Consider the following 144,179-nt stretch of genomic DNA (forward strand, 5'->3'; position numbering starts at 1 on the left):
AGAGTCCCTTGGTTCCCCCCCTCCCGCCCCCTCCTCCTCCTGAGATGATAGACGGGGGTCCGGTCTACAAGGTTAAACGGCTGCTGGCTGTACGCAACAGGGGCCGGGGCAGACAGTACCTGGTGGATTGGGAGGGGTACGGTCCAGAGGAGAGACAGTGGATCCCATCACGGTTCATTGTGGACCGTACCCTTATTGCTGACTTCAACCGCGACCATCCTGAACAGCCTGGACCATCTGGTAGCCGGTCCTAAGAGGGGGGGTTCTGTCACACCGTGGTGAGGGCGTCTTGTCTTGGGGTTGTTTTGTCCTGTCATTTCCTGTTTTATTTTGAAAAGTAACGCTCCTCTCGTTTCAGGTCACTTGCCCTTCCTCATGTGTCACAAGTCTGATTGTCTTCCCTGATTCCTGATTGTGTCCACCTGTTCCCTATTTCCCTCCATGTGTTTAAGTAGTCTGTGTTCCCCTTGTCTTGTGCCAGAGTGTTGTCGTCGTCAACCTGTTCTCGTGCTTTGCTTCACGTTTTCAACAAAAGTAATTTCAAGTAAGCCTGTGAATCCTCTCGGAGAGATAGTTTTGGTTGTTTAGTCTTTTCTTTGTTATTTCCTCAGTTCTGAGGTTTTCCTCCATTCGGAGTGTTTTGTGTTTATTTTGGTGATTTGTTTCTACGATTTGAATTTCCTCCTTTTGGAGAGTTTTTTGTTTTTCACTGATTAGAATTACGTCCAGGAATTTTGTGGCCATTTGTTTGTCCCTCTGTGAGGGATCTCTGTGCATTCCAATTAAAGCCCCTTTGTCTTCTCTGCATACTGAGTCCTGAGTTCTGCTTTGAGTCCCGGCCTGACACACTTTCAATGTTGCAATTATTAATGTGTGCACATGACCTACCACATATTGATTCATACGTCAAGCTGAACTTCAGTTGTAATATTCTGACTTTGCGATTCAACCTGTAGAGCAGGAGTCTTCAATGTTTTTCACAGGCCAAGGAGGACCCCCAAACTGATTCACCATTAAGTTATTCAAATCATACAGATTGGGTATTTAAAGAAATTTAAATTTGCAGGGGAAAATTAAAAACAAAATACATATATAAAATATGTCTAATCAAACAGTATAACGAAAAAACTCTATTCAATCATACCTCCGCGGACCCCGTGTTGAAGACCGATGCTGTAAAGAGTAACTTGGTAATGGGATGAAGCCTAATTAATGAGGTTATTATAATCAGAATTAAGTTTCAAAACTGAGTCAGTTGACAAATAATGTGAAATGAAATTCAGACTTTCATCAGTGCATCTTCATATTCGGGTGCATATTCCAGTTCTGAAATATGACAGCAGCACTAAGACTTTTCCTTCGAGTAGAGTGGAGCTAAAACTGTTAGTACTAAAACTCTATTGACCGACTCTTTGATAGATTAGTTAGCACATTTGTTTTGATTCTGCAGCGCCGTGCTGTCTGCTGGACATTTTGCAATCCACATCATCTTAAAGCTGATACTACTAGGCTATATCTGGACAGAAATGTCTCCTCAGGGCTTTATCAGCTCTGAACAAGGCACTGCACCGGGCCCAAGTAATTTGAAAAGCATGTAAGAGCAAACTCTCGTTATACTTTACATATTGTAAAACTTATTGTGTTATTTATTTATTTTTTATCCACTGGTCATGGCTCCATTAGGATAAACACGATTCCATCAACAACAAAACTGACCATTCCAATGTTGGAGAAGTGATCTGGGCTTCAAAAACTGTGGTTCATCTTCTACGACCATGACTGTGAAGGATTGACTTATCAGGTGCAGGAAAAGAACAGCTACAGTTAAATGAGTACACTGTGTCCAAATTTCATGTGTCTATTGATGCTTCCTCCTATTGATGCCACCCAAGGACTGAGTGTTTCAACAGAGACTTGAACAACCGCAGCCTTGGTTACACACCCATTTCTATGAACTGAAGCCCAATGAGTATTCTGGAAATAAAGCATGTTCTGTCACCTGATATCTTAAGTTGGTGTCTGATTATTTTTACACATTAAAAACGACTATGCCAAATTTGAGCAGCATTATAATAATCATCAGATGTAGAAACGGAATGTCATAGAGCATATTACATGTCACATACAGCATATTACTCCAGCTAAACCTTTTAGGCTATAAGGCACTAGAAGATGACTGTGATTATCATCCTTTAAGTCTCTCATAACACACGTTACCCTAACTGAACTGACACTGCATTCGCTGAGCAATTTCAGTTTGTGTAATGTGCTCCTTTAAGATAGTGAGTGTAGAAATCTGATTAGGAAACCACTGAATCTGAACGTAAGGTTTCCTCACTCAAAACTGTTGGTTTCAAAAAAGTAAAACTGATGGATATATAAACTTCATATATAAACTTGTGTTTTTAAAGATCATCATAGTAGAGAAATGGCTCTGGTTAAAGATACTACCGATCTCTTCATGGCTTCAGGCGATGGACTTGTCTAGACCATAGTGTTGCATTTGACTACTGATCACAGTATTCTCCTACTTTCAGTTGGCTTGTGTAATGCGTACCTTTAAGATAGTGAGTGTAGAAATCTGATGAGGAAACCACTGAATCTGAACATAAGGTTGCATCACTTGTAACCGCTGGTTTCAGAAAAGTAAAACTGATGGATATATAAACTTCAGGTGTGTTTTTAGAGTTCATCATAGTACAGAAACAGCTCTGGTTAAAATTACCGATCTCCTCGTGGCTTCAGACGATGGACTTGTCTTTATACTTGTCCTGCTTGACTTTAGTGCTGCATTTGACACTACCGATCACAGTATTCTACTACTCGAGACTCTAAGGTGTGATCAAGATTACAGGAACTACATTAGACTGGTTTGAATCCTACCTGTCAGACAGATTCTGGTTTGTCCCTGTAAATAATGATTTTTCCATATATGCCAAAGTAAGCTATGGAGTTCCTCAGTGTTCTGTGCTACCAATATTAATCACATTATACATGCTTCTCTTTGGCAAAATTATTAGAAAGCACAGTATAAACTTCTATTGCTACGCAGATGATACCCAGCTATATTTTTCCATGAAACCAGATGGAACTAATCAGCTGGTTAAACTCAAAGCACACTTTGAAGACATTAGGGCTTGGATGACCTGTAATTTTCTACTTTTAAACTCAGACAAAACCGAAGTCGTTGTATTTGGCCCTAAACATTTCAGAGATTCATTATCTAATCACCTAGTTTTGTTGGATGGAATTACCTTGGCCTCCAGTACTACTGTGAAAAACCTTGGTGTTGTATTTGACCAGGATATGTGCTTTAATTCTCACATAAAGCAGGTGACCAGGACTGCTTTCTTTGACCTTGGTAATATCGTCAAAATTGGGAACATCCTTTCTCAGAGTGATGCGGAAAAACTACGTTCATGCATTTGAGTCTTCTAGGCTGGATTATTGTAACTCGTTACTGTCTGGCTGTCCAAATAGTTCTTTAAAAAAGCCTCCAACTGATTCAAAGCACTGCAGCAAGAGCACTGACAGGAATTAGCAAGAGAGATCATATTACTCCAGTATTAGCTTCTCTTCATTGGCTCCCTTTAAAATCTAGAATTGAATTTAAAATCCTCCTCCTCACATGAAATATGAAAGACCTAGTACTATATTGTCCCAACAGATCACTACGATCTCAAAATTCAGGTCTACTTGTGGTTCCTAGAGTTTCTAAAAGTAGAATAGAAGGTAGAGCCTTCAGCCATCCGGCTCCTCTCCTGTTGAACTAGCTCCCAGTTTGGGTTCGGGAGGGTCTCTACGTTTAAGGTCAGGCTTAAGACTTTCCTTTTTGACAAAGCTTATATTTAGGGCTTCAAAACTTCAAACTTTATTTATATAGCACTTTTCATACTAAACAGCATCCCAAAGTGCTTTACATAAATAAAAACATAAAACATTACAACAAGAAACAAAATCAAGAATCCGCCACCTCATATGTGCACATACAGACACATTAAAAAAACCACACTCAAATACACGTGCACACATACATACACACGCACACACACTGCACATACACAGGCACACACACGTCCACACTCACACTAATCTACACACTAAGAACTGTCAGCAAGACGTGGCAGGACACCGAGACTTGAGGGGAAGGAAGACGCTACCTCATGGGGGCGCATCCACACCGAGGGGTACCAGCCCTTAAACCATAGGGACGTTGCAGTAAGGATCACCTTGACCCGGCCAGAGAGGCCCCCACACCAAGGTGCAGAATGCCTTACCACCCAGGCTCAAGGGACCCAAGGGACCCAAGGGACGGCGCCCCAGGAGCAGACAGGAACAACCCCAAGTGTGGCAGGCCCCCATGAGGAAACACTGGAGGACTGAAAGACTAAAACAATAAGATGTGGTAAGACATTGAAATAAATAGATAATAAATAAATAAAGTTAATAAATAAAGTAATAAAATAGTAAATAAAAAGTTAAAATACTCTCTACCAATAAAAACTGGTTACAAAAGTAAGTAAATGAACCATGTAAGAAAAGCCACATAAAACACTAATAAGACAAAATAGAGTTAATAGGAATTAATATCATGTGAAAGCCTGATTGAAAAGATGAGTCTTGAGCCTCTTTTTAAAAGTATCAACAGTCTCTGCGGTAAAAGAGATGTCTCTTTTATAAGTTGATCCAAGATCCAAAATTGGTTAGGGCTAGGAATACAAACAAACAAAAGCAATAAGAAACATGAGAATGAATAAAATGTAGTGAATAACTTGATTAATGTATTTATACGAGTTGTTAATAGTCTGTCATTGCAGGATAGCCCCCAGGAGGGGTCAAAGGATAATAGTAATGTCTGTCCATGAGGAGCATGCAGAAACAAGTAGGAGGGAGACTAAGGAGTTGAGGTAAGTATTCATGTATTTTTTTAAACTAATCCTTGGTCTCCTCCTAGGTATTCCATCAGCATGTAAGAGCTCACTCAAGGTGGAAAGCGCTGGTTAGTGCAGAAGGTTCAGAAGTTAAGTTCAGAAGTCAGAAAATTAAAGTATAAACTAAATAAATAAATATGTTGATTGATCAACTTCTTTTCCAGGTACAGGAGACCAACCTGGAGGTTCAAGAGGTTGCCAGACCATGGGTACAGTAAGTACAGCATTAGCACACTACACAATCACATTTAACCTGTTATAGTTTCGTACCTTTTCTGGCATTGGTGTTCCAAACTGGATTGCTCTCAATCCCCAGGTATTTAAAATTAGACTGGAGAAATGGTTGTATAGTGTTTTCTTGTTGTTGCCAATTCAAACATTGTAAAGATGTTCCTTAATCCTAGTTCTAAGTTTTCTACTGACGTAATTGTTTCTGGTCAAATAACACCGCTACTTGTTTTTTAATTTCTCTTAGGAATCTAGTGGAATATCCTCTATTGGTTAAGGGCCCAAAAGAGACCCTAGTTGCTTCCTCTACATGATCCAGGTAGGTACAGATATAGTGGAAACGGATAAGATGTGTATGTTGAGAGTGGTGACTGGACTTAAACCACAATAAATAATAGTCTATCTAAGTCCATGTCTAACATCCAGGGTTAGGGTTAGGGTTAGCACCTGTAGATTCAGTTGCCTGGGCCTTGTCAACGCAGTAAAAAAAAAAAAAATCTCAATGTTTTTCAGACTAAGGACCCCCAAAGTGATGGGGAGATAAAGTAGGGACCCCCTACCTACTATGTGTTCTATATTTAACTCAGCCCAGTGCCGTTTATAAATTACCTGAAGAATTATTATCATTTTGCATTCAGTATTGAGTTAGTCAAAAAATACACAGGTTTACATTTTTTTTTTTTTATTTCAAACATGTGCAACTGTAGGGTGGTGGTGACGTCTTCTGACTTCATTAATTTTTTTACTAAAATATGTTGGATTCGTGTTGATGTGTCTTTAAAGAAATTTTAATTTGTGGGAGAAAATTAACAAAAATATATAAAAACTTTCAGCCCTGCGATAAGCTGGCGACCTGTCCAGGGTGTACCCCGCCTCTCGCCCGATGCCAGCTGGGATAGGCTCCAGCAACACCTGCAACCATAGTGCAGGATTAACATAAAATGAGATAAGATGAGATGAGATGTAAAAACTTTCTAATCAAAGATTTTGCCACTCCCCTGCAGTATCTCTGTGGACCCCCTGTTGGAGACCTATGATTTATATATATTGCTTAGCATTCACTCCATCCACACATACTGTACATATAATCAAGCGATGACACCAGAGATCGGGAGAAAGAAATATATTTCAGAAAAAATGCAATAAGCCGTGCAGTTCAAAAACATATCATGTATTGCTTGTCACTGATGTGATAGTGTGAAAGTAACCTACTGGAATGGCTTAGACTATACATCTCTGTGGGTATTTTTCATGTGTGATAACAGTGACTCCTATAAATGCCTTTTTTATGCAGAACTTTTCCTTAGAAATATGTCAAGACTCATGAACTGACATGCCAGACTGCAGATTGTTGTTTCTGGGTCTCGCCTACTGACATATCATCATATGTTTTGTTGATGACTGTGAAAGTGTCCTAATTCAAAGCAATGCACGTGTAGAGACAATAAGAAAAGTCAACAAAGCACAGTCAAATGCAGAAATGACCAGGTTGGCCATCGAGGTTCAAAGCCAGCAATATCTACTGATTAAAGCTCCTTCAACAAATGTGTAATGTTTTATTTTCATCATAAATTTAATACATGTGGTAAATGAAACTGAATTTGGCCTGAGGATGAGGAATTCCCACCTTCTAGTATTCAAATGGCCACGCTATTTTCTACCAGGGCTGGATCCATGTATGTGTAAGGCACATCCAAACTCTTGTTCCTGACTTTGATGGCTGCACTCAGCACTTCAAGCTCTCCCTGGAACTCCTTTATCATCTTTAGGGGAATCTCCTCACAGAAATGGTCCTCAGGGTAATTGCCAAGGGAGACCTGATGAAACCAACCAAACATTTAGTTGAATTCTGCAGCTGCAAACCTTGATATATTTCACGCAACATGAAGACCTGGACACTTACGAAGTCACTGGACTGCTTGCTGAGCAGCCACATGGTGGCCATGCCCTGAGCGGTTGTGTTGACATCAGGGAACGTGGCCAGCATCGTGGCCTCGCTTGATGTTCCCTTTTTGGTTGGTGGAGGTTGTTGCAGGGAGATGGGAGTGTTGGGCATCCAGCCACCGTAGTCATACTGTAGTTAATGAAAAGGCAATGAATAAAGGAGTATGAAGTTTTGAAGTACATATAGTGGCACCTTCACTATTACTATTATTTAATATGCTATTATGTCTCCATCAGGCAGCCATTTTGTTTGGTCCAGACTGAAATGTTTCAACAACTGGTGGTAAATAAGTAACTTGCCCTTTTCCTCTTGCAGCAGCATGGAAGTTAAACGTTTGCGGTTATGAAAGGAATGTCTCCACAACTCTGGATTGCCTTACTCTGGATGAACTGTAACCATCCTCATATCAACACCTAATATGTCGAAATCTGTTCTTGGTTTATATAAAAATGGCAGAAAAACAACTAATAAAAATCCCACCAGAATAAGTTGTACTCAGTGGCTGCCGCTCATGGGCGAAGGTGACTAAGAGTATAACCAGTTGTTATTGTCACTCAGTTAGCATTTTATCAGAATGTGCTATTTTTTATGGTTATTCATTTGGATAGAGTCCATGTGTTCACCTGTCCAGAGTTGACAGCTGAGTGCTGCACTGATCCAGTGAAAATCACCATGGTAACGAACTTGACCAACTCCACCACACTGGTCAAGCACTTGGGAATTCCTGTTGATTGCAAAGAATAAGCCAGATTAGTGAAAGGCATTTTAGACTAAATGAAAGTTTGCAGAGGGTCAACTCTGAGCAGAGTGAATAAACCTAATTGTTGCCTACATCTATATTTACATGTGTTTGTAGGGTACACACCCACATGTTTAACCACATATGTAGATACTTGATGAATGTCGATGAACATACATACATACGTTCTTACTGGCTACATGAACACATCAAGAGTTTTGTCTTATATCTTCACTCTATCATCACCACTAAGAGACAGTGCACATGCTGCATCAAACCTACACCTTCTGTTTCATGAAATCCTGTCAATGAACATCATAAACAATATGTCCTTTAAAAATATACTTACTTACACACTACCAAGCCCATATTGTTTCCCCCTGGAGCCAAGACTTGACAGTTGGTCTTAACCTACCCTGGCATAACATTCACCATGTAGACTTAAAAGTGTGATACCCCAGTAATTGGCACACACCTGTCTGTCTACATTTGTAAAAAGGGGGACCACCAGAGACAAGAAGGGCACTAGCCCCGGGGTCAATGCATTGTTCTACAGGTGTGTCAACCCAGACAGCACAACATTATTAAGAGCCTACAGCAAATCCCAAAAGTACCTCTGGGACCCTCACCCAGTTCCTCATTATCATACAGTTAAGATTTTCTTTAAAGCCCACCATACCATTGCCTTCTTGGGAAAGGAATCCGTGTTCAAAAATGTCCTTAACCCACTTCTGCAGTTCAGAGTCTTGCTCGACCTCTTTGTCAGTCTTGTAGTAGTATCCGAGCACTCCCTGCACAAACCTTGAGAGATGGGATGAGATGGGACACGTTCTGTAAAACACTTGCTGTAGACACTGTATATTCCAGGATTACTTAGGTTACATGCAACTCATTTTCTTCCAACATGTTTATTTTAGAAATATATATTTCTTGATACGTTATTACAGTGGGAGGATGCACTCAGACCAGAGACATTGGGGTTTACATTGGTCAGCACCTTAACCACATGGATGTGGGAGCACCCCATCACATCAGTACATTAAAAAGAGATATGTTGCATAACTGAGTACCTGAAACAACGGATATAATAAGACCTGTGAGTACAGCATGGGAAAGTAATTAAAGCATCCAAGAATTCGCATTATAATCACATTAGTAAAACCAACAAAGAATGGAAAGTGTAGGCTGTTGTACCTGTGGATGATATCCCAAAGCTTCAGTCCATCATCTCTATAGTAGAAGTTTGGCACAGCTTCCAGTCCACGCTCAACAATGTCATCTGGCATACAGAGGGAGCTGTAGGTAATTGAGGACAGTGATCTCTTCAAGATGGTGATCATGGCCTCACCCCCAGAAGATGCAAACTGTTGAACAGTCAAACCACAGTCAGAGACACAGACTCAACTTTACATTGAACAATAAAACATTGTTTGGGTAACTATCTTCTCATACCTGAGTGAAAACTCCAGTTTTGGATATTAGAAGCTGTCGGGCTAAGTGGTTGATCTGCAGAGTGTAGCGAGTGTGAGGTACAAGAAGCTGAGGGAAAGACGAAAATCTTTTAGTACACAGTGACTTGTGATTTTATATATACAACATGAACATTAACTCATTGGCTAGAGTTACCTTGTGCAGAGGATGCACCATGGGAATGTTGCGCAGCAGCGACACTGCAAAAACCTCAGCCAGCAGGTGAGTTCGCAGCAGGTGGGTGTTGAGTTGGTGCTCACTGAAATCTGAACTTCTCACAAAAATCTTTGCCAACAACCAGTCGTACTCAGAGTCAGTAGGAAGAAAGATGGGGTTGTCAGGTCCTGGAGTCTGCTTCAGCTACAGGAGAAGGAATGAGGATGTGGTTCATTTCATACATTTAGACCAGGCATGTCAAACATACGGCCCGCGGGCCGGACCCGGCCCGTTGGGTCATTTAATCCGGCCCGGCATAAATTTCTGAGTATGTCAAAAAAAAGAAGCGAGTCTCTAGCTAATTTCTATTAAAAGTTGTGATTTTTTAAAATAAATACAAACCAAATGCTCCCTCCGGCCGCTAGAGGGCAGTAAATGTGTAAAAGCGCTCACGTCAAGCATGCGGCACTGACACGAGTTAGTCACAGGACATAAACATTCGCAACGTGATGTGTCCAAGTAAAAATAAACCGGCAATCTTACTTCACCATTCACCACTACTAAACAAGTTATCGGTCAACACACCCGTCCCAAAATGGCACTGTCAAAAAAAAGAAGAGTGGACACGGAGTGCAGAGTTTTCCAGGAGAAATGGACCGAGAAGTATTTATTCACAGAAGTGAATGCAAAACCAGTGTGCTTGGTATGTAATCAGCAAGTTGCAGTGTTCAAAGAGTTTAATATTCGGCGCCACTCATCATAAAGACAAGTATGTCATATTAAAGACAATTAATATTGTGCAGTATATTCTCAGCCTCAGTAGGCCCAGCCTAGTAGTTTGATCTGATGTAGTCTAATCCTATTGCCCATGCACTGCTATAACTTTTTTATTTATTTATTTATTTTATTTTATTTTGTATTTCTTTTTTCATTTATTTCAAAGCAGTATGACAATTAAGGCGAAAATATTTTTTTTTTATAGCTCCCACTTGAGTTTGTTTAGTGTGGTGAGTTGGTTCAGGTGTAAAACTGCATTCACTCAACTGTTAAAATAAACCAGTTGTTAACACATTCACGGCCAAACATGAAAAATCATTTTTTTCCCATTGGTTTTGAATAAATGTTTTGTGCTTAGAAAAGATCCCTTGTTATCCATGATTATAATATGTAGGGTAGGCTACAAATGTAGGCTGAATGATAAAGCATAGTACTGAAAAACAAAGCTAAATATTTGGAGTTGACATTCTTTTGCTGATCCGGCCCACCTGAGAACAGAAAGTCTGGATCCGGCCCCAGAGCCAAACTGAGTTTGACATGCCTGATTTAGACCATTACCGATGCAGGTCAGTAATGAGAAGGATTTTTTCTGTTGTTATTAAATGTTTGCCTATTGACCTATTGTAAGATTTCTTCCTCTCTGCATGGGTATCTGAGGTCAGAGGACAAAATCAAGTTAAATCAGCTCAGAGTTTTAAACTCATCAATCCTTGTGTGGTACAAACATGACAAATGTAGATTGCAGCTGCTTAGTCTGGAGGCCCGACTAACTTCTCATCTCCCCATTTTTCTGTAGGTTGATCTGGATCTTCTGAGCAACTTGAACTTCTTAATAACAAAAACAGTGAAGTAACTTTAAATCTCACCTGAATAGCAATTGGCATCAGCTTATCATCAGGTCTTTTGTGGAGCAGGACAAGGGGAGCCTCTAAATACTGCTTCTTCCCATTGATGGTGTTTGCTTTCAGTCCATCCAGTTGCTTGTAGTCACACAGGAATATGTTTCCTCTCTGTTTGGAGTTCCGGCAAAACATGACAAAATAAATTGATTATAATAGATAATAGATTCAAGGAAATATTCCACAACCAAATGTATGAGGCAATCACCTTCATTTCATCTTTCAGGCTACCCTGACCGTGGAGGAAGACCATATCATCCGTGACAGGGAAGTTTTTAGGTAGGACCGAACAGCGTCGGATCAAGATGGGGTTGGCGCCATTGAGCATCTGGTAGCCGAAGAAAGCGTCCTCTTTCCAGTGTTCTTGGACATAGTCTAATAAAAGAACAAAACAGAACTTCACTGTATTTAAAACACTGAAGCACATAAACCTGTTCTGCTACTGCCGTTACCCTGATTTCTCACTGCATGGGAAACAGGAAAATAAGTAGGTTACAGATACAGTGGTTTGGGTCCATTACTCATCTAAAACTGGAAAAGCTCCATGTTTTGATATGGAAGAACGCCACAGGGTTGCATGCTCAGTCCAAGTCTCTTAGCCTCGAATTCCTGGATACCCACATCACATCTGACCTGACCTGGTCTGTGAACACTGCACATCAGGCACAGGCTAGACTTTCCAGCCGATTACTCACAAACTTCTACAGGACCACAGTAGGATCCGTCCTCTGTCTTGGTGTGACATTTTGGTATGGGATGTTGGTTAATAACTGCATCAGGGATTGTGGGAGATTTCGAAAGAGGGCCAGCGGGATCGCTGTGAATCCCATCCTGCCGACCACGGACTGTTTGTATCTCTCCCTTCATAGAAAAGGAACAGAAATATCACAACCACCACCAGCAGAGAGAGACAAATTCTTCTCTAGAGCTTCTTACCACCTTGCCATGCTGATGCCTGATACTTGCATGTATAGCTCTATTGCTTATTCTACAGTTTTTTATATGTTTTTTATATAACCAGGAGCTGCCAACCAAAAATTCGTCGCATACACACATAATGCCAATAAAAGATTCCTGAATCTTGAATTCACGTGTTGGGAATTAAAACAGTGTTATTGTCAGGGTGCTTCCAAACCTAAACTTCATTCCTATTCACAGACTGATGTGGTACAATATGTTACAATGTCAAATTTAACCTGGATGCGGTTTTTGTTCACAGGGCAACTGACACAAAGCAGTCAGGACAATGTCGTGACACTTAACACTACACACCTGCTAACTGTTTTGTGATAGGTCATTATTTTGTAAGACACTTTGATTGCAGGAAATCTGGAAATAATTGGATTACATTATGAAGGGAGCATGCCATTGCATACCATGTCATATATTATCTAATAGCTAATACTGATCAGGCACTGGGGCATTTGAGGGTTTGTTTGTTTGTATGGATACATTTTGGCTTTCATATGATGTTTATTATTTCCTTTGCACTGTTTGTGTGGCTCTGGCTAACTGACGGTATTAAATGCTGCATGGTCGTAAAACTGTAGTAAAAATCAGTTTGCTTCTTTGCACAGTGCGAGAGAGTCTTTTTTCAGTAGAAATAATAGTTTACCATTGTTTTGTTGTGGTGTTTTTGTTGTTGTGTGATTTGTGCTCTAAGAGCTGGAGATTTTGATTTATCAACATCAATGGACGGCAGATGATACATTAAACAGTAATTAGTATTGTAATACTTCATTCATTTCCTGTGGTGTACAAAGATCCCTGTACGTACAGGTGCAGGTAAAGTGGACCCCTGACTTAAGCTGTATAACTTGCCCCTTATATATCAGCTACTTCATAAACATACCAGGACAGTGCAGTACCTGATATGTCGGTCTGTTTGCAGCAGAAGACTCGATTGATAGCATCAATGTCAGTCCACGGCTTTTGATAATAAGTCAGTCCCTTCAGTTGCAGCTCTGTCAGTCTGTGAGATAAACAGTCATAGTATTATGATGCTTTAAATCATTTTAATTGACATCAGAGATAACAGATATCACAGAGAGAGTCTGAGGAATTTACCCTGTGGCTGCTGTGTAGAGAAACTCTGTGGTCTTGGTGAAGGAGAAGCGGACTTCACAAGGCAGCGAAAGAGGGCCTTCTGCCTTTATGCAGTGGGGTATTCCCTCTACATAAACATCCCAGCTGGGGAAAAAAAATAAAAATAAAACAGAGAAAACACTTGAATGTTTGCGACTTCCTCTATATTTAAATTCTGGCTGCCCTATGTCATAAACAGCTAAGGAAGTTAGTTGTTTTATAATCATAGTTCATTAATATACTGTATACACCGATCAGGAAACAAAAAATATTTATGACTCATCAGAGAATGGACATGGGCCTTCTGAGGGTGTGGTGTCCGGAAACAGGACGTTGTTAGTGGGGGACTTTGGGTTGAGGGGAGGGGCCTCTGTGGATCATCGCACAGATATTTCATCAATTTATGATCTAGTGAATCTGGAGGCCAAGTCAACACCTTGTGTTGTTTTTCACGTTTCTTGAGATCCTAAACCACTTTTGCTGGTATGAAATGTTTTCCCTCAGGGAAGTTTTCATTACACACACTGATGAAAGCCGCAAAGTCTCAGAAGTCACAGAGCTGAAGCCCCTACTCTCAAACAGGAATATTTGAATCGGAATCTGTCAGGTCATCAGGACTACGTATGAGACAGGAAAGACAATTTAAGTATTCAATTTGCATAGGAACAACATGGACCAAGAATCATAACAGCCTGTGTCAGTCTGCATCCTGCTGGGGATACCTGCCTGCTGCCTTCAAGGGATGTCATTTCTATGGGGTGGTGGATGTCTAGTCTGGTCTAGGTGGGTGGTACATGTCTAAGTAACATCCACAGGTCCAAACCTGTGCCAGGTCCAAAACTTTCCCAGGAGAACATTGTATTGTCACAAGATGATCAATGTTAATCTCCTGCTGACCGTGGTTTTAATGTTGTGGCTGATCGGTTTATTCTCCCAAGGTGGGAAAGTTTTGCTTAAATGAGCACGTTCTGATCTCTCACCGGTAGTCTTGCTCCCTCTCCTTAAGCTCCTGCTGTCGACTGTACTGGCCAAGATGATGCTTGTCTTCAAGGACTGTCAGAGCTGAAAAGAAAATGAAACAAGGTTTTAAATACTTGACAATTGCAGTATGTTGGGAATTTTGTCCTGATTCCCGCTAGTGTAGTCTGCAGAATCTGTCCACGGTCAGTCATTCACAATGAGTCAGACAAGAAAACCTCCACAAACCTGTTGCCTCTCTGAAACGGTGCACCTCGCTGTCAGTGATCCAACGGTAGATGGGGAAGTGGTAGGTGTGTCCCTCAGGGGATTTCACCTCCACTTTACGAGGAAACCAAGAGTCTCCTGGGAAGAGTGGGAGGGGTTGTTTGTCTAGCTCTATCAACACCAACTTTCCCAGGGAGGTGGGACAGGACACGGTAAAACAGGACACCTAGAAAAATGACCAATTGTTTTGAAATACATTTCAAGAACCGATGTGCATTATCAGCTTGTGGATTAGATAAATACATACATACATGAAACACAATATCTGTGATTTTTTTTTTGCCTTTGCTAAGCATGCATCTGACATGACAAGTGTTTAATGCCTATTGTCTCACGAAGGCAAAGCAGAGGAAGCATTCAATAGGTCAGAACATCAGGAGATGGAGTCGGTGGACTTACAGCTCCTTTGACGAAGGCTGAAGCCCCTTTCAAGTTTATCAGCCATTTGCGTTCGCTCTCCCCCTCTATGCCCACCAGCTTAATGAAGACATGGTTAAAAGTGGTGGCAGCGGTAAGGTCGGCTGTGGAGACGGTCACTTTGTAATTCACCATTTTCAGTCTTTAAAGTGGAAAGGAGTCCTGGTGAGGAGAAGAAGCATCTGTTATGGCTGAGGTCATCTATAAATGTTTAAAATACAGAGGCAAGTGGAGTTCACTGACTCACTGGAATCCTCTCAAATGTGTCCCTCTTACCTCTGTTAATGAAACCAAGAAGTTCCTTTGAAGGACTGCTCTGGTTGTGAAACTCATCACAGCTGATATCTCTTTTTATACTGTAAGCATTCTGGGAGTGTCCAGCCAGGTTTAATGAAGGACTGTTGTGCGTCTGTAAAATTACGACACCTCAAAAACCACAGGATGATGAAGAAATGACTGGCAGGTTACATTAAGGTCAACAAAATATTGCCGCAGGTACAGTCACACCGTAAAACAACAAACTTCACTTTCACTACTAACTATTTAGCAACATACAGCATGTATTCCACTCCCACTCACTCAAATGGTTTTACCTCCCGGTACGGTGCTTAGATGTGGTCTCTGGAAATTGCATGATGCCAATTGAGCAGGTCAAGAGAGGTAAGGTTTGTGTATTGCTCATTCACATTAAGTGGTATAGTGTGCAATTAAAAGTTCTCTTTTTTAAGACCACCCACAGGAACAACAGTCATATATACGCAAGCAATGACTTCCTTCCTCATGCTTGTTGTGTGTTGTCTTAATAGTTTTGCTCTCATACGGCAGCTCTTCATGGCTGTGTTATTACAAATATACACTTTGTATACTCTACATATCATTTTTAGTTTAACACTTTCCTATATATAGTGAAGAGAGACGGGAAATGGGGAGGCGGAGAAGGGGGGAATGACATGGCTCTACTCGTGCTCCTAACTTGTGCTACTAAGGAGTAGCACAATATATATATATATATATATATATATATATATATATATATATATGACAGTGACCTGCCTACCACAACCTGGAAACATCCAGACAGCATGTCCTAGGATCATCTTGCAGGATCTGGAGACAATGCTAAGTCTTAATCAATCAATCAAAGTTCTCAGTCATCTAGGTCATCAAAAAACAAAGTTAGAACAATAGCAGCTGGGTTTTTCTTGATGCCGTTTCAACACCCACTCGAATATCTGTTGGTCATGCCCACCTGAAACCCACATGACTAGGACCCTGTTAACAAGCAGCTATTCAGCTGAAATTGGTGGAATTTGACCGGATCCAGTTTTGTTTTAGATTCTTTGTCCAAAGAATGGTACCATGACAAAATTAGATTTAGAGGCCAATGATGAAATCAGGGTATTTAAGGGGAAAGGACCCTATGAAGACCCTCATGCCGTAGCCTGACAAACCTCTGGACCATTGAAAATGGGACTATGCATCCCAGGCGGCAAGAGCTGATTGAGAATTGATCTGCTTGGCAGCAGCATGTTTCCGCTTTCGTTTTCCGACTGCTTCTCCATCTCCACAATTCTCGAATCGATTGTTTTGGACCAATAAAGATGGAACACATCAAGGAAAGGTTAACTGAGAAGGTTCAGAGATACAAACAATTAAATGACTCACCTTCCCTTTTGGTGAAAGTTTCATTCACCATTGTGGAAACTGAAGCAGAAGGTAGAAACAAAAAAATTCTATTTCTTGTAAACTACTAGTATACTTACTAGTATAAATGGATTGCATCAGCTTGTAGGCTAACTACACTGGTTACGGCATCCCGGAGAGGCATAAACTCTACTTTATATATAGTAGTCAAAGTTAAGTTTAATTAAGTGAGCTCAAAGGAGGGAATGTAATGGAAATTCCTGACACAAAACGGCATAACAGTTGTACATGATGCACAGTTTTTGGTAAATGGTATATAGTCTTGCTTTTATATAGCAATATACTGTTTAATTTCTATTGGTAGCCTATATTCAAGCGCTTCACAGTCACAGACGCATCTACCTGTTTAGAAAAAATAGAAAAGAGAAAAATGTCGTCACTTTAATCTCTTCATGAACAAGTTCATTCATGTGACGAGAACTTGTAGTTGTTGAATTATAATAATACTCTGAAGTAGTTTGCATACATGTGAAATGACACGATTTCACAATAACAGTTTCCCACAATCATCAAAAAACACACAAACACTTGATGTAGTAATACATCTGACAGTAAGGTTGCATCATCACACACAACAGTTGGTTTCAGTAAAATATAATTGATGGATGAGCAAACTTCAGGTGTGTTTTGCAACATCTGAGCAAGAGTTTCCATTTAAAACTGTGACTACAAACTACAATAAAAGCTTCAAAAGAAAAAATGAAAACATTTTTTTTTATTTATTTATTTTTTGCTATTGATTTTGCGACAGGCATTTTGCATCTGATTTGTTTAGTTATTTTTTTTAATATTGTGATACAATTATATGATGTTTTCGTCTTACAAAGATCTGTTGCCTAAATGAGTCCTTGGAGGTAGCAATTAAAAAAGAATTAATTTACTGTAATTCCCTTCAACTTAATCAACAAGAATTTACAATGAACAGGAAAATCATTCCCCAATTGTGGAGTAGATTCTTTCTAGTATATAGTCCATTATTGGTAAAATAAGAATCCCTGCAATGAGTTTTGATATTATGAAGCTGAATCTAGGCAGCAGCTAAACAACAGGCGAGGAATTCCCACATTCTGGTGTTCATATGGACACGCTATTCTCTGTACCAAGGCAGGATCAGTGGTACGTTCAGATTCTATTTTCTTGTTGTAACACTCTAAGCTCATCTTGTAACTTCTTCGTCATCTTGTGGGGAGACTCCTCACCAAAATGTTCGTCCTGGTAACGGCCAAGACGGAAACTAAGAGACCAATCAACCATATAGGTATTACGTATTTGACAAAAATAGACTCTGGACATCATAGGGTACTGAACTGCAATGATCGCAGTGTTCCTCCAACTAGCACCATCATCAGGTCAATGGTTTATGAACACAAGGCTACATAAAAATGGAACATGGCGGCCAGTTAGCAGTAAACTCCAATTATTATTGCTGAAAACATTAGTAGAAGTTGTTAATGTGATTATATTACTTTAACATATCAAAATGAAAGTATGTACACGGGAGGTATTCTTGCATTTTCTTCAGTGACAACTACCAAACAGCTTCAAGACATGCCACAAAAAACTAAAACATTCCAATTTATCATCTCAATAAATTACAAGGGTTCAATCGTCCAGAGGGCTGCACTGAGCCATTGGAGATCACCATGGTAACAAACTTTGCCGACCCATACACAGTACTTGGTCTCTGTGGAATTTCCTATTGATTAGGAAGAATAAATTGCATTAGTACAAAGCGTGTAATGCTAATTATGATGTGCACGTAAAATAAAATTATTATCACTGAGATTTTCTTTTAAAACAACCCACGGTTTGTTTGAAAAGGAATCCATGTTCAGTTCAGCAGTTCACGGTCTTCATGGACCTGCTATAATTAGCGTTGTAGAAGCAGCTGAGCACTCTCTGCACAAACCTTTGAGACAAGGTACACCTAAGACAGTTAATTGGACATTGGGTTTCATAGGGTCAATGTTGGGCTCTCTTCTTCTTTTCTTTTCTTCTTTATGCCGTCAGTACTGACGCCTCCTGCTCGTGGTGTAGTCAGATGGCCAGCCATTACATCTTGTCCTCATTAGCATCCTTTATATCTCGCATAACACACCTCACCCTCATCTGAGAGACATGTTGTCCATATGCATAACATCGACCCTGACCTAACATGAGGTTTTGTCTTTTAAGTATAGCATGGCCAAGTACATAAGACAGTGCATGTGACGTCACAGCAAGTGGACGTCTCCATGGTTGCGGCCATTACTTAGAAACAACTGGAGTCCAGGCACCGAAACCTGGTTCACATGTAGTGTCAGGTAATATTAATTTACACTGTATTTTTTGATGAAGTCATACCTTAAGTTTCTTCTTAAGTTACGTTCTGGAGGGCCGTCGGATAAGTTTGTCCATGTTGTTGTTTTGGCGTAGTTACAGCCGACAGTACCAAACTATTTCAGTTCCAACAATAAATAGCAACAATAATAAGCAACAACAACAATAAAGGCAATATTTGTGATCACTCCTTCCTGACAACAACGCACACCCTCTGTAGAGAAGAAATTAGAGGACATGAGCTCAGTGCCAGAGTACAGACAATCAAATCACAGGTAAGAGATAGGGCGTAATGCTGAGAAAGAAAAAAACAAAAACAAAACAGAGTTCCAAGGAATGACAAGATGGAAAACTTGTGAAAACTTGTCCAGATGAAAATCTGCTGACAAAATGTTTTTATTGCTTTATGATTTCCTAACTATTGAAATATCACATGTATGGTCCGTACAAAAATAACCACACAACCACACCGATTGGAAAAAGGAAAAAATCACAGTTCACATGGCAGAAAACATATTATGACAATCAGACTTAATAAGAGTGAAATTATACACAGCCATGAGGAAGCTTAGATTATTTGGCAGGCTGATATAGCACGTTGGCACTGCTGCACCTTTCTGTGGCCAACAATATCCCCAAGAAGAACATTCACAGGCAGTGATTGGTGCATATTTGTAAAGGCCTTTCAAATCTGATTGTTTTTTTTTTTCCCCTGCGCCTAATCACTTTGAGTAACATACCTTAAAAGTTCATTATGTGAACTTCTTGCTTTGACCATGTTTGTGGCTCTGGGATACAACTTTGCAGAGCTGCAAATATCACAATACTACAACGGTTTGAGTCAGCAAGTGTTTTTACTGTTTATCCTAAATGAGCATTCAAAGGACCCACCTGACTTAGTGCTCCTCTGAAAGTAGCCTACCTGCTTAATGGAGCTCAATTCATAATCTTCATAATCCATCATTTTCACTTTTGAAAACCCTTGATGTTGAAAGAATTATATTTAATTCAGCCTGTATTAGGTTGACTGTTAATAGATGTAGATGAATAGATATGTTTAAAACCTAAAATACAATGTTTGGTTCTGCCCATGCTCATATAGTCCTGCTTTTCCCTTTCTTTTGTCAAATCATCTGTATTTTCCCCTGAGACGTTACCTCTTTGAATTCACCCCTGTCATGTTCCTGGGGTTCTCGTCTTGCTTTTGGTTTTTGAATTACACCTGTTTATGGATCTGTGTTTTTGCATTTGGAACGCTTTTTCTTTCTGCTTTCAGAAGTTGTCTTGAAATCTTCTCAGAGTTGCTCAGCCAACCTCTCTGGAATGTGTGTCCTGCACCAGGGTCCTACCTCGCCATCCACCACCCACTATCCATGCTGCCAACCTGTAGGATTTCTCTTCAGTCAATGGATCTTCCATGCAGCGAAACCTTAGGTGAAGAAACTGACCAAAATTCTCTGAAACATGAGCATGAAAGACGCTCCTTTTATCTCCTCGTTAGTATAGTGGACAGTATCTCCGCCAGTCACGCAGAAGACCGGGGTTCGATTCCCTGACGGGGAGAACAAAATTTTGGGCGGCTATGGCTCAGTAGGTAGAGCGGGCTGTCCATGAACCGAAGAGTTAGCGGTTTGATCCCCCGATTGTGCAACTGGCACTGATGTGTGCTTGTGTGAGCAAATGGGTAGATGTGTCTCTGACTGTAAAAGCGCTTTGAGTACCTTTGAGTAGGTAGAAAAGCACTATATAAGAGCAAGACCATTTACCATCTCCACAGAAAGATATCACATTGACAATTTGTTTATGAGCTTAAAAGGGTTTTGTGAGCTTCACCAAATTCTACTCGGTGCATCCCTGCATCCAAACGCTCGCTGCAATTTGAAGGAATGATCTGAAGGAAACAACCACTAAAACAGTGTTTTCAGATTTAATTTTACAAAGCTGTAACATGGTAGTAACCAAAATGTATGGCATGGCAAATAAACAGATCAGTGTGCAGCGTTAACTTACAAAAAGTCAAAGTCAGTCATGGAATCAACAAATACACATTGCTGTTATTTTTTCATTGTTTCTCACACAAACACATTGGTCACAGGCAGCTTAATCTTTCAGTGCAAAGCTACAACAGCACATAACAGAGGTTCTAGTAAAACAGATTCCATCATTCTTGTTGCATCATTATCATCCACTCAAAATATGATTTTCAGTCTTTTCATCTTTTCATCTGTACCTGGCATCAAAGTGAACATGAAGCGCGCGGTCAGATCTGTGGGGAGGGGACCGTCAGGAGTCCGGTGGGCTTCAGCTTGTTGATCCCTCCGTCGAGGACGCAAACCCGAAGAAAGTTCACCTTGATCAAATGTGCAGCAAACTGTTGGAAAAATGGAAACGACACAGAAAAGCTGCTATTCACCGTCCTTCAGAAATTAAATCTTTATTTGGAACTGCATCTACAACCTTTTACTTAGAACTAAATAAAAAATATCTTATGAAAAAGGGTTTGTCAGACTGCGACAGTGGCATAACGTTCTGTCTTTAACTCTGGGTTGGCCGATTCCTTTGGTCCAAGTGAGTCTGTGTCACTACAGTAGCAACCTGGTAAAAGAAACACCTTTTTGAAACTCCTTACTCTATCATTTAATTAACTCTTAGACGGTCAGTATTTCACTGATGAGCTGAAGGTTTGAAGCTCACTGCTTGCAGAAATATTTATACTCATTTTTTTTTTCAGGGACGTTATGACTTATTCAGCAAAAGCAATATTTCGACTTTAATGTCAAACGTTTTCATTACCGAGAATATTCTCTCTTACAGCAGGCTGTTTGCTGTGACATTAGTGGCAAGTGTGCGTGCATGCCAAATAATGCACGTATTTATTTGCATATAGACTGCAGAGCTGAGATCCGATGACAAGTGGTCACTTGATCGCATATGGAGATGCTTTCTATTGCCCAGTGTGAATGGATGTACTTAGGCATGTAAAATGTGTTTGTAAAGAAGTAGACGAATTGCATTGTAACAGTTACATGAGAGATGAAAGATGACTCACAAACAATCTTCTCTGGCTTGTCTCAGAAGTGTTTATGCTTTGTTTTTGAAGAGAAAAATGGTTTCAGTTGCGGTCTGTGCTTTGAGCAATGACTGTTGTTTTAAAAACACAGCTGTGTAGATTTCATTGTATTCTTCATTGTCATCCAAAAGGCGCTGAAAAAAGGCAACTGGACTTATAGGATTTCTTGAGGACATTTCACCACTCATCCAAGTAGTTTCTTCAGTTCTGAGCAACTAGTGGGAAATTGAAGTTTAAATAGGAAAACTCTGTGTGTACACTCATCAGAAACTTGCTTGACCAGAAACTGGTGCCACTAATTTCTGTAAATTAGCCTTGTGGATTACCATGACCTGGATGACTGAAAAACTTCACAGACATTCTTCGTTGCCATGGTGGAAAATATATCCCCTCTTAAGCTGTGGTTCTCTTGTAGATTGAATCAGATTTAAATTTTTTTTTTTTCAAAAAAGTCGCCGCCTGGATTAAACTAAGCGAATAGGTACGAGCCTCCTATTGGATAATTACTGCATAGGCGATTATCTAGGCAACAAGTTATTTAACCCCAACTGATGCAATGAATAGCTTCTCATTTCTTAAACAACCATGCGGAAAGACACATCCTGTGGTTGTGGAAAAGTTAGTCTGTTTAAGAAGGGTCAAATCACTGGCATGCATCAAGCAGAGAAAACATCTAAAGAGACTGAAGCAGAAACTATTAAATTGGGTTAAGAACGGTCTAACGCATTATTAAAAACTGGAAGGACAGTGGGGGACCATGTGGAGGAAATGTGGAAAAAATCCTGATTGGTTGTGTTCTGCCATTACTTAAATGTAAGGGAACTCAAGCGATTGGGACTGAACTGCTATGTAGCCTTAAGAGAACCACTAATCAGTGAGGCTAACCAGGAAAAAAGGCTTCAATTTCCTAAAGCATAAAGACTGGACTCTGGAGCAATGGAAGATGGTCATGTGGTCTGATGAGTCCAGATTTACCCTGTTCCAAAGTGATGGGGGCATCAGGGTAAGAAGGGAGTCAGATGAAGTGATGCTCCCATCATGCGGAAGTGTCTACTGTACCAGTCTGTGTGGGGCAGTGCTATGATCTGGGGTTGCTGCAGTTGCTCCGATCCAGGTTCAGTAACATTATGCTCCAAGAATGAGGTCAGCTGATTATCTGAATATACTGAATGACCAGGTTATTCCGTCAATGGAGTTTTTCTTCCTTGATTGCACAGACACATTACAAGATGACAATTTCAGGATTCATTGGGCTCAAATTGTCAAAGAGTGATTCAGGGGGCACGAGACATCATTTTCACACATGTATTGGCCACCACAGAGTCCAGACTTTAACCCCATTGAGAATCTTTGGCATGTGCTGGAGAAGGCTCAGCACAGAGGTCAGACTCTCTCATCATCAATACAAGACCTCTTGCGACACTGCAGACGCTTATCGAAACAATGCCACACCAAATGTGTGCTGTAGTTAAAGCGAAAGGCGGTCCAACAAAGCCTCTGATTCTTCTTAACTGGGGTTTGTTCTGAAACTGAGCCAAACATAATAAATAATAATAAAACTACTTGTTTTGCAGTGAAGGCAAATCAATCAGTTACAGTCAGAGCAATAAGAACTTACAGAAATGCAGTGGAAATTATGCAATGCTCTGGCCTTTTGTTTCTCTAGAATTTCTTTTCATTTCTGAGCAATGAGAAGATAAATTCAGGGGAAACTGTGCAATGTTCTGACCTTTTAACTCCAGAATTTCGCTTCCTTTTTTTGACTTGCAGTTTCTTGCAGCGCTGCAAGAAACAATGTTGCTTTTGCAGAACATCGTAAAAACTCAATCATGATTTCAGTTTCCTGTAATATTATGTCCCTATTTAATTCATGTATTTAGTGTGCTCTGGTGTGCTATCTACAGATGTTCGTGGTTGTGACTGCTTTCTCACCATCACAGCACTCTTCATGGCATGGCTGATGACCACAATGACACGTCCTCTGTAGTTCTGGAGCGCTCCTGTTGCGGGACACTGCAGCAGCTCGCCATCAGGACCGAATGCTGTGTTGAAGGGAACGTTGATGCTGCCAGAAATATGGCCTCTGCTGAAGCTGGAGGCAGTGGGGTTAAGGAGCAAAGCTTTGAACAGGTATGGTAACCGTCTGAGGCAGGAAAAAAAAAAAAAAAGATTTAGGTGAACCCTTTTTTCATATGCACAAAGAATGTATCAATGACCCAGATACAGTTTGGGAGAGGTTTCTTTCTGTTTGTTTATCAATTATATCTCTGGAATTTTGTGCCAGGAAAGAAATATCCATTTTTTTTTTCAGGTCTTCTGAAATACCAATGTATAGCCTTCAAATAAGTCCCTAACATGCATCTCATGGGAGTTTCAATATATCTGAATAACAGTGGGTATAACAGAGAACATGTTGAAAAAGTATATGAACCATTGTTTTCAGTATCTGGGTATCTGGTGAGACTCTCTTGTGCAGCAATAACAGGAACTAAATGTTTTCAGTCACTGCTGATCTGCCATCTACAGCAGCTTGGACGGATTTACAGTAACGTACAGAACTGTTTCAGTTCTAAAATATTGTTTGGGTCCTTCAGGTTGTTTCACAACATTTCCTTTGTATTAATGTCAGGACTTTGGCTTTCCAAAACATAAATTCTGTTCTTTTTTTAATCAGTCATTTGTAGAACAACATGTGTTCTTGGGTTTGCTGTTTTGCTACATGACCTAGTTTATTTTAAGATTCAGCTCACAGACAGATGCCCTGACATTTTCTTTTGACTAATATGCCGTTATAATTCAGAACTCATTGCTCCATAAGCCGACATGGCCCAGATAAGCACAAACACATCATGGTTCAATGCTCTCCTGGTGGTGGATTCATGAACATAAACATCAGTCAATGTAAGAGAGGCATTTAGTCCATTAGAAGGTGCCCTGGGATCCTTTGGGACAACCATTGTTTTTAATTGTGTTTTGGATTCACAACAACAAACTACCGTTAACTCTTTTTTCTGCTACAGGTATATTATTTTGTTTCATTTGTTTGATTGATGTTTTGAGTCATTCTAATGTAGAAATGTAGAAAATTTTAGGTAACTTTTAAAGACCACTGTAAAGTTAGTGATATCCTAATAACAGTGCTTATTATAACACTTCTCAGAAAGCAAGACGAACCTTAAGACAGCAGAATGGAAAATACCCGGTTTCTTCACAAAAACACTGAAATGAGTGGAAAATGAAACACTGACAATATAAAAGGGCATGTCAGCGGGAGAAAAGGAAAGGAAACAAGACCGTGTGAGGGATTTGACACAGAGCGAGTGCACATTCTCCCAATGGTTTACAGTAGAATAATAACTCCTAAGAAAAGCACAATGTCCTGTTTCTGGAGCTATTGACATACTGAGACAAATGTTCACCAAACCATAAGAGCAGCCACAAAACCACAGAGAACCCGTCTGTTACATAGAGTAATGGGTTATGCTACAATTAGAGGCACATGCCAACAACTAGGTACCTAGACAGCTTAATCTAGACTGCCCTGATTTACTCCACAGATGTCTTAATTTAATCCACATTTTGTGACCACAGACACCCACCACAGAGCACTGTCTAAGAGCTAAATAAAAGTGAACAAGGGTTCCCAAATCCTGTGCAAGTGGTCAAATCCCTTTTTTTCCATATGAATTGGTCTGAGGAGCCTCTGTCGATCAGGAGGCTTCAGAGAAGGGGTTTAGCTAAAGGAACACCTTTTTAAAATCCCGACTTAACACTAATCCTTGATGAATGACTCTTTAACGCCATCACCATTCCACTGATGGGTTGAAGCCGAAATTTTTACATTCAGGTTGTTGTTTTTTTCCTCCATTTTTACTGTATTTTGCAAAAGCAACATTGTTTTTTCACAACGCTGTAGTTTTATGCAGAGCTATGAAAAAGATGGATTAAAGGGCTATTGACAGTGACAAGCATTTTTTTCATTTTTAATCTATGGCACTTACAAGGAATTTATTTGTATGGGAGAGTGTCTGTATGCACATCGAGCCATGAAAACTACTGCTCTGCTGTATGCATTTCCAAAACCAAAAAAAGGTTTTCATGAAAAAAGCAGTAGCAGCAGTAGCTGCAAAAGAAATTTCATGAAAGCAATGAATTCATGTTAGTTTCTCAGAGTGGTTGGACCATTAGACTAAATACTGTAAATGTTGCGTAAGTAGATCATGCCTCCTGAATTTGTCCTTACTTGCCCTTACTGGAAAACAGCAGCTAGTATCTTCGTCAGTTGCAGTGAGATGTCATTAAAGTAGGGCTGTCCAAAATAATCTTAGAAGGAAGTGCATGCTCAAAAAAATATTTCTATGTTAACAATAGGGATGTAACGATGCATGGTTACAGATGAGAAAGCTAAAAATCGATACAGATGTGCGACGATTCCAATCAGCTGAAACGAAAAATGAACTGCAATGCCCTTTTTAAAAAGCAGACGGCGGAATCTAGCATACTCACTACGCGTTCGATGACGTACGTCACTGTCGGGTATTTAGACTGGACGAGATATGCTGATCTTATAAAAAAATATATATATAAATCCCCAACCAGGAACATGCAAGCCTTGGTTTGTTTATTTGAAGAAATTTAGTTTATTTGTATTATTCATTTAGTTATTTTAATGTGTTAGTTCAAATAAATTCGTATATCTAAATACATATGTTTTGTAAAATGCATTCATTGCATAGTTTGTGTTCTGAAGTTACATCCTACCTCTGGAATGTATTTTTTGTCTGAGAACTAATTAAAGGATTTTTTTTTCCCAGTCATAATTTGTCTGCAAGCTCATTGTGTTAAACAAATTGTATCGTTACATCCCTAGTTACCATTTATGCAGCGTGGTCCGCCTTTAATGAGGCGGAGAGAGAAGCTCTGCATCAGCTGTGTGCATGGCCACCAAGCGGTGTGAACATTCCCCAGTGGTTCACATGTGCAGCAAATGCAAATAAATCTGGTCTTGTTGAGAGAACATTTTCAAGACCATTTTCTCAGCAGACTCCCGCTCAAGGAGATTTATTCGCCCACAAAGTTACTGCTGAATCGCTTCTCAATTCCAAAAGCTACGGGTTGGGCCGAGGGTCACAATCACAGGACGTGCATGTGTTAATGACGCGTTGAATGCAATGAGCGTTACCACGTTATAATTGTGTTTTATTTATGACTGCTGTGTCTGGCAGAGAGATAACTTCTAGGTGGTGGATCAGGTGTTAATGGTGTGTTTCTTGACATTTTAAGCGGGGATGTCTTCCACAGACGCCCGCTCCAGAACACCGTAAAGAGAAGGCCCTTCGTATAATTTCTTGTGTGGCTCAGTCGCCAGTTCTTTGCCTCATTTGGCCAGAGACAGGAATGAACACCTTTGAGAGCGACGCTGTGAAGCCTGAGCTGATGCATCAGAGCTTTTACAGGTAGCGCACACTTGAGGGTTTGGATCTGCCCTTACAGGTACGACTTATCTGCACCTGCACTGGTGTGCGGGGGTACGGTACAGTGAAGCAAGAAAAATAAACCACTCAGGTATGGTGCCGAATATTAGTGCCAGAAAAGGTGTATGCACAGTGAATACTGAGTGACAGCCTGTCTCTGAATATGTTAACACTCTTCCTACTAACCTGAACAAGAGCTACAACGAGTTATTGTGGCCGTTAAAAAGGTCTTTGTTAAAAAATAAAGGTGTTTTTTAGCTGAATAGCAAATTTATTTTCCTCGTGTATTGGCGAAGGACAAATGAGGTCACGCGCCGGAGGCTCCCGGGTCTAGACGACAACACAGGAGATCAGACAGCGACACAACAACTTTATGGTATTATAATACTTTAGTGCTGCGTTTATAGCTTGAGTTGAGAGGTAATTATGGGTGGTTGAGGTCGTTGCTTCACAGTGAACTTAAAATCAAACAAGAAAGCACAGGAAACAAAGAGGGGCTGGGGAGGGGCAGGTTAACCTTAACCTGTCACTACAGTGCAGAGGGATTTTACTTTGCACGTCTTCTGTTTCTATTCCCGTTCGTTGAACCCCTTCAGCTGAAGAACTAAAACAGCAATCAGGCTTTCGCTCTGACCTGTGCTGCTCACCGTTCTCAAGGTACACTTCATGGTTTGTGAAGGTTTAGACGTGTTACTTCGTTGAGTTTTAGAAGCAAAAACTTATTATAAAGTAGATCAGTATTATAAAGGGATAGTTCAGTTTCTTTGATGGGGAGTGGTATGAGGTGTATATTACATACAGCATACGGGGGTCACACCAGCGAAGAAGAAGAGCAATGAATGACCGTGGATGGGTTCAGTAGCCACCTAAAACAAGTCTAGTGTACACTTGAACATAAACAAGACTAGTTACGTCACAGCTCTTACCTGTTTTCATACGATAGCACCTGAAGATTTAACTAGGCAGATACTAAGTTAGTTCAGATCTGAACCGACATGTTCAAACACCAAAGTCATAAAGTGGTATTTGGCTGTCTCCTAATCTCATAGATGAATCACTTTCCTCTTGCGATAGCGAGAAAAGTTAAAACAACCTTGAAGTGTGTTTACCATTTCTGTGGCTGGTTGAGTAAAAGTTTTGCAAGTGATTAGGTAACTTCCATTACAACATCTCAGTCCTCTGAGACGATTTATCTTAAGAAACTGAATAGAATAATGAGAATAAAGGATACTCTTCTACACTGCGTATATCCACTGCAACAATTTTGGGCTTGCCAGCTTTGTTCCTTTTGGAGGGTCCGGCCAGTGACAGTTCACAGAGGTCGATTAAGTCCTCAGCCGAGATCCTGGGGGACACTTCTGCTTTCAGGTCACACAGTGCCAGAGGCTCCCGGGACTACAAGACAATGGGAGAAAACGCGTTCAGAGAAATGCCGAATAGAATTCAAACTTTGATAAGTAAGCGTCGTAAAATGACTCAGGCACAGCAGAAGAAATGATTAAGTCCCCTCCATATTAATAACATTAATAGCTCACCTGGACCAGGATTACACCATGCATTACCATAAAAACTTTACTAAAAGCTCAGAAAGCACTATAGACCGTAACTAGCAGACACGGCCAGAACATGATCCTTTGTCAGTTTCCACCTGAAATGCCAGTCAGGGCCCGGCTTCAAGGGAATGAGCCAAGTGTCACAACTCTATTATCCTCACATGCCCTGAAATAATTTGTAGCACGAAGTGTCAGAAAAATAAGATATAAACACTTTTCGCCAGGTTCATTCAAAACAAACAATTCAATTCAACACAAAACAACATTCAAATATATTGTGATAACAAGAGTTATTTAGTTGTCTGGCACTTCTGTTCATTGATATGCAAATTAAACGGAGGAGAAAGGCTAACGGAATTATCTATGAATTTCGGCACGCTGTGTGAAAGCCTTTGACAGAACAGAGGGATTAGAAGGGCCAACTGCATGACCGGCGGGTTAAAAGCCAAAGCTCTGCCATCCATGAAATAAAAGGTTTGAAAGCAGTTAACTCTGAGCGGCCTTCAAGCCCAGCCGACAGTGAAGATCTCACACCTGCAAATCAGAGACATCTGACAATAACAAAACCTTTTTTGGACGACTATTTCACTGCATGAACTTATATTTAATCCTCAGTGTGTGGCCATATAACACATCCCACTCCCACATGATGAATACTTGACTCTACAGGTCAAAAAAAGGTAAAGGTACTTTATTGAAGTAATGAGCATAAAGGTAACTTTTAAGTTGCTCACGGGACACTTGATCATTAGTTATACTCCTTTAAAAATGTTTGACAAAAATGTTATATTCCTTACACTACCAACGTTCAAGACCTATATAACAGTCAGTATATTGTGACCACCGTCAGATGAAGTAAATAACCCTGACCGTCGAGCCTTATCATGGAACCTGTCAGTGGGTGAACAGAAAGTGAGAAAGAAATAGGCAGAATGTGAAAATTTTGTGTTAGAAGCAGGAAAAATGCAACAGTGGAAGGGTTTGAGGAACAAAGGTCACATTGTGATCACACTGCTAGAAGACTGGGTTAGAGCATCTCCAAAAATGTTGTTCCTGGACTAGTAGGAGTAACGTTTAAGGTAAAGTTTTGAATGAATGTCTCTTGTTTCTAATCTTTCTAATATCTTTCCCTGGAGGGCACGGACTAATTGGACTGTGCTCCTTCACATAGAAGCACAATCAGACATTTCTGTCCCTGTCTGATCCCCTGTGGGATGTGACAGGAGACATTATACATGTTTATGCCTGATGTCGATTTATAAGAAAGCCCAGAGCAGACTCCACCTGCTAAGATCGCTTAGGTCCTTTGGAGTGCAGGGCGCACTACTCGGGACTTTCTTTGACTATGGGGTCGCATCAGCCATGTAGTATGGAGTGGTCTGCTGGAGCAGCAGAGAAGAAGAGACTAAACAGAATGGGGAATAAGACCGACTCTGTTCTGGACTGCCCCCTTGAACCTGTGGAGGTGGTGGGTGATCAGAGTGTGGAGTCAAAGCTGTCATCTCTAATGGGTAACCTGTCCCACCCCCTCCATGCCGGGAACACGTAACAGCGCTGGGCAGCGCATTCAGCAGTCGACCGCTTCACCCACGCTGTGTGAAGTGGCTTTACCGCAGGTCCTTCTTTCCTGCTCCCACCAGACCACAAACGTATAATTAGTATTTCAGTATTTATTTAATGTGCTACCTTTCCTTGTCTTGTGAACCGGCTTTAACCGTGCGCTGCTGTAAATGGCAAATTTCCCCACTATGGAATAAGTTAAAGGATTATCTTATCTTATCTCAAGCATACAGAAGGAATGAGACAAGTAGAGTCATTGAGCCTGCCTTTACGGGAGGCTTTTAACATCATCAGCATATCATAGAGGACCACAGGTCATAGGGTGTGTTATCAGTGCATTGTTTCTGGTAATAATTGAATTTTCTTTGGAACAACGTCACAAAATGCACTGGATCCTGGTTATTCATTAAATCTATACATCCTTGGGATGCACCTGTTTCTTCTGATCAGTGTTAGGGTTAGGCTGCATATACACCTACTGTATACTCATACAATATAATGTGCAGTTTTGCATTCACTGGTGCAGATGAAGCATCGCATGGTGACTTAAATGTCATGACGAGCAGTGAGTGCCAGCCAGTAACACATTGACATTTCTTAGCCTGACTGCAATGATGCTGAACCAAACCCACAGAAAGGCAGAAAACACAAATCCTCTGTGGAGAGCATGTATATGTACCAAGGGTACAAGGTTGGCAAAAAAAAACACAAAACAAAACAATGGTGCCAAGGTCAATGCCTCATTTTAAGTGCCTTCACACCGCATAATTAGAAATGAGCTGATATGTTGCCACATCAGACACCACGCAGTCCGTGGCGTTTGATATCAGCCGGTCCACCCAGGTCCTGTCACGACTGCAATCAGACAATGGGAAGAAGAGTATAAACGAGGTCATGATCTGAGGAAAGCGCCGACAACAAATCAGACACAGCGGGGGGGCACGCACACGCTTTCCTCATGGAAGGTGCATTTTCAAACAGTCTTTCCACCTTCGCACATAATTCCTGTTTAAATTCTGGCCATGCAGCAGGTACCAGTAGTACACGCACATAAACGATTTTATTTGGAGGGAAGGGCAGAGAAAGCCTCCAATAAAAATTCATCTGTATTTTTGCTGACAAATCCAGCTGTGCAGACGTCCAGGCGTGGACTTTACCGAGTGAGTAAGAGAAGCAGAAATATAAAGGTGTTTTAGAGTTCTTCAGAAAATAATCCACCTGGAATGTGCAGCATAACCTATAAGTAATAAAGCTTTTATAAGTCTAAGAGCTAATAAACGACTTCATGAAAGGCCTGAAATAAATCTTACTTTTATAAAGAATGTTGGGTTCTTCATTTTTACTTCACTTTTATTCAGAACATGTCATTATCCCAGATTTGCTGGAGGTCACATAAACAGCAACCCTCATTAAAATGATCACACCAAAATTAAGGTTCATTCTGAATGTGGCAGTGTCTGATTAAGACGTGAGCTACGCAGATATTACTTTGGTTTTAGGAGTGCCTTGTCTTTGGATGTGTACACGGCACATTCAGAATATGTGTCTCAATGTGTGTTTTTTCTGCAGTTTATAATGCACGGCTTCTTTGCCTATTTACGACCAGCTCTTTGTGTACACAAACGAATTAGCAGCAGCGGTTTATAAGGCCGGGGCACAGAGGCCTGCACAAAAAGAAAAGGCAGGTAGCTGCTGCGCTTGTACATTGTACAACTCTTAGTGTGTATATTGGTGTGAGTGTGCATGTATGCGCGCACTTGTATGTGTGAGTGTGTTTATATGTGTCTGTATGTGTACATATGTGGTGGCGGTTTCTTGATTTTGTTTCTTGTTGTCATGTTTTATGTTTTTATTTGTGTGAAGCACCTTGGGCTGCCTTTTTGGTAGGAACAGTGCTATATAAATAAAGTTTGATTGATTGAAACATAGGAGCAGGAATAATAATTTCAAATTTCACTGGTATATTACAGATTAAGTCAAGCTGTGGAGGTCTTGTAACAGACTGTATAACAGAAATAGATTTCACTATTAGTTGAAATATTGTCAACCAAACTCTTTATTTAACAGGCTTCAGACTTCTACAGTTTGTTGCAGGGATTGTGTATTAGATTGCATCATGCACTGTGTTAGATAGCAAATAGGAAATGCTTAATTCATGGGAACACTCGGTGCACCGGCGCTGAAAAACTGGAACCAGGGATCATTCCTGTTTACTCATGGACATCTGTTGGCTCAGCCACTGAAATATAAGCTCTGCCAGCTGTTACACATGACAGTGAGGAAACATCTGCTCATCCATAGGGGCTGGGAGTAGCCCTCCCCACGCATTTGATTTATTGTAATATCTTAACGCCACCAGTGTTCGCGATAGCCTGGTGGCCCGGGCTCTTAATGTAAATTGCAGGCAGATGTGCAAACACACAAAGTGTTGTTTCGCACAGTCGCAGTGGCTGTGTACAGGTATCATCGCCCAAATGCTGCTCTCCTCTGGCTGCCACTCACAGTGGTCACAAATGAATTTGAGAGAGATCAATTAACTGAAGACAGACGAAGCTGTCTCGACGGGGTCGTAATTAATGGCACAGCTGTAAAATATTTGTTTTGCCGTGTCTGCATTCTCTTGTTCGTGACTGACGGGAAGGAGAGCCGCTCTCCAAACTGACTGGAGAGCAGCTGTCCAGTGAGACGGATGTCTGTTCATTACGCGGGCTGAGAATCTGCTGACAGGGGAAGACGGAGAGAGAGAGGGGAAATAGGACGGCATGTAACCCAAACAAACGAAATATGTGTTAGTACAGACGCATCACAACGTTTTAGGAGCTGTGGATGCACAGCGAGGCGAACTACATGAAAGAAGTTCGACGTGACCACAGTAGCGACTTAAAGGTGGGGAAATAAATGCAATTTATTCACGTGCGTGTATGCTAATGCTTTAAATCATTTCCTTTTTAAGTTTAAGTGCCGTGTTTCATTTAATTTTAGCTTTCAAGGACAATTTTGTGACGTATTGAATTAACAGTCAGGTGCCCATAGGTGAATAACCACTGGAACAGGTTTTCTTTGCTGTTCCCTGGTTTTGTCTGATTTAAATGCGTCTGCCGTCAGTCCAGTTACGAGAGTGACATTTCAGCACAGTGCACTCCTGCCTGAATGTTTTCAGAGGAAGAGGTGGGGTGCACATCGATGCGACACTGGATCAATGCCACGGCCCATACAAATGAGCCTCGGCTGAATGAGAAAGATTACAGCAATCACTTGGGCACACAGCAGATAGGGCTGACAAGGGTGTTTGTGAGCTTTTCTGGACATGGTGCATTCAGGTGTGAAGGGCAGACGGGACCCTGCCATAAAAAAAAAAAAAAAAACAAAAGACAAAAAATAGACAAAAGGCTTGTGTGAAAGACATGAGCACATCAGTAGAGTCTCGCACTTGATTCCATGGAAGCTGAATGTAGTTGGCTTTGGACAAAAGCGTCTTCAAAATTCATGCGACACATTCTGTGGTGTTCAGTGCAAATTAGTTTGTGCCAAACTCGGCTAACGGCTCACAAATTTGTTCTTGAATTTGCGTTCTTGGATTGCCCTGTCTCTCAACTAGTGATGGCCAACCGAGGCTTTGTTGATGCAATAAAATGGTCCATTACTTGGCGCTTCAACGACACGGTGCTCGATTGGGACATCTAGTGGACAAATGTATGTAACGCAATCGAGTCGTGTCATTCATTGGTTCATGTTCGTATGGGATTTGATTTGCCACGCACATTGCGATTACACTTCATAGTTGTATGGTTTGAAGGTGACACGCTAAAATGTGTCAAGTTGTTTTCGTTAATGTATTTATTTCTAAATGATATAAAAAAATAGAAAATAGCTCAAAAGATGTTGAGGGCGTTCAGGATGCTAGATGGTAAATGTTTTGCAATTGAGTATGAGTATTAACTCTCACTAGTGGGCACGTTACAGTGTTTACATCAGCTGTTTTTATTTGCTCCCAATAATCATGGTTCAGTAGAGTTTTAGAAGCTTCAGGACCGAATTCAACGCCGTCTCCATCAACTCAGTCTCAATACATTACATTTTGTTGCTCATCCCTGTGTCTTGCACCCCCACCCCATATCAGTGATGCTCCTTAATGGCAGCAGCCAACCCCAGCAGGATGCAGCCTGACACACAGAAAAATGTTTAGGAACAACTCACAACATGAAGAACACCTGGCCCCCAAATTTAATAGATCCCAAATTGATCAAGAATCTGTGGGATGCACTGGAACAAGTCTGATCCACAGAGGCCCCTCCCCTCAACCCACAGGACCCACAACACTGTTTTCAGAAGGCCCATGTCCATTCTCTGATGACTCACAACTGAGACCGACACATTATTAGGAAGGTGGTTATAATATATACATATACAGAACAAAAACCTTGTAGCTGACTCTTAGTCTTACTCATATTTTCTGCCCCATTATTACCTGAACATCTTTTTCTCATCACTGGAACTTTTACATAGAATAAAACTTCACCACAATGTACTAATTGCTCTTCAAGATACCTCTTAGCTTATTTACTACTATTGTGATGGCCTCTTATCCAGCTGCCTTGGACATGTGTGTGAGCTTTGTATCTTTTATAAGTCCTCAGATGTTACCAAACTGAAGGAAAGTGTTCTCAATGGCCCTGTTCAGAGCCAGTATGAATGACTGCATCACAGGTGTCCAGCTACGAGTACGTGGGTTCACATATGGCACTGATATGCGTCTGGAGCAATAATGCACTCGAGATTCAATCTCAGTTATGCGCTCTGTGTTCAGATAAACGCATACATCATTTCGGGGGGGCAGTGGGACATTATGCAAACAGCTGCTGTCTCTAATTGATTGTTACTGCTGTTTGAGAAGCAGGAAGAGGACTGTTAACAAACCTGACATCCTGACATGAGGACATGATACAAATCGTTCTCTCTCGTTCTGAATGAATGATGCAAATCTCCACTAACGCAAGAGGAACGTCAGTTGAGCAAACGGTTACACATGTGGCCAGGACACACTGTATGTCTTAAATGTAATGCTGCAATCAGACCATGATCTATGCTAATTTCAGGTCCGTCCAGTGATTTTATTGGTTTAGGTAAAGATTTACCCAGAGCATTTATCAGAGCTCATATTTTTAATAAAAACCTGTCATGTTGAGGTCTTAAACAAGCAACAGGGTTGTTGGATGAGACGGCTCAATTCTACTGAAATGCATAGCATTTCCGTGACACGTGTGCGTGTGATTATGTGTGTGAGATGAGTAAAGCTCACCAGGTCTGTCTTGGTCATATCCTGGTAGTACGTTGCAGTTTTCCCGAATCCATTGTCGCCGGGGACCTTTGGCGGCTGAGCATGCTGTCGGTAGGTGGCGCTCTTTGGGGTCCAGCAGAAGAGGCTGATGGATTCACGGACGCAGCGTTCAATGTCAATCTCTGTGACACAAAGAGAACGGGATGAAAAATCGTGAAAATGTTGCCTGATCATTTTGAAGAGCTCCCGAACTATGAGCTAACCTTACCAGATCAGATATTACCATTATTTTTTGAATTGACAGAATGACAGTTATTTAATATTTAAAAAAAAGAAAAAATCTCATATTATTTCACAAACACATCCATACAGCCTGAAAACAAAAGACATCTCCAAGCAGTTAAAATCTTGAGCAGTAGGCAAAAATGTGCATCTAAGTGCTACACGAGTTCTTCACCAGTCAGAGCCACAAACTGGGCTACCAAAGTAGATGCTTTATTTGCGGGACAACAAAACAAACGCAGCACATCACCGCTGTGAAGCACTGTGGTGACAGCGTCATACAATGGGGATGATTCTCAGCAGCAGTACCTGGGCGGCATGTTAAGGTAAAGGGTAAAATGAATGCAGCAGAATATACCCAAATTCAGTCTGCAAGAGAACTACGGCTTGTGAGAAGATTTATTTTCCTGCAAGGCAAGGACCCAGAGCATGCAGCAAAATCTACACAGACACGGTGGCTGGGAGGCAGCTGGGACTAAACAATAGCCTCTAAAGACTCAAAACCTGTTATAATGATTATTTCTATTTTGAGTCTTCTTCCATCACGGCCCACTGTTCCTCACATAATAAAAATAATAAGGGTGTTGTCATTACATTCACAGCCAGAAAAAAAAAACTCAATTGCCCCATTTTACAATTCTCTTCTTCGCTATGGAGTTTAATACAATTTCTTGTCTTTTGCCACATCTACACAATGACGAACAAATGTTCAATTCTCACCCTGTCAGACTTGGGAGAAAAAAAAATGTCAAGGCATAAATGTACCTGATGAGATGGCTCATTTCAGACCAGGAGAATCAACTAAGTAATGTAATCCCAGATGATGAAGAGAGAAGAATGAAAGGGATGTGAAGGTGCTGCCTCACATCAATCAAACTGGGATCGCACCTCTGACAAACTGGCAGGGGGACAAAATGCCACCGTGTGCCTTATTGTCTAATACGGAGTTTGGGTTCACTGATATCACAGACGTTCGTGTTAAACTCATATTAAATGCCTAATCACATGCCACCTGCAAACAAAATATAGATTTTAAATGATAAAACTTCACAAAGTAATGTAATTCATGATGAAGAGGAAAGAAGAACAAACGTACAGTGTCCCCTGGCATGAAAACATAAGCTCACCCTGGCATCACTGTGAGTGATTTTACAGGTGAGTCCTTCCTCCTTAACTGGGAGTGTTCATTTAGGCTTTTGTGAAGGAAACAATGGCGGACTATTCCAGAACAAATAAACCAAGCTATGACCAGGTGGTCTTAGCCTACTTGCAATCCCTCCCCAGAAGTGGTTTGTTTGCAGTGTGAACTCATTTTCCCCACAAAATTATGCCCAGTCCCAAACTTTTGCCAAGGCTTAGTGTTGAGGGCGTGTCAGAACCTCGTCTCGACTGTTTAGCCTCAGTTGCCCTGTGAACACCAACTTAACCATGGTTAAATGCATCATTCTAACAATATTATTATTATTGCAAAGATATTAGAATGAAATATAGGTGTGAAAGCACTCTTAGTCATGCAACCCCAGGGGGATTAAGGCTTTCAAGAAACGTCAGCGAGTCCATTTGTCTTTGTTGTACTTTCACAGAAACACAGAACCAGAAATTAAAAATCTAATGTTAAAAAAAAAAATGCTGCTTCATATCAATATAACCAGAAATATTAAAAAGAAAAGAATATTCAGGTCAATAAAGTATTCTAAAGTGGCATCATGGCTTTTACTTACGTTCCAGAGAACAACCAAAGTGTCTCCTGTTCTACACGCTGGCTTTGACCCAGATTGGGGACATACTTTATTTTTCTTTAATTTGTCAATCAGCTTACTCAACCTGTGACAAGGGAGCAATCAGCAGTAAAATAAAAACAGATTTACAGGCTTTATATTGAGAATAAATCAAAAGGCAATTTAATGCTTTATTACATCGTGCACGTCTTTTTCACTCGTCCACTACACCTCCTCATCTGAGCAGCACAAACTGAGAAGCTAAAAACTCAAACAACGCTGGACTATCACTACAGGCGACACTCTCGTTCATCAGGGAGAACTCCAGCACGGAGGCAACCAGTCGGTGGAGTATCCCCGCATCTGCCCAGCGCCTCTCACCCTGGGCAACTCCAGAAAAGCAGTGATTACAACCCCTCTCTAGGAGTTTTCTTCCAGTTCCCAAGCTTTGCGCGGATATGAGCTCAACTATATCCAGTCGGTAAAACCGACCTTCATGCCTTCCCCTGCAGGTGGTGGGTCCACAGTGACGTACGATCTAATTTGTCACTCAAAAATGTATTTAAAATGAAATAAATAAATATATATACAGTATATATATATATGTATCACATTACCCCTTTTGACTGAAAATATGAGAGATTATGTAAATATGAGGTGGGAGGTTTAATTGCGAAACCGCAGCTTGACCTTGGCATTTGGTTTTCTATTAATAGATTTAAATAGTCATCCTGCAGAGCCAGCAGCGCTTCAAGATAATAACTGCCGTTCGTTTAGCTGCTGGCCTTCATCTGAGCTCCCGTCCCAAAATAAGTTTTCAGTGCAAAGCTGAATTTCGTCCCTGTGTGACTCTGCAGCAGTACCCATCCTTGCATTGATCTTGCATTGAGAATAGAGGGGATTAGCGAAGAGGGACTTACTGGATTAGTAGAGGATTTGGGTAAATTAGGGATTCTTTCCTTTGCCATCTTTCACACTGACAGCCTCTCTCTTTCAGTCCGTTTTTGCATGGCTGGGTAATGAGCGTTTTTTTAGTACGATCTGCAGCTGGGCAAGTCAAGTGACATCAGATAAATGCATCTTTTCCCCCCACCTATGTCCTGCAGCGTTGAGCGTCAAGGTTACGGTGTTGTCAGCTCACATGGGCTAGGAGATCACAAACTCAGCTTCCAGTGAGAAAAAAAAAAACACTGGGGGTTTGAGATTCCTCACCGCAGGCTTTGCAGGCAGGTCAGGGAAACACATTTTCCTTCCCTGGGGCAATGAATGCAGCACACAATCAGTCCTCGTGCTAAAAGAGGAAGAAATGAGGATGAGGAAATTGATAGCGGATGTAACAAGCCCCGTGCTCAGCTGGGTAGTCGAGCCCAGCTAAAAAAGAGCAACTTTTTTTCCCCCCACAAAAAAATTACACTTTTGTAATTATGTATGGGTGCTGATTGCAAGCTGAATGGCGTGATTAGGTGAGAGCAACTCGGGGGGGGGTCGGGGGGGGGGGGGTTGGGGATGGGGGTCTGAAATTGGACTATGGTGCAGTCCAATAGAAATAAAAAAATAAAGGCAAACAATTCCCTTCCAATCTTTTGAATATTGTTGTTTTTCTATTTTAATCAGTGATGACTTTGGAGTGTTGTCCAAAGTTGGTGTGCATCCTCCCATCTACTCTTATAAAAATATACCGTAAGTGCATTTTCTAGTTGCAAAGTACTCTAGTAATTACTTGGACGGATGACGCACATCATAACTGTGTGGCCAGTCAGTCAGTCATTCTCGGAAGCTTCCATAATTATTTCTTTTCTAAGCCAACATACACTGCTGCTTATCTTCCATTTCACACTATAAAATCAACACTAGCTGACGCGAAGTATGTCAGAATTGTTTTTCCTGGACACGTATTTGCGACATATAAATCTGCCCATTTGTTTGGTTAAGATGGCACGATTCTTGCCGATGTGACCCAATGACCGGGCTGCATATTCCACACACGGGCGCAAGGAACACAGAAGAAAAGAAACAGGACCGAAGGGGAATGCTTTGACTATGAAGACAGCCGAGGCATATTCTGCTGAAATGTTATGCTGTTAACAAAAACACACACAAAAAAAGGAAATCTACAAGACATGGCAATTGTAAAGAAAATATTCAATCGAAGGACAGATACTTGGTAAAATATTACTAATAGCTGGTTAAAAAGCTATTACTAGGAAATGGGGAAAACGGTTTTAGTTAATGGTTTCCAAACTAATAACCCCTGTGCACCCATGCATAATGTAATGTAAGCTGATAAATATGACATAAGGTCAATACAGTCAGGCCACCGTAGACAAAACCCAGGTCCACCTTAATAACAGTTGCTTGAAATGGGAATGGATTTACACCTATTTTCTTTGCACACCATTTTTTTGTGTACACCTGATACCTAATCATTAACCTGCTCCTCTAATCAACTCTAAATGAAAACATGTCGTGCTAAAAAAAAACAAAAAAAAAACAACAACAACAACAACCAAAAAAACATTTCAACATCTCTTGGTGTCTGCTCTGTTGCCTTGAGCAGTTCCAGCCACCCGTGGTTGTTTTTCTCAGAGCTAAACGTCTATGACTACAGCTCATCAGTTCTGCGCCCATCTCGGCTCATTCAGGCAGATGCTAATGTCCCGTGAAGGCAAATGTCGCTGCATCATCAGTAAACACACGCTTCCTGTCAGCCGGAGAGCCTCTCTGGTCCATTGTGAATCAATGAAGTCTCCAAACAGGAGAGAGTTTTATAGATTACCCGAGGCTACGAGACTAAGCAAATGGGAATCACAAAATGAGATTAATTGCCAACAACTGGCATTCTGAGGTACACTGCAGGCTCCAGGGCACAATGTTGCAGCATACCTTCTTCCTTCCTTTTTTTTTTTTTTTTTTTCAATACGCTGATAAACTGTGTGTGAAAACAAACCATTTAAACTTAATTGTAGACACTGTCATGTTTTAGAGCCAGAGTGTGAAGATACATGTATGATTTTATGTATGAAGTTACTATATATAGTTCATGATTTAACATTTGAAATATTCAGAAAGCCAATTGTCCAGATTCACCTTTCAATCTGAACCTCTCCTCTTTGGGTATTGGCAACTATAGACTCCACGGTGTTACGTGTAATAGGGCTGTCACAGAGAATTATTGTCACCAGCTCCATTTAGCACCTAGAAGGAGAGATAGAGGAGTGTGGTGGAATCATTCAAGAGCCACTGTCTTTTTCATATTACCTTGACTAAGAACTTTTATTCTGAGGGAGGAGTGCAGATTTTTTTCCACATGTCAAGTACGTGTGAAAACTACATGTCGAGCCTATGCATTATCCATCTGGCTGAACTTAAGTCAAATGTGCAATGCATTTTTACTTTTTATCCACGACACGATCATCACCGCTCACTCAATTAGCAAAAGTACATGGCACGAATTGTATAAGAGAATGATGAACAGACTTAGGCAGTCACTAAACTGCAACTGTTATTTTGTTGCATGTCTACTGAGGGAAACCTTCCTTCATCGTGACCATTAAAATAGGCTATGTTCTATTTTTCTTTTTAAGGGTTATCGTTGTTGTGCTACATGACCAAGACTGACTTCATTTGTCTTCCGTTCTGACGTCCAAGCCAGCAGCGGGGTGTATTTTTTCTGGCTCCGCACACATGGCTCCTGTAGTTACGAACATGTGACACATGTGCACTGAAACAAATGAATGCGGGCTTCAGTTGTATGAGGACATCAATTCTGCACGTCGGACGGAAGAAAGTAGCAGGTGCGGGCCACAAATCACACAATATCCACCGTACAGCATGTGTGTGTGTGTTCATAAATGTGAATGTGGTGAGGCAGAGCAACACTGGCCTTCAAAACCTTTCTTTGGTTTGAACAATGTATTCCAGACTTGACTTTTTTTTGTATTAAAAAAAATCCCTGCCTTTAAATGAGCATTTCAGCGGAAAAGGAGCGTCGGCAGGTGTAACGATAATTACAGTATTTGTACAAAGATGTAGGGCTTTGGAATTAGTATGACCGACAATTCTAAAAATGTACCCCAAGTACTATGATTTCAAAACGTTGCAGTTTTATAGGTTTTTCAATAAAAGCAATGAACTTGAGATCTGATTTGGCATTTAGCATGTCTGTAGTCTCTCTCACCCCATGATTTTTCTATCTGTCTTCGCTGGCACTATCTAGTAAAAGCAGAAAAAGGCCAAAACGTATTGTGTAGAACAAATTATGGTTACCCTATTATTGCTCGAATCTGCTGACATCTTGTGAGGCGGACACTACTTTCAGTCTCAGACCCTTCCAGTCTGTCATCACGAGGGATGGACATCGATAAGATTTTATTGATACCGGTGCCATTATCGATTCTCCTCATCGATCCGATTCTTTAACGATTCCTTTTTCAATTTCTCCTGTGAATGTTTGGTCTAGAAAAAGTAGCTGTTCTTGGTTTCGTGTAAACAAAAGCAACTTTATTTCACTTCTAAACAAGAAAAAAGAACTTGTGTAAGAAAACTAATTGGCCACTGGATCCTCACTAGCACTGCTCTACTGAGACTTGAGCACTCGTTGACAGGAGATTGTCGAACATATGCCACACTTGGTAATAACTCTAATTGACAAATGCTTCATCATGTTGGTGGTGTTGCCACCCTTGCTTCAAATTACGGTTCTGCGTAAGCTGCATGTTGCTTCTGGAGAAGTGAAGCTACACTTTGGACCATTTCAGTCTCTCCACCATTGCGTCTTCCTTGTCATCACGTGAGCATCACATGATGTGAATGACGTGCTTTTGACGTAAAGAATCTTCTTTTGTTTTATGGCGGTTTGTAAACAACTTGTAGGTGCATTAATGCCACCATCTGGACTGGGATGTAAAGACTTGGCGCAAGAATGACTGATAAGGGGAATCGATAAGCATGAAGGCTAATGATATTGCTTAACTGAACCAGATGGTTAGCGATGTCCATCCCTAGTCATCGCTACAATCCTTTGGTGCAGAAGTGACAACTTCTATGAAGAACATGCTGCCAGAAACTTATTTGCATACACCATCTTACATTATACATGTTGGCTTGTAATCAGAGCTCACTGTGGCCCATTATTGTGGATTTACAGTGAACTAGCAATGCTAACATGAGCAGATCAGCCCTAAAGAGCCAGCACTGCTGAGGAGCTACGGTTGATGGAGGGTCGATCATAAATAAGTGAACATAAACAGTTAAATTTTGACCTGATGTTTCTAGAAGAAGAGTCAGGAGAGGCTTCATCCTTGAGTGTTTTTAAATTTGAGATCAATATGAATTTTGAATTGGACTGTGCAACTAAATTCGGCATCTTAAGAGTCTAAAAATGGACCCGTGCTCTCTTAGAGCTGATAAATATTGTGCTGAACTGCTTTGTACGGGGTGTAGCCGTCTGTGTTTGTCAGAAGTTATATTAAACTTAGTGTCATAGAGTGTAGACCAGAACATGGTTGAAACTTAAGTAAACACGGTCATCCTCCAGCCCAGAACTCAGTCCTAATATAGTTTAGAGAACGTGCCAGAGACCACAGTGTAACTACCCAGGTATATACAAGCTGCAAAAATGAAGCTGGCAGTGATTTACAGAAACAAGCTGGCAGAGGCAGCCACTCTGAGGAAATTGTGCCAGAGTAGCTGACTACGACACTAGGCCAACATATTTTACCTTTATAAGGAGAACTGGAACTGCTTTCACCCCACTGCCTCAATCACATGGATCTGTTGGTCTTGGGCAGTAAAACACAGTGAAGAATGGCAACGCTGATGTTAGGCAGAGCGGGAGGCTTAGTTTACAGAGAGTTCTGGTGTCCCTTCTGGACAAATCATCCACGTCCCCATTGGTTTTAAAATCCCAATGTCATTCTGCGGTTCAGCAGGAAAAAAAAAAAAAAAAAAAAGACTGTGACAGCATTTAGAAATAGAGTTTTCAAGAAAACTGTTTGAACTATCTCCCCCAGTGGAGATGTACACTCCGAAGACATACATTATGAATGCAGTTCTTGGACCTTATGTCACCGACACATCGGTGGACAGAAGGAATCGCTTGGTGCAAGTGAAACGGGGGACGTATTAACTGTTGGGAGACGCTGTTCGCCGTATGCAGTTAGCAAAGAAGCGTGTAATCCCAGGTGCACTGTCAGCGACTGCCTGCTCTATATTAAAAACTTAATAAGTTAAGTATGTATTTTCACTAATCCTGTATGAATAGAAACAAACCACTCAATTCCTCCTTGACTCATCTGCCCTCCTCCTGCGACTAATTTAAACACCTGAGGCAGAATTAACCATCTTGTCTGTAATGCACAGAAAATCTGCAGGGATTAAAAATCATAATCCAGAGTTAAACATTTTTGTTTCAGTATTTGCCACCATCATCATTCCTTCTCCTTCTCCCGCAGCGCATTGTCACACTACAGTGACATGACACTTAGGTAGAGTAATGAGACGTAAAACAACTGTAATATGTTCATTATTAATGAGGGTGAGGGAAAGGCAGATACAGGTACATCCCATTAAACACTTCCTACGGTGGATTAAGCCCTGTTCTGATTCCTGTTCTTTTTCAGTTTTTCGAGTGCCGTTTACCGTTCCATTTCGCTGCCATCCGGTGTTAGTGCAGTTTTAATAATGCATTTTTATATTAGCAGAGCAGGCAGTAGCCTCGGGCAGCCTGCTGCCTTTACAGTCCCGTGATAACCCGTGGGTCTATTATTTGTGTACGTCTCAGTTTCTTTCACAAGCAAACCCACATTTATACCACTCCTCTTGACTCGAGTTTTTATAATTTTATAATGTCGCACCAGAGAGGATGAAAAGCCAGAATGATGGCTCTATGAAGGTGAAGTAAGTAAAAAGCGAGTAGGCAGCGACTGGCGATTCAACAGATGCGGAGCATGGCGAGGCAAGCCTTGAGTGCATCGAGGATGTCATTAATTCAGACACATCCGCACGAAATTATTCCTCCCAGAAATGCCTGTTGCTTACACCGAAGGACAGCAGGTTTAGAGAGGTGTGATTTTCTCCTGTTCAGATCAAGAACTTAAATGATGGAGGAAGAGGACTGTACATCCCGTTGGGCTGCTGTGCGTTACCAAGCAGCAGCTGGAGTGTGGAATTCATTTGAAGGAGTGATAAAGGAAGGATTGTGCGTACACAGATGTGCGTGCCAGCTGATACACTCACCTGGCAGGTCAGAGAAGAGTAGGATGCATTCATTGAAGCCATTAGCCAAGAGACGGTCTCTGAGTTGCTGCAATATGGCCACCCCAATACAGAAGGGGAACGACGAGTTTCCCAGCAGCAGCGTGTCCCACAGGTGGAAGATCTTGTGCAGCGGAAACACATCTATATTTCGGGAAAACAACCAAAGAAGAGAGCTCAATGCCTGAAAAGAGAAAATCCCTGCAGAGATGCACAACGGAATCCTGCAAGCAGGACAATAGTGCGCAACGTGCACGCTCTGAGACATGGGGAATCAGTTTGCACACAATGAGCATGATTTGCATTTCCATAGCACCTTTATTTAACATGGTTCTGTGGCTTTAAAATGGGGAGCTGGCTAATCACAGCTATGCATTGGCAGGCTTGCTAGGAGGGATATTTGATGTTAGGGAGGCAGCTGGGAAAATGCTTTTAGGTGGGTGTTGCTGTGGAAAAATGACAGGAAGAACATCAGGGGGCTGAGGAGCTTCAGAGCAAGAAACCTCCACAATTATTATTTGAAGCCAAATAAAACCACATCCTGATTGCATGTCCCAATGCAGTTATTATTTCAGTCAGTACTCTAAAACATAAGATTTCCCCCCTGTTGAGATTTATGCAGGAGAACCAGTACCTGTTTATATGATCTGAGGGTTTGTGTGAGGGGGATATTAGGCAGTGTAGTGTGTGTGGGCAGAGCGAGACTGTGGTGAGGCAAGCTGAGAGAGAGCACCGAGAAAAATGCCTCAGAGACTCTGCACCACATTAGCAGTCAGCTGAGTGGACCGGTGCATGTGAGTGACAGGCAGCGTGTTTGTGTGTGAATGGAAGATGACCCTCCAACCTTGTCTTATATTGGACTGGGGACATTAGCAGTCAGAAGGGCACACCTCCTGAATACTGGACTCACACACGGCCCCAGGGGGAGGATAGGGGGTAAAGGGGTCACAGCTCACACTCTCCATCCCAGAAGTGGTCTCTGTACGACTGTATCAGTGCGTGTTTAACTGACGGTGGAAATATCCCACTGCAAGATTCATCAACGGATCAAATATACTATCAAATATACGATCAAATATATGCTGCTGTGCTTTTATACTCTAATGTAACCATCTTAATTCATATTGACAGGGCAATTGCGGATCCTGTTGATATCCTCATATTTGAGATGTACCGATACTTTGTGGAAAGATAAAAGCGTTATGCTGCCATCAACTGACAAACTGCATACAGATAGCAAAAACAACTCCTTATGTACATCTAATGCAACACAGAAATCAACAAAAATGTTTAGGTTTAGAGTAAGGAGCTTTATTTGCTCTTATCTTATTATTACTTGTGTAAAATGTTAGAAAGCTGATTTCCTTTTCAGACAATCACATGACCCACAACTGCCAGTAAAAAATCCTGTGTTTTAGCCTTAGTCCTGCTGTTTTTTTATTTTCTATTTTGGGGCAGAACAGTTTCTAAATTCCTAGTGGAATAATGATTAAATATTCACTTTAAGATAATATGAAAAGCAGGGGTAGTGCCAGTGAATTTTAAACATGCAGGAGTGGATCCATTGATTAAAAAATCCAATCTGGACACCTTGGACCTCTCCAGCTAATGACCAGTTCCAAAACTCACATTTCTTTCTAAAATACTGGAGGGGGTCAAAGGGGACTGCTCGGGAGTGGTTTATGTCGTACCTGTCAGACGGGAGCTTCTCTGTTTGCCCCGGAGATGCTTTATCTTCCCCGCACCTCTCCCTTGTGGAGTCCCACAGGGCTATATACTTGGGCCAATTGTATTCTCCCTATACATGCTCCCTTTAGGCCACATTCTTAAGGATGTACACCATTTCATTCTACTTTAATACAGATGATACAAAACCGAACAATGATTGATGAAGTCTCAAGGACATTAAAGAGTGGACATTTTTCAAATAAATCTAAGGTCAGCATATTTGGACCTAGTTGTGCCTGTAAGGCTCTTCCTATACTTGTATCTAAATAGACCAAATACACACTAACTTGCCACTTTATTAGGTACACGTGTTCAATTGCTTGTTGAATAGGTAATCAGCCAATCACATGGCTGCAATTCAATGCATTTATACATGTAGAGGTGATCAAGACAACTTGCTGAAGTTCAAACCAAGCATCAGAATGGAGAAGAAAGGGGATTTAGGTGACTTTGAATGTGGTATGGTTGTTGGTGCCAGACAGGCTATTCTGAGTATTTCAGAAACTGCTAATCTACTGGGATTTTATCACCTGCTGCTTAACGTGGACAAGAGCAAAGAGATGGTGATCGACTTCAGGAGGAAGGGAACAGATCCTCAGACCCTCAGCATCCTTGGTAGGGATGTGGAGGTGGTGGAGGAGTACAGATACATGGGAGTAACCATCGACAACAGACTGAACTGGAGGACCAACACTACAGCTGTGTACAAGAAGGCCTGCAGCAGACTTAACTTCCCGAGGAAGCTGAGATCCTTCAACGTGTGCAGTAAGATGCTGGAGATCTTCTACCAGTCTGTCATGGCCAGCACCCTTTACTCTGCTGTGGTCTGCTGGGGGAACAGCATTGTAGCCAGTGACTCCAACAGACTAAATAAACTGATCAGGAAGGCTCTGTCATTGGCTGCAGACAGAAAACTTCTGAAGTGGTGGTGGAGAGGAGGACATTTAACAAACTGTTATCAATCATGGATAACCCTGACCACCCTCTCCACCAGACGATAGACAGACAACAAAGCTCGTTGTCCAAGAGACTCAGACAACTCCGTTGTCTCAAGGATCGCTACAGGAAATCTTTCCTGCCTCAAACCATCACCTGCCTCAAAGCCTCACCTGCATGTGACAGATAACACTCTGTACAGTATTTATCTTCCCTTCTTGTATACACTTTTTTTCAATTCACTTATTTTTATAATTCTGTAAATAACGTGTAAATAGTAGATTGTGTTTTTCCTGTTATACAGTATAAAGTATGTGTGGTGTTGAGTGCCTGTACATTGCTGCTGCAATTTAGAAATTTCCCAGTTTGGGATTAATAAAGAAAGCATCCATCCATCCATCCATCCATCCATCCATCCATCCATCCATCCATCCATCTCTAGGGTTTACAGAGGTTGGTCTGAAAAGAGAAAACACCCAGTGAGCAGCAGTTGTGTGGACAAAAATGCCTTGTTGATGTGAGAGGTCAGAGGAGAATGGGCAGACTGGTTGGAGATGATAGAAAGGCAACAGAAACTCAAATAACCACTAGTTACAACCAGGGAATGCAGAATATCGTCTTTTTACAGTTCAGACAGGCTCACCAAAACTGGACAATAGAAGATAGGAAAAACGTTGCCTGGTCTGATGAGTCTCGATTTCAGCTGCAACATTCAGATGACAGGGTCAGAATTTGGTGTAAACAACATGAAAGCATGGATCTATCCTGTTTTGCATCAACGGTTCAGGCTGGTGGTGGTGGTGTAATGGTGTGGGGGATATTTTCTGGGTACACTATGGGCCCCTTAGTACAAACTGAGCATGGTTTAAATGCCACAGCCTTTCTGAGTATTGTTGCTGACCATGTCCATCCCTTTTTGACCACAGTGTACCATCTTCTGACAACTACTTCCAGCAGGATAATGCTCCATGTCAATCTCAAACTGGTTTCTTGAACATGACAATGAGTTCACTGTACTCCAATGGCCTCCACAGTCACCACATCTCAATCCAACAGACCATCACCTTTGGGATGTGGTGGAACAGGAGATTCTGATCATAGATGTGCGGACGACCAATCTGCAGCAACTGTGTGATGCTATCGTGTCAATATAGACCGAAAGGAATGTGTGGATAAATATGGATCTGAGGAATGTTTCCAACACCTTGTAGATAGTATGCCACGGAGAATTAAGACAGTTCTGTACATATCTGGCACATCAACATCTAAAGTTTATCAAACTCCTGATAGGAGTATAATCACTTGCCAATCATCATGACCTAGTTAACAAAGAGAGACGTCTAATTTGGTGACACCAAAAAAAGTGTCCTTGCTCTGTGCTTGCTACGAGTAAACTTAATATTATAAACAACATATATCATCATGCTGTCCAATAACATCAGACACAATAGTCTTCAGAAAAATTTAACAGCGTCAACACTCTCACCCTTCAAACTTTATAGGTTTCTGCAGAACTTGCAGGACAGACAGATTTTATAATGAGAGAAGTGCAATATATCCACCCCAGCCAACACTCCTGGTTTATCAGGATGTCTGCTTTGACAACATCTCCCAGCAGCCATCGTACACTTGTTACACACAGATCAATACTCTGTGTATTCTTGTCTGACTACTGTAGTTGCCAGATATCTCATGAAACACAATCCTAGCCGCTGTTAAAATATCAGGGCATCACTTTAAGTTACAAACGCCGCCTTCAGGTTTAAGCCCCGCTGAGCTAACCCATGGTGAATGCATGCAGCGGTTCACACGGTACGACATCACAAGCTCCTCTGACATTTTGTTTTCTTTTAAAACAGCAGCAACGTTTAGCATGACCCCTTCTTTCACTGGTGAAAGATTCCATGGTAGGAGGTGGTGTGCAACAATTAAAAAAAAAAAAAAAAGCATTTTTATAATGGATTAAATGCACATTAATTAAGAGCTTTTTTATTTTTATCATCCTGGAGTTGAGTTTTTTTTTTTTTTTTTACCATATCCTGGACATGCTTTGACACTGTATTTTTGTCGTTTTTATTAGTTTTGGATTGAATATTGCGCAAGCCAATCTTTGAGGATGTATATTTAACTGGTATATTCCCTTTGGATATTTACTTTATAATTGAATCTGCTGTTTTATTTTATTCTTAAATTTTTGTATTTATCATTTAAGTTACAAAAGTATTCTTTTTGACCGTACTTTTCCCGAATGGGGCAAAAGCACTGGTGAGTGCGGCTGTCTCGTCAGCGTTATACTGGGTTTTTAAAATCTACTCAAATGAACACACAAAAAAAAGGAAACTCAGATAATGTAGAACTAAATGACAGTCTTTGTCCTTTAGGAATGGAATTAATTAGCAGCCGTGATAAAGGTCACAGAGAGAAAAAATTAAAAAAACACACCAAAAAAAATTCACAGAGACTACTGGAGCCAATGACCTTTTCCTTCTCTGTTACTGATACTCTTTTTGAAGCAGACTCAAAATATCCTGAGAACGCTGCCTGCTCTGTGCTCCATGCTACACAAACAACGCAAGTAACGAAGCAAAAGCACTACTTACGTGTGAACATGGTTAGGAACCAGGGGATGGCATAAAGCTGCGCGGGGAAAAGAGAGGAGAAGATCAGATAACGTATCCTGATAGCATGTTTATGAGATGACATACTGTTTATTAATCAGCTGCGTGGAGCTCAAATTAGGATAAATGAACTGCTTTGTACTGCTGAGATTTGTGTCTTTAAGAAAGCAGCACATATCTCAAGAGCCTCAGAGAAACAGGCACAGCAATAAAGAGCAAACTGCTGAGTTTGGTTATTAGTCAATGGAGAGAAAGCAAACAATGAATCACACTGTACCAATGTTGTCATCCCCCTTCGTTTACTCTCCTACAGCGCTCTCTCCATTCTGCACTTTCCCGGGATGGAAAAAACAAAAAGAACGCACACGTGCACATTAACCATTCTATTCCAACACCTGCCAGTCGGAGGCCGCTGTCGTCGGGGCTCTGGAGCAGCAACACTGGAGCTTATCTCAGCCGGTTAATTGATAGCTAATTGCGAGGGAGCTGGTGGCTGTTCGACGGACCTCGTGTGTGCCCAAGAGGGATGAGGAGGAGGGAGAGCAACTGCCCGCCGAGTCGCATCTCAGCAGCAGAATTGGGGGTCCGGCCAGATTGGATTAGTTTGGGCGTAAATGGCAGACCCACGGGAGGAGATGTGGCTAAATTGAAAGTGGACTGAATTAAACCACTGGCTACATGCAGTCTTGCTCTCTGCCTTTGGCGGTACTCGAGGAGAATCCTTGCGTACCACCAAGGTTACTTGTAGTTTGTGCATGCTCGCACTAGATTTGTTTTTTTTTTTTTCCAAAGAAAAACAATATTAATCTAGCTTTGTTTTGGTTTGCATACATAGAGAATTATCTATTTATACTACAGTGGCATTTGGTCTTTTGTGGCTCATGGATTTATTGCCCCAATTAAACAGGTGCGTGTTCTCTGAAGTTCATCAAGGAAAAATTAGATTTATAGTCTATCAGGTCTAATGACTGGGACTGGCATCAGGCCTCAAAGCTGTGTCAACACGGACTGGTCCAGTGTGATCCAGAGCTAACAATAAAAAAGGTCTCCTTTGAAAGGCAAGTCAATGCTGGTGGTTTTGTACGTGCACTTTCTTTGATGAGCTAAGCCCGGACAACACAGGAGCGAGGGGAACTCAGAGGATCACAGCAGCATCTGTGCAACTTATCGGCGCTGCCACGCTTAAAAAAAAACAGCACCGGCTCCTACTTCTCTTTTGTCCAACAAGCTAAATTCTGACAGACAATCTACAAGCACAGTTTGGTGCTTCACTTGCACCGCTTAAGAGCTGCAGCAGCAGAAAGCGAGGAGGCTTAAATCCCCGACTCCTGTGCGATAAAGATCACCACTTTTCACTGCGTAATGTCTCAGAGGTCGGTCCACAGATGACACACATTCATCAGCGCGCCAACTGAAACCCTGGAGAGACAACAGAGACTTTAACCTTGTCACTGTCTGAGCAGAGCCACGAGAAGGAAAGCGAAGGGCAGGAAGAGGTGGCACGAAGTGAGAGAAATAAGGTAAGCCTGGCAGAGGACTATCATTAAGTGTGCCTGCCAGACATTAGCCGCTGTATAAATCATCACCAGTGGACTATGGGGAGAACTTGATCCCGGCTGCAAAGAGGACGGGGAACAAAAAAAAAAATGTGTCACTGACAGTGAAAAGATATACAGGGTAACCTATGGACGGCCATCTCCTTCGCCCTTGGGATGTTGCCAGTAACTAAAACTCCTTTTTCCCATCCTTGACTTCTCGTTGAAGATAAACTTGAAATTAAAAGACAAAAGCTGCTATCTCGGTGCGTCCTCCACTGCTGCCTGTTGTCATCAGTCTGCGCGGACAGTGGCACTCTTTTAAACTTACATCTGGAATGAAGCCAATCTCATTTAGGTGGTTGCTCAGCTCTGGATCATGGAAGGCGATCATTTGAGAGAAGACAGTCAAGTACTCTGCAACACAAGCAAAAGGTCGAAAGCTGTGTGGGCAATCTACGGCACAGGATTTGACCAAACAAGATTGCAACAAATATGCACGCTAATAATGTGCATACGAAAAATCAGACATCTAGAGTTGAAGTCAAAAGTAAGAAATACTTTTAGGACCGTCTCTTAACTGGCAAACGATCACTAAGATACACGTTGATGGGGGAGCCGCTGTGCAGCCGCGCAGACTAACTTCTGCGCATGCTGAAAGTCTACTCTTCACGCTGAAAGTCAACAAAGGAGCTTTGACCAGGCAGATAAACATTAGCCAGCTCTCTGGGGCATCTAGCAGTGGAAAGAAATGATAATAGTCACTTTCCCCGCAGAGTTCAGGAGGTGTACGATGCAGCTGTTTATCGGTCACATAGGAATTGCCTGTGACATTTCTCTGCAGGCATTTGCAGTTTCATTTGTTTCCCTATCTCTAAATGATGTGGCTCAGCTGCAAACTCCATTAAGACGGACTGAAATTAGTTTTCACAGCTTTGGAGCAACATGGAGCCAAAATTTAATCAACATCGAGCTGACGGTCTGATGCGTCGTGCCAGCGACGATAATTTGTTTTTGAACTTAACTGGATGCGCCGGCCATGTTTAATACTTATTACTTATATTGCGGGTGGTATTTGACCACATTAGGGGAGGCTGAAGTGGAAACAAGCAGGCAAGACGAGAGTGTTTAACTTATATTACAATTACGAGAACCAAAACAAAAAAAAATTATTGCAGTAGTTTGTCATTACCGACAAAATATTTTTTCGACATAAAATGCTCCTTCTACTATCCTCACCTTGGATGACATGAGAGTTGTCCTTTAGGAAAAAGTTGTACAGGTACTTGGGGATGAAGGCAGACATGCAGGCGTACGCCAAAGCTGTGAGGAGTGAGAGATAAATAAAATGAAGGGAAGCAGGAAAAAAGGAGGCCAGGGATATAAACCTTCAGGTGTGACAGCTCCTCTTAAGACGATCACATTCTTACCCTCGTTGTTGAAATTCAAATACAGGAACGGGGCACAGAGAGAATCCAAACCTAAAATTGAGTCAAAACAGTTCATTATGCAAGCTGGTGTTAAAGTCACATCGTTGTACTTGAGGGCAAAGGAGGGAGTTTACAAACTGTGTGACACGGCCACCACCTAGTGTCCAAACATGCACAGTGCAATAATGAACAGGGGGAAGTGAAGAACGGCAGTAAAGGAGATTGACAGGGAGGTGACTGACCCTGCCAGTAGACCAGGTCAGGGTGGGAAACCACCCAGGCTTTCAGCACACGTCTGAACTTGATGTGGCCCTGGGGAGATGACAGCAGCTCGTCGTACTGGTGGCAGCGCGGTATGTCCACCTCAATCTGAGAAAAAAAAAAAACAAAATCAATCAATTAAAATGCAGAAATGATGCCACATAATGAGGCGCTGGATATGTTTCTCACCTGTCTGTCGGTTGGTATGGGAGTATCCTTGTCTATGCTTTCGTATTTAGCTTGAATGTCGCCCTGTTCAAGAAAACAAAAAGAATAAGTGACCCCGTAAATAAAGTTGCACCTTTTATCAAGACAGGATTTATTCTGTACCTCAATGCCCAGCAGTGCCGCCCACACCAGGCCTCGAACGAGAGGAGGTATATCCACCCTGGCCTCTTTCCACACCAGGTTCTTCTTGTAAGGGTAGGCCTAAAGACAAAACGTCAAACGGAGAACACACATTTTTGTCTAAATTATATTCATTACAAATAGCGGAAATGATACTCGGGTTGAGGCCGATGCTTTCAGACACGCTTTCCAATCTGGAAAAACATGCCGGAGTGCCTCTGCGTGCGTGTTGCACGGAGCCCAGACCTTGAGCAGTCTGTCGAAGAGGATGATGCGGATGAGCTGGTACTCGGTGTCTCTCTCACGGATGATGAGTGGCAGCGTGACGGTGGCCGACAGCTCGTTGCTGCTGTTGGACTGGGGCAGACTTGACTGCCTGGGAGAGGGGCAAGCGGAGGGAATGTGGTATTACTCCGAGTCGAAAAATAAAAGGCGAGGGGATGTGAAAAACAGTGACAGGAGAGGAGAGGAGAGGCAGTAAGTTCAGCATAGAGGTGCTTACTCGTCTTCCAGCAGAGGGTAATAGGCTTCACCTGCTACATCCTTCAGTCTCTGAAAAAGGAGACCACTTACTCTCAAAACAGTGTGGGATAGGCAAACACATTCTAACAATGCAGTCATGAAATGAAACAAAAACACATTTCACAAATTTTAATGATAATATTAAAGAAAATGTTTGGTACATTGTGTCAGTTTGTGTGATTAACCAGAACATGTTGAGAAAAATAATAATATTAATAATATTCAAAATGTAGGAATGTTAAAGAGTGTAAATTAGACCAACTTTTGTTTTATATTTGATATATAGATTGTCTTAAGGCTCTTTTATGGCACAGCGGGACATAGACGCTGTAACCTATGCACATAGCTTACGTTGGTAGGAGCCACATGTGTTTTTTGCCAGTCGGGTTCATTTTTGTTTCTACTTCCTGCTTCATTTACAACAATGGCGACTGAAACTTTCGACAGTGGAACAGGAGTCATACAAACAATATAAACAAATAATCCTCCTCAGTTAACCTTTCCTCCATGTGTTCTATCTGTATTGATCCAAAACAATCAATTTCAAATTTTTCACACATGTAATTGTAATCACGCCAGTAATGTCACTCTGGAAAGTGATTTTCAAAACAGTACTGGACGCCAATTTACAACTATAATTATTATTACAGCTTTTCTGTGTGGAGTCTCAATTTTGGGGCATTGGCCACAACACCAGCTCTTATTGATGATATTTATTATCATGAGTAAATGAATTGGGATGTTTGGTGCATCTTGAGCATTTATATTTTCTCTCTTAACAACATTAAAAGATAACTTACGATCCTACTGAGACCCGAACAGTGCAAAGAGCATATACAGATTTTAATTCAGTAAAGAAAACTAAAAACCCTGCAACGCTGCACAAAGACAACGTACACATTCACACAGTATGGCGTGCATCGGCTGTGATGTTTGTTGACTTACATTTCTGAGCTGGCACAGTGACAGCGTAACTGTAGTGTCGTCCAGCAAGAAACTCCGATCCCTGCCCTGGCCGAACGACTCCCCGTCCTCCAGGACAAAACTAGTGAGAAAACAAAGTGAATCATACGTAAAATGAGCAAATACCTCGGGAAAGTGACTGCATTTGTGTGTGGGTCTGTGCCTCCGTGCGTACTTGGGCAGTGTGCAGATTGGAGGTTTAGACTGGATGATTTCCTTGTTGGTGAGTTCCTTCTCCAGGTCTCCGCCAGCCAGACACCACAGGTGGTACACCTCATCAATGGCCCGCTCCGACAAGTAGTCCTCATCGTCGTCTGCTGACACGCACACACAGAAACCGTAAACAACAAACCGTGGGAGGCGCAGGCGGCACCACAACATATGTGATAAAATGGATTTTTTATTAGCCTTTTGAATTACCCATCACGACATCAAGTCACGATAAAGTTTTCTGAGGAAATTAGGAAATTACACCAATAAATTTTACACTTGTGATTACATCTGGTCTACAACAAATAAAACTGTAAATCTGAGACGGTCCCAGAAACTTTCCGCTGTCGGCACATTCTTCGCTTTATAACTCTTGGCATTTTGAACGGAATAAGTTTTTGGGAGTAAACACAGAAGAGTACGCGGATGTGAATCAGAGGAGGCATTTATTCTCATTTATAAAGTAAGATGTCAGAGTACGCGCTGTTTACTTTCACGTGGGCGTTACCTATAACAGTTCCACATATTTTAGAATGAAACAAAATAGATTACATACAATTTCTGGGAATAAGAGCTGGGAAGTTGAATTAAATGCACTTATTTTTTAGTCCATTTTTTTTTTGCTTGGAATGAATAAAGACAGCAGAAATCATGGAAAGGATACTTGTATAAAATTATGATAATGTAATTATAATTACAATAGATCCATAGACTCAACTTTTCACTTTCTATCCATAGAGCTCTGCTAATAATATTAAAATTGATACATTTAAGATGCCCAGTTTAGGCGTTGAGGAGTTATATTTAGAAGTTTTTTATGTGCGTGAGTCTAAGTATGCAGATTTATGCCTGTGACTTTGGGGGAGACCTTTGCAAAGGTCGCTGATGTCGTCTGGGAGCTCCAGATGTGCGCAGCGCAGGGAAGAGGAGAACAGGCTGACAGGCTTCTGAAAGGGTGTATAGTGGCAGGAGACGCCATTAAACACATGGTCTTCCAGGAGATCGGCAGGGGTCGGCCTGGAAGACATAAAAAGTCAAAAACTTATTGCAGCTGATAGCATTTAATCATTTTTTTAACATGATTTCACTTTGATTTCACTCATCTTAGCTGGAATTCTTTCTGACAAGCTTTTATTATCCATGCGTTTCCGTCCTGCAGAAGGATGTGATATCAAACAGACTACACTTACCTTTTAGATGGAAGAAAGGTCAAGCATTTCCTTAATAACTGCAGGACATTCTCAGGCAGCTCCTGTAAATAATACGGAAACATAAGCGACAGCACAGAGACCGGTCCCATTCATTCTCTTAAGAAATCAATACAGTCTGGCTGCCGACGGGAACATCTTTGTGGGACGCAGCATCAAAGTGTGCGTCAAACTATAGAAAGCTGGCGAAAATCCAATCAAAGTGCTTCTTTCAAATACAACATTGTGATAAGTAAAAGGAAAACCATATAAAAATGCCTCATTAGAAATCTAAGATATCCGAGTAGCCAGCGATCTAAACATTTACCTTAATGGTATCCAGGCAACCATGCTCCTCAGCGAGAACGGTGACAATGTCATCCATGCAGCCTGACGAGGAAAAACAATATCACGGATCGAGGCTAACTGAGTTCTAGAGCATATCGATCAGGACTATGAATCACTGCGTCCTTTTCACTCACCCAAGGTTAATATGAATTTCAATTTCTCACTTATGTCGATATTCTGCAGGAGTCGTCTGCCCTGTAATACAGTCACGGAGTCAAATTTTGAAATGACCCCCCCACCCAGCCAACAGCATAAAAATAAATGAACACTATTTGCATGTTGTATTGCTGTGTGAAGGTTTGTGTTGGAGGCGTACGGCACACAGTTCAAACAGCAACACCCCCAGAGACCAGACATCAGTCTTGGGTCCTGAGGGCAGAGGAGCTTCATCACGGAAAGGATCGCTGTGGTGGAAAGAGCCCTGGGCGATCACTTCTGGAGCGAGGTAGGACGGGTACCTGAGGGAATGAAGACAGAGCAGAGCAGCATCAACACTCACTGTTGACATCCACTACAATCTGTGTAATTACAGTGAGCTGGTTAAAAGGTTCGATCACACGTCTATCCGTTCCCGAGACCTTTTGAATCCCTGTTATTCGCCAAACTAAACTAACATTGTTCATGTTTCTGTCATTAAGTTACAATCTGTGCAGCTGTACCTGAAAGTTCCAATTCAGTGTTTCCCACAAAATTTCATGAAGCCTGAAGATGCTTTCAGGAGCGATAGGAAATTCTTTATGAGACCCCGGCGGGCCGCCATGGTATTAACATGGTAGGGAAAACACTGCAGTCATTACATTTTGCTTCCAGATGTTTTGTTGAAAGTCATGGGTGTAAGCCATCATTCCTCCCTTCAATCTGCAAAGGGATATTACTAAGAGTTATTAATGCCTGGACCGGGATAAAAGTCCAACAATCTGCTACGGTTTGTAAACCAAGTTTGATGCCATGCAAGGATGTTTTCTTTGAAAAAGGTTGGCACGTTGTGGGTCGATTTTACGGCCAATTGCCTGTTTTTCATTTGGCGAAGAGGAAACGGACACAGGTGAACAACTGACCCCGTACGAACAAACAGCTGAATGTGATGAATGTGGAGAAAAAGACACACCCAATGGGAAAATCCACATCTGCCCCATGGTCAGTCATGTGATAAAAGCCAAACTTGGCCAGCTTGACATTTCCCTACAGAGAAAAAAAATAAAAATATCCATCACTTTTCATTTATTTTATTTTCTCTTCAATTGGACAGTATTTCCAGCGTGCGCAAATGAGCTTCATTTAATAGGAACAGTACCTTACAGTCCATGAGCACATTGTGGGCGCCGAGGGCTCTGTGCACCAAGTTGTGTTTGTTCATAAATTCCAGCCCTTCCAGTACCTCATAGGCTATTTGCAGCACCCTCTGTGGGCTAACACAAACACAAAGCTTTTTGTGGGTAATGTGGTGACAGAATATAAAAGAAACTTATTCTCCTGTCCTTGGTGAGTAGTGGTTTAATGCATATGATTTACTCTGCCCATCACATAAAGCATTCTTATCAACAGGACATCAACGGTAAAATGGTTTAAGGTACCTGCTCTGTGAAGAGAGAGAAAATAATAACGTGCTTGTAGCCTAAACAGTGAACAACTAATGAAGACTTCTAATCACAATGTTACCTGGTTTTTCCCTGTTTTTGGAAATCACTTAAGCTGCTCTCATAGTGTTCAGCAACGACAATCAGGCGCTCTGTGGGTCGAGAAGAACAAAAACAAAAATGAGTTGTCAATTATCATTAATAACTTACTAATCAAATCTATTATGAGTAAGCACGTGTTGATGATTCTCTTGAACAGCCAGAATATTTGCCCACCACTTCCATTTTTCTGCCAACCAGTGTAGGTCAAAGCGAATGTCGCACATACACCAATTACATACTACTGATCACATAACATTATGACCACCTTCCTAATATTGTGTATATCTCCCTAGTGCCTCTAAAACAGTTGTGACAGGTCAGAGAATGAACATGGGCCTTCTGAGGGTGTCTTTGTGTCCTATGGGTTTAGGGGAGGGGCCTCTGTGGATCATCCCACTGATACTATTGAATTTGGAGGCCACGTCGACGCTTTGTGGTGGGACTACCTAGTCTGCTTCAGGTAAATGTCTAAGGAACATCCACACGGATGCCAAGTTGTGATGCATGCTCTTTTAACTTTGATACATCTATTTTGTTAAGCTAGGAAATAATCATACATTTAGACCAGTATAGCAGGCAGCAATGAAGTGCAAAGCAACAGCCTTAAATCTAACAGTGTCACGAGGAGTGGATTAGACTATACTGGGGTATTTCCGCTGCAGATAGCCTTGACCAGGAAACCAAGAAACAAAGAATTTGAGGAACCAGGGACTAAGTTTAGTTCAGTGGGTAAAATAACCCCTATTACCTGACTGGTGGAGTGTTCAGGTTTCAGCTCTGTGCCGCCTATCAACCACAGCTGTTAGCTGTTAACCCTGTGCTAATCCTGCACACGGTAAATAAACCTCAGTCTGAACCTCAATATGAATCTGTAGGGGACTGAAGGGACCTTACGTCGGCCCTTTATTCAGAGACTGCTGCGTCCAAAGTACAAGAAAGAGTACTACCAGAGGTCCTTTGTCACAGCAGCTGTCTGATGTGGTGCATAAAAGATTTGTGATACATAACAGCTTGTTGTGTAGCGTGGTACATGGTATGTAATTATGATGTTTCCTGTTTCATTATTGTTTATTGTATATATTCTCATCAAATTGCATGTGATAAATAAACAATGTCTTGTGTCTTACTGTGAAAGAATGCCACCTGTCCTGATATTTCAAATTAAAAGAAAGTAGATGTATTTGAATACAATGATATTAGAGTACCTGCGGGTGTAACGGTCAAGAGTGGCCAAATACTTTTGTTAACAGTGTATTACAGCACTGCTGCGGGGTTTCCTCCACAACCTCTGGACAATATATCTGTCATTTTACTACTTTGTTCAATATTTGTTTTTTCAGGTGCAATACTCACATTGGAGTTATCAAGATTTGGGAAGAGATTTGTGGGTTTTTTTCACTTAAGCTTAGTTTGCTGCTTTGTGCATTTTATATTTTCTTTATTTTATACACATTACTTTTTCATTTATTCCTATTTTACCCCAACTTGTATTTTTGCACTGCCTTTCCCTGATGCAATAACATCTCAATTTCACACATGGGATCAATAAATACTTATTTTATCACCGCTTATAATTTTTGGCAGGAAGTCATACCGTGTTTCCCTCTTGAAATGTCCACATACTGGCACAGTCTGGGGTGAGTGATGGTCTTGAGAATCTGGAAACGTCCCAGGATTTTGATGGAGTTTGGGGTGAGAGGAAGACCATTGCTCCCACAGACATCATGTGGAAGAGCTGAGGCAAAGAAGGTGAAGGCCCCCAGCTGGGCGTCTTTAAGGGGCCTCATTGTACCACTGTCCTGAAGCACAGATAATGGGAAAACAATACATGAAACGGTTTAATTACAGGCACAAAATGTTATATTACAACATCACTAACAACATGATCATTGGAGCCAGTAGGTTTAGTACTGGCATTGTAATTACAACACATTTACACCCTTACATTTGGAATAACACTTGCACTCCGAGTGTCAAAGATGCTGCAGTAACGTTATAATACACAGTGCTTGGAGCTAAGTTATAAAAAAGAACAACTGCCGACAGTGCAGTAGTGTGCATTACCTCAGAAAACGTGTCTCGTCGAGCTTAGTGTGGAGCCTGCATGTCGACAGAATGAACGTGTAATTATTATTAGTATTATCAAAACACTCTTGGAATGGATTCGTTTCCTGTCTCTGCGACGTGAAGGGAACAGCTGGGGGAACGTGATCAATGACGTTAGTATTGTGCGACAGAGTACGGCATAAAGGACACGTTTTTAAGGACAAAACATTGGTTGTGGAATTTAAATACTGTTTTTTGATAGCAAGTTCTCAGAAAACTTGACCCTGCATCGGAATTTAATTTTTTGTGGCGACCAGTTAGTTTTTCAAAACTACAAATTGTATGCAGGCAATTGCGGCTTGCTCCTAAGTATAGTCGATCTATAGAACATGTGGTTGGAGAAAGCAAACGTAAAACCTACGTGGTGACGTTGCATCCGTATACGTTAACCATCTGCCCGCTGGGTCCTGGAAGAGGCTGTCACTCTGCGGCTAGCTGCAGGTTGCCTGCTGTCAAACCCGCAGCAGTCCCCCTCCCCGAAACGTGCTGGGGCTGCTCCTTTGAGTCCATGTAAGTTTTTCTTTTTTTTTAATACTCTCTGTTATATTTTACTGCTTGAACTAACTATTGTTCTGTACGAATCAGTGGCGTCGAACTAACCGGTGTTGCGAATAACTTACGAATGCTAGCTGCATGAGAGCTAAGTGAAGTAGATTTTCCTTGTCCCAGTACAGAGTTGTTGGTCTGAAAAGGCTAATGTGTGTCTGATTTAACTGACGCAATGTTAACTAATGCTGCGTACAGTATTATAGATAGATATATCCATTCATCACTGAATGTAGTGGTTAATATTAACTAAATACTTTTAGTTGTATTGCAGTGTCTCATAAACTATTATTAGACATCGCAAGATTATTAGATTTATTTTAAATGGTTTGTTACCTTAAACAATATTCGTTTATGAATTGTGTGTGAGGATGTAGTTTGTGGTGCTATTAACCTGGATTGAATTTAACACAAACAGGTTTCTGTTTGAAGTCTAGCCCACTGACTAAAATGCTGAACAATAAAAATGTGTGTCAGTAGAACAAGGTGAAATTTTATGGTCACTAGAAGCTGCAGCCTCCAAAATGAAAACACAGCTGAATCAGATGCTGAATAGAAATTACCTTCATGAATTTAAGATTTAGTGCAGGACTCTTACATTACAATGTATTTCATTTCACTAGTGTACCTAACAAAGTTTACAGTGAGTGTTGTTAGTTAAACAAACACCACTACACTAACAAGCCACATTAAACCATGTATTGAAGTAGAATTCCTTGCAATCCTTTCACAGCATATTATTAACAATAACAAAAATTAGGGGAACATAGAGAAATAGTCATGTAAAAAAAAGCCCTAGGAGGTATGTTATGGCCTAATTGACCATGCTTGATGATCTGACTATTGAATGGTGCAAAAACGTAGTGATCAGGAGCCTTAGGGCCTGGACAGACACATTTGTGTCACTGTGGCTCCGTTTAGGCTTTACAACAGTGAGACAACACAGTTGTCATGTAGTCAAACAGGACAGCACCGTGTTTCCCTCTGTAATTTCCATCTTGCACACTGTCATTTTAAACATTTAAAGCATAAGACAAACAATGTTTTTTTTTAATTATTTTTGCCATCTTATGGTTTGAGGAACACCAGGGAGCTTGGTGCTTAATTGAGAAAAAAATTGCCGACAATCCGAGGTATGCATTTACGGGGAAAGTCAGGCACAAATGCCAATCACAACTGTGTTTTATCCCAATAACAGGAAAGCAGTTGCATCTGGTTCCTGAAGCGTTGACTTCCCCGTGGTTTCTTTTAAATTAAAACATGTAGGGCCTCCTAATGCCTTCAGGTGGTGCTGGCACACTGTTCTCTCTTCTCACTCATTAATGGTCGGGTGGGCAGACAGGTAGATACTGAAGTATCCCCCCTCCAGGATTATTTTACTGTAAGAATGAATCCATGAAGAGAGGAAACACTGGTATCCTGGCAGGTCTGCTCACACATCCCCACTGCACCACAGCGAGCTTGTGGTTCATTTGACAGACTCTCGTAGTTGATTCAAACCACTTGTGCAGCCTGTGTCTAATTGTCTGTGATTAGCTGAATTATTTAAATATGAGGGAAAAATGACAACGTAAAATGAGAATTTTACCAAACTCAAAGATGTTGTGTTTCATGGAGTGAAGACAGGTAAATTAGGCTGACTGAAAGTCTACATCATGCTTCACATTGTTAACACATTTGGCTGTTTTCATCCACCAAAGCTGCCGTCTCTCTGCAGACCATACCTCCACGCTAGGATTCACTCTTCAGAGGTTATCCAAATGAGATCAGCCTTTTTTTATGGATCTTGTTATTACTGCACCACTGGTCCTGTTTAAATCAATTCAGTTTTTCAAAAAAAAAAAAAAAAAAAAGCTTTGATCCTTGATTTTATCAACTCCAGCGTTTTTGTGTTTCTAATTTCCTCATCCCCCAACATTTTGTTTTCATCTTGGGCCAGCTGTTGTTTTCCAGCACCTCCCTGTAATATGTGTATGAAGTTTTTCTTCTCCGTGCCTCAGCCTTTTAAAAATCCTTCTTTTCCCTCTTCTTCAAGTAACAATGGTGGACCGGGTGTCATTTTATCACTTACGTGACTGTGAATGGCTGGAATTTCAACCAAGAATTTGACCAATCTGACTCAGAAAGCTTTTAGATTTGTTTGAAATCTGTAACTGTCCTTGTTTCTCAGCGTGCGTTATGTACAGTGGTCAATTTTTTTTTTCTCTTGGGGCAACATGTCTAAGTAGAGCAATAAAAAATCCCATCACTGCATGGTTTATATCTACTGAGTCAGCACATTATGAAAATATATCAATATAATTGCTCTGTACGGTAATTCAATCAGGTCTTCGCTGCAGTATTGGTATATTGTAATGCAACCACGGCGTTGTGGTACTCAAATAGCACAATTTAACGCTCTAGAGTCGGGGCAGACCTGGAACTCAGCCCACTTTTGTGGAAATTACAATGTTGAGTTTTTGTTGAGACTATCTGAGAGCAGCTGACTTTACTCTGTGGTCATTTTGGAGGCTGTAGTTTGTGGTGGAGTTGTACTGGAATGCAAACCTTGTAACTCAAACATATCTGTGGAGATGCTACTCAGAATACCACCTCTTGGTGTCACACAAGTTTGTTTAAAACAAGGGATATGGTGAAAAGGCGTTTAGAAAGAATTGAATCGTATTGCGCTAATATTTTGTTTAGCTCCAGTCTTTTCCAGTACTCTTTTGTGTTATTGAGAACGTCTGTTCTTGTTCTTCTTCCCGGCAGGTTTTTAGTTCGCTCATTGGTCAAGATGTCAAGTCACAATCCTCTGTTGAGGCTGGAGCAAAGGGCCGCTGAGGCTGACCAGATCATTGAGTACCTCAAACAGCAAATCCACCTACTCAAGGAGAAAGCCAGTAAGACACGCACACAAAAAGAGATTATACATTATACACACAAAGTGTCAGCAGAAAGAAGTATATTTATCTTTAATAGTGAGGTAAGATTTCAAGATTTGTCTAAATAGGCTACATTTATGTACCAGAAGCTTAAGGAGTTGGAGAAATATAAAAAGAATGGATGTCATTTTTTTGACCATTTTATGGCTCCTTATCTCCAAAATAGGCACAAAATTACTTTCAGTCGTCAACATATTTTACTTTGTACTTAATAAAACAAATAAAATAAGATAATTCTGGAAATGTCTGGTTTCGGAGTTGAAATTGACTTCTTCTGTGTCGCAGTCGTCCAGGCCAGCGTGAGAGAGGAGAAGAAACTGATGGTGGAGAATGCCAAGTTAAAGAGCGACATCGAGGAACTGAAAAAACAGCTGCTGGAGAAGGAAAAGAGCAGGGGAGGTATGTCGAGTTTTCCCAGGGTCGCATATCATATGTTTGTTTGTCTTTAACAAGACCTTGATGTTGGTATCCTTTATATCTAGTTATAGAAGTGGTTGTGTGAGTCTGGCTTAGGAGCATTTGATGTCAGTTGTTCCTCATTAGAGCCTTTGTTTGGTTTATGCTATCAATGATAGCATCTTGTGCGTTCTCGCCTCATTATAAGCAACTCTCTCCTTCTTTCTTTTTTTTTTTCGGTTTTATTATAAGCCTCCCTAGTTCTCCAGGATTCTCCGTTAGTGTGATGGGGACAGCATGTGTGTCATCTGTTGTGCCGCCGACATACGTTGACATTCATGGGCCAACCGCTCCGACGATTTAATGCTTTCCAGAAAGAAGATGCAAGGATGAAAGGGGACTGGAAGAAATAAGTAATTTGACCTTGCGAAAAGAAACAAAACACAATATATTTAGGAACGTTCCGATACTCTCGAGACGTTTTTCCACATTGTAGGTAATTGGGGTGTTTATTGTTGGGGCTTTCTCTGCGATGGCTTTAAGGTGGCTCAGATAGCTTCATCAAAATGTGTAAATATGGACCCATTTGAAAGGAACCCTAATCCGTTTTTCTGATTTGTTATTGGGAATGAAATGGGAATGCGAGTATAATAATGCCTGGAGAATTGATTTTTCTGCAGCCAAGAGACAACGGTTTGGTGACAGTGGAAGCTGGTGATCAAACTCCCTTTGACGCCTTCTTTGATTGAAAATCACTTCAGTAGCTGCATCAGACCCACAGAAAATTAAATATTTTGGACCACACTCAGCGAATAGTTGTGTATTTACACGCCCACCAGACTTGAAGCAGCACTGCATACGTTTTCTCAGGGAATCTGACTGTCTGATGAATGTGGGTCCAGTGTTGATGCTCTTTCTGGCTCTGTTGTGGATTGTCCCAACTCTTAATTAATAATATATTTGTCTCACAGCTGCTAAATGCCCCACTATGATCAGTCACAAGGCTTTTATTGTGTGACCCAGAACAGACGCATAAGGAAGCTTTAGCCTCTGCAAAGTTGGGTGATAATTATTTTTGAACCACATTCATTTTTCCAGCATATAAAATGTTTCAATACCCAAGACATGGTGCAGCCATTTGATCTTGTGGCTAAACGTTTAACTCACTGTTTGTGTTGCGTGTAATATCGTCCAGTTTTGCTTTAAATATAAAGAAAACCTCGAGGGGAGACTTAACGGGAATGTCAGGGGTTTAAGAGGTTATTGCCTGTAATTCCAAGGTAAACCGGAAAGGTCCTGATCTCAGGTCCTAACATAGAATTAAAGCAATTAAAAGCATTATGGTGACGGTGGTGTGCCTGCAGACCGATGTTTGTCAGACACAGACACTGGATTTCGTAGGAACTCCAAACATCAGGCGCCTCAAATGAGGGGTTATTTTTTTCTAGAGAGTTATTGTAGGACATTGTTCCCTGCTTTATGGTTTCATTTCCTTGTTTCATCAACTCGGACACTGTCATTTTCCCATCCAAACTGTTTGCATCAGGAGAGCAGTCCTCCCACTGCGTGTGTAAATAAAGCTCCTCCTGTATCATTTCATTGTGTTGACCAGCGACCAGCTCTGTGCGTGAAAAGGGACAACTAAGAAGCAGTAATGGAAATGTTCTTTGTTTTGCAGCCGTGTAAATATTCCCTTGCATTCTCAGAGAACTTGGGATACCACGGATGATACAGTCGGAAAAAGCACCACGTTGCGCCTGTGATTCACCCGTTAACCATTTTGTTCGACTAACATTTTGCACGTGTTCTGCTTGTAGTGCGGGAGATACTCGTGCCATCCGATGCCAGTGTTGAGTGCGGTTCGAAGCCCACCCCTCCCACATCCTCTGGTCCAGCAGCCTCTGCTTCTTCTGCTCCCCCTGTTGCTGCTGCTGCCCAGAAACCCTCCCCCAAAGAGGAGAGTAAAAAGAAGAAGCCGGAGAAAAAAGGTAAACGGGGGCATGTGTTGCTGCAGGCTTTTGTTGTAAATTCTTTTAAGTTTATCAATATAGAGGGTGTGCACGTGAGATCGCCGCAAGCCAAGTCTCCGTGGTTACAGCCACTGAGTGGCAAAAAGTGACGGTTGAACATGGAGATTAGCAACATTAGATTTAATCATAGGCTTTAACAGCGTCTAAACTGTAAAATTTATTTTGAAAAATGTGAAGAGCTGTTGTGCGTTTGACGGAACCAACAGATTTTAAAAGCAGTCTGAGATATAGTTTTATGGATATCTGCCAAAGATAAGATAATAAATGGATCACTGCATTACGACTTCAGACACAGACACCTGGTGTTGTGGTTCACATTTAGTGTCAGGTAACATTCATTTATGCTGTATTTTTTTGGGGAAGTCATACCTTAAGTTAAGTTAGAGGGCTGAAGGATACATTTGTCCGTGTTGTTGTTTTGGTGTAGTTACAGCCGACAGTACTAAATTATTTCAGTTCCAACAATAAATAACAATAAAACAATAAACGGAATATTTGTGATCACTCCTTATCATCTTTTTACCATCCAGTCAGACGCTGCAGTATTGTATGTTTAACATTATTTCTCAGTAAAGCTCTTAGCATTAGCATCTTTTATTTAGCCACATTTATCATAACTGAAATAAACTAAAACTAACTTAAACTAACTTAAACTAACTGACATGGAGGCTAATCCACTTTTTCAAAAAGTTCATTCAGTTCAGTTCATTTGGAGCATTGTTAAGTCCAATTTTCCTTCATTTGATCTGATAATCCACATTTTCCCGGTCTCGTTGTATTTACTGATACATTTCACTCGGGTGGGCGTGGCCCCAGGCAGCTGTGACGTCAGTGCATACCCTCTATTGCAGCATTTGCGTTATTAGTTTATTTTCAGTCTACGCTCACTTGTCAGTTCATTAGGTACACCAGGGAAAACAAATGATTTCTGATATAACAGCCCTGAGGGCGCACTCACTCTGGGTAATCAATGTCCAACCACGTTTGCCCCCTAAAGTCTGGATTCTGTGGCTAGTGTGAGAGTAAGTGTACTGTGCTTGAGTACGTACCCCGTTAAGTACACAATGTACGAAACGTAACCACAAAGCCACATAGACTGTTTTGAAGATAGTTTATAAAGAACAAGAAAGTCATTGCAGCTGTGTTGTCGGGTTCACTCTCCACCGCACAACAGTCGCTTTACGCGCCATGTGTATGCCGTATATCAACGTGATGACGTATTTGTCGGAGGCAACGGTGCTTAGACACACTTGGTTTGGGGTAATGTGAGGGCCTATAAATTCAGGGTGCCCTCCCACTAGGGTCAGTTAACCCATACCGCGCTGAAGCACAAATTTATTTAATTTGTCTTAATTAAATAAAACAACTGGCCCTCGTGGGAGTTCAACCTGAATCTAAAGGCTCCTTTAAGGTACTGCAGGACTAGATGCCCGAACCATTTCGCATGTAGCCTACCCCAGTGCGAGCCATTTGTACTTGTGCACTCGTCAGTCTGCCTCACTTTGTAAAAACGCCACCCAAATGCCACTCAGCTCCATGTCTTTTTTTTCCCCTTACAGGTTGGGTTAATTTTTGTTTCTTTTTCCTGTTTTGCTTTCAAAAATGGCGACTGTAACTTTTGCCGAAATGTTTGTGTCTCCGAACCTCCTCAGTCAGTCTTTCCTTGATGTCTTCCATCTGTATTGATCCAAAACAATGAGTTTGAAAATTACAGAGATGCAGAAGCAGTCGGAAATACTGAAATGGAATCACGCTACTACTATATGGACCAATCACAGCTCTTTGGATCTGCGTCGCCGCGACACGTAGTTACATTTCAGCTACGCCGTAAGGGTTTGCATATGGTCTTCGTTGTCGCTGTAGCTACGGGGTCAAATGACGTAGAAGCATAAAGCGCCTACGAGTTTTATGAAGGTTATGGTATGTTGATTTGTAACATGTTTAATGCAGTTAAAGTATTGCGTGTTTTAAACAGTTTCAACATAAATTAAACATTAAATCAACAATGCAGGACTGTAATTTAGAATATGATTGTTTTCCCTATTGTACATAAGGAACTTTCTAGTGAGTGAATGTCGTGTATTGAAGCTGTAAAAGTGAAAACTATCTCTCATTTACTAGACTTACCTTTCTGTCCGCATCTGGCCAGATGGGACACTTTAAACTTAATCTGACCTTTTGTGAATCTGCTTCTCTATTTTCTAATGAGGTGATAATGAAAATAAGAACTCTGAGCTTCAGTGGAAACATCTCTGAAGTTTGATTTGTGAAGGAATCTCCTTTCAGAAGTTGTTTTTATATTTGTGACCAGTTTAGAACACACACATGCACAATATCAAATGAATATCGATTAATTAGCAGTAAATCACTCAGATATTTGGTTCTGTTTCAGCAATAAGCTATTTGAGCTCATTTGGTGGAGTGTCGGTCACGCACAAGGAACAGCCGGCTCTGGATGTGTTTATAATTTAGAAAGAGGAAGCGAAAGGACACTGACAAATTCATTGGATATTCTGGCATTACTCACATCCAGACATCGGGACTGTTACTGGCCTCGTGATAAAATGTGGAATTCTTTGAAACTTCATTGTTTAGCGCAGCTTTGTTCCTGCCTTATCTAAACAGCCATCGCTCGCTGGGCTGCAAACCCATGAGCAACTGGGGAGGAGTTCTGGTGATGTTATGTGGCCGTACTGTCATCACAGCAGAGCAAAGTTTACTCGGTGGTAAAATGAATGAGTTAATATCAAATGCAGAATTTGGAATTCATAGGAGTCGGTTTGGGCGCGGAGGTATGATTAAAGACTGCAATCTACTGGAATTAAAGTGTGTAAGCAAACCAGGCGAGTGAAAGCTGCTCCGTCCCCAGGGAGGAAGCATCTGCTATTCCGCTATGTCAATGAATCACATAGCACTCGCCTACGGCCAAATGTGAGGGTTGGTATTGTCGTTTAGTCGGGCAGTGCATTCTGGGAAGAGGTGAAAAAGTAATTGTCTTTTCCGAAATTCTTTATTTGCTCATGGATCAGATGAAACGCATGCCACCCTGCGGCCTTCCACTGGAAGGCTTTGTTTTCATGGACGGAGGAAATTAAATCAGATTCTTGATAAATGCCAGTGTTGTTTCAACTATTATTTGTTTTCTGCACTGTTCTTTGAAAAGATACCAGTTGGCTCAAATATTCTCCCTGCTTTAAAACAAACACTTCCTAAAATATCGTGTGCATTTATTGTAACACGATGAAAACCGTCACAGATGCCTCTTTTAAAAATAAATAAATAAATAAATAAAAACTTTCTCTTGACACATGATGAATAGCTACTGCCTGACTTTCCTTTTTGAAAAAACAAAATGTTCAACCAACGTCTGTGAAGACTCCCAGTCATCCGAGACATGATGTATTTAAGTATTTAAAACAAGGCAACCGCTGGATTTCCTTGAATTTCTTGAAGATGTTTTATTTATCTCTAATGTAGAAAGCTTCTTCAGTTCTAAACGTCTCCCAGGACGGTTTGTCCAAACAGTCTCTTTACACCTGAAGAAACCTTTAGGATGAGAGGTGTTAGATCTTTCAAAACCCTCTTCAGAAACCATCAACCAAGGTCCAAAAAGCGTTGAATAAGGTCAGCAGGACTTGTAGGACTACAAGTCCTGCTGACCTTATTCAACTTGTAAGACTACAAGTAGGACTTGTAGGACTACAAGTCCAGCTGACCTTATTCAACGCTTTTTGGATTACCACGACCTGGATGACTGAGAACCTTCACAGACACATCAACCAAGGTGTCATATCAAGTTTTTATTCGTACCGATTACAATAGCAGCACTGAAACATAGGATTTCAAGAGTTTTTCTGTGTTCTGTTGGTGTAATAGTAGTCCCTGTTCTTTAATGCCAGGAGGAGAGAAAGCCGAGAAGAAGCAGGCAGCACCCAGCCAAGAGGAGGCCAAGGTGGATGTGTCCCGTCTGGACCTGCGCATTGGACGTATAATCACGGCCGAGAAGCATCCGGACGCCGACAGTCTGTACGTGGAGCAGGTGGATGTGGGAGAGGCCTCTCCCAGGACAGTGGTCAGCGGACTGGTCAAGCACATACCTCTAGACCAGGTACAGTAACGACCTGGTAAACCGATGAAATTATCAGAAGAGAAACAGTAGCTTTGTCACATTGTATTGATCTGTTGTGAAAGTCAATGAACATCTCAACTGGCCTCCTCTCCCTCTGAACCGTATAGATGCCTTAAACACTCGCCTGTGAGCTCCCTGTAGTGTTTCTCTTCACTGAAGCAGATGTAGAATTCAATAAAACTTGGGATAGCTTTATAGATCCCCACAGAGATTGTGTTTGAGAGTGATCCTTAGTGTACACTTTAGTATATAAATGTCTCCCAGCGGTCACCATAAGGACTTTATTAGTTCTTTTAAAGGGATTTCTTAGGATTGGTGTTAATAATTCTTTTGGGAATACCAATCTTTATGTCTCTCATATGAGTTTCTCCTGATGCAGACTCATTTGTGTGCTGTATAAATCAAATGCATCATTTACTTTTATGGTCATCATTATTCCTGAGTTTGTCTCTTCTTATTTCATAACTAGGGAGCGTGTCGATGTTGTATATCGTTTTAATGGAAACAAATTCTGGTAAAAATTAGCTTACGCCTTAGGAATCATGCTGGGAAGTGGCACTAGTTTTTCATTGCAAACAGACAAACTCCAGGCCATTAACTCCTTAACTGCTTCTGCAGAAAGTAACTAGCCCCGATTAAGTGGCTAACCCAACTACCTCTGCCTTTTCAGTGTCAGTACATTACTCACATATAGGTAATAAATCTAAAATCGATTTCCTCTTTGACTTTCTTGTTAACTGTCTTCATTATAGGAATCATTATCTATTCATCAAGCAAACAGTAGAGACGCATCAATGATTTTGTGTTTGTACTTTTGGATAAATAACGAGCACCATTCAGAAATACAAGTCTTTGACTCATCATAGAACATACCAAACTAATCTTAAACCAATCACAAAACTGCCTAGAGATGAAAAATGTAAAACTATCACCAGAATGTTTTCATTTTAAAGCCGTGTAAGAGATGTTGGGTTTCTGAGATCTGGACTACATAATCTCATGAAATGCCATTTTTCAGCTTCTTTTGGAGTTTGCCTTTATTCTTCTTTTAAAGTTCGCTAAGTGACAGTGGTCTCTAAGCTGGTCCTTTTGATTCATGAGCCTAATGAATAATACAACCTTGAGCGCACAGCACTTTTAAATTAAGACCATTACTATTGTTTTGGTTGGTATATGAAATTCTCCATCACTACTCGGTGCCACCAAACGGACCACACCATTTGAAGGTTTTTCCTCCTTTGTTGCCAAGGGTGCATTGACCGCAATAATGTACTTAATCCCGTGTATCCCCCTCCACTCCCATGCAGATGCAGAACCGCATGGCCGTCCTGTTGTGTAACTTGAAGCCAGCCAAGATGAGAGGAGTGGTGTCCCAGGCCATGGTCATGTGTGCTAGCTCTCCGGAGAAGGTGGAAATCCTCGATCCTCCGAGTGGAGCAGCACCAGGAGACAGAGTTACTTTCCAGGGCTTCCCAGGTACTGTTGCCCTCATCATCATAGAGGTTATGTGTCAAAATCAAACTGGTCTTTAGGATTTAGGACTATATGTTTCAACCATTTCCACCCAAAGAGGCACCAGGAATGATTCTTTAACCACAGCGTAACTGTAAGTGATCAATGTCACTGAATTTCCATGAAGCGCCTCTGTTTTTAGTAAATGAAGGGTGTCGTTGAAACTTGCTGCTGCCAGGAACAACTTGGCAGTTTGAACACTCGTCCCTCTGAAGACACCCATCGCCAATCAGTGGGATTTTTAGACCCCATGGAAAGCTGTCATTAGATGACTCCTCTGTTCTTTTTGCTGGATAAATGACCTGTGGCTGCAGATTTGACAGTCTAATCAACACTCAGTTACTATGGATGGAACTTAAGCATTTGTTGTTGTTGTTGTCAGTCGGAAAGAGAAGTGTCCTACTTGTTATACCAATATTTACGAGTCTGGATAAGAGTGAATCTTATTCTGTATCTATTATTTGTCATCTGGCTAAACTATACAAAAGTCAACATCCTTTCTTATCAAGGATTCATTGATAAGAAAGGATTTATTGATTTCTCAGTGCAAAAAAAAAAAAAAAAAAAAATTCAATCAACCCAGTGTCATTTGCAAAGTTTGAATCTGTGGTCCAATCACAAACAGCACAGCTGTATTCAGCCCTGCAGTGCATTTGTCCCAGCCTCTCTAAAAGCTGTTTGAGTCACAAGAGTTCCCTTTAGCCAGAACATTTTTATGGACACTACATATTTGCATGCCAAGTTTATTTGTTTTCCAATGTGTTAAACATTTAGGCTGTTTAATGGAAAGTAAGGGGCAAGGGAAGCTTTTGTCCTCTTCCTCTTAACAAAGCTCTATAGCGCAGATTCAATTACAGCTGGTGTGAGTACATGGTTATAATTGCCCACATTTCCCCTCAACTAAGGGGCCGAGTACTTTCTGCTTGAGCTTAAGAATGTACGGAGTTGCTCATCAAAACCTCTTTCACGCTTCTGATCAAAACTGATTGTTGCCACTCTTGGGTTGTAAACCAGCAGAAATTGCAGCTTTGGAAAATGAAACACATTTGTGTCCTCTTACCCTGAGATAGTTTATGTGGAGCAGGGGGTGGGGGGGAAGTCAACATGAGACAGAAGCCAGCCAGCACCAGCCTACAAGTGGAAAGCAACATCAAAAACAAAGCCGTCATTAAACGAGAGCCTCACCTAATAGTTTTCTTTGGGTGCACATTGAGATTCTGAGAAATTCAGCCGAGATGTTTTGAATTATGGTGAAGAACAAATGACAGCTGTAGAGAGCTGAGAGAAAGAAAGCTAATTGAACAGTTCATATGGGAGCAATCAAATAGAAATTAACTAGACAAATCATGAAAATAATTGTCCTGGGTTTAGCTTCTCATATGGGTTTTATCTGTACATGCTGACCCCGAAAAGCCCGAAAATCATAAATTAACACATTTACAGTGAACGGATGCAGATTTGGTTATATAAGGATGTGGCAGATCACATAAAGTTCAGAAGACATCAGTCCTGGATTCGTACATGCCACACGTTTGGACCGAAACAGACAGATCTAACGCGTGTCTTGATTGCAGGTGAACCAGACAAAGAGCTGAACCCCAAGAAGAAGGTGTGGGAGCAGGTTCAGCCGGACCTGCTCACAGACGGCCAGTGTGTCGCGACCTACAAGGGAGCCGCCTTTGAAGTCGCCGGCAAGGGAGTGTGCAAAGCTCAGACCATGAGCAACAGTGGAATTAAATAAAATAGCAGAGCTGCTTGAAGTAACTCTGTGTTTACTTAGCAATCATCCCCAGTGGTGAGGGTGTTGAGAAACACAATGATGGGAAGTAAAGGCTTTGAAGATGATCAATAAAGAGTTTTGAAAATTATCTTTAGTTTGTCCAATGAATCTGAGCTCTTTTTCACCCCTCAACTACACACAGTCCTGGTCTGTAGTGCAATTAGCTTGATTGTGCTGATTTTGAGGTTATAACTCTAAAGGGCAAATCTGACTGGATTGAGAAGGTTTACACTTCAACTAGTCTTTGGCATTTTAATGAGCTCGAGAGGAAATTGGGATGTAATACTACAAAGCCAAACAAAAACATATCAGATTCTCCAGCTCTTTGAGGTGGATGTTTAGATGTTTCTCAGCCTTGGCACTCTGATCCCATCTCCTGGGCCGCTGTCATTATGTCAGCCTTGACGAAGTGATGCCAGTAGCATGTGCTTCGTTTTATTGTCCCCTTAAGGAGAAAACGTCCACCTTCCTCCGGAAGTATCAGTCTCCGCACAAGAAACGGAGCTGTGCACCAGAGCCTGTAATGTTACATCAACAGTAATTAAGGCCATCCGTGCTGCAAAAAACATCTGTCATGTGTCAGTGCAGACCATGGCACAGGACTTTCTTCGTAAGAAGCGCTCCAAAAACTTTTTCTTTTTTTTTTAAACACATATTTTTCCGAGATCCGTTTTGCTGTGGAGTGAAGAAATGAAAACATCAGATACATTTTTTAAATCTGGTGCTAATCTCTAGAAATGAAATCACAATTATCCTCAAAGATTTTTATCTGTTGTACATGGTCATTTTTCAACATTAAGAATAAAACAACACAATAAAAATAATGGGGGTGCCAAGCTAAGAATTCCACCAACATCTGCTCACAGAGTACAAATGCAAAACAGAATATTCTTATTGTGATTATCTTCAGTTAAAAACTTTTAACTCGCTTGATTCAGATAGCTTATTGTCACAGTGTAGAAACATGTTTCCCTGTACAATGAAATCCTTCTCTTCCACCATCATGTGTGAAAATATAAAATCATGGAATTAGTATATAAAAAGATACATATAATACAAAATATACGTAACATAACTAGTGCAAATATGAGTGAACAGAAACTGAAAAAGTGAACAGCGCAGTGTTGGTAGAAGTCACAGTCAACAAAACTAATAGTTTTAAAGGCACAAGTACTGGATGTGCATGTAGACGTTTCATACCTTGACTTAATAAAACACTGATAAGTCATACACTCACTGGCCACTTTTTTAGGTACACCTGTTCAAATGCTTGTTAACACAAATAGCTAATCAGCCAATCACATGGCTGCAATTCAATGCATTTATACATGTAGAGGTGATCAAGACAACTTGCTGAAGTTCAAACCGAGCATCAGAATGAGGAAGGAAGAGGATTTAAGTGACTTTGAACGTGGTATGGTTGTCGGTGCCAGACAGGCTGGTCTGAGTATTTCAGATACTGCTGACCTTGAAGAAGACGGGCTACAGCAGCAGAAGACCACACCGGGTGCCACTCCTGTCAGCTAAGAACAGGAAACTGAGACTACAGTTCACACATACTCACCAAAATTAGACAATAGACAATTGGAAAGATGTTGTCTGGTCTGATTAGTCTCGATTTCAGATGCAACATTCAGATGACAGGGTCAGAATTTGGTGTTAACCACATGAAAGCATGGATCCATCCTGCCTTGTATCAATGGTTCAGGCTGGTGGTGGTGGTGTGATGGTTTGGGGGGATATTTTCTTAGCACACTTTGGGTCCCTTAGTACAAACTGAGCATGGTTTAAATGCCACAGCCTTTCTGAGTATTGTTGCTGACCATGTCCATCCCTTTATGACCACAGTGGACCATCTTCTGACGGCTACTTCCAGCAGGATAATGCACCATGTCTCAAAGCTCGTATCATCTCAAACTGGTTTCTTGAACATGACAATGAGTTCACTGTACTCCAATGGCCTCCACAGTCACCAGATCTCAATCCAACAGACCATCACCTTTGGGATGTGGTGGAACGAGAGATTCTTATCATAGATGTGCAGCCAACAAATCTGCAGAAACTGTGTGATGCTATCATGTCAATATGAACAGAATCTCTGAGGAATGTTTCCAACACCTTGTTGAAAGTATGCCACAAAGAATTCTGAAGGCAAAAGGAGGTCCCACCTTTCATTGGCAAGGTGTACCTAATAAAGTGGCCAGTGAGTGTATTTTAGGGTTGTACTGGTCCCCAATACCATTCTGATAACCTAAAACCACGATGTGCCCTAGAAGTTGTAAAAGAAAAAAGAATAAACTCTTTCAGGCTTTGATAACATAGACGGTTTCACTTACCCACAGTGATGTTGCAATCTGAGCGAAAGCACCCGGCGAGATGTTTTGAGTCAGACATTTGTTCACACGCTGAGTAGATTTTCGTCTGGAACTAGTGTATGCGTGTATGTGAAGCTGGTAGCTATTCATCCCATATAGATATGTGCTGTGTTATCCATATCGGAGTATAAAAGCCTCACCAGTTATTGTGTGTTAGATGAGCTTGGGCAACAGAGGGTAGAGTTCTCTTCAGAGTAGGGTTGTGAGGCTGTAATTACTGACTGCACAAATAGCTGGTTCACACATTGCAAAAGCTTTATTTTACAACCCAGCTCGTGGGCCACAACATAAAGTGCACCACCGAAAACTTGACAAAAATAGGTTTATTTCAATTCAAAAATACAGAAAAGCAGCAAAAAAGAGAGAAAGTGCTCACAAGAGCACAGCAAGCTCCACCAGCAAAAAAAAAAAAAAAAAAAAGTGGCTATGCAGCCAAAGAAAGACCCCACTGGCCTCGCTAACCTGAGCACTTGCCATGTGCAGCCGCAGCTATTGTAGTCATTGTCGAAGTTTGGTTTTCATTGCCATAATCTGAAAACGGAGAAGCCGCATAGGTGTTGCTGTTACGATATATCATTTGCACCTCATTCTTTATCCTCCGAGTTTTGTCCTCGGCTTGACCTAAGCAAAGAAAAATAACCCTTCAAGCAGATCTTTATGGAGGTGGACACACACAAAGGCAGCAGCAGCACGGTTGAATAAGGAGGAAAGAAGAAAAGGATTTGGGAAACTCCCCAAACAGCCCTCTGATGTAAAGTCACCAGTGAAAACAGGATTTGGTGTGCTGGTAACTATGACTAACGAGGCAAATTTCATATTATTTTTCTCTAAATGTTGGATCCTAAGCCACCAGCCAGAACACCCTCAAATAGCAGGGCCATGAGGAATACATTTCTCATTTCCGAGGCCAAATGTTCGTTTTTGCAGAAAGGCGTCAAAGTCGAACTATGACAGGTCTTTATGGAGGAATGCAAACCTCTGGGATAGCAGCCGTGCCTCGCGCCGGACAGTACGACTTCCATTTTTATATGGCTAAGTTCTGATTCGGTGTGAACCAAGACACTGTGTGCTTCGTGATTACTTCAAGATCCTTGCATGTGCGTGGGAGCCCTGTCAAATTGATAAATGTGTTATTGTTTTTTTTTTTTTTAAGCGTTTTTCCCAACCTTATTTTCAAAAATGATGTATTAGCTGCTGATGCATTTCACTGCAATAGTTGTGTAGTAATAAAATCCTCCCATGCCAGCTGACTTTGCTGCTGGAGCAACAGTGGACTCATGTCTCTAGCATTTGTTCTGGCACTTCTTGTACTTATGTTTTAAGAAATAAGAGCTTATGTTAGTTTTTGTTGTCTTTTAGTAGTTTGTTTTTTTTATTGTCTTTGGGAAGGCGTAAGTTATGTATGCATTTTTAAGGGGAAAAAAAGAAGCTGCAAAGACAATTCCCCACACTCCCATCACACGTGTTCCCTGCAGTTCCTTTTAGTCCATCAATTGGACATCTCCTCTCATCCTCTATCTCCACTCTGTCCTTGTTGTCCGGGGTGTCATAACCTAAGTCTCCATCAGGTAATCTGCTACACCACCAGCATGATCTAGATCAGGGGTCTTCATCGTTTTTCAATCCCGTAGGGACCCCCCCACCTACTATATGTGTTCTATATTAAACTAGTCTATAAGCTATTTATAAATATACATTATTATTATCATTGCATTCAACATTAAGCTATTTAAATAATGCACAGGTTCAAATGCGCATTTATTTTTTTAACAGTAGGGTGACCGTGCAACTGTCGTAAACCTAAACACACCTGACATAAACATACATACATACATGGGATTTCCCCTGAGGACTGAATAGACTCTCTTTAAATATATGAGGGAAAGTTTAAAAAATATATGAAAAATGTCCAATCAACCAAATATGTTACAGCCCCCTGCAGTCTGGGACTTCATGCTTTGGCCATAAAGTCTAGAACCTCAAATATTTTATTCTGCAACATTGGGATTTAGGGTGGATTCTATTTTGATCTCATGGACATGCTTACCTCAACACTTTGTTTTATTCTGTACTTGTACCTTACTGTTTTTTACTTCACACAGAAACATGTTGAACCTGCTCACTTCTTAACATCATCTGTTCTCAAAGTTTTCTCTAAGATCTCAGACTCTCTGGACACCCATCCAGTTTTCTGCCCAAATACACTGTTTCCCATAATGTTGGAATAAAATATTTTGTCTCTTTTCATGAAATAATTTGACTTATTTTGTATGTATCTTCTCAAACCTTTATTGATGAATCTCCAACATATATCTGATGTGTATAGACAGGAATAAAAAAAATAAATGTATGTATAAAATATTCCAACTTCATGGGCAACGGTGTAGTTATCTAGTTATTTATCTATTGTTTATTTGTTAACCCCAAACTGTTACTTCAACCGATAAATAAAAGCTTTAGCATATTAGCCTTTCTCTGATTAAAACGATGACATAAGATGTGTGAAATCCTCCTGCTCTCCTGCATCGTGCTCAAGGTAGGAATTACCTAATGGCAAGAATCACAGGTGACCAGACACAATGTGCATCAGAAGAGCAACAAACAAACAACGTACGAATTCGAACAATCCAAAGCTTGGTTGCTGAACCAGCGGAGGATGTGCGGAAGCATATTTCGGGTGGAAAACACTGATGAGAGTGTTGAGGGAAAGACAAACCTCCATGGACATATTTTGGCTGTAGTTGAAAGAGCAGCTCTTTGCATGCTCCTCAGTGTGTGGTTTCATGCTTCACTAGTGTTCACAATGAACAAAATTATCCAAGTTTCTCTTTCAACTGGAGGAAGGAAATCTTTTATCCATATGATGGGCCCCTCTGGACCCTTTAAAGCTCATACACTGTATGAGCAGAGTCTCTGTGTGTCACATACGCAAAGTGGGCATTTTTGATAGAAATCTGGAGAGCCGCGTCAATTCCAGCGGTAGGAGCAGTGAGCAAACCCATGCACGCTGTCTTCAGCTGTTGCTTAATTGCTGTGACTTTCCCATCGAGGGACTTTAATTCTTCAGGCAGCAATAAGGCGACTGCAGGGTAACTCCAGAGGAAACAGCTGTAGGCTCTCCTCGGTTTGGTTTGTGTTGTCTGACAGCTTCAACTTAAGGCAGGAAACTAATCCCAGTCATAAAATAGCCAGCTGTTGAAAAGCAAGAGGGGAAAATAAAATCGAATATAAAAAACATGGTTGTCAGGCAAAGAAATGAATGCAATCTTGACCATGACCTGCCCTGGAACCATCGTATGCCGTGATCTTCCTCAGCAAAGTGAGCTGCACAATAGTGACAGTAACAGTAAAGATTGTATAGAAAGATGATCTAACCTCAAAGTTTACTTGTTTACTTGAGTATTTAAGTGGAGCTTGCACTTTTCATCTTGTCTCTTAAGTCAACACTTGAGATGGACTTGATGCGTGGCGCTCAGATTGTTTTGTTATACAGCTCCCAGTTGTTGGACCGTGCTTTAAGGAGAAGGTTCAAGCCATTTAAAGACCGAAATGTCTCACACATCAAACTCATTCCATTTAAGTACTTGAAGTATGAAAAGAGAAAGTACTCGTTGTTCAGTAGCTGCTAAAATCTCTTTTACTGCTACATAGTTTGACAAAAGGTTTGTCTTATCTTATCTCAACATAGTATTATACACTGATCATCCACAATATTATGACCACTCTCCTAATATTGTGTCGGTCTCCCTTGTGCCTCCAAAACAGTTGTGACTCATCAGAGAATAGATAACAGACTTTCTGATGGTGTCCTGTGGTGTCTGGAAACAGGATGTTGTTAGCGGGGGCCTTTGGATCCTATGGGTTGAGGGGAGGGGCCTCGAGTTTGTTCCAGTGCAGCCCACAGATACTTGATCAGTTTGGGATCTAGAGCATTTAGAGGTCATGTCAACACCTTGTGCAGTTTTCATGTTTTTTAGTTTTTCCTAAACAATTTTTGTGTGTGTGTCTGTGTGAGGCTGCATCCTGCTGGGGATGGCTGCTGTCACCAGGGAGTGTCATTACTATGGGTTGGGGGGTGAAGTGACTGGTCTGGTCTAGGTGGGTGGTACACGTCTAAGTAACATCCACATGAACGCCAGGTCCAAACATCTCACAGCACAACACTGAATCGTTACAAGATGATCAGTGTGGTTTACTTCATCTGTCATCTGTCGGTCATAATGTTATGGCTGATGTTGTTCTCTTTTTGTGTACTGTTTATTATCAGATAAACATGGGCTGTGGATCAAACCCTGTGACCTGTGGATAACACACTCCACACCACCTTAGCCACAGCTGCCCCAAAAGCACAAACAGGACCTCAGCGTGACCTGGGTGTGTCCCAGCGTGTCCTGATGTAACAGTGTACGAAGGACAATGTGAAGTGTGCAACTCCACTCTGTTAATATGAAAACTGTCCATCACAGTTTCAAGTCAGTGAAAGGTTGTGTTTGTAAATCATCAATATGTGTGGAGAGAATTAGTAGCTCAATTAGTAGCATAACGTGGGACATTTGAGCACACAAAGTATCAGACTTGTGTGTTGTTTCATGTTCTTGTCAACCAATAGTTCGGCTTGATTCGGTTTTGGTGTTTTTCTATTTATAGAATTTTTCCTGTTTGACTATTTCCATCGTCAGTTTGACGTTTCCGCCTTTGTGAAGAAACCATAAAGCTACATACTGTACGTATAAATATTGTTTCCTCTGCACCATACGTCTGTGCACCTGTGCCTTTCCTTTCTTTCGCATGTGTTGCATAAAGAGAAAAGTTTCGTAATTTCCCTGAGGCTTTTGCAGGATTTTAAACTAATCTCAACCAAAGGCTCTTTGTCTCCACAGATAATTGCCACATTAGTAACCACCGAAACCACTGAACAAGACAACATTTATTGTGGTTCTGGAGACACCTTGAGAGTTGCTCTGCTGACCACAGGAGGGCACAACCCCACCACAAAATTACCATAGGCAACTACACAAAGAATAGGCTTTGTGCACTTCACTGAAGAGTTAAATGTGCTTGATTGAGCTGACCTTTACTATTGTAAATTGTCTTTTTTTCTCTCTCTCTCTCTCTGTTGACATATAAGCCAGCTTGAAGTGGCAGAAGGGAAGTCCTGCTCATGCTGAAGCATTCATTTCTGCAGCAAAGGAGGAGGAAGTATTGTGTGACTGTATAATTATCCTTCTTGAACAAAATGCTTTGTTTGTGCTTATCTGATCCATTTGTGATACTGATCCACACTGGGCTAATACGTCTTAGCCATTCATTTCTTATCAATGAACTGCGTGCGTGATGAAAGACAGAAATTTTAGTTTTCAAAAAAAAACAACAACAAAAAAAAAATCTAATCTATCAGAAGAGAGTAAATGAGGATGTGGTTAGCCGCGCTAATTACTGGACCTGTCGCCAAAGAATGAAAAAGAAAAAGGCTGCTGACGGAGACATGTGTTTTGAGTTGCAACCTTTGCTCTGATACCCTCATTTGTCTTAGAGGATGACTGAGGAGAAGTCTAACTCCAAACATTTGCGAGGGCTTTATTTGTCAGCACTGATCACGGATCGGCGTGGTGACCTTAAAATCCGAGCGCTTCGCTCCCAGCATCGATGGCAGCGGCACTGGAGCTTTGCTCACGGTCTGGTGTCTTGATGAGTTCATTCATCTTTCACCAGTCAACGGGCCCGCGGAGACACTTCCACATGCCGGAGAAGATAAGACAATCAACGCGGAGAGAGAGCTGAGCTTCACCTCCTCAGACAGACAGCGCAGGCTTGTCTTCGTTTTCCTTGACGCTCAGTGAGTCAGTCTGAGTGTGCCTTTAGACTTCTTGGAGGAGGGGGCGGAGGGAAGTTCCCAGGGGGAAACTTTTGAGGTGAGGACCATAATTAGAATCAAACAAGGACACCACTGTCCCCTGCATCCACAAGTGAAACTTGAGACAACAAGGAGCAGTGACGTGAATGGGAGCTTTTTTTTTTTTTTTTTTTGGGACAAATTAAGGGTTGAAGTTGTGGCCTTCACCTGTTTTGGTTTATGGCTTCTTGCCTGTTAAAGGCTGATTTGTATGCCACCAGTCAGCATGATGGGTTCTCGGGCACGATGGCAGGTAGTCAGAAGTGCAGTGTCAGGGTAATTTTACACCTACCAAAATCAGCAAACATAGTTATTTGATTTACAGAGTGGGAGTCGGACAAGGAGCTCTTGTTTCGCTGTGGTTGTCGTCTTATAATGTATTGTTATTCAGAGTGCGAGGTCGGCTTACCTTTCTAAGCTCTGCCAGGGATCTTGTTCGGGGACAAAGTCCAACTCAACATGAAAGCAGATGACACGTACATTACAGTCAATTACCATATGCGGACAAGTGATATTGTGATATTAGTGAAAGGCAGCATGTAATCCAGTGTTGTCTTAAATAACATGTGGCACGCTCAGTGGAGCAGCTGTTTAAGGCATAAACAACGAAGGCAGGCATTGTTGTCGCCCGCAGTCTGTACTGTAGTTCGGATCTAATGTTCTGGTTTCAAGGCATGATGATCTGGGTAATTTGGCCGTAGCATTTTGGGGGAAAACCCCTCATTTATGGACAGGAGGCTGAAGTGCTGATGCAGGATTTTTTACATCCTGGCGCTGAATCACTAAATAAGCACACATGCACACAATCAGACCGAGGTCACGATAACCTCCGTACCCCGTAAAACGCGCCGACATTTTGTGAACACCGAAAGATATTTTTGACAACAATATAAAAAAGTCGAATAGTCTGAATAGAGTAATGTGTATTATTAAGTAGTAGTATTAAGTGCTTAACATCTTCAAATTTGCAGCAAGCAATTCCAAATTAAATCTTTCTGCGTATGGTTTAGCAGCGGTGACTAATGAAAACTAGCTCTGCCAGAGTATTTCAGATTTCGGGGGCACTCATTCAAACTCTGTATCCCTCCAGTAACACAACATCAGACAATGGAAACAGTGAGTGTGATGACTTCAGTGTCTCCTAATAGTCAGACAAAAGGCTGAACTCCAGACCCCCAGAATACACACCTGAACCACGCCGCTGACTCACCCCGTGTGTATATTATGTGTGTATGTGTGTGTGTGTGTGTGTGTGTGTGTGTGTGTGTGTCCTGGTTACAAACAGCAGCCGCGGCCAGGAGGGGCATGGTGGGCTCTGTCGACACCCTCGAGTGGAAAAACACATAAGCCATGAGTGTGCATGACAGATCCCTCGCTCGGTGGTGAAACGACACTCACTTTTAAGGAATAATCTCATCACTGGCTGTCCTAGCAGGCCTTTCATCCCTAATGTAGTTTTTAATGTACCATAGCAGCATTACATCAGTTGGAGTCAGTGTGGTGATCGCGTTACGTCTGTTTTCCCTATTGTCAGACCGCTGGATGATCCAGACTAAACTATCTCAATAAGCATTAGGTGGATTTGCACTGACATTTCGTACAGATATCCGGACTGAAGTTGACCCACTTTGGAAAATTTATCCATTTTCCCCAGTGCTACTCAGATTTTGAAAAATTTCAACCTTTCATGACATGTTTCAACAAATATTGGATTGGTCTCCTGAAACTAAATCCTAACAACGTTGTTCATCCCCTGATAACCACTCGCATCACGGCAAATGTTTTCCCAAACCAGCGAAATAAGGTCAGACACAAAAATGTGAGATTAAAAGTCCATAAAGGATCACATTTACTGACTTTGCTAATTCCCTGAACTACCGTAAAGTTTACATTTGTGGTAATGGTATCGACTACTATTGGATTAAATGTCATCAGTTCGGTACGTACATTCATGACACTTTATATGGAGGACAAGTACGGCCAAAAATAAAATATAAATACCTCAATAAATGCACCGTAATGATATTCTTAATTAAATCACAACATGTCACATAAATTGATATTTCAGTTTACATTTGCTGTTGTTTGTATTCATCTTTGTATTAATAACCCATTTATTCACTTTCCCGATGAACTGACTGTGTTACTGATTTATGATTCAATTATTATTAGTGTGTTTTTTTTTCATTGTTATTTATGTTTTATTTTTTTCTAATATTTTATGGATTCCTGATTCATCATGCAAACATGCATCATTCAAAACACGTCGTGGGGTCATTTTTTATTTACTGACTCTTTGTTTATTTCTTTAATTGTTTTTACAGATGTTCACCATACATCCCAGGATCAGGATGATCTATAGTGATTTTTTATTTAATTTTATTTTGACCCTGCCACATGTTTAATGACTAAATATCTGCATTTTAGACAAAATGTCTTTGTTTTCCACCAGGATCCGCGCTAATTAGCAAATACTGGAAAGGTTCAAATTGTCAATGCCAGCGAATAACAGCAACAGTGTTCTGATTGCAGGATTAAGCCCAGAGCTCCACTGTTTCCAACCTCAGGATTCGTTACCCGGCTGCAGACTTTTTTTTTTTTTTTTGTCTTGTTTCTTCAAATCATAGCCCAGATGCAGAATACCAAGCTACCACAGCATCTCAGTCAGCCACACAGTCAAAAGCACAAACCTCTAATTTAGGTTCTACCTCAGTAAACGTCCTGAATCCTGCACAGTGACTCTCAGCATAAAAACTGTCAATCACATCTGCCTTATCATCCGGCAGGTGACTGAGAGATATGCTCGGTGTCACGTAGTAGTATAAAGCCTTCCCTTCCACTGATCTTATCAAACAGGAGGTCTGAGATTATGTTACAGGAGTAAACAAGAAAAAAAAAAAAAAAAAGTCACAGAGATAAATGGAGCCCTGTGCAGGTTCATTCCATCTGCGTGATGATAAAGACACGCGAATCATTTCCCCAAATAAACACACTGTTGGGACCTCCTTCTATAAGATTAACCAGGCTTGCAAAATCAATTCTGAACCAATTACACTGGAGTAGTGTAGTAGTAGTAGCTCGTTTGCTGGGAGAGTTTTCATGGTTGTTATTCTTCAAGCTTGTAGAGGGGAAAGCATTTATTACCTTATGATCTACGACCAAAGTGTGTGCGAGCAAATGTTTGGAATCGTGTCCCCTAAGGATGAGCTGTCCAGCATGCAGCACATTAAAAACAACCGGGCACAGATTCACCACAACATGTCACAATATCAATCACAAAACCTTGCTAAAGGCACATTTTTATTGTTATTATTGTGCATTTATTTAATTTTTCAACAGGGGACGTATATTTTTTCGTGCGTGAGTGAGTGCATTGTGCATGTATAGACCAGCTACTGATAGTGTGAGAAGAATAGAATGCATGGGAATCCAGTTTTGTTCCCCCCCCACCTCACAGTGAAACACTGAAAGGATGTCCACTAAAGAGTCACATCAGCCTGTCCCATGGAGACGCTTAGATAAACACACAGCTAAAAAAAAAGAGGGGGAGTCGGGTTGCACCATGAGGTATTGGTAAGAGAAAGGAGAAGCAAAATGCATTGTCAAAGCATTGTGGTTGCTCTATTTTCTATCCCAGGTAATTTTTTTCCCCCTCCTCTTTGCAAAGCAGACAGCCGTAATTTCTCAAACAAACACAAAACAGCGTCCTTCAAAGCCCCAAAACAAAGGCCCGGAGACCTGATATAATAATTTGAGTTGGGTGAGTATAGCGGGTCTCAGGGGTCGGTTATGACCTGAGGAGACACCTGCACTGAGGAGGCTTTTGGAAAGAGCCTGTGGCTGAGTATATCAGTTGATGGTCAGCGGCGGGGTCATGACTTGAATAAGGAGCTATGAAAAGCTGAGGGTTCGCTTACTACAACTGTCATCACTCAGCATTTACCCATTTCACCTGAGGACTCGCGGTGCACGGTGAGAACGCCACTGAATGACTGAGGCTGAATCACTGCTTGAATCACCGAGAGGCTCCGCTTCGCAACATCTCACATCTGGACTGTGATTTCAGTGTTTTCACATGACTGCCAAGGAACCGCCACATAAACTTTGATTTACTCAAGGATTATCTATTGTGCAGTTAAACAAAAGTGGGAAATGAGACGTAAAATGCTTTTGATTGGGCACCACCTTGTAAATTAATGATAAAAAAAAGGGCTTTGTGAAAACACCCATCATCCAAAGCGAAATTCCCCCTCTGAATCACCCAATAGTATTTGGAAACCAGAGTCACAGCACCAGTAATTGTGATCAAATGGTTTTGGTGAGGCTGTCATGTACATTTTATACTTTTGAACCTCAAAACCATCCGGGCTGCCGTTAAGGATTTATGTCCTTAATAACCTTGACCAGAGATGATGTGGCGAGTAATTTACTTTGCGAAACGAGCAGGATCAGCGCTCCTACTGTTAATACAATTAGAAAAGCCTGCGGTCACCATTTTACAGCGTCATTATCACGGTGGACGTTCCTCTGCACTTTTACACGAGTCGCTTGATATTCGCCCATGAGAAGAGCTTCGTGGAAAATCAATAGGAAAAGAAACATGAGGATTTATTTTGCCTCAACTGCACATCATTCAAAAACACTGGCGCCAAGTTTGACTTGTGAAATCTATCAGCGTGCATCGTATTCAGATTGGTGGTACGTTCAAGAAATACATCGCGTGACCGAACTGCAGGTAGAAATTCATGTAACTCGACTGCTACGGATCGGTCATGTGATCTTCAGCTGTGCATCTTACATTGAAAGGAAAAAATATTAAAGGCAAGGAGACGCACATGCAACAAAAAAAAAAAAAAAAAAAAAAAAAGATGGTTAGAACAGATGATGACAAAGACGAGACTCCATACACGCAAACGTCCTGGCAATGTGATTTGTCGGGGTTAGTCTCTTCAGAGCACAAAGACTCTCACAGAGAGCCAAGTCATTTGTTGTACACTGGGGTCCTTTTAACTGGAGCAAACATAAATTCATTTAACATGAAGGCTGACTTTTAATCCCCGCGGGGCCTTTATCATCACGATGTCCCGAAATAGATACAACAACACATATACGATATAATCTTGCACCATCCGAGTCGAAAGTAATGGGGTCTGTCAGGTGCAATGTGCCAATGGGAAGGATAGCCATCGTTTGGCGCAGTCATGCCCGGGTAGAGTTACAACAGCAACCCATTAATAATATGCAGAGAGCCGTGCGCATGAAAAACACTTCACTGCACCCCTTCTCCCAAACAAAATATAACCATCATGCGAATGGGTCCGGTCTGATTACTCACTGCCAAGGCATGGTGAAGTGTCACACATGGGGAGTGTTACTAATGGCTGAGCGAACTCGCAGCTCTACTCGTGCATCCATTCGCTCCACTAAATCTTGCTCGCGTCACCGTAGGTACTTAACGTGGTGTAACATTAACATTTATAGATGTCTTTTATCACGTCCCGTAAAAACGCCTTGAGGGAAACAAAGCTGTTAATTTGTTATGACAGTGTAGGATACAGTTTCTGATAAAGGATCGGCGTGCTTGCCAAGGAATACACCGTTTCTGCTGCAGGAGGCGAAACCTTTACTTGGCTGCGCTGGATAAACAGAACAGAGTTATTGCCGGTCCCGTACCTCACGGCGTCAAAATCACATCTAAACGGTCCCTCGGTTCATTTACATAAGCAAAACTCTAAAGGTGGATATCAGATAGAGTCGAGTAAATGATATGAGTCACAATCACCCCCCCACTGCACCGCGTCTCTCACTATTTCCAAAAATGACAACAGACGGAAAACAGTGCCAAGCAAGAGAAGAGCTCAGTTTCACCTATTGCATGACACCATACAGTGTCGTACGGTGGTCATGAACCGTGGCTGATTGAAGCAACATGTCACACACTACAAGTGAAGCCTAAACGCTTTCAGCAGCCTTCATTTGTGACGGCACTCGGGCATAGCAGGCAAATAACTTCATTTCTGCTGAGTCGAACAGCTACAGCTAGAACAGTATTTCATTTAACTATAAATCTAATGATACTGATGATACATACGCCGATCATTCATAACATTACAACCACCCTCCTAGTATAGTGTAGCTCTCCCTTGTGTCTCCGAAACAGTTGTAACTCTTCAAAGAATGGGAATGGGGCTTCTGAGGGTGCCCTGTGGTGTCTGGACAGATGACAGACACTTGTCCTGCCAGCATCTGGTCGTTTCTGATGGGCTTCACCCACAGATGTTCCCCACCAGCCCTTTAGGACAGAAGAAGCTACTCTGATGAGTGGCGAAACACCTTTAAGAAACTAGTTCAGTTGCCCTTTCTTTAACGCTTTTCTATTTGCCATGACCTGGAAGACTGACAACCTTCACAGACACACATTAATCTGGTCATTAATGCACCACAGTTGCCTTGTCACAGTTATATCTGGAGAACATGTTCTGCCATTTATCTTACCTTACTGTTACTTATTATTTTTCTGAAGATATTGCCTGTTGACACATTGAGGAAACTAAAAACAAAAAGCAGATGTTATGCAATGCAATTATGCAATGTTACATGAAGATGGTCGTCTGAGCATTTTAGCTAAAGATTTCCACAAGCGGCCTCGCCCACACAGGACCTTGCTCCTTATTAGTTATGGTAAATGAGTCTGGGTGGTGGCAGTTAATCAAGGAGTGAATGGGACTTCACCTCAAGTGTCTGTGAGAAAACCTCCCAGCGAGCAGCTGTTGATAAATGGTGGGTTAGCAGCCAGTTTTGCGGTCGGTCGTGTGTGTGTGTGTGTGTGTGTCTGTGTGAGAGAGAGACAGAGAGACAGAGAGAGAGAGAGAGAGAGAGTGGGGAAAGGCACATGGGCACTGCTGTAAAAGGAAATTAAAGGCCGATGTAAATCTGAGGGTGCAGCCAAGGGTCCTATGCCTATGCGTGTGTATGCATGTGCAGATGTGTCTGTGTGTGTGTATGTGTGTGTGTGTGTGTGTGTGTGTGTGTGTGTGTGTGTGTCTGTGCGTGTGTGTGTGTGTGTGTGTTGTCAATTTAAGTGGAGGAATGGGTGGGAGGAGGGAGCTGCCTTTGTAAATGGCCAGAGAGAGGAAGGATGTCTCCAGCCTTGACTCTGGCGTCCCTTTGTTGTTTGTGAAAACAAAACAAAAAGAGAGGAGGACAAGGGGAGAGAGGGAGGGGGGAAAAAAGAAAAAGAGCATGAGGGAGCGGAAGAGAGGAGGGAGGAAGGGAGGGAGGGAGGGAGAGGGAAAGCTAGAAATTTAGAGCCAGTCACTGATAACAATGCAGTCTGCTCTGTGACAGAGACGTGATGTCACATTAGTGAGTCCCTGATGTGGGGGTCGGAGGAGTTGTGCGATGGGTTGTGCAATGGGTGGGGCCATACCTCTGTCCTCCCTCTCCTCCCCCGCCCCTGTATTTTTTAGTGAATGATCCCTGAGAAGTATAATGGGCCAGGCTCGCAGCTCCACTTCCGCACGGTTGTCATTTGAAACAGTGAGATTTCCAGGTCGTTCATTCATGCCCTGGTCCCTGTTGAGCAGCGCTCTGAGAGAGTCAGGGAAGCCTGGTAAAGGATCGCCCTCAAGGGAGTGAGTGCGAGTGTGTGTGTGTGTGTGTGTGTGTATGTGTGTGTGTGCACAGGCATATGTTTTGTGAAAGGACACAATGATATAAATGGCTGTGCGTAACATTGACTTTACCCTCGTCAGGTTCACGGTCTTGTCTGCATGTTAACTGTGTGAGTTAGGGTAAGGGTTAGGGTTAGACCTGTACCTGCGCCCTATAGGACAGCTTAAAGCGACTTATGCAATAAAAATGATCAAATAAAATTAAATATATTGTATAAATTTTGCTTTTTTCTTTCATTATATCATCTTTTACTCCATATTCTCATCAACTGTTACTGATTACACTAAACACTTTTCAGTCAAAACTGGTGGTTTTCATTCATTGTGGTGTAGTGGCTTGCGCTGATGCCTCACAGAAAGAAAGGCTGTGGGTTTTCTCTGGGTACTCCGGCTTCCTCCCACCATCAAAACACATGCTCATTAGGTTCACTGGTGATTCCAAATTGGCCATAGGTGTGCATGTGAGTATCAATGGTTGTTTGTCTTGTGTTAGCTCTGTAATAGACTGGTGCCTTGTCCACTGTGTATCCTACCTTTTGCTCAATGACGGCAGGGATAGGCTACAGCAGGGGCGTAACATACTGCCCAGGGGCCAAACAGGGCCCAATCCGGCCAGCAAGATGAATTTGCAAAATAGACATCAGGTACAAAAATCATAATGTTCTTCTCTGGAGTTGTCATTACTGTCATGTTACTTGTCCGGCCCATTTAAAATCAAATTGTGCTGTATATGACCCCTGAACTAAAATAAGTTTGACACCAATGGTGCAGATGATGGATAATCAGTGAATTAATGAATTAATCAAAACTGACTTTAAGAAAACAAAAAAACGATTTAGCCAGTAATAGATAGATAAAATCATCATTACCCATAATCGCCGTCACATCCTTTGTTTAGTCCTACACACTGATGGCCACTCATTCACTCCCCATAATATAGCTTTCTAAAGTTCACAAAGGAAGTGTTCATTATGGGGATATTAATTAGACTTCATTGCATTCCTGTGTGCTCTTGCCCTTTTGGTGCTCCCTGTTCATGCTCTGCCATTTCCTCTTTCACAAAGACTCGCAGCTTGCTGTTGTTTTACAAGAAACTTCTTAGCTTGATTAGTGATGTTGCACAAATTTAAATTGAATCCAAACACATCCACTGCCTGTGCAGAAACACCTGGGTGGCCGTTTGAGTCAAGGGAAAAAAAAAAAAAAGAATGTGCTGGCACGAGTACAGTTCTAATAATATTCTCATTTAGCTGCAATACACAATCATGCACAGGGATTTGAATCTCCCCATGGTGCTATTTTCAAAGAATTTTTGGCCAGGCAGGAAGAGAGAGGGAGCAAGAACCTGTTGAGACTCAAGCCACCCATCGAGCAACCTTCAGTAAATACAGCCTTGGCAACTGTGGACAAGCTCTTCAGGAGGAGTCAACTCAGAAACAATTTCTGTAACGTTTAGCATATATGCCCTGTCCAATTTATACAACAGAAATGACCTTAGGTAAGCTTCCATTACTGCTTTACAAGGGGGACCAAAGCGTAACGTCAACAGTCAGCTCAATTATTGTACACGGTATGAAGAAGATGTTTAGCAAAGGCCAGGGCATCTCAGGGGGTAAATAAATTGCTTATAAGTATGAGCTTGCATGACTCTAGGATTCTGCATGTGTTTGTCCTGATTGCTTACAGAGTCGGTTGGCTCCTGCTTGCTGCAGAGCTATAGATCTAAATCATAGTTGTTAGGATCGGTTGGAATATTCCACTATCCTCACCACTGAGCAACCAAAGATTGATTGCCACAGGTTTTGTATAACAGAAAGACAGATGGATAGAGAAGCAAGAGATCAAGGACAGAAGGACAGGCAAATAGAGAAAGGATCTGAGGATCCACTATGGGAAGGTCCCAGTAATTGTTGGAGTTTATTATCTAGCTAGAGGAAATTGTACCCTTTGCCACCCACAAGCACTCAATAGTAACTATCAAGTTAAACTGCCAAAGTGAAACGTTGTGACAAAGACTCCTTTTAGAGATGAGGGATGACAGTGAGATGGGGACGGGGTGGGGGTTAAAGCTTGTCCCTTGGGAGTAGGAGGGGCAGTGTCACCGTTTGGTGCTGTTGAAAGGAGCACAATGACACCTGGTATCAGGTTTACCTGTTTGACAAATGGATCTCTTGCTGTGATCGTGGCGAGTGCAAGGGCCCTTATCTGTTGACAACAACATAGGATGGCCATAAATATGAAGCATCTTATCAAATGTTCACAAACACAGCGGGAATTTTCACTGAACAATCAATGAAGAGAGGCAAACTAATTTCAGTTGGTATTTATATAAAACCACAAATGAGAACTTTGCTTCCCAGTCCAGGACTGAAGAGTTATGACTGTGAAGGTTCTCAGTCATCCAGGTCATGGTAATCTGACGGGAGGTTTATTTTCATGGCAGCACCTCTGTGCAACTAACAAGTCCAATTGCCTTTATTTAATGCCTTTTGGATCACTGAAGAGTTAGTTGCACAGAGGTGCTGCCAAGAAAATAAACCTCTCGTCTGTGGTAACGTTGATTGGGCAATAAATCAATGCCAACCACATGTAACCTCAAAAAACAAAGTTGCTGTTGACTCCCAAAGGACCATGGCAAAATAAACTCAGGCTGTGTTTGTTTGTAGTTAGTCATGCTCAATGTCCAAAAAAGTGGAGACAGAAACATAGGGTGTCACCCTGTCAAAAGATGCTTCATATTAATTGCTAGAGGATGTCCTACACGCCAATATTAAGTAACAATATGAGCACTTGATAACATTACGCTGAGGCATATGTGTATATATACCTAAAGTATTTGCACACACATGGGATTAAGAGCAGCTGCCAATTCATGCCAGTGAAGAAGACTTTCACAGGCTGGGGCTGTTTTTGTTGATTCTTTGAATCACAGGGGTTTACATTGTTGGTTAAGTTCTCAAACTGAGACAAAACAGATCTTCTCCAGAACTAGGGAGTCGTGGGGAGCTCATGTTCTGGCCCAATACATTCGCTGTTGGACAAACTAGCATCACGCTACATGCTTGTTAAAGGCTAGCTGACCTGGAGCTGAATGTTTTTCAGGCTAAGACAGATTGTTATAAACATTTTCCCTACTGCCGCCATATCAGCAAAACATTGTGAGTTAACAGCTAGCTAACCTGCACCTTTACAGCACATCAAACGGTGATGATGTGCTGTAAACCCAGAGTGTACGAATAAAGTAGGAGCTGTTTTAGTGCAAATATGAGCACAATCCATGCAATCCGATCGCAGATGTCCTTCTTGTGTGTCCCACATGAATCCCAAATTAACACCAACATCATTTGGGGTACAGTAGAATATTCTTCCAGCTGCTGTCTCAAACAGATTTCTACCGCAAACAGCTATCTCTCGTGTGTTCATCATGTCTTGAGGTGATACATATTTTGGAACAAGCTATGTCCTTCTGGCATCACTTGCGGTGCCTTTTCATTTTTTTTTTGGGCGATCATTCATAATAGCGGACGTGCGTTTTATCTGAATGAATGAGGCAGCGCACTACTCACGCAAGAGCCCTCCCAGCTAAATAGGCAGTCTCTAATGTGGCCCAGGACGTGTGTTCACACTGCCAAAGGAATGCAGTCAAATGTGACACAGACCACCTCCAAATGTGGTCTGAGACCAGATCTCTCAAATGCATCCTCACTGTGTCCTTGGTGTGTTCACCCCCCCCAGCCCCCACCCCTCACCAAAATAAAAAATCCAGTTATAACCTGGATTGATGTATTTTTGCATACGACCCTTTAAAACCATACTAGCTGTGAAGGGATACTGGCACACTGGACCTCACAGTATGTTTGCTACGGATTTTATTGTGGCCAAGTGACATGAATCACACACTGGCCCGTAACAATGATTTAAGGAGGGCAACATCAAAAAAAAATTTCTGAGCATGACTACAAGACCTCCCCTCACCTCACACAGGCACACATTTTCTTTCCTAATTCTTAACCTGTTTGACAAATCCTCCCATGAAGTCAATATGGTCCTCACCTATTTAGGAAAAGACAGCCTTTGAACTGAGAGACCGATATCCGCGACCTACTCTTACCAATAAAACCACACACAAATCTTCAATCCAGGCCTTGTAAATCAGGGTGAGCGCTGATCAAAGTGGGACTGTGAATCTTGCATGACATATCCTGCATTCCTTGCTAAACACATTCACATGCTGCGCTCCAAAGCATTGCACTTGTTTGTTGACCCCTCATCCATTTTGAGCATTCATTTTATTTGAAGTTGAATTCATTTAACCTTCTCCATGAGTGGTATCGCCAAACAGGGAGATTGGTCACACATCTGTGAGCACACATGTGTGCATGTGTGTTTTAAGGTTTTACCATGTCTTCCTAGGGCAGCAGTTTGTAGTATAGGATGTTAAACTAAGCAACTGTAGCAGCGCTATTTTCATTAAATTTTAGCATTTGTGACATGCGTGTCATTTTCTCGTAGATAAGTGAAAATAAATCAGCCTGTTTGCATTTCTTGAATCAAATGTGATCCCCGAAAAGTAAGCTTTCCAACATCTGTGAACCTCATCGTACCCTCAATGGGGATTGTGTGCATAATTTAATTTAATGATAATGCTGTTGGAATATGGAAGGAGACACGTTATTCTTATGATGTCAGTTGATATTGTGCATAATATTTTGAGGCAAAACTACAATTAGTGGAAAAAATATGTCACCTGTTGCCATGTGATGACATGAGATAAGATAAGATAAGATAAGATAAGATAAGATAAGATAAGATAAGATAAGATAAGATAAGATAAGATAAGATAAGATAAGATAAGATAAGATAAGATAAGATAAGATAAGATAAGATAAGATAAGATAAGATGGATTGATGGAATAGGATGTTACAGTGGCAGGGAACAACATACAAAAAGATACAAACATAGCACAAGGCAGAAAAGAGAAAACTGTAGCAGTTTGCATTTTCCCTTCACTGACATTGCTGGAGGGGTCATGTGACCAAGTTTTTTGAAGTCCATCTTCCTCAAAGTGACAAGAGCTTAAGAGAATTATGAGATATCTCAAGAGCGCAATAGTACTTTATCAAAGTTTTTTGCAGAAGACTGTAATGGAACTGTGAAACACTGTGAAACACTGTGAACAGAAAACAGTAGCCCACTAACCCGCCAGCGTTTGTAGATTTCAGCGGTAACTTTTCACCAAAGGAACATGTTTTTTGCATAAAGTCACAGTTAATTCCACACATCTCTTGAGGTTTCTTACTGAATATCATTTTAAGGACTCTCCTCCTCTTGTTCTATAAACGCTCTGTGACACAGTTTGCCTGCTGGCTTTCGGTCGCCCCTGAAGTCATAGCAGACCTGCCACTGCACCTGACCTTTCCACCTGCATTCTCCACGTTGTCCGTGAATCTAGCACCTTCAGTACACTGACTCCCTGCAATACAACAGAAAATCAAGTACGATCACATTTTCAAAACGCTGGCATCAACTCTAGTGATGTCACCGAAGAAATGGAGGTAATTTAGTAGCTGGTTAACGCAGCCTTGCGCTGCTATCACTGTTGCAATAAATCTTTGTGTGTAAGATGGAGGGAGGCAGACCTGAGTGTTCAGGCCTGCGCTGTTAGCTTACAAAAGTCTGTTGTGCTTTGTTGCGAAACACAATAGAAACCCAATTGGTCACGAACAAACATGTGTTTGGCAAAACTTTTAAACATGATTACTAACTTACAACAGGCGTCAGGGTAGTGAGAGTGGCCTAACCTTAATTTTGTTGTATCTAAATCAAACTGACCCGACATCATTTCCTTCTTTCTCTCTTTCTCTCTCCCTCTCTTTCTCTGCCTTGCTTAACTTCCAGTATTGTGAATTGCATTTGCCAGGGTGGCCTTTCTCTCGTAATTACTCTCTCTCTGGGGTTTTCCTAAATTTTAACGCTCCGCAGTTTGGCAGAGGCGAAGTCTGAGGAAGCCAAAACAGATGTTTCAAGATTGAAAAAGTGAGAAAAGAGACGTGAACCCTAAAATGTGCTGGAGACCATACACAAGCAGGTGCAAAAGGGCTTCATACAATGATGGAAATGCTGCTATGAGGTAGAGTGTACTCTAAGAAACAAACTCCTCTGAGCCAAGGTGCTGCTGGATATACAGTCAGTTGCATCGCAGCATCATATTTTAATGTGTAAGCTGTGGTAAGATGATATACACACAGCGTATACACATAAACAGAGGTTATAACATATTTAGATGTATAGACGTCACCAACCAGTGATCACAGAGTATGTGAAGGCTGTTATGCAGATGTGAGGCCTTGAAAAACAGAAATTGTTTAAGCACATGCGGTTTGATTCATAACTTGCGCATGAAGTAACCGGACCTATTTTTGGATGTCCTGCTTAATGTCCAGATGAGCCGTCCATCTGTAACTTCTCCGACAAATAAACGGACACAACACGGTGCCGGTTCGCCAAGTGTTTTTGCTCACTGTCTATTGTTTCCACGTAGACGGTATAAAGCATAAAGACCTAAAACAGTACATATAAAGGTTTGGCACGTCATCCAGCATTCCTTTCTCTGCACCTCAACCTGCCAATGTTGGGAAACCTCTCTTAGATTCCCCTTCGTATTTGGCTCAAACAAGTCTTCTCAAATACAGACAGGTGGTAGATAAAATGATGCAGAAGCGTCTTGAAATCACTCGAGCACTGAAGTTGCCCAATAAAAATGACAAGGACTGCAATGCGTTTGGGTCACACGGAGTTGAGTGCCACAAAAGAGGTCTGGCAATTTGCAAAACAACATAGACAAATAACACAGCTCCAAACATGTTAAATTGCCTGTGACCAAATTCCCAAATTATTTTGTAATTTATGAGGGAGCTGTCTGGAGAAATATGGGAACATATGTCAAACACACAGACACGCAGACGCACAAATTGCAACAAGAGTACAGAAGTGGACAGTAGCCAACAGGATACACACATATTATGGGGTTTATTTAACTGCCATCCAACCTCACATGACGCATCTTCGTGGAATTGTTGGCACCGCCCCTTTATTGTCGAACTGAAAGTCCCCCTTTTGTTTATTACGGCATATTTGGGTGTTTACATGGCAAGGATTTGGAAACAAATCTCGTTTGGAAGTCACTGATGTTGCCCAGTCACACAAGTGTGATGTGGAAACTTGAAACCTGCGCTGCTCACACACTCCATCATTTAGTAGGAGTCATTCTGCGCCATTTTCTTTGTATATTTATAGATTCTTAATGGAGTTTTAATATGTTCAGTTCAAACAGCTTTTCAAAGGAGTCATTTGTGTCTTAACATAAGCCTTTTTTTTTTATTGAAACATTACATAAATATCATTTTATTTGTCTCACTCTCATCTTCTATGGCCACTTGCTTTCTGGGGAGTCGCGCTGGGGAGAGAACCCATGCAGACACAGGGAGAACATGTAAAACTCAACACAGAAAGGAGTCAGATTTTACTTGAAAACAAAGTGGTGGATGTGGATTTAGAAAAAAAAATACCTATAAACAATTATTTGGGAGGCTTTGGGAGCTGTACATAAAAAGTGGTATAGTGTTGTGTTTAAACAGATAAATTCACATGCAACCAAAGCTCATGTTGCGAGTAGAAGAGGTGGTTATACCCTGCTAACAAACAAACAATCACATCAGGTGTATCAAGCAAACATCAGCTAAGCGGTTGCAGTGGTAGTAGAGGTATCTTGGTCCTGATATCTGCCGGCTGCAGAAGCCCTGAAACATCTGCAGTTGCCTGCAGAGGCCTGGTCATCAGACGATAGCAGACGGAAACGGACAAAATACCGTGATGTTACCAGACGAGGAGACGTGATTTACTCACACTCTGTTTGGTGTCTCTCAGGGTTGTTGGACTGCTGCTAAACACATTGTGGTTTTTCCATTAAAGACTAATGCAACTGTTTAATAACAGCACAGCACAGACACTGAGACCTGACAAAAAGCAGCGGCTGAGCCGGCAGAGGTCCAGGGACGGAGAACTGGCAGAGAGTTTTCATCCATTTGAATAACGTCTCATGTAAAAATGGCTTCTCTTCTTGGACCATGTGCTGTTGCTAGGGGGGAAAAAAAATAACAGTGAACACAGCCTCGCTGTAATGATAAAACCGAAGCTTTGCCAGTTGCAGCGGTCGGTCGAGGGGGAGCAGACTGCAGGTTTAGATAGAGAAGATAGCACACAGCAAGGAGCCTCCAGGCTTAGACATTACAGTATATCAGATATAGCTGTATACACACAGTACATGTATATTAGTCTGTGCTGATGATAACATCTGGCATATGTATAGGATCATATTTACATTATTTATTCTCTTTTGTCTGTAAATATGTACATATGTAAATATGTATGAGGTGTTGGTACATACATTTAAATATACTGTATACAGTAATTTGTGATTTGACATCAACTGATGATTGTTAATTATTGAGAAAGGACAAGGGGTAGGATTAGATAAGCATATGCTTCTTCCTACTTCCTTTCGGACATGATTTGTTGTTTTGACCATTTTGATTTGTTGTTTTTATATTATATATTTTTTTAATATATTATTTTGTGTTTTCTCATATATAGAGAGCGTATGCATTGACGTCTCTGCCGCCTGGGGCCACACCCCCTGAGTGGCAAAAACACAGTGAAATGTATCAGTAAATACAGAGAGACCGGGGAAAATGTGGATTATCAGATCAAATGAAGGACAATTGAACTCGACAAAGATACATAAGAACTAGTACGGATTTGGAAAAGTGGATTAGCCTCAGTTTCAGTTAGTTTAAGTTAGTTTTAGGCCATTTCAGTTATGATAAATGTGGCTAAATAAAGGATGCTGATGCATTACGGAGCTTTGCTAAGAAGTAACGTTAGCCATATAATACTGCAGCATCCGGCCGGACGTTAAAAGGACAATGAGGAGTGATCACAAATCACTCCTCATTCTGTTTATTATTTTATTATTATTTATTGTTGGAACTGAAATAGTTACTGTCAGCCGTTAATACGCCAAAACGACAACATCTACAAACTTATCCGACAGCCCTCCAGAACGTAACTTAAGAGGTAACTTAAGGTATGACTTCATCAGAAAAAAATATTAATATAAATTATTATATAATATAAATTAATATTACCTGACACTAAATGAGAACCACAACACCAGGTTTCTGTGCCTGGATTCCAGTTCATAATGCAACAATCCATTTACTTCTGTGTTTTTTGGCTGATATCTGTTAAAATATATCTGTGACTGCTTTTCAAATATGTCATACAGTCAGTCGCAATTAAATTAATTCATTATATAATTCAGACGCTATTAGAGCCTGTGATTCAAACTAACGCTGATAATCTCCATGATCAACTGTCACTTATTGCCACTCAGTGGCCGTAACCACGGAGACGTCTATACCCTCTATACTGTATATGCACACATGACAGTGAAAAACTGTGGTGGAAAGTAAAGTTCATGAGTATTTCTTCAAGTTGAAGGTATTTTGAGTACTAACTCATCAGCTCATCATGGGTCAAGCGTCTGGTAAGGACACCTCCTGGGCTTCCCCACTGAAGGTTTACTGGCAGTGCCAGCTGAAAGGAGACCCCAGAGTAGAGGGATTATATATCACGACTGTCCATGACTATTTAAAACACAAAATAAAAGCTGTCATGGACAGGGACGTGTGGAATACCACGCTTACCCCGTTGCCAGTGGAGCCCAATTCCAGATGAGCATGCAAAAACGTATGAATGGCTTGTACGACCTCAGATTACAGATTGCTCGTATGACCCCTCGGAGCATATGTTGAATTGACGAGAACCACCAGACTGATTAACCCAATTTTTAACTATTGTTGCAGCGCCTGTGCTTTCTGTTGTATATCTTTGCATCTCTCGCAGCCCCCTACTTTCTTTATAAATACCCGTCAAACTGAGTTTTTTTTCCACAGTCTTTCCAGCAGTGATTCAAATAAAAGATGCGAGTACGTTTTCCAATGGGAAACACACCTGATGGGATTTATGGGATGGGATGTGAGCTAACAGACCTTTTCAGCCAGATGTCATCAGCAACACCTGGAAAACTGACTACACCAAATACAAAACAACTGCTTTAGCGTTTACATGCAGTATGACCCGCTTCTAAATATCGTATTGCTTATGCCTTCCACTGCCTCATTATAGGAATACTGCTGTAATTTGCCAGGATTCAAGTAGATTAATTCACTGTGGGTTTCATGCAGGCTGGTAAAAAAAAAAAAAAAGAGAGTCGCCTCCAGACAATGTGACAAAGGGGTAAAATGTCTTCAAATGTCCACCCTCACATTTCCTGCCAACTTTCGTCATATGTTTAAGAATCTTGCCCCGGGACTTTGTTCAGTCTGGCTCTGCTCAGGTTGAGAAGTTGTTTATTGTCTGGGCGAATGAGGGCATGAAAGCTGATAAAAGCAAATCAGACAAATAAAAATCATCTTTGTTCCATCATCTCTCTTGTGAGCTCATGGCAACTGCTAAGTTTGACCCATCACTTGGTGCATGAGGCTGCGCGCCTGAGAAGACTTTCCTTCTTTGCCACTCGGCGCACGACACGAGCCGCACGAACCCAAATTACACTTATGATTTACATGGTGCAAACACGGGCGCAAAATCAAAGCCTTCCACTGAATCATTTAGCATATTTATTTAGCTGGCGACTGCTTGGGTAGTCAAACCTGTCTCTGTGAACCCCTTCATTTGTGTTTTTTTGCTGACACACTCTGGAAAATGCAGGCGCAGTGACAGTCGCTCTCTCATTAGCAGCTTTTCTGGTGGAGGCTCCAGAGCCCGTGGGTGGCCTGGGACTGGAGACAAGTGCTTTCTTTCTGTATCTCCGTCTCCTTTCCACTGGAGACCTGGAGCCACCAGTCACCCTGAATACCCTTTTCCAATCTGCGGAGATTTAAAAATACATTTCATCAAACAGAAACCTTATCCAAACAAAGGTAGGGTAAAGTTATTAGGTTCAATCAAAAGCACATGCAGGGGGAAAAAGGAACCAGACACTTGCTGTATTAAAAACACAACCTTGTAAAAAGCAGCGGTGCATTTTTTACTGTCAAGAAATGTGAGAAAATGATTTATTGTGTCTCTTACCACTTTAAATTGAATAAGGTAATAAAACATCCATCATAACTTGAGTGCCTTGATGATTTATTTTCGGGCTGCAGTTGTTTCTATTGTTACGAGAAAAATACTAAAAGAAGAAACCGAAGAAGAAGAATGGTGGTGTACACAGGTAATACACCTTCAGGAGGCATTTTACACTTTTTATTTCTTTGAAATACAGATATGGAACATCTGGGGAACATATTTACATGAGAGTTCTCTCCAAAACTTTTCCACACAGTCTGTAAAATAAACTAATGACTTGGGGAAAATCCGTATATATGCGTTATTTAATAATTTTCAAGCGATTTATGGAGCAAAAAAAACAAAAAAACCTAATCAAACTCAGCAGCCCTTTTACAACGCTGCACAGGCACCAGATGTTCAAAGGAAAGACTTTTTTTTTTCACCGGCTGAAGGAGACGAGCTTATCTTGGAATGCCGGCTGCAGTGTAATGTAAATGTATGTTGACAGTGGGTCTGGCAAATTTACTGCACAACACTTGTAAATCAAAAATAATAGCGCAGTCGATATATTGTAGACCTGTGTAAAAGTAACATCTGCTTCAGACTGCCTTTAACAACTTGAACAAATCCTTCCAAGCGCCGGGATGCTGCTATTGCCGAGACATATTTCATCAGCTTTCATGGATTTTCAGCATTTTCGTAATCTCGACCAAGGAACATGAACATGAGTTGAACTATGAAAGTCCTTTTGCCAGTGAATAAAAACTTATTTTGAACATAATGAGGGATCCTGAAGAGAACAATAGCCTCAATAGCTGCATTTGATGTTTTTGAAAATTCTCTTTTTTTTTTTTTGGCAGATGATGGAAAAAATATGTCGCTCCCTTGGGTACAGACAAAAAGGACCCAGCGAAGTTGTTGTACAATGATGTTTTTAAAATTGAGTGCTCTGCTTCAAAGTGGCCTCTCAAAGAGCTTTCAGCACGTGTTGCCACATTGTCTGATGTGCTGAAAACAGTGATCACACTGAGTGAAAGTCATTAAGATTTCCTACTGCACTCAAAAACATGCAATAAACAGGCACGCGGGCTTCACGTAACCAAACATACCAACTGCAGTGAGAGTGTATCAAAGATTTCGCTCTGCATGATCACATCTGCAAGGCATCAGCCTATAATGACGTTTATGAAGTCTTATTTTAACTCATGAAAGTCTTTCCAAAGGCAGCCTCTGTGAGACTTGAACTTTCCAGGACTTGAGTGCAAAATACATTTCGAGTTAAGATTTGAACTTGATTGATACGCTGACATGTAATCTCAACGTTTTCACTGTTTAGAGGTCTGTTATCTTTTATCATGACTGAGCACTAAAGCCATTTAAAATGCATCGAGGTTATATCTGCATATCAAACAGACTGTTCTGGGAGTGAGTCTGCGAAGGTTCTCAGACATCCGGGTCATGGCATATCCAAAAGCCTTAATGCAAGGCAACTGGACTGTTCTGAGAGTCACTCAGAACATATTTAGAATGAACATGCATCGACGATTCAAGGATCAGATCGAGACTTCCTGTGAATGTCCTGTTTAAAAAATCCACTGATGTTAGTTTTAACTATGCCCCTGGAGAGCACACCATAGCATCCATGAAAATGCATGTCATTTATGAATTATTTGGTCATTTTTTTCTTATTGTTTTCCACTTCGCCCCCTGCCCATTTCATCACCTGGTTTCTCCTGCTCATGTACTGTAAACGTCCCCTTTCCTCTCACTCTCAGATCCCTCTGTGCACACTTGTCAGTGCAAAGAGGCACATATTTTATTCTGCTAGAAAATAATCAATGAAGTGATGATTAAAAACAAAAAAAAGGCAAAAATAAAGGGTAATAATGAGTTTCTCAGACTCAGATTAAGGTTGGGAAAATCAGACACAAACACTGCATGATTATATAAAATCATTGTGTAGTCTACAATACAATGGTAACAGCAGCTGCCTTGGCATCGTAACAGGTTTTTGACTTTGAGTTTAGTTACTGACTTAGCTCTCTGTTTTGCTGTCTTCATCCTGCCTTCTGTCCTTTTCTGTCCCTCTCAGTTGTTGCGCTGTCATTCACAAGATAAACGTTGCAATCAAACAGTATTTACTGCCCAATAAAATGCATAAATGGCTCCATATAATTTTCTAACAATTATATAATTGATAGTTGGGCTGCTGATCATCCACATAAGTGGCAACGACATTTCTGACTTTCTCCCACATGAATGTGGCTGTTTTTGTGCAAGTAGACACGACACACTTGACATTTCCAATAAGTCACAGTGTGTGTCGGTGCTTAAATGAGTGAACTATGGAGCGAACAATGGAGCCCGATCCCTTTGGTAACCAAATTATTAGATGACGCTAGTTTGCCCCCTTGGCTTCGGACTAAAAGTTCAGAAGGTTAACATTAGCTAATAGCCTCGAAGCAGCGGTCTTCTAAAGTTTTTGACACAATAAGGATAAGGACATTTTAAGTAACACTATCACCCCCATGTTGTCCTCCTGAGTGAAGAGACTGTGTCCTTTCACCCCTGCTCTTCTCACCAAGAGCTGCACCTCCAGTCACGAGTCTGTCAAGCTCCTGAAGTTTGTGGATGACATCATCCTCATCGGGCTCATTTCTGCTGCTGACTTGGTGCAGCTGTAACAAGACAGTGGAGATGATCATATACTACAGATAACGCATCTTCCACTCCTCCCCATCACCCTGTGTGACTCTGCAGTCCACACTGTGGAGTCCTTCCAGTTCCTGGGGACCATCATCTCCCATGCTCTCAAATGGGACATGATGAACATCAGTGCCCTTATCAAGAAAGCACAGCAGAGGATGCACTTCCTGCGGCAGCTGAAGAAATTAAACCTGCCAAAGACAATGATGGAGCACTTCTACGCTGCCATCATTGAGTCCATCCTCACCAACTCCATCACCACTTGGTATCCTGCAGCCTCTGCTAAGGACAAAAGCAGACTGCAGCGTGTCATTCGCTCTGAAGTCTGAAGTGTCTCGACAAGCTCTAAGCTTCCAGGACTCTGAAGCGTGCAACTAAGATTGTGGCTGATCCCTCTCACCCCGGACTATTTAACAGACTCCCCTCTGGCAGGCGGCTGCGCTCCATCGAGTGCAGGACCACTCGCATGGCCAACAATTTTTATCCATCTGCAGTGCGCCTGTTGAACAATGCCTGCCCCCCCCATGAACACATGAAACCCACCAGCATCCCACTGTAAATGTTACTTTTGTTGTATCAAGGCAAATTTCTTGTACAAATATACTTGGCATTAAAGTCTTTTCTGATTCTGGTTCTGATTCTGTTCTTTTGTTTGCTATCATTTCATGTAGCATGTTTTAAATCTGCACCAGTGACTTAAAAGGACGAGGCTGTAACGCAAGGGTAACTGAGAACGTTCTGTGGAGGCGGATGCCCCATAAGTGACATCGAGTAAAAGGCCTGAAAATCACCTCTGGTTCTTTGTGTCTGAAAACGTGTCCCACACAAACTTTTCTGGATGTTTCTGAATATGTATTTTCATTTTTGTAGCCTTCGTCTCTTATTATGACTTTAAATCTAACACGGCTTGGTGTAAAAGAGTAAACTGCGTCCGTGAACGGTAAAGAGTCATCCAGTTTGTGAGGTTCTTTCCTTACGTTGCCAACCACTGTCTATTTAAAATAGATGTAACGATGGCTTAAAGTTACAGTCAAGTCATTGTCAGACAAGTTCAAACAATGTTGACAGTGAATCAGACCCAAATGAGTCTTACTGTATTTCACTGAACAACTGCTTTAAATGTCAACAGTGATAGATTTAAAGAGAGTAGTTTCCAAACTGTCAAAAAAAAATATGTTCAGATGTTTTGTCAAGGACAAAATACATGTGATGCATGTGATACACAAAATACTGAATAACAACACTCTTGAATATTTACTATTTGACTTTCAGGGGTTTTAATAAAGATGATTTTCTTTAGCTTCACAGTTAACCTGATGAAACACTTTATTTATTACTATAACTTAACATGGGGGCATCGTGTGAGCGTTTTGTGGGTTGTTTTTAATCTGTGTTTTACTTTCAAAGAAGTCAACGCAGCATTAAGTGCCAACACATCGAACAAGAACAAGTCCCATGTGACCAGTAATACAAAATACATTCTTTTATTTATTCATCATTGTAAATACACAAGACAAATCAATGCAAAGTATTCACACAAAGAATATTTAGCGGGATATAAATCTTGAAACCATTTACACACCATTTACACGAAGCATTTTGGAAATGAATGTTCGCTCTTTTCGGAACCATTCTCTCAATGCATCCAGTTTGCAAAGCTATCTATGCCTTCCCCCCCTCTCAGCTATACGCCTTACTCTTCTCTCACCCAACGTTTAGGATCCATATGTTATTATATGTACATGATATACATCCGTTCTTAAATACATTTTCATTGTTTTCAGTCTATTTACAATATAAGAGCTTATTGATATTTTAAATGGTTATAAAATATGTGTATTCTAAAACAAAACAAAACAAACAAAAAAAAAGAGCGATAGACGGTATATTGACTTCGTAGGTAATGAGTGGTCGTCTAAAGGCCTGGCACTGAACAGAGAGCAACGCTTCGCATCCAGGGCAGAAAATATCTCATGAGAAGGAAGTATGTGGTCATATTTGAAAAAGTGAAAAATAAACAGGGCTGCGTGCCATCAACAAAACCTTGATCCAAACTTCAATTCTCTTTGAAAACATCAGGTTTATGGAGCATTCTTGGAAGGTTTAATCAATCTCCATTCCTACTGGCTTTGTAAGCGGAAAAAAAATAAAAAATAAAAATCGCAATTCCTCCTTGAGTCCTTGGGTCCCGTTCGTGTGATTGGAAAAGCAGAACCATTCTCTGGTCTGGTATCGGAACCACTGAGTCTGCAGCAGAGCTGTACCTCTGCGCAAACTGTCTTAACCCACGCAGTTGTATCACAATAGATTACAGCTGCACGAGACAGATCAAACAAGGGCTCCGCAGTGAACACAATACTTTATCTTTCCTTCTTGTGGCTAAAAGGGAGGCCCCCCAGATGCATCTCATCAATCCAATTTTAAATGTTCTTTCACTCTTTGGTTTACGAGTGCTACATGTAGGCGTCACACGTAAGTGGGTGAAGAGTGTATGCAGTTAGCTCTCCGTGTAATATGACGTGTATTTTTTGACATCTGGACATTGTTACTTGTTGTAATTGTTTTCATAGCAAATGCGGAGTTCTTTGACACTGGACATAAACAAGATGAAAAATGAGATATCGACATTTGACAAGACAAACAGTGTAACGGGGCCCAATTCAGATCCAGCAATGGAAACTAACTTATTTCAGACTTTGTCCAAGAATGTAATTTTTTAGCAAAGATATGCCGTGTCTGTAAATAATCTCTCTCCTAATATTATAAGTTGCGGTTTGATGAAGAACCGCAATGTCTGTTAGCTCCATCTAGAGAAAGTCCAACATCTATCATCTAGCGTGTGTATTGGCTAACTGTGTGGTTCCCTGATTAACAAAAGAATGATTAACAAAAAAAAAAAAAACACAACACAAGCTGTGAGGTGTATGTGTGCATGTTTGAATAGCAAACACATTAAAAGCATTCCCATTTGCTCTCCACTTGCCGAATAGCGAGCTTGAACCCACACAGTCTGTTCTGTCTCTTGTTAGTCTCTGTCTTTTACTCCTTTTCAATACAGCCACAACCCATCCTTTATAAAAAAAAAAAAAAAAAACTTTCCCTGGCAGATGGAGACGGAGGCCTCTGCACCGACAGCAGCTGCCTCAGCTTCAGATCTTCTGGCACATGTGGAGTCTGGATTTGGACGAGGAGGTGGCGTCTTTCCACACCTTGCAGGAGAGGCCCTTGGCGCAGTCGCAGCGCTGGAAGATCTCCAGGCCGTGAGAGCCTTTCTTCCTCTGCTTGGTGCACACCTCTCCCTGCCTCAGCACCGGTTTGCAGATCTTGGTCCAGAAGTGGCGGGCGCAGCAGTAGCCCTCCGAGCAATCAGACGAACGCAGGCAGGGGTCGCCCTCGTGCCCTGGGAAGACGAGGCAGACGGCAGTGGTCAGTGGTGAACCGGCGAACAACAAACGCATATGTTGTGTTTGTTGAACGTACAAGCACAGAAAAACAGAAACAAGTGCTTCATCGGCGACATAAAAGACACGAAACTGTAAACCGCACAGCATCTTCGAAGCGAAGGAAATGCGCTGTGATTGTTGGCGGAGCTCTCATGTTTTTCATTTGTTAAGTTTATTCAGCGTCCTCTTTACATTTCTTTCCAGATTGCGCTGTATGAGAGACCATGTGAGAGACCAAAGAAACATATGAAGCTTTGAGCATAAATCAAGCAAACAATTTGATTACCATGTTTATTAAGCGTATCATCCAATCTGTTTCAGTCTCCGCATTCTTGGCAGCAGATTAGTGCTGCTCCACTGAATGTATAATTATTACAACTCAGACATGCAGGTTTTCTGTGAAACTCTTTTGGGTGTCACTCCTTGCCAAAAGTTGCACTGCCACCGAAACCGTCATCCTTGTATCGCTGACAAAACCACACTTTGCCGACTAGTTATTTCAGTATGAAGGTTTAACCATCTCTTCATTAATTGCTTTAACATCATTTTCCAGGTGGATTTCTCTCAAGCGTTGACTTGCACGAAGGTTTTTATGAAGTAATAACGTGAGCCGAACGCAAATAAAAGCAAATTGCCTCGTTTACGGCAACGTTAAGAAGAGCTGTTATTTTCACATTGATTTTAGCATTACGGCCCGCTACTACGTCTTGAGTAGTAGTTTAAGTGCCTCATTAAGCCTGTTACCTTATGTATGGGCTCTTACGTTACTATAAATTGACTGATATGTACACAGAGCAAAGGGGTCAGTGAGTTATTAAGCTCTAACGGTGCCAAACCTGCATTCTGTGGTTTTCACTTGTGTACCACACAATGCGTCAGTGAAAGTCTTTGCAAGGCGTCAAGTAGGTGCCAAGACAGCAAAGGCATTGTGGTTTCTTCAGTTGTGCCTTGGGCTCGCGGGCACTGACACACGAGCAGAGGGGCAATTATCAACATGCTTTGCGGACTCTTAGGGATGCGCAGGGAGGCAACAACAGAAAGACTCAGAGCCGCCGGTTCGGCAAGGAAGAGACAGCCGAAATTATGGGAGAAGAGACAATGGCGGTAATGTTTGAAGGTGATACGCGGCCGCGTCTTACCTTTGAGGGAATGCTTTGCGTGTGCTTTCCCAGTCTTCCTCCAGCTGTGGTCTTTGGTGGAGAGTTTGTTGTGTTCGTCTAATGGTGAGATGTGAGGCGAGAGCACGCTCTCAGAGATGGGGACGCAAATATCTGCAGATGGACAAAGAAAAGTAAGATGTAAAAGTTGGGAAAATAGCAACCGTGTAGACCAGGGGTCTTTTTTCCCCCAAACAGATGGAGAGATTAAGTAGGGACCCCCTACTTACTACATGTGTTCTATATTGAACTCAGCCTAGTGCTATTTAACATAAAACATCATTATTATCATTTTGCATTCAATGGCTTTTCAAATAATACACAGGATCAAATATTCATTATTAAATACACGTTATTATAAAAATGTGCTTGTGTCTTGGTATCCAAGTAACTTAGTGACTACTAAATGACGCCTCTTGGGGCTTGCAGGTGTGAAAGTTTTTAGAGAAGGAAAGAATTTTTAGAGAGGCGCACATGCACATTTATGCCATTCACACAGTTTGGGCCGAACCAACATGTGACCATGATTCCTAACGTCTGGGTCCCAATTTAAAAAGGTTCAGACATAGTCCAGGATTGTGCCTGAGAGCATGTGTTCAGCATTATTTAAATGCACTGGCTCTATCACCAAGTCTCTGGGCTAGATACTGTTTGTTCAGTGACCTAGAACAAGTCACTTTTTCCAGAATATTTGCATGAGACAAGAAATCAAATTTGCGTGAAGCGACTGAAATCGAAACGGCGCTGGAGCTGCACTTACAGTTCCTGCAGCGGTTCCCAGGGCAGCACATGGCGTCTCGGTGGCAGCGCTTCTTCCTCCGGCGGCAGGTGAGGCAGCGGGAGGGGGCCTGCTGGGGGCTGTGGCAGTAGCTGCCCATGCTGCACTCCTTGTCATTGCTGCACGGATACACCTGCTGAGAAAGCACGCGCATTTCCTCAAACATGATGCAGGACAGAACAGGACATTTATGCGTTTATATTAAGAAATGCCTCGCTTAAATCAGCACCGCGGACACATGTCACACGCTCCAGTGCGCCCAGACGTTGCAGCAGTATGTGGTGTTTGACACATCGCGCATTGCGATGGGTGGCATTTTTCAACAGACACAACACAGCTGTTGTTTGTCGGTTAGGTGCAATGTTGGTGCCATTGCGGTTGCAGCTGCTAAACGCTGTTACTCGGATTACGTCAAATGAGCTCTCAATCAAGTGCTGTCAAGATCTGCTAAACTGTTGTGGTGATTTTTTTTTTCTCTCTCACTTGATCACTGTTGACCACGGTCCCTGTGCACGTTTAAGCGAGGTGTAATGGTGAACACATGTGCGCTGTCACTCTGTCGTTCACACACATCAGGCTGCTTTCTGGAGGGATGTCACAGCGGGCCGTTCCATCAGCCGCGCCGAGCTTGTCCAACTCTGTTCGACATCTAAAGTCATAAAACGGTTTCTTTTTATTGGGCAATGAAACATCTTGACATGGTAAAATAATCTTTTATCTCCTCCCATTTGTTAATTCAACTGGACATGTGTTTTATTGTGTTGATTTTGTGTCTCTCAGAGATCCCCTTCCAACAAATATTTTCCAAGTGATCCAAGCGCTGTGTCTCAGAGGGCACGGCCATTATAAAAGAAAGAATCTAGTTTATGTTTTTTGGTTGCTTCAGTACTCAATAACTGCCTGTTTTTATACACCCCAAATGCAACAAATGCAGTACAGGCAGTGAAATATGTAAACTGCGAGCAGCTAACAAGCCAAATAAAAGCAGGTTGGGCCGAGGACAGAATCCACGAACGATACAGCTGAAGCCCAAGTTTAATGCATTCACTGAGCTTGTTGCCTCAAGAGGATTGGGTTTTATCTAGCACTGAATCAAAGTCAATCTTATTGTTCAAAGTTTTTGAATATGGATCAGGAAAAATTATGACTAAACAAAGGAGTTGTTAAACTTCTGTAATGCTAATGGAAGCCAGACCATATAAACTTTGAATGATCCAGCTTAGACTTCCTTTGTTGTTAAAAGCCGTCTCCTGATTGTTTATTCAAGTGTAACAACTGCACTTTTTTTTTTCTGCTTCAATAGAAATTTAATTGCTCTCGGTCAGAACTACTGTGCTAATGTTTCTGAAACGATATTTTTCTGCAAAAATGTTAAAAAAAAAACTTCTGATGTTTCAGAAGATAAAGCTAAACAGCGCTCATGTTTCATCGTATCGAGTCTAAAGACTCCAACTAATTAGCCCGAGACTATCTGGTCGGGTTCACTAGTCTGACACCACTGGGAGAAAGCGGAGAAATATGTTGGTGTTTGTTCTGGGTGAAATAACAACAGGCTGTGGTCCTTCTGAGACCGGTTTTAGTGGACAACATGTTGTAGGGATTAACTTGTCGGTCAGTGGTATGGCCTTTTTTTTTTCTTCCCCCGTGGCCAAACAATACAGCTATTACAATTTCCAAAATAGCAAAAACCACTTCAGTTTCTCTCAGTTTTCTCAAAGTGTTCAGAGGCTTAATGAGTCCACAGACATAACTGAGGGTAATTTCGGCAGCCAGTCATACTCCTTTATAGTTAATTGAGATGCTTTTATGCTGAAAGGTTGAGACATATTAAGATGCCCAGAAAAGTACAGACGTTTAGGCCCTTTCCACAAGTGCATCGAAATGACCACACAAAGAAAAACCACCACTGTGACAGACACTGTCTGTAGCAGTGAGAAGCACAATTAAAGCCAAGCTCACTTTTTCCATAACAAGAGCGTACACCGATGGGAAGTTTTACTGGAATCAGTGTCTTGATATAATTCCTTACACATGCAAGTCGCAGGCTTGGAGCGAGAGCAAAGGAGTTCGGCATAAATTATGTCGCAAATCAAATGATCTTTGCAGACAAATTAAATAATGTCACGAATTTGTGTCGCTGAACTCGTCATGAGAGCCTTTTGAGTGTACGCAGGAGAGACTCAGGTTCGACGCATGACGGTTCAGGCCACTGCGTCTCTGCAGGACGTCGCCTTTTCGTATACAGATTAGTAAATAGGATGTAAAATCCACCAGTGAAAATCCTGTTCGTTGACATTAGAACAAAATGTTTGGTTGGCACTCCACCACACCGGCACCACATTCACGTTAAGCTGGCACTGCAGTGACAGATCTGATTTAGTGTGGCTTACCGCTGACAAACACGGACCAGTCAACATGTGAGCAAACATGAAAGAGGTTTAAATCAGAGCAAAATCATTACAGCCGCAATAAATATCAAACTCCACAAAGGTCAGCGGAGAGGGGCTGCTGTGGCCAAAAGAACAGGCGTCACTCCAAACAAAAATGCACACCACATGTTCAAATGAGCTATCGACAATATCTATATTTCAGCACATTAGGAGCTGTTGCTCGTGTCCTTGAGCTTTAGAAAATGAACAAGATTGGACTCGTTGGACGGTTGCCACGCCGACTTTCTCAGGGTGGAAACATATGGAGGCAATGATACAGCCATAGAAAAATGAGCTGAAATATTAAACTGAGTGCTCATCCATCATTATGACAGATTCGCGCGATGCAGATGATTAACATGCTGATGAAAATAACAAAGCCCCGATGTTTTATGCGTTCGTAAAAATTAGGAAAAAATCGTAATTACTGCACGGTTAAAGGACTGTTGTCAGAGCAGTCAAAGGTCTTATTTCAGCGTAATGACTGGAAGCAGACGGAAACAGCAATTATTTAAAAAATCTTCATACCAGCCACCCTACCGCTTATTAATAACCGCCGCATGGATGTAAAACAAAAGCCACAGACTTATATTTTACATTCCTGATGGCAAACAGATTAAACAAAGACGATGCAAAGAGTGAACTGCCTTCAGAGGCGTAGAGAGCGAGGCTAAGCTACATGCTAAACAAAATGTATTCCTTTGATGCACAAGTTACTGTATTGACCCCCCGCAAGAAAGCAAGTACTGTCAAAAAGAATAACCCTTCGTTTAACTGAAACTTCTCTCTATAGGTTCTTTGGTTTGGTTAAACTGCAACTTCCAGGGTCAACACTGAACTCGACTCATCTGGGGTTATCAGTTCCTATCTTAGCAGCTCATTCACAGAAACACTCAGGAATTAATGTGCTAGAAACATGGTCTGAAGAGAAATTTAACATACTGCAGCAGGAGTCTTTTTTTTTCTTTTTTTTCTCTCCCCCTGACAAGATAAATGTGCAGTTATCTAAATATGATGACAAATGCATCCAGCCACATGCAGCAGTACTTGATGCTACCTGCTCTGATTCCCATCTGTCTTTCTGGCCAGCAGGTTTGGATCAAATACGGCGGCGCGTTGCACACATGCAGGAGAGACCGGGGCAGCAGACGAATCGGGCTCCGCTCTTCCATCACAGCTCCGAGCTCCGAGACAGCCCTTTGAAACCCAATGATACAAAGCTGAACCCTAAATCGCAGCTGATAATCTGGCCTTATCTTGTCGTGTTTTGAAACGCCTCATTTGCAACTCCTGAGGGACAGGGCTTCATTTGGATGCATCTTATTCATCTCCTATCTTTTTTCGGTTGCTCCCTTATTTTTCCCCTAGACGGCCTTCGCACATAAAAGCATAGCCTTGGATCCTGCACAGGAAGTGGGTTAAGAACAGTGTACTCTGCACCCTCTCTTGGTATGCTGGTGAGACGATAAAGGAAGAGACAGACACAGGGCCATAAGGGAAGCCCCCGGCCCTGTCTCGTGTTGCTCTCGTGCTGGTGAAGCAGTGCGGCTTTGAAGAGGAACCTTAAATGTGCGGGAGCAACAATCTACAAGGGATTTACTGCAGGATATACAGGGCTTTGAACCCTCTCCGCTAGATCCCTTATTTACCTTGGTGCAGTCATTCCAAAGTGCTGATATAATTCGATGGAAGTGCCCTGTAATGCATTAAAATAGCACCGAGCATGTCTCCTCTACTCAGGTTGAGTCTGAGTGGGGCGCAGCATGACAACTTAAACCACAGAACAAAACTGTAATTTCAGCAAGTACACAAAATCTTTAAACCCGAGAGCCAAACTCCCCTTGTATGCCAAAATAATTAGGCTAAAATGTTGACATTATCTGACGGTGACTGTGTGTGAGAGATGAGGTCTGGGTGGCTGGGTGGGTTAACCAAACCTCAGACTTGGTGACTTCTTTACTTTTTTGTACCAATGTATTACCACTGTCGGTACAATTGTTATTTATCATAATAAATATACAGTAGTTTACAGCTATAAAAAGTGACCGGATAAAGCAGAGATGATTGTGTCCAACAAAGAGAGAAGACAATTTAGATAAAAGGACCTCATTTTACACACACATTTCTTTTTTTCTTTGTTTTTTTTTACCCTCTGTGTTGTGATTGCACATGACCTTCAGAGCTAAAGCTCGTAACTCGAAGCCATGAATGGTGTTAATGAGAGACAGAGGCCTTAAAGAGTCAAATAAACGATGTCACTGAATAAACAAACTTCATATGCCCTGAAAGCACAGACAGCCGGTATCAGATAACATAGGGATGACTGCGCACAAGTCACTCGTTCAAACCATGTCTTCAAAAGCAGCTTGGCGTCTTTCATCACTCAAAACACATGTGTTTATAGCCGTGTCCCTAGAATCCAGAGTCTCCAAAAACTAGACCTTCCTTAGGTTAAGTATACATTCTGGGTTGACACCGAGAAAGGCTTCAAAGACTATCAAGGGGGAAAGGGCAAACGCTCTTGTTGTGTTGCTCTAAAAGGTGTAATTCTGCGGAATGAGAGGTGCACGGGTCTCCTCTCATTAACACGTCCAATTACAGTAACGGTGGTCTCCGCATGAGGACCCTAATGGTTCCAGTGGAAGGGCCTCACAGCACACAAGGGACCCACAGACTGGGGAAAAGCCACAGGACAGAAGACCGAGGGCACAAATTGAGCTGAGCGCTAACAAGCAGTCGCACCTCTCCCGGCCCTTTCTCTCTCTTTCTCAGCTCATTAGGATCACCGAACAGTCATTTCAGGCTGGACGGAGCCCTGCTTTTATAGGCAGAGCCCCCAGAGATGGCTTGTTAAAGTAATCTCCGTGTTGAATTTTAAAAAAAGCAACTAGTTAAGGCCGACTGACCGGCTGCTGATGTTTTACAGACACGTTACTGGCTGAGTGCCGCCACGCTGTTGGTTCCCTTGTGGGTTCAGAGGTTACAGCGGTGAGCTCTGCCTGCCCATGCTATCCATTTCTGTTGGTTCCCATCCAACAGTGCCACCCACGAGCGCCGGCTGTCAAGGTCTTAGAGGTTTCGGTTTTGTCGGTTTCACTCGAGTCAGTGCCGATGCGAAAAAAAAAAAAGAAAAAGGGCGAGACGACGGGAAAACGCTCGGCAGTTTGCCCCATCCGAGGAATTGCTAAACCCTACCCCGGTTCGTGCACGATTGAGCCTTATCACCAAACACTGTCAGCAGCTACAGGAAATAAAAGCACATTATGTTGTCGAATGCTTCCTATAACCCGAGGCCTCGACTAGCGTTTCTAATCTGATGGCTACAACACCAAATTACAGCCTCGTTTCCTGCTGCAGCCGCTTGTCCTCCAGTCCAGGGCGGCTGGACTGTGTCCCTCAGCAATTTGCCACATTTAAATGAAAGCTAGCGTAGCCTTGTAATTTCAGAGTTTCATGCCTCGCACCATATACAAATGTCATTTATTTATTTTTTATTTTTTGGGGGATTTTAGAAAAGAAAGTGAGTTTAGAATATGGCCAGGATGCCAAATGTTTCATTCAAATACAGCATCTGGCAAGCTCAGAATCACACACTGTAAATTCTCCAGAGGTGTGACAATCTGTCAGCTGCTCCTCACTGATCGAAGTGAACACAGCCACATGACAGCCTCACCATGAATCTGTATGCATGGTATCTGCACCAGTGTTTCCCATAGGGATGATGCCAGAAGAGAAACTTAAGCCGGCACATGCCCATTTTCCAAATTTTCACCCAAGCTTTAATCTGCAATTACTCGCTTCAAAAATGTGCTTTTGGCTGTAAGCAAACCCTCTCGTGGCATTTATTGTATTTTGAAGTTGTACACGCAGTAAAAAGTCTCGTCGGCGAGCCTGTGATCGCTCCTAAACTAAATCTGCGGCACACCTTTTACAGCCATTACAGCCTCGCGAAGAAATCAGACTCGTTTTCTTTGATTTACTGTGCTCATAAATAGCCAGTGAATGATGAGATGCAGAAAGACAGAGCGCCTTGTTTGCCATCGTCAAGCCGCGTATCTGGCCAAGGCTGAACTGCGGCTGTTAATTTACAGCTCTGGAAAACCTCGGGGCAGCCAGAACACACGCACACACACACGTATGCGGCCATAAATGCCATTAGCTGTCTTCATTTGGACACGATGACACTTGCATAACAGTATGGTGGTCTCCGCGCACACTTATTGTTTCCCCTAGGTCCACTCTTCCAAACCACTCAAGATTATTGCAATGGCAAAGATGTAAGCAGGCGTTCAAATTGAGGTCTGGCAGGGGAGCTTGAGGTTGGATCTCCACACTCCGCAGAGAGGAGAAAGTGGCTTTTCCATAATTCTCCTGTCTGAGCCGTATGTCTCAGATATACAGGGCTAACACGACTGCAAGTGGTATCGCAGGCGAAAGGCAAATGTAATGGATGAAGAAATCCGGGCGAAGAGAGGGAGGACAAGAGCCATCAGCTACAGTATCTTAGTGAGATGATGGACAGGCTGTCTGCTGTGGGAGAAGGAGATGGAGAGTGTGCCATCTGCTGCTCAGAAAGTCTGTGAGCAATCAAGAGCAACAGAGATCAACGCAGTAAGAAAATAATTGTTACATTAAAGCTCAATCTGAGGTAAGTCCTCACAGTGAATCAACATTTATTTTAGGGGGACGTGAGGCAGGAGTGTGTGGCTTTTGTTCTTAGCCTCACTCACTTATTCATCTATTATTCAAACTTGTGGAGGGCAAAATTTTCCTCACTTGATAAAACGCCTTTCATAATGTTCACAGCTTTTTTTGATCCGGCGTTTGCTGTCAAAGCGCAGTAATGTGGCACTCTGTTGAAACAGCAGGAATTGATAACTCTTTGAGTGGGTATTAAGTGGTTGGTAAGAGTATCCCTCGGAGGCCCCGCAGAATCTCATAATCCCAGCAAGCGTCTGGACCACTTTAATGACACTAAAGACCCAGACAGAAAATTACCCCAAGTGTTAACTTTTTCTCACATTTCTGCTGGCATTAATGATTTACTGTGGAAGTCCGCTGCACCCGACTGTGGCGTCAGGTTTGAAAGGCAATTAGGATTTATGAGGGGTCCAATCCTCGCAATTGCCAATAACGATCCACACATGAGAGTCCCTTTAAGACACACATTACTATGCTAGATTACTACATTTTACTTGTACATGAGAAATGCCCCCCAGTACTTGTCAGTTAAATGAAAGAGATGATTTTTTTTCCCTAAACTGTGAACGTATCATTGCTTAAATTGCTCCATTGGCACTAACGCGCTTAACGTGCGTAAAAACCTGGCACACGTCTCAGTTTATATTTTCTCAAAGTATTAAAAATGTAAACTTACCTGCGTAAGGATGTTTTGTTTCTTGGTGACAGCAGAGGAGCGGTTCGTAACCGGTGTTGGCGCCTCATCCAACAGAACAGGCTTGATGGAATTCGGCTTGGGGCGCGCCTCTGATACCTGGGATGTCCCTGTCCTCAGTGTAGCGACGACAAACATCACAACGCAACATCTATTCCAAGTCGAGATGAGCATCCTCAAAAAAAATACAGAAATGTCACCAAAAAAAGGCAGAACCTCGTGAAAAGGTTTAAGTTTTTGTCGCAAAAAAATAAATAAATAATCTGCTTCTCAGTCAGAAGTGTGCGCCCTGGCAGTGTCCATGCGCCGCGCTTGCCAGACTGGAATTCAAGGGAGTCGTGATGAAGCCAAGTTTCTGCTCCTGAAAATCAGATATTCAGAGGAATGACTGCCATCTACACGGTTATTTGAGGAACACCGAGAGCCCAGGGTGGAAGGGAAACAGTGATGGAGCGGATCTGTTAAAATGCTGATGCTCTGATGAGGGTCAGAAAGAAACTTGACAAGAGGTTTCCACTGTGTCCCTGTCTGGCTGTGAGTGAGCACTTAGTCCAGCAGCCGGCTGTTTTATGATCTCGGATACTTTCTTTTTATAGGATTCTAATGAGTTTGCTTCCTCCGCCCCTATTCACAACTGACAAAGACTGAAACTGATCTCTGTGCGGCACCGCTGCTTTCGCATTGTCGTCTCGACACCGGCACCAGGAGCCCCGTTGGGAAATAGCTATAAAATTATACACTATGTATTTTAACTGAGCGTTTGACCCTTTTTACTGCGAGGCGGTTGGGCACATAGGAAATGGAAAAAAAAAAAAAAAAAAAAGAAAAAAAAAGTTGCTCCTGGCTCCTCTAAAGTTTTTTTTTGTAAGTGAGGTGGAACATTTTCCATTGTCACGCGAGTTAATTTACGTTTCTAGAGAACTGTTACCTGTGCTTAAAATAAAGTAAAAATAATAATAGACACTTATCTTCAAACGAGCTGGAACGGGAAACGCGTTCACGGTTCATTGAGCCATCATTCCGGTGTAACTTAGAATTGGAAGGGGAAAAGAAAAAGAAAAATCTGATAACCATTTTCCTCTATGAGACAGACAACCCTCATGATGCAGGGATGAAAATAAACGATAAGGTTGCACGAATTATAGACGCCCCTTTGTTTGATTTTCAGTGTCCTTCATGAGAATAACTTACATGTTGGGTGGGAAGTAGCCTATACAATGAGCCCTTTGAGTTTCGGGCAGGTAAAGCCCATAATTCACTAGTGAACATATACATTTTAGTGATCGCTTCGTGTCCATATGATCTCGCGATTTTGCAACTATTAAAAAAGGGGGGGGGGCACCATGATCATCTGGCGCAATAACTATGACTCCCTCCCTCTCTGACAATGGAAAATATGAAGCACAAATAGGAACCGCAGCACATGTAAACGGAGCCATCTTATCGATATGAAAAAGGAAATAAGCAGTCAGTCATTAAAACCATCTTTCCCACAATGACTCTGTGACTCTCCCTCTAATAATGCTTTAGTCTTCACACAAGTTGGGACCATCTATTCAAACCTAGAAGCTGGGATGAAACCAGTATACCGGTAAAGGCTTCTGACCTCAAAGGCGATCCATCACAGACTCCAATTCAAAGTGTCAAGTTCTTTTGTTGGAGACAATGGGCAACCAACTGAACTGGGGAGTGGGAGGAAGTATTAGACTTGTCTGGTGTAACTGTAGATGCTCGGAGGTGATACTATTTTAGCCACCGCTGTCACCTGAGTGCACAGAGACTTACCTTGAAAGGCTGCCACCAGACAGTTTGCTTTTAGCAGAGATTCATTTAGAAGGAACTCAGCCACTTTCAGAGAAGTTTCCATGCTTGAAACAAAACTTTAGATGTTTAATAAAAGAGGGGGTCCCCCTTTGAGTGAGTGTCCCTATCATAGTGAAGTTTAATGTTTTCTGTGGAGGGCTATGTTAAAAAGAAAAACAATGCAAAAATTAAAAAGAAAAAGAAAGAAAAAAAGAAAATGGCTCAAAGGAAACATTTGTTCCATAAACACTGGGTGGTGCCCAGCTGGTTTTTGTCTGCCTTTAATATTGCTGATGAAACTGCTGAAAAATTCCCCGAAGACAGAGACTGAAAGTGGCTCACAGTGAATCAGAGGACCAGAAGGAGGAGGACAGCTTTGGAGTGTCTATGGCATTTAAAACACATTCATCACTTTAATACATGCGAGTAGAAAAGGGGAGACTCTTAAAATGACAGACTGCTGAAACTCCAGAGGAACTCCAGTGCATGTTGATGCGCTGGTGCTGATAAGTGCGGAAATGTCTGGAGGAACCACAGCAGATGAGATGTGACAAGCCTGAGTAGCTTACCATAAAGTATCTTGACGAAGGGAAGGGAAGCTCCTGCTGCATGAGATAAAGGGATGTCTGTGTGCCGACGTTTTAAGGGGGCGGATGAGAGTATGCTCCTATGGCTTTGTCACTTTTTTCTCCACACTGGAAATTAACAAATAGCTTTCGGGATGATTAGTGTCAAAAGTGTGAAGGGCGAGGTGCGGCTCCGCTGAAATAAAGAGCACCTGGGCCAAGATCTGTGATTGTTTTCTTGGCTCGCTCACTTGGAAAGAGTTTCTAGTAAGATTATCTTGACATTCTATCACCATCCCCGCCTCCACACGCTAATCATCTTTTGACTACTACTTTGCTGTGTTCAAGCCATAGAATTCAAGCCATCTGTGAAATAATATCTGAGAAAGTATCAATATAAAGTAGAGAGAGAAAAGCGTGGCAGATTTTTGCAATCAGAAATCAGGGCTACATGGATCAAGGTTGTCTCCTTTGACTGGAGATATTACAACTGATTAAAAATCCTCTCTGGTGAAATCATAGTCACGTTTGTGATGACAGAGACAGTCACGTGATGCAGGTGGTCATCTTCCACTACTAGACAGTGCAATGGCTGGGGTCAGTTGTATTGGCAATCGGTGGCAACATGCCCCAGTCGTGACATAATTCTATTTGAAGTATTTTGGTATATATAGAGCCCCAGGGTCTAGACACTAGAGGAGGTGATCTGAAGAAAATGCTGGATGAGAAAAGCAGCGGAATCTGGATCCTGCATTTGAAGACCAGAGGTGAACAGGATGGAGGAAAGTTGCAACAATTTCAAACTGATATAACGGCTGACAACAGCAGAGGAGAATACACTCACTTGCCATTTTATTAGGTACACGTGTTCAATTGCTTGTTAACAGAAATAGCTAATCAGCCAATCAGACGGCTGCAATTCAATGCATTTAGTCATGTAGAGGTGATCAAGCCAACTTGCTGAAGTTCAAACCGAGCATCAGAATGGAGAAGAAAGGGGATTTAAGTGACTTTGAATGTAGTATGGTTGTTGGTACCAGACGGGCTGGTCTGAGTATTTCAGAAACTGCTGATCTACTGGGATTTTCACACACAACCATCTCTAGGGTTTACAGAGAATGGTCCCAAAAAGAGAAAATATTCAGTGAGCGGCAGTTGTGTGGATGAAAATGCCTTGTTGATGTGAGAGGTCAGAGGAGAATGGGCAGACTGGTTGGAGATGATAGAAAGGCAACAATAACTCAAATAACCACTCATTACAACCAAGGAATGCAGAATACCATCTCTGAACACACAACACGTCCAACCTTGAAGAAGATGGGCTACAGCAGCAGAAGACCACATCAGGTGCCACTCCTGTCAGCTAAGAACAGGAAACTCAGACTACAGTTCACACAGGCTCAACAAAACTGGACACTAGAAGATTGGAAAAACGTTGCCTGGTCTGACGAGTCTCGATTTCAGCTGCAACATTCAGATGACAGGGTCAGAATTTGGTGTGAACAACATGAAACATGGATCCATCCTGCTTTGTATCAATAATTCAGGCTGGTGGTGGTGGTGTGATGGTGTGGGGGATATTTTCTTGCCACACTTTGAGCCCCTTAGTACAAACTGAGCCTGGTTTAAATGCCGCAGCCTACCTGAGTATTGTTGCTGACCATGTCCATCCCTTTATGACCACAGTGTACCAACGGCTACTTCCAGCAGGATAATGCACCATGTCAAAAAGCTCATATCATCTCAAACTGGTTTTCTTGAACATGACAATGAATTCACTGTACTCCAATGGCCTCCACAGTCACCAGATCTCAATCCAACAGACCATCACCTTTGGGATGTGGTGGAACGGGAGATGCTCATCATAGATGTGCAGCCAACAAATCTGCAGCAACTGTGTGATGCTATCGTGTCAATATGGACCAAAATCTCTGAGGAATGTTTCAAACACCTTGTTGAAAGTATGCCACAAAGAATTAAGGCAGTTCTGAGGGGAAAGAGGGTCCAACATTTTACTAGCAAGGTGTAGCTGATAAAGTGTATATAGGTTTCACAGTAAATGATTGACTGATGAGAGTGAGTTGTGAATGAGTGAAGATGAGGGTAGTGTTCCTGATTAAACTCGTGCTAATCTTACGCTAAATAACTGCAAATTGAAACTACTAAGTTAAGAACAACCAAACTATTAAGACCAAATTGAGCGGTGAGCACCAGAAAATAAGTTTATTGAGACATTTACATATTGTTTGAAGTCTGGCTTCGGATTAAAATTCTTGGGTTGTTTTCGAGGTCATTGTGGGTTTAGTCTTTCTTGTAACTTGAAGACAGTGTGAAATGCTTTCGCTGTGGCACACTCAGTCTGGTTCTTATTAATGCATCACTCTCCTCCTAGTTGACCACCCGCATCAGTTCAACACATCAGTCGCTCGACTCCGAGTCTGGCTTTGATTCGGGGTCATTCAAAAATCAGGGTGTTTATGTCCCGTGCAGAATATGAGGTTCCCCAACGGTCGAGACAGAGCGACGTGTCCGTCGTGCTTTGATAGTGAGGTGGAGCTGAGTGAGAGGCTGTCGCTGACTTTGATGTGACTCACACAGAACATGCATGTGGACTACACCCAAACTAGATGATGAACACATTATTCAAGACACTGTCTCCCCAGCTTTTAAACGATCCAGGTCCGGCAGATGTGCGCTGGCCGCCTGACTGATGACGCGGGTCATGCAGCAGGTGGCTAACCATTAGAGGAGCGGGCCAAGAGGAAGCATCTCCGGTTCCAGGAAACTAAGTGTTTGGACGTCACAAGAAAAACACATTTGCTGCGAGTTGATTTCATTTCAAGTGACTGTTCTCATTTTTATTACCGGATATCCATAATGACATTTATGATGGATTATCTGGACATCTCTTCTCATCAAGCGCCGCTACAGATGAGGGCTTTGGTTTGCAAATTCCACTGGTTAATTTGCTGTTGCTCTTTCTTTTTTTTTTTTTTTGAAATAATTAAAAAACTAAATCAAATGTGTGTGTTGAGCTGAGCAATTCTTTTCAACTCTCTCCAGATAAAGAAAACATGTCCTATGCTTATGTTTGTAATAAAGAGTGAGCTTGGGGACTGATACGAGAGTTAGACAGAAATTAAGAAAATGGGATCAAAGTATCTTCAAAGAGTGTTTTCTTTAGCCTCGATAAACCCATAAAGATAGGACAGATTTATTCCCCTCTTACCATCAATTTTACTTGAAGAGTAATTTCATAGTTTTCACCATTCAGTCAGCTTTAAAGCCACACTCAAATGAACATGGGTTAGATTTGCAATCATTCCTTCTCTCCATACTGGCCACGAAAAGATCCCTTTCAATAACCCCCGCGTAGGAAATATGAGGAAAGACACGATCCTCATTTAAAGCATCTTAGTCATTATGAGTTTGCCTTTATTGAGAGTTGGTCAAGTATCATATGGGACACAGTATGATGGAACAAAGCAAAACTAGCATACTGTCTGACAGTGCAAACCTGAAGCAGGTGGGTAAATAAAGAGACTTTCCAAAGTGTGAAGAACCTCACAAAAGAACTCAAAAAAATCTGTAAACTGTAAAAATCAAGAAGCCAGTTTTTACTGTCCACTAAGCTGCGTGGTTGTAACACGGAGAGGCCATTCCACGATAAAACGGCTGTAACTCTGGACTCTGAATTACTGCTGCCAATGCCTGTTTCAGTGTTCATGTGGGAGTAAGAAAACTGTCTTAGACTTAGACTTGAAAAAATAAAAAATAAATAGTTTCAGCATTTTTGATGGTGAACCACAGCATTAAAACCACCTGCTTGACCAGTTCTGACCTAACAGACCACTGGCATCAGACCTTGTGGGGTGTTTGGTCCCCGGGGTTTGGCAGTGGATCTTTAGGTCCTGTCATTTTCGGGATGGGCGTCTGTGGATCAGCATTGTTCAGGAGGATCCCACAAATACATGACCACATTTTTCCTCATGTTTTTTGAGCTGTTCTTTTATGTGCGGTGTGCTGCAGGCCGGTTAGGTCGGGGAGGGAGATTGTCAAATTAGCATCCGCAAGAACTGCCAACTGAACCTGAGGTTTCCCAGCTGAACATTTAATAGCAATAAGATGATCACTGTGAGCAACCCCACCCATCAACGGCTTTAATGTTGTGGCTGATTGTCACACAGGAAAACACTACGAGTCAAGCAACACACAACGTGGACTGAAGAATGTGAAAAAGAAACACACCCAAAAACAAAAATACCAAGAGGCGAAGGAATGAGAGAAAGTACAAGTGAAGAAAATAAAAAGGACACAAACACACTTCTAGCTAACCTGACTGTTTTTCTGAGCTGCAGTTTGCGAGCAGGTCAGAAATATATTAAGGAGCTAAACCATTAAGTGCCATAAAGATTATTAGCAGAATTAAATTATACGCACGGCACATTGACCATAATGCATGATGTTGTAATCTCAGTGACACAAAACCTATTCAGAGTACTTAATTCCATCAGTGCTACATTGGCAGAGGTAATTATTCTGTCATTAGTGCAGTATAAATTCTGATTAGGTAATCTCTGCCACATGTGTGTGTCTTTAGCGAGTGAATGAAAGTTATTTTTGAGACCGACCCAACTCACAGAGGCCTGAGACGCCTCTGTCGGCCTTGTGACGATTGTAGTTTTTAGCCAGCGGAACTAAAGCCACTCAATAACTTCCTCAGACTTCAAATGATTCATTGTTCTAACCGTGGCCAGTCTACACGCTGTCCACGTCCCGCGGCTCTGATCTGGATCGTTAGTAACATCACTTTAATCAAAAGTCCAACGATGCTTTCATAACTTCTTTCAAATGCACATTCCTGGGAGATGGACTGGAGGCTGCACCGAGCAGTGGGCGCAGCTCTGTTTAATAGAGGACATGTTGCCGGCCAGATAATTGTTTCTATCCTCTCATTTCCCTGGAAGATGGATTAGGCCATTTCCGAAGAGTCAGGCCTTCAGTTGGGAGCATGAATGCACCCTGTTACTGGCTTTAACTGACTCAGATTGTTTAATCGATAACAGTGACCCTTCTCTGGCTGAATGCTGACCACATGAAAGCTTGCAGGGTTCTGGTAATCAAGAGTCCAAAAGGCCATTCCTGCCTCTAAATCAAACGATGCCCTCTTTGCCTTGGGCTACGGGACATGACATCGCACAGAGGCGCACTGTCACTGCCTCTGCCTCTGCTGTCTGCTGTTATATGAAATCCTCCTTAAAGATGTGAATGTCTGTGCTCCTGAAGCTTCACTGTAGACAAGTAACATGAGATTTAAGAACCTCGCAGTGCACGATCACGTCTCGTGGCCAAATACTGTTCCAAAGGTGTAAACGTTGTTTAGAGCAAAGGTATACATGGAACAACAGACCTGGTCCCACTCATGTTAGGAGAAGGAGGAGAAAGGATTAAATATAGCTGTCTATGCCGAGGTCGACACATCTGAAAAGAAAATCTCAGCTCGAGGTTCAGACGACTATGAACCACGAATAACAGACTCCAGGTAAACACTGAGCAGGGCCCTGTGCACTGGGGCCAGAGTTGGGCAGCTTGTGGCCAACTCTCCAAACGAGATTTATGGTGTGTTTGACCAATGTAGGCTATAAATACCATGTTCTCATGATAAACTGTGATTTTCCAAGTATTCCATTGAATCAATATGGTAAACCAGAAAATTAGATAATACCATCTGTGGGATTTTAATAGCATACTTAGACCTCAGCGGTGCATGGACAGCACAGATAAATGAAAGCCTAATTAGTCCGGCTGAAATCCGCATGAGGAGTGTTGATTAGTTTTGACAGTAATAGCGTTTTAATTGAAGCCAGCCTGAGCCACATGCATGTGAGCCTGGTAGTATACATGCTACGTCTGGCTCATGCATGCTATCGGCAGTTTACCATGAGGTGCCGCTTTGAATGTCTGCGGTAATTACAGTTGCATACCATTTTTTGGCCCGTAAATCGCAGGCCTGTCTGTGTGTGTCCAGTTACCAAGTAGCCAATAGCTGTTTCAGCACTTTTAACTCATTTTATTGCAAGAGTAATGCCATGCGCCGTGTGTAAGTGGGGACGCAAGTCTACGCGAGTCTGTGTACAGCTGTGCGAGTTTGAAGCTAACTGTGCATTTGTTCTCTTTCGACTGATTACAACAGCTAATTGTGATCTTCACGCAGAATCTGCCAAAAAAAAATGGATTAACCAGAAACACAGGAAACAAGCCAATCAGAGAATCCTGAATAGAAATCGACGGGAAAGTCAGTGACACCACAGATGGTGGTTGTATAACACATTTCCTGCGCCTCCCCACTCAAACAAAGATCCAACCTTCTATTTTATAACAACCAAACCGGGAAACATCAGGGCAAGATTTATGAACTTGGTGGGTGCTGTATCCATAACATGAGTTAGCTTAGTTGGTATTTGTTGTGCTGTGGTGGGAGGAGCTTGAAGCGTTCACAGCGCTGAACTGGACTGATCCATCAGTGAAGCTGGTATTGCGCAACTTGTCCATGTTTAGTGGAAATATGACTTTATTTTTCCTTGTACTTGACTGTGTTTCATTCCACGCAGCTTTTCTGTCCCAGTGAACCACTGAATATGCAGTAATATGGCAAAACCTGCCTGTATGGATGTTTGAACATTGAATTCTTGAAAAATCAAGAATTATATCAGTGAGACACCGACAGGTGTTTACATGGGAAAAAAAAAAAAGCCAAGACCATGATGGACTATTGAACAGGTTTCCCAGTAGTAGCGACAGATGTTTCTCACTGATAACAAGAACAACATGTAAGTTACCAGAAGACCGCGGTGATTCATTAAGTTTAAATCCAGCCTTTTATCTATGGAAAGTTGTTTCATGACGACTGCCTTAGTCTATTGTATTTTGTTTATTTGGTCCGTGTCCACGCCTTCACCCAGGGGCTCCGTTCCACGGGCCCAAGCTACTCACCACCTGACTGCCAGATGCAGTCATACTTCACCAACTACTCACAGATCATCAAGGTCAAAGTTTAGCCCAAAGACTCTGCTTTGCCAGCTCTGTTGAGACGGACTGTCTGTCCCTCTAAGTCTTTGTATCCGCACACCCTTAAAAAATCACTAAACTGCTTTTGCCTGTCTTGGTCATCTGTGTGCGTGTAATTAATTTCCTTTTTTCTTTTCCTTTTCTTTTTTTTTTAATCATCTTCCAGTTCCTTTTTCGACCAAATGTTCCTGTTAATAAAATTTCCAGATGCAAATAGCAGCAGGCTCCAGTATATGTTCCATATAATGTTAACCACCGCACCGCTGTGGCTTTATGTGACCTATTCCTAACTATAAACAAGTAAACATAAACAACCAAAAAAAAAAAGTGCCTATGGTCTTACTGAGAGGGCAAATTATAGTTAATTACTTTGTTCATTGACTGTTAGTCTTTGTCTTTGCACTGTGAAATTAAATTCATATTTGAAGTGGACATTGTTGACCAAAAAAAATTAAATAAATTAGCTATCCAAAGCTAGAGGACGTGTTATTTTGTCAGTGTTTGTCATTCGGGGGCTCTACGAACTCTGAGTCCCCCCCTGGCTTTAATCTAACTTCAGATCTGCCCATCCTAAAAGGTACCTCTTTGTTGTTGTTGCTCAAGCAGCTGCTGTGGTGACATCATTTTTCCGTGATCACTCGCTATCAGTGTTTCTGCGTAGTACTGGATTGAATGACTGCCACACAATGCCCCATTGTCCCCAAACCTGTGATGTTGGTGCACGGTGAAGTCACGGAGGTGGACCTCTTTGTACATTTCAAGCACAGGCTTCTCTCAGTCTAATGCCCCCTCAGATCTTTTTAACCCAGCACATTTGTGACCACTCAGCTGATCTAGTCCTCTATGCCTTGTTTGTTTTAATAGTGTAGCATTTCAGTCACTTAAGTAACAAAGTATCCTATTAATGTATATTTGCTCATTGTTTTGTTGATTTCTTTTTTTTAGACTTACTTCCAAGTTTTAGTTTCATATTTTAAAAGTCATGTTTATTATATATTTCTGGATGACTTTTCAGCATTTCCAAACACTAGTGTCTTTTATGACCATTACTGTTAAGACTCTTACAGCACAATTAAATTTGCAATCTATCTTAGTGTGGAAGAGTTGATAACGGGGGCTGTGTTGACTCAAAGTTAGACATATTATCATATATTTGCTTGCAGTAAAGGGTATGCATTGACGTCACTGCCGTCTGGGGCCACGCCCCCCTGAGTGGCAAAAACACAGTGAAATATAGCAGTAAATACAGTGATACATACGAACTAGTATGGATTTGGAAAAGTGGACTAGCATCAGTTCCAGCTTGCTGTGACGTCACACGCATGCACTCTATATGCAAATGTATTAGAGAAGATCCCATCACATCAAACGAAAATCATCAAAGAAACTAACCTTTGCCAACTCGTCTTTTCTTCCAGTTTAATGAAGCTTCTTTACAGATCATTATGACATCACAACAAAGCTGCCCATTGCCTTCAAAATATAAAACATAAAACTACTTCTATCATTCTTGATGAAATTTTGCCACCACCACCATGCGAGTACTTGGGATGTTTGTACCATTTGCAAACCCATTGCAAATCAAGTCTTTCCAGGACGCACTTCCACTTAAAAAGCTAACTGGACTTATAGTCAGTTGGGTAAAACGAGCACAAACGGAGACATGAGAGCTGCTGGAACTTCCGTGACAGTCCTTTCATGAGGTGTTGACAGTGCAAAGAGTCACAAACTCATTCCAGAGGTGTCCAAATAGAAAAACAGAAGACACTTTCCAAATCAATACCACAGTCCCCACAATGCCACAAACATCTGTGACTTCTCCTTTTAATTTCAGATGCTTTCCGGTTCAGTCATAGGTCACTGCGATGTGTCGGTCACTGTGAATATTTCTGGTTTGGATAAGTGAGAGGATATTGTTAGGTCAGAGCCCAAAACTGTCAGACCTTAGCACCGCAGGAAGATCACTCATCTCTGGACATACAGGGTCCTTGGTCACTCATTCAGCACCAACAAGACACTCATTCAGTGAGGTAAATAGCTGAGCATCCTGGTTAATGACACACACTTACACATGCTCTAGGGACATAAATCAGGTACGTCCTGTGGACCACGAACATTTTGTTACTCCCACTCAGGGCAGCTAGAAGATGTAACTGTTGGACAGTTTTGTGCCAAACATTGTTGGAGGATAATTCCAATGCATTATAACTCAGAACTTTATTACAATATCGTTTTTCTCACAATAATTACTGGGATCCAAAAACTTGGCACGTCCGCCATGTAAGTGGCCAAGTTTGCAAAGTCTGTAAGAAGGCCAAAAATCTGTAAACTGTTTTGTTATACATTGTGATTTGTGAGCGAAATATGTGACCAGTAAAATAAAGGATGGTTAAATTATGGCTGCAGCTATCACCCACTCCATTGTGAGGACTAAAAGGTGCATCCACCAGCGTCAAAAATCATCTTTCTTGAACAGTTTTAATGTTTAACTGCCGTGACTGCAAACACCCTCAATGGTTACAGCTTACTGTTCTCACTCTGATGTCATTCAAACATAGATAAACTCACAAGACCAAGACGGCTGCTGTTTTTTTTAACCCAGTTTAACCGCTCGCACTCTGCCAACTGCGAAACCTCAGGGCATGATGTGAAACGCCTGAAAGTAAGAAGCTCTTAGAGATGGGATTTATGGCTCTTTGAAGGAGCCAGATCCTGTGAATCCGTCAGACGTCCCGCCAAGACATATTGTCTTGCGAGCGTCTGTGTGCATCTATGTGAAACGCGGCAAAAAAAATAGAAATAAAAAAAAGAAAGAAAGAAGAAAGAACTGCTCGTAACTGCGATGCAGTTCCCACCTTTCACTTTAAAGAGCTTGTCAGTGGATTTGGTTTGTTTGCATTCGTCACATCTGTAGACGATCTACAGAAATGTTTCTTGCTAGGTCTCTCTCTGTCAAAAAACAAAACAAAACAAAACAAAACACTGTCATATCGGTCAAGCTGCTGAATATGCTGTATCACAGAGTTGGAGTATTTATGTTTTGTAATTAAGTTTGAATGAATACGGTGGCTACAACTGTACAGCCCTGATTGAAAAGTGACTGAGCCATCACCTGTCATAGTTTTAAAAAGTGAGACAGGGCACAAACTGATGTTTTATTCATTCGTATTCAGATCTAACAGCATGTTTCTCTGTGACTTCCTGTGCAGACTGAGGGCTGCTGGAAACTCTCCGGCTTCACTTGAGGTTTTTGTTTCTTCCCCCCTGCTGTGCTCTGCGCTCGTCTGCTTTCCAGGCGAGTTCCAGTACATCTCGAGTGAGTCTGCTATCATTCCTCGATTAAAGGATCTGCCAAGGTCCTGTGTTTTCATTTTTTTTTTTCTTTGATAGATTTAGAGAAACAAGAAGTCAGGAGATTTATTTGAACCGTGTACAGCCTCCTAACCTCGTGTAATGTAGCTGTTATCAGAGATCTTAGGAAATAACTTGGCTACGGTGTTGTTCTTAGCAACGGAGAAGACATTGACAGAGAGAAGACTCCGGCCTCGTTCGGCCTCTGGATGTCAAGAATTCATTTTAAGAAAAGCAATATGAAAAGTCAGCTCGCAGGTGATACAGCAGAAGACAAATCTGTGGCGTCTGGCGTTTCTGTGCTCGGTGAGTGTAGCCGCATAGAGACTGTAAACGGCATAGCTGTGAGTTATGGCCCCCCTGAAGGACTATTATCTCCCCACTCTTAATAAAATAATCTTTGTGGAATTTTTCTCCAGCTGGAGGCCTCTCAAATTGTCACAACCTTTCATCCCTCCAGCATCAGCAATATACCAGAGGTACAGGGCTTAACCCCCTTGTACAACCTCTGGACGCCTCCTAAGCTGCCGTGGTGTGTCCAACACCCATAAATCACATAACAACTGGCGGAAAAAAAATGTCTGAGTGTTTTTATTACTGTCATCCGTCCTGGTCCGGTTTTAATGGTTTGATGTGATGGGGCCAGATGTATCTAGGTGCTAACTTTGACCTAGTGAAACATATTTTGTGCTTGTCCTAAAAAAAAAAAAAAAAATTGAGCGAAGATGAATTCATGTGGTATGTTTTCAATTTCTCTTTCGCATGTGATAACGTGGCAACTTAAAAAAGAAAAAAAAAAACTTTCTAGAAAACTTTCCTTAAAGCATATTTAGCTAATTATCATACATGCAATCCAAGACACTCGAGGAAGAAGAAGAAGAAGACGTTTCTGAGCATTCGTTTAGTTTGTCTTGGCAGCGTATGAGCTCATCACTCAGAAATGATGCTTCATGACCGTGTGGGAAGGGGCACCCTCCTCCGCTTACAATACACAATCACTGGCTCCTTTGTGCTTCACTGACCGACGCTTCTGTACATCTCAAGAAAATTGCTGCTTTTACTCTGCTCAGCTCCAAACCATTTGCTGAGTGACGGGAGGGAGGACGTGCGCGTGGAGGATAGCTTAAAATATTGCTGGCCTGAGTAGTAGTGGTAGCACCCCTCAGTGTAGTCTGCCTCTCCACTAGTGGCCTCTGCCCACTCTATTCTTACTTATTTAGTTTTTAATATTTTTTGTTAGGTATTTTAATGAAAATATTCCTGACCTTATTGCTGTTATTGCTTTTGGCTTTACTTCAATTTGTTAACCCCTTCCTCTTTAATTTGTGAGCTTCAGATCAACCATTGAAATGATATACAGATATATATACTCACCTATACGTGGATAAAAATGATGGAAGCTGCTGTCTTGTGATTCGGTTATTTGTAAGTAGTTGAGGGTTTGCACCTCCATTTGGGATTGTTCTCTTCATCTTTATTCCCTTTCTTGTCTCTATAATTGAATATGTGTTTCTCCAGAAAGGTTTCCCTCCTCAGATGTCTACAGGTGGGGACCCCAGGGAAGTACTGCAGGAGGGTCGCACAATCGTTTTCGTTTTCTTCCACAAATTTAAATTTCTTTAAATACACATCAACATGAATCCAACATATTTTTGCAAAGGGATAAATGGAGGCAGAAGACATTTTCTGATAATATTAATGTATATTTTTGGCCGAGTTTAATATAAAACACATATAGTAGGTAGGAGGTCCCTACTTATCCGCTCCATCAGTTTGGGGTTCCTTGGCCTGAAAAACATTGAAAACCCCTGGTCTACAGTCACACAAACTTTCTGCTTGAGGCACTTTTATTTTTCCCTGCTTGCTCTACCTGTTTGTGTACTACAGATGGATGCATGCGTCGGTAAAATGTTCAGTGAGAACAACCCTGACCTTATAATCTGGCTCGTAGCTAATTTAGTATTAATAAATAACGACACATTGGCTCTACTCTAGTGTGATTTCTCGCTGATAGATTTGGAGAAACTCTGATATCATGAACAAAGAAAACAGCCGTTTCACTTCTTCGCCTTCTTAAATGTCTGTCCATCTTTGGTCAAGTGTTTTAAAACTATTCATTTTTCAAAGCTTTACAAGGCTCATGCTGCTTTTCCTGACGGCATACATTGTTTGACAACCTGGAACATTTCTTCGATGCTTTCTCCACATTAGACGCACCGAGCATATAGCGTAGCCCGCTGTGAGAGTGCTTCTTTAAGTTTTCGTTTGTAAACTGTGTGCAACAAGGTTCCTGTTTTCACTTGTGAAAGCCAAAGCCAAAGCACTTGTTGCTCCCAGCAAGCCACTGGTTCCAAACAACGTGTCACAAACCGAAAAGGCCGAACGAAAAAATTAAAAGATGAAAAGGGCTGTTGATGCTGCCTTCGCTAACAAGAGCCACGTGCAAGGGGGTGGGAGGGGGTATGGGGGGGACCTATCACAACAATGACTACACAAACTCTGTGATTCAATGTGTTTATCTCTGTCTTGCAAAGCCAGCGTGCGCCGTAATAGATGCCAGGTGTTTTCGACAACTCTCACGTGGAGGAGCAATAAAGTGTAACAGACGTGGTAGTAGACCTGGACCGACGTGACAAGCATGTGGCGGTGATGCTGCACCGATGCGAGTTCGGTTAAAAATGTATCCGCCTGTAACTGCCCGAACTGACACTACAGCATGATGAGTGATGTGAGGCGCAGCCATGTGGGACAAGGATATTTACACAGCAGATGTTTGACTTCGTGGAGGTCTGCTACTTGAAAAGACCATTGATTTACACTGTCTGCCTCAAAAACATTAAAAAGCACAGAGTCAAACCAAATTAAATGATGATGGTTGAGTTGGCAGTGAGTGCCATACAGCCCAGTCAGAGACAATTAATTCAAATTCTCCTTTTCAGAGAGCATGTCATGGGTACTGTTTAAGCTTCTATGATATTTGGTCAGATCTCAGTTGGCCCTAATTGTGGTTCAGAACCACATTTGTCACAGTGGTTTTAACAACACTCAAATGCTAAAGGGGAAATTTAAAAAAAAAAAAAAAATGTCTTCTTGACCCACTGCCTTCACTGGGAGTTGTTGGGGGCAGATGTGATGCACACTGGCCTTGTTTTGTTCCTCATTCACTGTGCACATGCCGTGGAGGTTGACATTCTGCGTCTGTGGTCAGGCACAAAGGCAGGATCCATTCCTCGGGCAACAGCCAGGAACAAAATGTCTCCGTTCTTGCATGTAAATGACACTCAAAATATTTCCCAGATTTATATATTTCTTTTTAATAACATAATGGCTGGCGACCATGTGAAACTGGAATACTTCACCTATTACATTAAGCCCTCCAGCAAATATGTGCATTGATTGTAAGCAGTGTAATCACAAAAAAAGTCTGTGGAAGAAACTGGAGACTAAAACTTCAAATAAACTACTTTCAACCAACACAGCTTTTTCAAACTTGGAAAAAGTACAATACATGTGAAACACCATTAATAAAGGATCCGGTGTCACAAAGACTGATTATGAAATTATCTGAACGGTTAACAGAAGAAGCAGATTACAGATGGGATACATAAGACCAGCACAGTATTTACAAGATGAGATAATGTGTCAGTGTTGTGTTGAGCATGTTGTAAAAAGGTCAGTGAGAACAAAGGAATTATGGAAATATCTTCTTTTCTGAGAAACATTTGTGTTGTGCTTATCCTAGAATGCTTCCACCTGCATGACTAGTTTTAAGTCAGTCAGAACATCAAACAAGATGGTACACAGCTTGGATTGATTCAAATCATGCAAGATGGACTCTGGATAAATGGAATACACAGTTCAGCCACAACTTTATGACCATAACAAAGCCTCCAAAACAGTTGTGATTCCTTGGAGAATTGACATGGTCCTTCTGAGGGTGTCCTGTGGTGTCTGGTAACAGGCTGTTGTTAGTAGGGGTTATTATGGGTCCTATGGGTTGAGGGGAGGGGCCTCTGAGGATCATCCCACAGATACTTGATCAGTTTTGTTCATTTTTTGTGTGTGTGTTGAGTTGTGTGTCTGTGTGAGGCTGCATTCTGCTGGGGATGGCTGCTGCCTTTCGAGGAGTGTCATTGTCATGTGGTGTTGGTCATGGTCTGGTCTAGGTGGGTGGTACATGTCTAAGCAATCATCCACATGAATGCCAGGTCCACATATTTTCCAGCAAAACATCATATTGTCACAAGATGATCAATTTATTACTCAATTTATCATTTAGTTATTTTCTTCTACTCTCAGTGATTTTAATGTTGAACCCGATTGGTGTATTTAGACTAGTGCTGTCAAACCCTAATCAGATTAACCACGGGGTTGCTGTGGATTAATTTAGATTAATAGATTAATCGTGATTAAATATCATTAATTTTTAATCTATATTAATCACGTTTCATTTTGCATGAGCAAACAGACTCAAGAAAGAAGAGAATATGCACTTAACATGTTTATAATGATAATGATAATAATGCATTGGTTTCATATAGCGCTTTTCAATTAGATGCTTAAAGTGCAAAGTGGTGGTAAACATCTGCCCTGGGGCAGACTGATGGGAACGTGACTGCTAATCCACGCCGATCAAACAGCCAACCTTTTGGTTATTAGACGACCGCTCTACCTCCTGAGCTACTGCCGCCCTTAAACACCTTCAGCAGTTTCAACAAAACAGCTTAATAACTTTTTTTTCCTATTTTTAGACACATTAACGTGGCCCTGTTGCTACTATGGCAAACCAACTTGTTGACATTGTCCAAGAGAAGAGCTGACAGCTTCTTATTTACGATGTTGCCTGCAGCTGAGAACAGTCTCTCACATGGAACAGTGGTTGCAGGAGTGGTGAGGTAGCACCAGCTTGTCTTTGTCTTGGTTTGTCTCAAACTGGGAAATGTGTTAGCCGAAGTGCTAGCAGAATCCCCGACTACCGTATGCTTTGTATTAATGTGCTAATTTAAGCTGTGAGAAGTGCTTCAGAAGAAAACTCCTTCCTGTTGAGTGTACATAATACTTTATGTTGGTCGACTGTTCCATCTTGGGGTTTTTTTAGTACTCAAATTTCCCGTGGAAAGTGCTGTTTAGTGTCTTCCATCATTATTGGTTGGTTCTGAGGCCTGTCACTATCAGATCAACTGCACATTTGGCCGATGGTAACTCTACTTGGACACAATGTCTGAAATAAGAGTCATTCTGATCATCTCTGCAGATGGACTTATTGAATTAATATTTTTAATCAGATTAATCATGATGATGGATTAATCCATGTTAACGTGTTAATTATGACAGCCCTAATTTAGATAGATGCTATTTTCACACACACTGTGGTAAATTAGACAGACTTTAAAATTTACCACAACTATTCTTTTCTGAAAAGAATAGTAGCACTTTAACCTGTTCCATTGTCGTTTATTGCTTACAAATGCTAAATAAGTCAGTTCATTGCTTTTTCTTACCAGAATAACTCTCATGTGCATGGGAGACTGGCCAGTTAATGAACACAAGATTTGCTTTCATAAGGTGTTTGATGTCAACTAATGGTAGAAAGTATGCACGTCCACTGAAAAAATAGTCCTTCTTCAGGTACAATTGTGAACTGTTTAAGGAATTGTGTAACATTGGTTATGATTCAGACAAATAACTTCAAAATTACAGTTGCAGCTCACTTCGGTCTATTAGCGCTGTGATACATGTGGAGAGAATGTGTTACGCCTAGAGCAGTGGGAGGCATCAGTAATACCCTTCAGCAGAGAAAAGTTTTTTGGATCTGCAGACTTGGCTCACCATCACGTTTATTTGCATGTGGTTAATGATGCCTCCTTGTGTGTGACCCACATTTGTTTGCCTTGGGCATCAAGCTGTGTTCCTAGTTTGGATCACCTGTAGCACCAGGGGAAGATGTGTAATGTGTGATCTGGAGATTAGAAGTGCCTAAAGATGATCTTCTTGACTGAAATGTCGTGCTGTGATAATAGTGCAAACAATGCAAAATAATCTAATATGAAGAAACCGTTTGAGGCACAGAAAAAATAATAACACATCCTTCTGGATTAACATAAAAGAGCTGTGGAGAGGGGAGGCAGCAAGCTCTCTCTTGTGTGTCGTGGCCTTGTTTGTTGCTGAACATAATAACTCATCATGTTTTCACAAAAAATTTGGAGGGCTTTAAATTTTTCTTTGGACCTTTGTAATTAAAGTTCTTAGCCGCTGGGGAGACTGAAGTTAAAAACAAGTTGGGTTTTTTTTTTTCATTTATAAGGAGTTCATTAGTAGTGTTTGCTTACTCTGTTCACTGGATGTCATCACTTTCAATCCATAATCTCATCTCTCTCATGTTCTATAACCACTTGTCCTCCTCTAGAGGGTCACAAGGGTTGCTGGGGCGTATCCCAGCTGTCATCGTGTGAGAGGCTGGGTACACCCAACAAGGTCGCCAACACCGAGAGACAAACAAACACGGTACCTGGCAATCTTGGAGGCTGGGAGTGGCTGAGTAAATGTCATGCACTCCTTAAAATGCCATTTCACTTCAGAGGTGTTAAAGGTTCCGTCTCATTCCACCACATCTGTGTATCACTGGTTTTAGTCCCATTTCAAACGGGCTGTTTCATGGTGCTTTCCCACCATGCCGTGCGTTGGTTGAGGCGTAAACATGGCAGGAGAACCACTATGACTGCCACGGCACATGTTTGAACCAGTCGGGGGGTAGTGCTTGTCTCATCATAATATGCTATGAGGCAGAAAACCAGAACAGCTCATTCAGACACACCGTTTTGATTAACAGATCAAAAACCAACTTTCACACTCATGGCCGATTCAGAATCACCAATGAACCTAACAATCATGTTTTTGAATGGTGGGAGGAAGCTGGAGTACATGGAGAAAACCCACGCAGACACAGGGAGAACATGCAACATGCAAACTCCACACAGAAAGGCCTCAAACCCGGACTCGAACCTTCTTGTTGAGAGGCATCAGAGCTAACCACCACACCACTTCCTTGTAGACAGGCGATTTAAAATAACTTGTCAGTTGTTATAAAAATAATAAAACCACTTTGAACATATAAAATCCTTCTAGTGACCACAAAATGGTGGCAGTGTTTTATTTTACCACATTCTGATCACTGTATTCCTTCTTCTGATTATGTTTTTGACAGTTTCATAGCAATGACAGCAAGTTGATGTAAGTGTTGCCATATGTGAATATCGTACTGTCACTTTAAAATGATCATTTTTTTCCCCAAACTATCATATGTACTAAAACAACTTGAAAAAAAATCACACGTTAGGACAGTAAATTTTAATTCAAAGCTATTGGAACTGCAATAATCTAAGGAATAAACACGGACTATCTATACAGCATTTGCCTTTTTGTATCATATAGACCCCTTCATGGTTTGTAAACAATGTGATGTTGATGTTTTTGAGGGGTGGGGCTTAACTGGAAGCAAAAGATCTCAAACCCTATAGCTTGTAAACGGCGGTTAGCATTTTAAGAGACTGGTTTGGCAAGAATGGAGAAAGAAAACACATATTTTAGAGAATATACTGTACTAATACAGACCAATGGATGAATGATCTGACTAAAGGAGGACACAGAGGGGACAAACTCTGGTCTGTCTTTATCTAGTGAAGCCTCTTCTACAAAGATATTACAAGAAGCAAGTGGAACCACTGTGGAGGTGAACCTCTGCTTGCATGGTGTGCAACACGCACCTAATGTTGGGTTAGCTCACTGTTAGCAAAATTTGTAATTTGTCAAATCGTCCATCCAGTGAGTGATGGACAATTTGACAGGACTGCGCACCATGCCAGACATTTACACGGACCTAGCATCTGCACAAAAGAAAAGTTGAAGGCATAAACATAGTCAGACAGCTATAACAATGTCTTGAATGGGCATATGCAAGACTTGCAAGAGAAGAATTAACGATGAACACACAGGGGCTGTCTTTATGAATGGAAACCTTCTGTCACAAATGCAACTTCTGCTTGGAGACCCCTGAAATATGCAACAAATGTTGCATTAGCTCATGGTTAGCATTAGCATTAACATGTAACAAGAATCTCCTAAATAAGGATTAACATAACGTAATTTCAGTCATGATTCATTCGAACCCATAATGTTATCCGGGCTGATACTGATGATGCATTACATATTAATCTGACCTTTTCTGAAGTGTGCATGCTTGTGTGCATGATTGTCTCACTTAAGTCCTTTCTTTAATCGCCAAAGCTAAACCAAAATTGTCTACGACTGGCAGTTAGTGTTTTAGATTTTTCGGTTTTAGCACCAAAAATACAGCAACCAGACTTTTCATGGTTAAAAGGGACGGTGTTCGTCTCAAGCTTTACTCTGATTTGCCTCCAGTTTAACACTGTGACGTCACAGTGATATAGGCCATGAAGGGGTCTGTAGGCCCTGAAACTGTTGTAAGATAATACAGTATGATAAGAGGATAATTATCATATATCTTGCAGCACTGGTTGATATGCATATCTATGTCAACTTTAAGTCAGTGCCACAAGACTGGACACGTGAATGGTCTTCTGTGCATTCATACATAATGCTTTGTGTTATTTGACAAAAATATTTTTTTTAAAATATACGTTTTCAAAATGTGCACATGCTAGTGAATGAGTTTGCTTAGATTTCTTGGCATGCCTTTCACCTCATGGCTTAGTTTCCCAAAAATTAACCACAGCCGACATGTTGCACAAAAACCCACTAGCTTTCTTTCCTTTCTCCATTGCTCAAAAAGGTGTGTCTGGATGAGCTGTTCTGGTTTTCTGCCCCATTGGATATTATGAGGAGACAAGAACTGCCCCCCACTGATTCAAAGATGGATCGTGCCAGCCATATTGGTTCTCCTGCCATGTTTACACCTCCACCAATGCATGGCATGGTGGGAAAGGCACCATGAAACACCTCTGAACTGAAATGGCATTTAAAGGAGTGCATGACAATTACTTGGCCAGCAACAGCCTCCCAGATTGCCAGGAAACCTTACAGCAACCTCTTCATCCACTATACAATAAAGAACTTGCTCGTAGTCCAACTCTTTATAACAAAGAGTTGGTCACAAACGGATGTTTCACACTCTTGGGAAACCTTTTCGTACTCTTCCATGTACATTAAAATATCATTAGCGTATGGGCGGAGTTAGTTCTCGTCACCTCTGGCTCTTTAAAGACGAAATAAAGGCAATGACACCATTCATGATAGATCCATCTGACGTTCCAGGCCTGATATGAGTATGTTTAAGACTGCTTAGGCATCTGATCGCTTATAAGTTGAGTTTTTGTTGTTTTTTTGTTTTTTTGTCCTGGTTACAACTCACTGAATCCCCCTGAACTTTCCATAGTCTCTCGTTGACACATGTCTGCTAGTTACTTCCCATGTGTGTGTCCCTTTGTTACCCAGATAGAATATCCAGAGGTGGCACATCCATTTCTTCAGTTACATCTGAGACAAGACAGGGCACTGCTTTGACCTAAACCAGGGCTGAATCTGAGGGAGTGTAATGAAAAAAACAAGCTTTTTAAATATGCTGTTACAGTTAGAAACACACTCTGTGTGTGTGCATAAAAGTGTGTGTATTTACGGTACATGTACAACCACACACAGAGTTAATGCCTACTGGAGGTCCGTATCCCCGGGCGAATGCAGGGTAATATTATAATGTTGAGGTTTGGGCTGTGATTCCACTGAAGAAGATCAAACTGAGCCTCGGGGCAGAGGATAAATGTTTAACGCCATGAAGAGGAGTAAACACAATTATAGCTGAAGATATTAACATATTCTAAAGGTGCAGTACTGTTATTTTGAGTGGTGGTTTCTTACAAGAGCACCTGTCACAATCAATTGACATGTCATGGATGTGCAGAAGCTTGTTTTGCCCCCCTTCAAATGGCCAAAACTTTTAATAAACACAGCTTTAACCCTATTGACAGATTAGTGTTAATGTGACATCTTAATGTGATTCTCTCAGTATATTACATTACCTTTGTTTTTGTGAGAAACTAAATTCAAACGGAAGATTTGTGTTCAAATGGTTTAAACAAATCTACTATGCTCAGGGTTCAGCGCTGAAGAGACAACATGATTTTCTCCTCAGTATTCATGTGGTAACAGGCAAAGGCTAAATTGATCTGTGTGAACAATGTTAAATTCTGGCTCAGGAAATGTCAAGAGCATTTATACTGAACAGCAGTGTTCACTTGCAGAAGACAGTGAACAAACCATCCTGAGGTGGATCATTACACGTTGGCATCCGAACATACCACATCATAAAGTAATGAGTTCCCTCAGGACACACATTTGATACTGTTGGTGGGCGCATATTTCCCTCTCTCTGTTTTGAAGATGTTTTCCAATAAGAAATCAAGTGTTGTGTAATGCACTGCAAGGCAGGGACTTATTCCTGATTCTCTGAATGCAGTTTTTGTTCTGGGTCAAAGTAAAGTTTTAAAGGTACTGGCGAAGATTTAGTCTGTCAACAGTCGTTTTATTTTGAAGCTTTGCTTTTGGCCAGCGCTTAGCTTCGCAGAGAACTTTATTAGATGCTTAATTAGATAGTCCAAAAAGCGCTATTCAGTTCTGAACTCACACTGAACATTTTATCTCAAACTAATGCATTTGGAATTTAAGTTTTAAGGTTTTGGAAGAATGACATTCCCTAGATTACCATTCCTGACTTTCGGCTCAAATCCCAGTAACAGTGGTCCAGTCCTAGTCATATTTTTTACATTAAGTCAGCGCACGTCCCAGTTTGTGGCTCTGTAGTACGTGAATGAGAACTATGTGGGAAATAATTTCACATGCAGTTCGCAGCATAAAGCAGCCACTGCCCTTCTCTTGGTCAACTTTTTTATCAGTTTGTCATCACCTGTTAAAACAAACACTAAAGCAGTTAAAAAGCAGTGAACAACTGTAACACTCAAGAGGAACAAAGGCCGCTACATCACAAACTATCACCTGTAATGGGAATATTTTACACAATCAATGCGCATGGTTTAGGACAGGGGTCTTCAACATTTTTGAGGTTGAGGACCTCAAACTGATGGAGAGATTAAGAAGGGACCCCCTTTGTATTGTTCTATATTAAACTGGGCCTAGTACTATTTATAAATACACATTATTATTATCAGGTATATTTTTTGTTCAAGTGATGAAGCTACGATTGACAGGTCCCAGCTAGCGTGGCACTGTTGAGACAGCTCCTTTATCGCTAACTGAAAGATGACGTCTTCTGCCTCCTTTTATCCCTTTACTAAAACTTATGGTTTAGAAACTGATTTTACATCTAAATCTATTGAGGTGTGTGTTCTGTAGTGTTCTACCTGGGAGCCAAACAGACAGCTGAAAAAAGTCAACAATGTGATCTCCAGTAGATAAGAAGTATAAAACAGATCTACGCTGTGTGTTCTCTGTTAGTTAGCCACTCTCAATGTTCGGTGCTTTGTCTGAGCCCATCTGCACATGTTGAATCAAACACAGAAAGACCAGAGTGTTCCGCCTGAAATTTCCACAACAGTTTCGGCTTTGTCGGCAGAATTTATTAAATGGTCCAGTTATGCAGAAGTCAAGCAGAGAGCAAAAAGAGCGCTTCCAAGCAACCTCACCAATGACCAGCTGAGGCCTGAGGACAGCTGGTGGTATGCAGTGGTTCGGAGTACTGCTAAAACAAAAACGGCCAAGAGTTGCTAAATTTGTCTCCAGCTTTAGTGAGGAGTTGATAAAACTGTTTCAGAGCCCTTCATCCCGGGCTTATCATTGTATAACAGACCTGACGGAGGAACTTCATTTGGTAAACATTAGTAGTAATTTATGGAGGGTTTGTTGCTAGATTCTGAAATCTATCTTCAATAATGAACCCGAAGGGAGATACACAATTACACAGCGAGCAAATCACCCTGTGACCAGAAAGTTGAGGCCACCTGCAAATGAAGGGACCAGATGAACACAGAAGTATTGACATCCACACACCAAAAGAGGGATTTAGTACTGTGGCCCTCTAGGGATGATTTGGTGCCTGCTATCATGCTAAAGTGTTACCTTAATTTCTTCTGTGTTTTCCAACCTTGCATATTATCTAACTATGCTCATTATTATGTACCTCACGGAGAAAAGCGCTCCAGTGTCTGGAGAGTGTCAGTGGGGGAGATATTTGCTGGGGATTTCATACAGATTGATGCACTAACTGTAGAATAATAGAACAACATGTCTCTCATCTGAATGATCTGTTGCATGAAGACAAAAGCAGAGACACAAAAACTTCTAAAGGATGGAACTGGTGGTTTAAGTGCTGATTAAAGTTCTGCTAATCCAAACACACAAAATCCAAAAGAAACTGGTGAAGACCAGAAACCAAAGACGAACCGCAAGGAAAAATTCAAAGAGGTAACGGCACGGAGAAAATATAAGAGACAGCTTGACAGGTTTAACAGAAGAGACGACTTGACAGAGTCAACAAAGAGAAAGGCAGGGCTATATAAACACATGTAGGCAGACGGGTTAAGGAGACACAGGTGAAACTAATGAGGGAGGAGCACACAGGGATAAACCAATCCAACAATCAAAGGGAGGAAAACACAAGTACAGAGAGACAACACACACCAAGGATGAAGCTTACAAAATAAAAACAGGAAACACAAAGAAAACCCAAACATTCAAAAGACTGTGCCATGACAGTAAAGGACTTTACAGCTTAAGAGTGACATGTAGTCGCTATGTTACGCTAATCTTTTCATTTTTATATTTTATTATTTAATATTTGTCGAATCTTTCTGAGTGTGTTTGAGCCATGTCAATCTCAAGTTTGTCAGATAAATTTAATCATCTAAATGGTCAATACACGTGGTTCAGAAGATGCTTTAAAGGTACACAGATCAGCCACAACATTAAAACCACTGACAGGAGAAGTGAACAACGTTGATCATCTTGTCGTAATACCATGTTTTTCTGGGAAACTTTTGGACCTGGCATTCATGTGGACGTTACTTAGACATGTACCTACCACTTAGACCAGACCTAGACCCACCCCTAAAGCAGTGACACTCCTTGATTTTGATTTAGACCCCAGACTGATTTAAATATAACAGATGCTCACCGTGACCAGTATAAACATACGCTTCTTTCTCTGTCCCTCCTTCACCATGTGAGCTAAAGCACTTTATTTTTATCTATCTAACCAATCCAATAAAACAAATACATAAAAGCTTTAAATCAGCTATAGTTTTGGTTATTTTTATTGGCACATGCTGGAAATCATGTTAAGGATCAGAAAATTAAAGGTCTCTTGAAACCTCATTTCCTCAAAAAGCATGGCCTGACACCACTGGGAGGGCTAGATCTCACATCATTAAAGGTTTTATGGTTATAAATAGAGAATTTTTGGAATTTCTGTCACCATATTTATGGATAACCACATTGAGGTTCCTCTGCCGGAGGTTTAATTCCCAGAGACAGGGGTTCAACGTCTTCCAGGAAGTTACAATGGAGGAATCCTAATTACAAAATGTTGTCATGGTATGCACGCAGGCACTTGGAATTCAAACATGTTTGTTTCCTGTTGAGGGGAAGCTACAAAAGACATTTTTTTCTTGGTCTGGCGGCAAGTTTGGGGTTAATTGTGCGGCCCTTGTGCTATTCAGGGACTGAAATAAGTCACGCAGCCTGTTTTTAGTCCTGATTGCTGCTGCTGTTTTCCAGAGTCCATAATGAACAGTTCCCTGCAGTCACATCTCATGTCCTGCTCATTTATTTATTTCTGCTTAGACACGTAAGGGTAAAAGCTAAAGGAAGGAAGAGGAGGAAACAGAAAGGGATCTGTTTCAAGTAAAGAACACCCTTTTTTTTTTCATAGAGCATCTGGACCGAAGTGATCCACTGCTAAGTGTCTGTGCACTGGTAGCCGAGCAGCGAAGCTCAGTGTGGATGAAAAACACGAAGGCTGCATTTAATCAGCCGATTTATCCCCTCACCGGTGCTCCCACACACTACAGGCCTCTGTGTTGATGCCTGT

General features: G+C 41.6%; 4 protein-coding genes across 8 annotated transcripts; 1 reads left to right on the forward strand and 3 right to left on the reverse strand.

Annotated features, from left to right (window-relative positions):
• Window positions 1-6,020: 6,020 nt before the first annotated feature.
• LOC125003265 (polyunsaturated fatty acid lipoxygenase ALOX15B-like) lies at window positions 6,021-15,301 on the reverse strand. Of its 2 annotated transcripts, XM_047577340.1 has the most exons (16): window positions 15,169-15,301; window positions 14,875-15,054; window positions 14,437-14,641; window positions 14,211-14,292; window positions 13,213-13,335; window positions 13,014-13,117; window positions 11,354-11,520; window positions 11,113-11,256; window positions 9,470-9,673; window positions 9,296-9,382; window positions 9,038-9,207; window positions 8,523-8,644; window positions 7,728-7,828; window positions 7,063-7,233; window positions 6,787-6,976; window positions 6,021-6,071 (listed from the first exon to the last, which is right to left on the reverse strand). In XM_047577340.1, exons 2-15 carry the CDS (start codon window positions 15,025-15,027, stop codon window positions 6,797-6,799), a joined length of 2,013 nt encoding a protein of 670 aa, XP_047433296.1. In that variant the 5' UTR covers window positions 15,028-15,054; window positions 15,169-15,301; the 3' UTR covers window positions 6,021-6,071; window positions 6,787-6,796. The 2 variants fall into 2 exon arrangements, with proteins under 2 accessions (XP_047433296.1, XP_047433293.1); XM_047577337.1 differs by lacking the exon at window positions 6,021-6,071 and having other exon boundaries at window positions 6,268-6,976.
• A 5,527-nt stretch (window positions 15,302-20,828) lies between these two features.
• On the reverse strand, window positions 20,829-61,076 carry tbck (TBC1 domain containing kinase). 2 transcript variants are annotated; one of them, XM_047577335.1, is made up of 26 exons: window positions 60,934-61,076; window positions 60,464-60,668; window positions 58,850-58,919; window positions 58,485-58,599; window positions 58,299-58,372; window positions 57,507-57,648; window positions 57,325-57,385; window positions 57,171-57,232; window positions 56,846-56,907; window positions 56,524-56,672; window positions 55,621-55,759; window positions 55,428-55,527; window positions 54,463-54,512; window positions 54,207-54,336; window positions 53,943-54,041; window positions 53,802-53,864; window positions 53,594-53,720; window positions 53,352-53,402; window positions 53,161-53,244; window positions 52,253-52,338; window positions 50,369-50,405; window positions 45,087-45,248; window positions 35,872-36,032; window positions 28,691-28,854; window positions 23,918-24,077; window positions 20,829-21,286 (listed from the first exon to the last, which is right to left on the reverse strand). In XM_047577335.1, exons 2-26 carry the CDS (start codon window positions 60,654-60,656, stop codon window positions 21,176-21,178), a joined length of 2,652 nt encoding a protein of 883 aa, XP_047433291.1. In that variant the 5' UTR covers window positions 60,657-60,668; window positions 60,934-61,076; the 3' UTR covers window positions 20,829-21,175. The 2 variants fall into 2 exon arrangements, with proteins under 2 accessions (XP_047433291.1, XP_047433290.1); XM_047577334.1 differs by having other exon boundaries at window positions 55,621-55,762.
• A 250-nt stretch (window positions 61,077-61,326) lies between these two features.
• On the forward strand, window positions 61,327-74,380 carry aimp1a (aminoacyl tRNA synthetase complex interacting multifunctional protein 1a). 2 transcript variants are annotated; one of them, XM_047577341.1, is made up of 7 exons: window positions 61,327-61,485; window positions 64,273-64,403; window positions 64,731-64,844; window positions 66,659-66,829; window positions 70,771-70,979; window positions 72,308-72,476; window positions 74,087-74,380. In XM_047577341.1, coding segments are annotated over exons 1-7 (963 nt in total). In that variant the 5' UTR covers window positions 61,327-61,483; the 3' UTR covers window positions 74,254-74,380. The 2 variants fall into 2 exon arrangements, with proteins under 2 accessions (XP_047433297.1, XP_047433298.1); XM_047577342.1 differs by having other exon boundaries at window positions 70,774-70,979.
• Window positions 74,381-105,583: 31,203 nt separating this feature from the next.
• On the reverse strand, window positions 105,584-118,259 carry dkk2 (dickkopf WNT signaling pathway inhibitor 2). 2 transcript variants are annotated; one of them, XM_047575761.1, is made up of 4 exons: window positions 117,300-118,259; window positions 109,476-109,626; window positions 108,698-108,829; window positions 105,584-107,515 (listed from the first exon to the last, which is right to left on the reverse strand). In XM_047575761.1, the coding sequence occupies exons 1-4, from the start codon at window positions 117,489-117,491 to the stop codon at window positions 107,265-107,267; spliced, it is 726 nt and encodes a 241-aa protein (XP_047431717.1). In that variant the 5' UTR covers window positions 117,492-118,259; the 3' UTR covers window positions 105,584-107,264. The 2 variants fall into 2 exon arrangements, with proteins under 2 accessions (XP_047431717.1, XP_047431709.1); XM_047575753.1 differs by having other exon boundaries at window positions 109,476-109,629; window positions 117,300-118,254.
• Window positions 118,260-144,179: the final 25,920 nt, after the last annotated feature.

The sequence above is a fragment of the Mugil cephalus genome, chromosome 2, assembly GCF_022458985.1.
Source record: "Mugil cephalus isolate CIBA_MC_2020 chromosome 2, CIBA_Mcephalus_1.1, whole genome shotgun sequence".
Lineage (NCBI taxonomy): Eukaryota > Metazoa > Chordata > Actinopteri > Mugiliformes > Mugilidae > Mugil > Mugil cephalus.

Excerpts from the sequence above, each read along its gene's own strand:
- aimp1a (XM_047577341.1), top strand. Across the intron at positions 66,830-70,770 it reads GAAGAAGCCGGAGAAAAAAG|GAGGAGAGAAAGCCGAGAAG; the intron begins GTAAACGGGGGC and ends CTTTAATGCCAG. Across the intron at positions 72,477-74,086 it reads TACTTTCCAGGGCTTCCCAG|GTGAACCAGACAAAGAGCTG; the intron begins GTACTGTTGCCC and ends TCTTGATTGCAG.
- LOC125003265 (XM_047577340.1), bottom strand. The coding sequence starts at position 15,027 with ATGGTGAATTACAAAGTGACCGTCTCCACAGCCGACCTTACCGCTGCC. Across the intron at positions 9,674-11,112 it reads TGATGCCAATTGCTATTCAG|CTGAAGCAGACTCCAGGACC; the intron begins GTGAGATTTAAA and ends CTTCTCCTGTAG. Across the intron at positions 7,829-8,522 it reads CCTTTCCCAAGAAGGCAATG|GAATTCCCAAGTGCTTGACC; the intron begins GTATGGTGGGCT and ends TGCAATCAACAG.
- dkk2 (XM_047575753.1), bottom strand. The coding sequence starts at position 117,491 with ATGCTCATCTCGACTTGGAATAGATGTTGCGTTGTGATGTTTGTCGTC. Across the intron at positions 108,830-109,475 it reads TGGGAACCGCTGCAGGAACT|ATATTTGCGTCCCCATCTCT; the intron begins GTAAGTGCAGCT and ends GTCCATCTGCAG. Across the intron at positions 107,516-108,697 it reads CGCAAAGCATTCCCTCAAAG|GGCACGAGGGCGACCCCTGC; the intron begins GTAAGACGCGGC and ends TCGTCTTCCCAG.
- tbck (XM_047577334.1), bottom strand. The coding sequence starts at position 60,656 with ATGAGGCCCCTTAAAGACGCCCAGCTGGGGGCCTTCACCTTCTTTGCC. Across the intron at positions 57,649-58,298 it reads GATGTGGATTTTCCCATTGG|GTACCCGTCCTACCTCGCTC; the intron begins GTGTGTCTTTTT and ends TCATTCCCTCAG. Across the intron at positions 56,908-57,170 it reads GTTGCCTGGATACCATTAAG|GAGCTGCCTGAGAATGTCCT; the intron begins GTAAATGTTTAG and ends TATTATTTACAG.